The 115,499-nt window shown below is 35.0% G+C and overlaps 11 protein-coding genes across 41 annotated transcripts; 7 read left to right on the top strand and 4 right to left on the bottom strand.

Annotated features, from left to right (window-relative positions):
* Positions 1 to 15,661: 15,661 nt before the first annotated feature.
* On the top strand, positions 15,662 to 17,060 carry LOC106389514 (protein CHAPERONE-LIKE PROTEIN OF POR1, chloroplastic). Its single transcript, XM_013829787.3, has 3 exons — positions 15,662 to 16,180; positions 16,259 to 16,598; positions 16,674 to 17,060. Exons 1-3 carry the CDS (start codon positions 15,839 to 15,841, stop codon positions 16,847 to 16,849), a joined length of 858 nt encoding a protein of 285 aa, XP_013685241.3. The 5' UTR covers positions 15,662 to 15,838; the 3' UTR covers positions 16,850 to 17,060.
* Positions 17,061 to 17,133: 73 nt separating this feature from the next.
* LOC111204456 lies at positions 17,134 to 20,156 on the bottom strand. Its single transcript, XM_048752852.1, is given in 1 exon segment — positions 17,134 to 20,156. A coding segment is annotated over 1 exon segment (348 nt). The 5' UTR covers positions 18,594 to 20,156; the 3' UTR covers positions 17,134 to 18,245.
* Positions 20,157 to 20,166: 10 nt separating this feature from the next.
* LOC125574888 lies at positions 20,167 to 28,942 on the top strand. 3 transcript variants are annotated; one of them, XM_048752850.1, is made up of 9 exons: positions 20,167 to 20,266; positions 20,410 to 20,469; positions 20,541 to 20,767; positions 20,859 to 20,981; positions 21,075 to 21,197; positions 21,284 to 21,406; positions 21,477 to 21,707; positions 21,807 to 22,574; positions 28,620 to 28,942. In XM_048752850.1, the coding sequence occupies exons 2-8, from the start codon at positions 20,421 to 20,423 to the stop codon at positions 22,545 to 22,547; spliced, it is 1,617 nt and encodes a 538-aa protein (XP_048608807.1). In that variant the 5' UTR covers positions 20,167 to 20,266; positions 20,410 to 20,420; the 3' UTR covers positions 22,548 to 22,574; positions 28,620 to 28,942. The 3 variants fall into 3 exon arrangements, with proteins under 3 accessions (XP_048608807.1, XP_048608805.1, XP_048608806.1); XM_048752849.1 differs by having other exon boundaries at positions 20,249 to 20,272; XM_048752848.1 differs by having other exon boundaries at positions 20,225 to 20,469.
* Positions 26,900 to 28,348, bottom strand: LOC106419913. The gene has a single exon (XM_013860757.2). The coding sequence runs from the start codon at positions 28,346 to 28,348 to the stop codon at positions 26,900 to 26,902; it is 1,449 nt and encodes a 482-aa protein (XP_013716211.2).
* A 13,960-nt stretch (positions 28,943 to 42,902) lies between the features above and the next one.
* On the top strand, positions 42,903 to 46,016 carry LOC106389511 (serine/arginine repetitive matrix protein 2). 3 transcript variants are annotated; one of them, XM_013829781.3, is made up of 6 exons: positions 42,903 to 43,071; positions 43,454 to 43,635; positions 43,731 to 44,002; positions 44,096 to 44,842; positions 44,922 to 45,071; positions 45,154 to 46,016. In XM_013829781.3, exons 2-6 carry the CDS (start codon positions 43,506 to 43,508, stop codon positions 45,820 to 45,822), a joined length of 1,968 nt encoding a protein of 655 aa, XP_013685235.2. In that variant the 5' UTR covers positions 42,903 to 43,071; positions 43,454 to 43,505; the 3' UTR covers positions 45,823 to 46,016. The 3 variants fall into 3 exon arrangements, with proteins under 3 accessions (XP_013685235.2, XP_048608802.1, XP_048608803.1); XM_048752845.1 differs by lacking the exon at positions 42,903 to 43,071 and adding an exon at positions 43,168 to 43,187; XM_048752846.1 differs by lacking the exon at positions 42,903 to 43,071 and adding an exon at positions 43,214 to 43,344.
* On the bottom strand, positions 45,820 to 48,225 carry LOC111204455 (protein MCM10 homolog). The gene is made up of 11 exons (XM_048752847.1): positions 47,963 to 48,225; positions 47,740 to 47,899; positions 47,598 to 47,672; positions 47,291 to 47,531; positions 47,051 to 47,175; positions 46,942 to 46,975; positions 46,800 to 46,846; positions 46,563 to 46,700; positions 46,441 to 46,505; positions 46,298 to 46,361; positions 45,820 to 46,219 (listed from the first exon to the last, which is right to left on the bottom strand). Exons 1-11 carry the CDS (start codon positions 48,060 to 48,062, stop codon positions 46,087 to 46,089), a joined length of 1,182 nt encoding a protein of 393 aa, XP_048608804.1. The 5' UTR covers positions 48,063 to 48,225; the 3' UTR covers positions 45,820 to 46,086.
* A 12,797-nt stretch (positions 48,226 to 61,022) lies between these two features.
* On the top strand, positions 61,023 to 63,756 carry LOC106389509 (auxin transporter-like protein 2). Its single transcript, XM_048752844.1, has 6 exons — positions 61,023 to 61,435; positions 61,535 to 61,720; positions 61,849 to 61,961; positions 62,096 to 62,279; positions 62,615 to 62,712; positions 62,883 to 63,756. Exons 1-6 carry the CDS (start codon positions 61,277 to 61,279, stop codon positions 63,592 to 63,594), a joined length of 1,452 nt encoding a protein of 483 aa, XP_048608801.1. The 5' UTR covers positions 61,023 to 61,276; the 3' UTR covers positions 63,595 to 63,756.
* An 8,311-nt stretch (positions 63,757 to 72,067) lies between these two features.
* LOC125584401 (protein DETOXIFICATION 46, chloroplastic-like) lies at positions 72,068 to 75,604 on the top strand. Of its 2 annotated transcripts, none has more exons than XM_048752828.1 (14): positions 72,068 to 72,747; positions 72,909 to 73,003; positions 73,105 to 73,213; positions 73,307 to 73,362; positions 73,588 to 73,643; positions 73,789 to 73,927; positions 73,997 to 74,134; positions 74,213 to 74,281; positions 74,373 to 74,483; positions 74,590 to 74,718; positions 74,811 to 74,888; positions 74,967 to 75,038; positions 75,139 to 75,201; positions 75,281 to 75,604. In XM_048752828.1, exons 1-14 carry the CDS (start codon positions 72,309 to 72,311, stop codon positions 75,377 to 75,379), a joined length of 1,653 nt encoding a protein of 550 aa, XP_048608785.1. In that variant the 5' UTR covers positions 72,068 to 72,308; the 3' UTR covers positions 75,380 to 75,604. The 2 variants fall into 2 exon arrangements, with proteins under 2 accessions (XP_048608785.1, XP_048608784.1); XM_048752827.1 differs by having other exon boundaries at positions 72,145 to 72,747; positions 73,105 to 73,234.
* A 422-nt stretch (positions 75,605 to 76,026) lies between these two features.
* LOC106389506 (chaperone protein dnaJ 10-like) lies at positions 76,027 to 78,397 on the bottom strand. 10 transcript variants are annotated; one of them, XM_048752832.1, is made up of 9 exons: positions 78,295 to 78,397; positions 77,961 to 78,053; positions 77,786 to 77,881; positions 77,572 to 77,654; positions 77,305 to 77,470; positions 77,086 to 77,215; positions 76,648 to 76,985; positions 76,468 to 76,566; positions 76,027 to 76,350 (listed from the first exon to the last, which is right to left on the bottom strand). In XM_048752832.1, the coding sequence occupies exons 2-9, from the start codon at positions 78,045 to 78,047 to the stop codon at positions 76,258 to 76,260; spliced, it is 1,092 nt and encodes a 363-aa protein (XP_048608789.1). In that variant the 5' UTR covers positions 78,048 to 78,053; positions 78,295 to 78,397; the 3' UTR covers positions 76,027 to 76,257. The 10 variants fall into 10 exon arrangements, 8 of the variants coding, with proteins under 8 accessions (XP_048608789.1, XP_013685227.1, XP_048608786.1 ...); XM_013829773.3 differs by having other exon boundaries at positions 77,786 to 77,845; XR_007321344.1 differs by lacking the exon at positions 78,295 to 78,397 and having other exon boundaries at positions 76,486 to 76,566; positions 76,644 to 76,985; positions 77,961 to 78,288.
* A 47-nt stretch (positions 78,398 to 78,444) lies between these two features.
* On the top strand, positions 78,445 to 83,361 carry LOC106389507 (glutathione S-transferase T3-like). 13 transcript variants are annotated; one of them, XM_013829776.3, is made up of 6 exons: positions 78,452 to 78,621; positions 78,775 to 78,813; positions 78,977 to 79,126; positions 79,295 to 79,383; positions 79,690 to 79,849; positions 82,693 to 83,361. In XM_013829776.3, the coding sequence occupies exons 1-4, from the start codon at positions 78,543 to 78,545 to the stop codon at positions 79,360 to 79,362; spliced, it is 336 nt and encodes a 111-aa protein (XP_013685230.2). In that variant the 5' UTR covers positions 78,452 to 78,542; the 3' UTR covers positions 79,363 to 79,383; positions 79,690 to 79,849; positions 82,693 to 83,361. The 13 variants fall into 13 exon arrangements, 11 of the variants coding, with proteins under 11 accessions (XP_013685230.2, XP_013685229.2, XP_048608799.1 ...); XM_013829775.3 differs by having other exon boundaries at positions 79,682 to 79,849; XR_007321346.1 differs by lacking the exon at positions 78,775 to 78,813 and having other exon boundaries at positions 78,446 to 78,621; positions 79,682 to 80,628.
* Positions 83,362 to 90,355: 6,994 nt separating this feature from the next.
* On the top strand, positions 90,356 to 98,709 carry LOC106389502 (bifunctional dihydrofolate reductase-thymidylate synthase 1). 5 transcript variants are annotated; one of them, XM_048752825.1, is made up of 10 exons: positions 90,366 to 91,576; positions 96,986 to 97,137; positions 97,218 to 97,262; positions 97,430 to 97,495; positions 97,562 to 97,617; positions 97,686 to 97,763; positions 97,845 to 97,962; positions 98,117 to 98,204; positions 98,281 to 98,387; positions 98,486 to 98,709. In XM_048752825.1, exons 2-10 carry the CDS (start codon positions 97,027 to 97,029, stop codon positions 98,558 to 98,560), a joined length of 744 nt encoding a protein of 247 aa, XP_048608782.1. In that variant the 5' UTR covers positions 90,366 to 91,576; positions 96,986 to 97,026; the 3' UTR covers positions 98,561 to 98,709. The 5 variants fall into 5 exon arrangements, with proteins under 5 accessions (XP_022554946.2, XP_048608782.1, XP_048608780.1 ...); XM_048752823.1 differs by having other exon boundaries at positions 90,368 to 91,576; positions 98,075 to 98,204; XM_048752826.1 differs by having other exon boundaries at positions 90,376 to 91,576; positions 98,117 to 98,198.
* Positions 98,710 to 115,499: the final 16,790 nt, after the last annotated feature.

Genomic DNA, 115,499 nt, shown 5'->3' with positions numbered 1-115,499 from the left:
CCATCTTAATATTTTCTCCCCCTAATGTTGGATAGTCGGATCAATTAAACTTTGCAATCCGTGTTCTTGGCCACTAAATAGATCACCCATATTTGGCTCAAGGTACTTCATTATTTGTGGGAGATTCATATCCAACATATATCCCCATCCTCATCCTCTTCTAAGGATCCATTTTAGACGGCACATATATTTGTGGTGGCTTATCCATATATCTCAAGATGTTATATGTCTGGCTCATGACCCGTAATAAATTTGAGATGGGAATATCTATGCTCACTTAATGGTCTGATGCTTATTACTTAAGATGCATGTAAATTCGTGTGTCCCCAAGCCTTGGACTGAGAGTTTTGACCTATGGGTAATGGCCAATACAGATTTATAAAAGGATTCAGCCAAGCTATATATAGTATGAACATGTGCGGATTTGTCATCACTGCCTCCTCATGGACATACTGTAATCTTTAAGTGCTTTGGGACATCATGGCCTAATGAGTTTCCCTTGTGTTCATGCTACACACATGAGATTCTATGGGATAACTCTTTGTGCCCTTTCCAATATCAATTTCGCATCATGTTTTGGACCAGGATAGCCAATCCGGTCATACCATAAAGTGTATAATTTCGTGGGTAAACCATTCTGGTTACCATGACTATTGCCTCTATCATACTGATATTGGCATAGTCTAGATCTATAGAGAATGCATGTATAGTTTTTTAAGACTCATTATGGCCTTGGGCGATTTTATACATATATCTGAAGGAACTCTTTGTTTCCTTCGCCCATTGTTTCACTATGGAAACTATTCATTCTTATATCTCTACATAATCTCAATGGGTTTTTCTGGGTGAATATAAAGCACCTAAATGCTTTCCCTTATACATATCTGGCCATAGCCCTTAATGTGTACCATACCCGCATATCATATTGGCGTTTTCAAAAAAATCATTCATTCCTTTTATTTAGTTTTATTAAAACAAGTTCATAGAAATGAAAAACATAGAAATGAAAAACATCAAAAGAAAGAACATAGAATTTAGATTACAAATGTCGAAATCAATCTTCAGTCTTTAAGACAAACTGAAGTTTCATAATCCATAAGATCGTCCTTCTCATGATTGAAGTCATTTTCATCATCTTGATATGTAATATGGGCTTCAGGATTCTTTCCTTTCAAGCTCTCTTGATAGAGGTCAACTAGATGCTTGGGAGTCCTACAAGTCTTAGCCCAATGATTTCTCATTCCACATCTATGGCACACGTATTTCTCTGATTTAGTCGAGTGTTGGGGGTTTGAAAGAAGATCCACGGCCACGACCATGGCCTCGTCCAAATGAACCACGGTCCCGTCCATGGTCTCGACCATTTCCTCACCCACGGCCTAAGGATCTTCGACCGTGGCCACGTCTGTTCCTTGGACGTGGTTGGACTCTTTATTGTCCTCTGTAGCGTGTGCATCAGGTAGTGGAGCTGATCCAAGTGGTCTCATCTGACTGTTTCTCATTAGTAATTCATTGTTCTGCTTAGCGAGCAAGAGACAAGAAATAAGATTAGCATAGGTTTTGAAACCTTTCCCTCGGTACTGTTGTTGTAACAACACATTGTTTGCATGGAAAGTGGAAAAAGTTTTCTCAAGCATATCCTGTTCCGTAATACTTTCACCACACAGTTTCATTTTAGAAACAATCTTAAACAGTGCAAAGTTATATTCGTCCACAGACTTATAGTCTTGGATCCTCAGATTCGTCCAATCAAACCGAGCTTTTGGTAAGATCACCGTTCTCTGGTGATCATATCTCGATTTATATTCATTCCAAAGATCTAGTGGATTCTCAATGGTTAGATATTGATCCTTGAGACTCTCAGCTAGATGATGACGAATGATCAACATGGCTCTATAACGATCCTTTTCATTGTCATTATTGTTCTCGGTGATACACTCACCGAGTCCCTTGGATTTCAGGATGATCTTAGCATCGAGCGCCCACTAAAGGTAATTGTCTCCACACAGATTTAGGGCAGCGAAATCAAGGTTGTTGATTTTCGACATCTGAAGTTATAGATTAATATTTTTAAATCTTTTAGGAATAGTTTTTAATGTTTAAACGATTAGGGTTTTATGTTCAAACAATCAAACAAGCCTTCACAGCCAAGATCTATGCCTCACGGCCAATGAGCAAGCTGCACGGACATGGATGCAAACTAGTTTGTTTTTATGCATTTAGTTTGTCGTTTAATTGCAATCCTAACATAGTTTGTTTCTATCAGTTCATGATGTAATCAAAACAAGCAAACCTATCGGCCAAGCAAAGAACAAGCCACATGTCTATTTGATTCAATTCAACACCATTCCTAGAATAATTTCTAAGTGTAATTGTAATCAATCAATGTGATTAAGTTATGGTATGAATGCAACAAGGTCACACGGCCACGAGTATGATCAAGTCTAGAACAGTTTAACCTAATATGTAGTTTTAGATTTTGATTTTAAAATAATCTAAACTAGGTCATTAGGGTTTTTGTTTAAACAAGCCAAACAATCAGATTCGAGTTTGAACAATCCTAACAATAGTTCTAGGTTATCAAATCAACCAATCAATGTTCAATTTCAAACAATCAAAATCGATTTTCAGAATTAGGGTTCTAGGGTTTCGATTTTATTAACAAGCAATTTCAGTTTCAGGATGATCAATTCAATTTCAATCAATCAATAAGTTTTAATCAATCAATATTTTTCGAATTAGGGTTTAGGAATTTTTGAAAATTTGATCTTTGATCAAAGGGATTTGATTTGAGATTCAAAACCTTTAAGGTTCTGATTTTAATTGATCAATGGATCAATCTCGTTTTTAGGGTTTGGGGATCGAACTTATAGAGCTTTGATTTACTCGCTTAGGGATTGATCTATTATCCTAAGGCTTTCATCTTAGAGATTATATTTTAGGGTTTCATTCTTTACAATCAACCAAATTCGATTCATTATGCTCTTAGAATTCGAAATACCTTTAGTTTAGTTGTTTGTAGAAACTGGACCACCAAGAATGAACCTCGAGCTTAGACACGATCGAGACGCGAGCTGGCTGGTACGTGAGCTGCTTCTATTGGATCGCGAGCGGCTCTGATGCGAACGGGAGCTGTTGCTGTCGGATCGCGAGCTGTCCTTGATGTAGGATGGAGCTGAGTTCTTCTAGGATCAGGAACGCCTTGGGGCTGGAGCTGATCAGGTGGACACGAGCTGGAACGGAGTTGCGAACGGATTAGGGTTCGTCGGTATCGTCGGGTTTGGATTAGGGTTCCAAAGCAAATCGGCGCGCACTGTATATGTGCGTGAGGGCATGTAGCTGGTCAGATCGACAAACGGTTTGCACTGACCGATTCGTCTCGGCCAGGGCTTCAATTTGATATCTTGATCGTTTTCTGCATCATCACGGTTTGGGAGAATGACCTCTTCGAAGTTCCAAGGCAGATTCCTTTTCATTTAGAGTTTTAGGGTTTTAGCGATTTGGTTTTAGGCTCAGGGTGTTAGAGGCTATCGTGCTGATAATGTGTTGTAAACTTAAGGATTTAGAACTGTAAGTATCTGTATATTATTAATGAACACGTGTTACCTTTATATAGGGGTTACAAGAGAGATAAATGGAAATACAATAATAGGAAAGATTACAAATCATAAACATAAACGAATTAGGAAATAGGAAATAGGCAAGTTGTAGCCGCCTCTCTCTCTTCTCCAAGTCTCGCGGCCGCCTCTCTCTCTAGGGTTGGGTCGTCTTTCTCTCTAAGTATATGGGCCAGTTATGGACCGAGCCGGTTATGGACATCCACCAGTTGATTTATAACAGAACTCTGGCATTTTCACTTTTCGCCATTACAATTCTTGCTTCTGCCACTTATATTGTATCTTTTATCGGCGCACTAATATCATATTCATCTTCAATTATCATGTTATGCATTATAATGCACGTCGTCACAGTCTCTGAGAATTTCTTCATTTTCATTCAATTTAAATAGTGATGATGGTGATCAAATTCATTACAACATCCTATTGGATCGAAAAAGCAAACCTCAGAAAAAAAACTACCGAAGTAATTATATGGATGTTGATACTTTGATGGATGATGGTACTTTAATATCACGAGACAAACAAATCCTTGCTTTTAAAAAAGAAAGTGCAACAAACAGGAGAAAAAATCATGAGACGATTGAATTACTAATGCAAAAAAAAGCAAAAAAGTTAGTTTTTAAATAAGTAAAAGAGAAAAATAAAATATTGCTAAAAAACTTAGCTTATATCGATTATATCAATACTCGTGAATATATTTGATCAACAAATAATCATACGGAAAAGACATCAATAACAATAACATAATCCATCTTTGGTTACCCATAAACTTTTGGACAACACTTTGGAGGTTTTGGAGGTTCCAAATCATATTTATTTGATTATTAGTGTTGTTGTAATATTTAAACTTGTATAATAGTTATGTTTTCATGTACATTTTAGGAATTTTTTTTATTAAGTTTCTTTTGTAATATTGTTGGTGTCTAAATCTAATTTTAAAATATTTTAAATCTTATTTTAAAGTTTTATTTAATTTCATGTGTAAAATTTAAATTTATAAAAAGGTTAAAATATTTATGAGATAAAATTTTAAAGATTAAAATGATAAACCATAAAATATTTAAAAATCATAAATATGATGTGTAATTGTAAGGACCAAAATGTGAATACGAATATAAAGCTTCAAATTTGAAATTTTGAAAAAAAAATAGAGAGCAAAAACTTTATGGGGGGTGTATTCAATATAAAATTTGAGGTGATCTGACTTTTTTTTTTTTTGAAATGTTAACTTTATAACAACAAAAAGAACTGTACAATCGTTTGATCCTAAACTAAGAGATCAAAGGACACTGGAGAACAAATATGAGTGTCGAGCACAAGAACGCTCTACTGTTGCGAAAGAAAAATATGAAATTTATGAAAGATAACAGAGGAGTCGATTAAGTCTTCTTGTTCTTTCCGCTGGTGATGTTTTGGCTGCACCACCTTTGAGTTCCATCTTTCTATTCCGTCACTATTTCCCTGAATTGTATTCCTTTGCTCCAGTGCCAGTAGACGATTCTGCATTTCACGATGGACAGAGATTTAGATGATTTTAATAAGTTGCAGAGATTTAGGTGATTTTTGTTAAACCACTCTAAAATATAACCTAAAATCATGGGATTTGGGTTTTAATTTTTTTAACTAAGAAACTCCACCCAAACACCCCAAAATCACCTGAAAACTTTAAAACTCCATAACTTAAAATATTTTCAATAACAATAGATTTTATAGTACTCTACGAAATATTAAGTTCAATAACAGTGGATTTTAAATGAGTTTTTAAAATTCATGTTTGAATAACAGTGAATTTGTCATTTTAATATAGATCATCTAAAACTCTCACTTGAATACACTTTTCTATACTTTAAATTATAAAATACTCTTTTTGGAGATGCTTTTAGAGAGTTAAGATGAGAAAATATGGTTTTTGTAGAATGGAGTTATATTTTTGCAAAATAAATAAATGAACGGGTTAGATTAGTAAATCGGGATACAGCTCAGCAAATGTGACTGATAACTTGGTTGGTTACACATAACATTCATGAGTTATTTGTAGAGATCTTTCATATTAAAATTGAACCACAGCATGAGAGCTCCAATTGCATTTGTAGGTGAAAGCAAACAATCTTATTAATTACTGTCCCTATCAATTTCAACATTCAACGTAGTTTTCATTTTATTGAATTCCCTGAATTCTTGTTGTCCAAATTATTATTTTTTTCTTATCTCCTAGTATGATAATAATAATATACTAGATTTTGATCCGCGCTTTAGAAGCGCGGGTTTATTTTAGAATTAATAAATTATTTTTACATAATTTTTTATATAAGATAAAATATCGGAAACCAAAAAACTGAACCATACCATAAAAAAACAAAATTAAACTGAATTTCATATATAACCGAACGGATCCAATATCTCTAGAACCAAAAAACCAGGACATAATCAAAAACTAAGAGTATCTAATTTTTTTACAATACAAATTATATACCAACAAATATTTGTTATATTTAATTTTGAAATAGCCAAATATCTAAAAATATTATTTATAAACCGACTTACCCAAAAAAACGAATTACCCAATTTTTTATTAGAAATATTAAAAATTATCTGAATTATTCGTATTTTTGTCCAAACAACCTGAATAACCCGATATTTAAACGAACCAACCCGAATTATCCAATATTTTTATTATAAATCTGAAATTACCAAAAACCATATCGAACTGGAAACAAATTGGACCCGAATTTATTTTGGATATTAACTGGTTCCTAACTTTGATACCCGAACCAAAGCAGAAACCAAAATAACTTAACTGAAACCGAACTATACTTTGTAAGTACCTGAAGAATTTCTAAAATTCTAGAAACACAACACCAAAAACCAAAAAAAAAAAAACTGAAACCAAATGTTGATGACTAATAATGCACTACATTTAGATGGCGTGAAAAATTATGGTACTTTTACAAAGTATTTAACTCCTTTTAGTTGGGTATATATGTGGTTTATAGACGACTTAAGATATAAGCAGTGTTTTCATACACGATTTAACCCGCAGTCGAAACGGTAAATTTGGTAACCATATATAATATGGTTTCGATTTAATGAAAAAACTCATTAACTAAAAATGCAATAAAACCTAAAAACCCGCAATTAACCCGTGAACCGACACATGTTGATCCAGTAAAATCCCAGAAAAATGTGATTAAACTTTTCATATACTTTTTATTAGTATAAAAAATTAAATAAACTATTTGATTTGTCATATAAAGTAAATACATTGTATTTATGTTATGCATTTTAGTTTATGAGTTTTGTAATGATCATATTAAAGTTACATTTGTGAGTTTTGAAATTAATATGAGATTTTAATAATTTTAGTTATATTATTATAATATAACTATGTAAATAGATGAAATCTCTTTTTTTAAGTGAAATAGGATTCTCTTACACTCTCAGATTTTATGTATATATATATATACACTAACGTGTGTTGTGCACTATTAGTCTATTATAAATGTATTTGTTAATGTCACACACTGAAGGTTAGCCAAATAAAAATGTCACACGGTTAAACCATTTTGTAACGGTTCCTCGCTTTTAATAAATAATTATATATATGTCATAAGAATCAAAACAATCGGTAATGTTTTGTTTGAATTAATTGTAAGACCAAAATAATAACTAATAGTAATAGATAGGTCAAACAACTTTTTAAAGTAGATTTATTAAAACTCCTTCCCTTTTAATAGTATTGATACAGTGTCGGATCTTTATAGTCTAACTTTACAAGCTCTTTTTACTGTTCAAAATCATCCAACAAATGTTTCTTTGTAAAATGTTTTAATTAATAAAACAAGCAAGTTCATTAGAAATTTAATTACTGTTTTTTGGTTTGCTTAGAATTTTAATTTGAGTGATGAAACCATTTCTCCCCTCACGAACAGCCGAAATCTACTACAATTAACCACTAAATTATGGTCATACTCCATCACAACAGACGTACAGTCGATGGTCGAAGTGTGATAGGTGGTCGACCGCCTGAAATGTACGGTGGTCGAGGCTGTGAGTGGTCTATAAAGCAAACAAAAAAATAAAGAGATATCAATCCCAATAATTCAAATGTAAAATGAAATTATCCTTACCTTTGACTGGTCTATTCTTGGCAGGTGGACCACGCTTTGGATGCTCCAGACATGTTGAGAAATGGGAAATAAGAAAAATCCCGTATTGCCTTTGAGAAGTGGTCATGGCTTTATGTCATCATTTGGATCGACTTGTATAACATATGATCCCTCTTTTGCACCTTGTATTGGGCTTGGGTCGTGGCTGTCTTTTGGCTGGCAGAATGGATGCTTAGATTGAGCTTGTTGATCTGTTTGGCGAGGCATTCTAGGTTGAGTGGGTTGGCCGGTTTGTTGTGTAGAACTAGGCCTCGGACTTCGGATATTCGGATCGGGTTTGGGTAAGATCCATTCGGATCCGGATCTTTCAGATAAATGAATTCTCTACCCAATAGGTACTTGGTAAATTTCGGTTCGGGGTTCGAGTCGGATACAACCGGTTCCGGTTTGGTTCCGAGTACCCATTTATTATGTAAATCATATACATATTTACTAAATAATATAATTTACGTGTAAATTGAAGTGGTTCAGTGTTTACATACTCTATTTTTAGTGTAACCAACCGGGTTCGAATCCCAAAAATATCAATTTTATAAAAAAAAATAATATTGAAATATTATATATATTTACAATATAGAAGAATACATATAAGTTGAAGTGGTTTGGTGGTAACATAGCCACTTTTCTACCTATCCAACATGGATTCGAGTTGTGGTGATAACATTTTTTCTAATATTCTGGGTTTTAGGCTATCCATTTCGGTTTAAATGGGTACCCGATCGGGTTTCGGGTAATAACCGGAACCGACCCGATACCCACAGATATTTGAAGCAATGACCCATCGGATAATATAGCCATATCCAAAACCGAACCGAACCGGTCCATTTCGGGTCGGATCCAGTTTGGGTAAACGGTTCCGGTTAAAATTCTCAACCCTATGTAGAACCTCTACGGACTGCTTGAAGCTTTCATGCATGTCTCTTGTACCAGACCTAGTTCTTGGAATTTGGGTGGTTAGGTCTTGGCAAGTTCCTGATTTTGCATCACTACTGGGGTTAAAATCGGTCAAGGAAAAAAATCAACGGCTAAAATCCTATGAGAGATTGTGCTTTAAGCAAACATGAACCGGAAATGTCGAAGAAACTATACCACATAGGTCAAACCTATTTGCATAAGGATACAAGAACAAACTTCGTATATTTCATCCCAAACGGAAAATAAAAGAATTTCTATCCAAACATGAGGTGATCGTAAAAACGTTCTTTCAGAAGGTTTTTGCGAGAAATGACGAATTTTACGAAACAATAATCCGTAAAACGAAATTCGAAAAGCTTTCGCAAAAAAATCTTGTAAAAAAATCTAAAAGATAATCTTCCGCAAAACAACTTTCAGAAAATCCTTGCGGAAAAACTTGCATAAAACACACGAAACAGTTTTGGAAGCGATCAACAGAAAAGCGAAAGGAACAAGAGAAATGCCTATTCACTTACGTGACCCACCTCCTTCCTCCTCTCTCTTCCTCATCGCCCTCCAAGCTTGAAAACATGTTTCTCTTCCCCCACCAAGCTTGGAAACATTGTCCTCTTTGCCCTTCAAGCGGTCCTCGTCGCCCTTCAATCGGTCCTCCTCGCTCTTCAAGCCTCACTCTTCAGTCATCATCGCCCTTCATGCCTCTCTCTTCAGTCCCCGTCGCCCTTCAAGCCTCTCTCTTCAGTCCTCGTCGCCTGTCAAGCTTCCCTGTCGCCCTTCAAGCTTCCTCATCGCCCTTCAAGCCTCCTCGTCTCTCCTCAGGCTTTCCTCATCGCCCATGAAGCTCCCATCATGTTCTCCTTCGTGTCCGTTGAGATTTTATGAAAAAAACATCCAAGATAAATTATCACTCATCATTAAAACGGGTTAAAATTCATAAAATATTTAATATTTTTATACAAAAATAAAGTTATTAACATAGGTTAATTTTTTTTATATCTACCACTATATGTTATCTTAAACATATATATTTTTATTAAATAAATAAATAAATAAAATTTTAAAAATGTATTAAATGCAAAATATATAAATTAAAGAAAAAAACATATTTTGGAAGAGGTTCTCTATTTGATTATTTTAAATTGTTATTTTATTGTACCTAACTTGAAAATATATTTGTAAATAATAAAAATAATAACAAAGTAAAATGTATTATACAAATCACTATATATTAATAATGCAGAATAATAAATATAAACAATAATATTATAGAGTTACACAATATATTACACTAAAATGAAAATTATATAGTTAAAGCACTTATAATAATATCAAATACATTTATAAAATGAAAAAATATCTGCACAGAAGTACGGGTCAAAATCTAGTATGAATGAAGATCCATGAACGCCTCTTTTTGTTTGACTTCTCTTTATAGTTATGTAAATATTATTTGCCAAATAGAAAACTTCTCGACTCTTGAAAACAAAATGATCAAAGCAAAAGATAACACAAAGCTCATGATTGAGTAATGTGACCAAAAGTAAGTTTATGTACTTTATTAAATATATTTGCGAGCAAAACATATATATATATATATATATATATATATATATATATATATTTTGTTTATACAGTAATGTCAAGATAATGTATACCCTATGTTTACTTATGCTAAACAAGTATACGATTATTGTACGAGTAACAAGTCCACAATTATAATTTGTGTTATCAAGTTTGCTTCTACCAAAGAGTGGAAAGGTATATAATTTACGTAAGTTTTTTAATTTAAATATTTTATAACATGCTAATATTTAATAAAATATGTAGGGGTTTACTCAATATCTAGCAGATTGAATTCAACTCATATTTTACGTAACCCCAGTTCAAAGCAAGGTACTCCAATATCTATGCTTTTGTTTCAGAATGAAGCGTTTGAAATTATATATTTATATTCAGAATCTATATAAACAGCAATATATTCTGTTAATTTTATGCATGGTAATTTAATAATCTATGTATTAATACTTTGGCAGTTTCCCTGATTATTCTCCCTGATTTTCTCTGGTTCTTACAAACTACAACAGTAGCCAATGGTCTGTCGGAGAGAAATTTTGGATCCGTTAGTTTTTGTAATGACCATCAATAAAAATCAAGGCCAAACTCTACAAAATGCTGTTAGTTTACATCTAGACCAGTGTTCTCTCACAGCCATATACACTGCACTTTCTAAAGTAAAATCGAATTTTGAATTAAAATTCCTAATAACGAATAAATAAGGCAAGCTACGGACAAAAATAATGAATGTTGTCCGCGAACAAGTTTTTAAAATATTCCATAGTCAGCAGGTATGCAAATTTAATAATAAAAATGTATGAAATAAATAAATTTAAATAAATAAATTGTTCCTGATATTTGCCTTTTCTATTAACAGATAAACAACACATACAGAGATAATGAATGTTGACTACAAACCGATATTCAACATATTTCGATAGTGGTGTTGTAAATTATATTTTTTCTATTCATTGAAATTTAGAAATAAATAAATAGTTTTTCCTATTTTATTCTGTACCATTGCTTATAAAATTCAATCATTTTCGTAGGTTTCTGTTGAATACTATTTTTTCTGTTATGAATAGTGTATTTTTATTTATAATTGTTATGGATTATATTCCAAATTTTTAATCATATATTTTTAATTATGTCACTGTTTTAAACAAAAACATAAAATACATGCCACCCAAAATATACGATTACAACATATACAGCAAATATATAACAAAATTTAACAAAGCTATGATATGAAAGCATTTCTTTCAAGATAGTCTGTCTCCTTCTGTAGTATCCGTTTGAATACGAGACAAAGGAATCTTTTTGACCTCAAATCCCCTACTGATAGGTGGCCTCGGACGGTCAACGTGGGTCGTTGGCTCCACCTTAAGAGCAGCAAGAAGAAAAGTCAGAAGAAAACCCGGGGGTAGTGAACAAATAGGTGGTCTTTCCGGAAATGTGAAAGAAATGTTTTTCCCTTGCATCTTGGTCACTTTTATTGATTATAGAAAAAAATATAAATTCTAAAATTAAATACAGATAATTTTTTTTATAATTTGGATAGGTTTTACGGCTGCGCAAAGATCCGGGTCAATCACCTAGTACAATTATTAATTGGGTTTGGTCCAGAAGTACATAGGAGATTAGGTTACGTGACTTTATTATATAAAGCTAAGATAATCTTTAGATGATTATAATCATCACAAACATAGCCATTGTATCCTAAGGCGAAAACTAAGAGATAAAAGGAATTAGCATCCTATATTGATATAGTTTGTGGATGTGCCGATACCTATATAAACACGACGTTTATAGTGCTAAAAACCTTAGTTCGTTTTGTTAATATCCACGTGTATTTGTATTTTGTAAGAACCAAACTAATACAATTAGGTCGATTAGGTTAAATTAGATTAAAAATAGTTTTATTTTAATTTGAAAGAATACATGTAACACAATATATCCATAAAATAAGTAACTAGACCAATCCAAATTATTTTATCTAAAATAAAAAATTTAACAAAAATTAATATATTATTATTTATCGTAATATTTTTTATTTTAATACATATAAATTATAGAATGACTGAACGTATAAATAAATCAATATGAAATTCTCAAATAATATTATGAAGATATTAACCAACTATTCATTAAGTTAATTTTTGTATAATTTATATATATGCATGAGGTTTCAAAAGACTTTTCTTGATATATTCATTTATGTAACTTTGAATCGATCAATAGTTTATATTTATTATTTGATTCTCAAAAAACATATATTGAATTATAGATACTCTTAATAAAATATATTTACAAAATTTAAGACAATAATCAAATTAAATGAAAATAACGAAATTAATCAAAATTTTAAATTATAGAACAAAATACTATGGTTGAATTAGAAAAGTAGATGTTATCTAATACATCCAAATAATAACCAAATAGACAATATATTATAAATTCATAATCATACGAATAATTAAAATAACATAATATTATTTAAAATAAATCATACATGTTAACGACAATATAAATTACAAATTATTTAAAATTCAAAAATAAAATATCAATAAATTATTAAAATATATTTATTTTATAAATATTTGTATCCGTACATGAGCACAGAAAAACCACCTAGTATAGTCATTAATTTCAATGTTTACACGAAATTATGACAATTGAATTCATACAAATTTGTAAATTGTTATATAAACCGGTATATATATATATATATTTTACAGTAAGAAAAAGATCAACAGAGCCCTAAATCAACGACAACAAGTTTGCAGCAGTTAATTCATCGACTTGGAATTTTTTGAGTCTCCGTAGGAGAAAACTAACCAGAAACCTTGTATTATTATTGGATTTGAGAGAGCATATTTTTATTTAAGTTTTTTATATTTAAGGTTTTTAAGAATTTAGTATGTAAATTTTGATATTAATAATATTTGTAAGAAGATTTAGCAATATTTATGAAACCTTTAATAATAATTTTTTTTTAATAAACATACTAAGTAATTGTATTGTTAAATAAAAGTTATTTTTAAATTTGAATTCCTTATTAAATTTTTTTAATAAAATTATGATCGAGTAAGTGTTTCAAAAAAAAAAAAATTATGATCGAGTATAGTCAAATTTATATGATAGCACTGATTAACATTACTATAAAATTAACTTCACGGAGTTATCTTCACCAATCACTAAATGAGTTGAATTATTTTATAAGTTTTTAATGTGACTTATATTATAAATTTATACTCTGTTTTAAAGATGATTTTTTTTTGTATTTTCACATTAAATTTTGATTAAAACATTTTTTTGTGTTACCTATTTGCAATAATACTAAATCAATAGATATTTGGTAAATCTAATAATTTTTTAAAGTTTACAATATACTATTGTTAATGAACTAAAAATACCTAAAACAGAGAAAATGTATCATTTTTGAAAAAAAAAATATTTAAAACTATAATTTTTTACATTTTATATACTTTTACATTTTTGAATATATAATTATTTTTATATTGTTTTATCATTTTTGAATATATAGTTATATTTATATACATTAAAATTTTAAAATAGTTTTTTTAAATAGTTTCAAAAAGCATTTTTGAATTTTAAAAAGAAAATTTGACAATTTTTTTGAAAAAATCGAGTAAATTATTTAAAAAATTAAAAAAATCGAATTAAAAAACATATAATTTGAAAAAAAAACTTTTTTATTATTTATCTATCCATAAAGCAATGGATAAAAATAGTCTTTTGCTTTGTTATAAAATCTCTTTTTGTTATTTTCTTCTTTGACTGCTCTTTTTGTAACAAAAACTTAAAAAAATTATTTAAAAGAATTGCCCAATTTTGTATGTATCACTATTATTATTTTTTAATTAAAAGGAAAAAAAATAAATAATCATGCTATATGATTTAAAAACAAATAAATTATATATTTACTTTACAAAAAAGAACGATAGAAAAGAGGTAATACAAATTCATGAAAATCTATACCTATCTAAAAAAGTTATGATCAAATTTCATAAGTCAATGTATATAAATTTTCACAATCTACAATGATTTTTTTTTTAAAAACTATGAATTCTTAAAATTCACAAACTCTATACAAATTCATCTCTCAATATGTTGCTAAAATTTTGCTTAGAGCATATAAAAATATTGTACCGGCACTGATACAGACCCCCCCCACACAGATCTTGTGGTACCTTCTTTGTGATTTGAACTTGTTGGTATAAGTGGCTTAATGAAGGCCAAAAATAGACACAAATCAACTGAAAACCAAATTTTGTAAATTTCTTCGTAAATTATTATTAGCAATTTCCCCTTAATCATGCACACATTTTCATACTGATGAACACAACACATCGAATATATAACCACATACATTCGATTTTCAAGAAGAGGATCTAGAGAAAAGAAACTGATGGCAAATCTCGCAAGTGGTGTCTCCTTTCTCGTTACACCATCTCTGCACGCACTTCCTATGTGCATACTGTCAACAACAACAACAAAATGGATCATCTAATGTCAAACCAGTGACTCTGATATTCTGAATCTCAAATGTTTGTATTTATGTGACTATGTCTTTACCTTCAAGCTACCGCTGCAAGAACAAGGAGACTCCATATTTGAATCCAAATCCTCGTCGTGACAAATCCTACACTGCACCATCTTCAAATCACCTTTATGCAGCTTCTCAAGTGTTTTCTTGTCCAGGATTCTACATTCCTCCTCGACGGATGCATTGCCTTGCAACAATATATATAAATTTTCACAATCCACAATGACTTTTTTAAATCTATGAAACTTTTAAAATTCACAAACTCCATATAGATTCATCTCCCAATATGTTGCTAAAATTTTGCTTAGGCCATATAAAAATATTGTAACGGCACTGATTCAGACCCCCACACACATCTTGCGGTACCTTCTTTGTGATTTAAACTTGTTGGTATAAGTGGCGGCTTGGCGCAATGACAAGGCCAAAAATAGACACAAATCAACTGAAAATGTAAATTTCTTCCTAAATTATTATTAGCAATTTCCGCTTAATCATGCACACATTTTTTTTTTTTTTTTTTGTCACAGTTCATGCACAAAATTTGTGTCTGATTAGATACAAGAAAGAAACACGCTATAAATGAAATAGAAAGACATCATGGACCACACAAGGTATATGCCAAAAAAAAAAAAAAAAAAAAGATTTTATCCATTTTACAAACTTATCAAAACAAAGAATGAAATTATTATTTATGTAGGTGAGTACAAATGTATATGCGGATTTCTTTGGCTTCCACGCTTCTAATTGTGTGTTGCAAAATTGGACCCGATTCGACACAAGATTGATGATGATTAATTAGTATCGAGAATTTATAAGCCTTTTTTTGAATTAAAAAAAAAAAAAAAAAGCTAAGAGAATTATATAGGTGCATCTACCGTCTGTCCGTTCCAATCCGACGGCTGTGGAACACGCCGTACAATTTAGACTCAATCTGACGGTGGAAAAAAACAGAAAAGATCGCACAATCCCTCAAATCTAATAGTTGTGTTGTGTGTGAAGCCGAAACGAACAGAGAAATGGCAGCCGCAGCTATCTCCGCCGGACCAAACCGCCTAATTAGCTCAGCATCCGATGTTCCTCTCCATCTCCTCACCGCCAAGCTCAATCCCCTCTGCTTTCCTTCTGGGAAGACTCAGCAGCTGTGGCGCTCCTCATCGATTCTCCTGCCTACGCGGCGGCGATGCGCGGCGCCGCCTAGAGCCAGTTATCGAGCTGACGATTCTCCGCCGTTCGACATGTCTGTGGAGGCGGCTCTGAAGGTACTCGGTGTCTCTGAAGGAGCTTCCTTCGACGAAATACTTCGTGCCAAGAAGTCGATTATTGCTTCCCGTAAGGACGACCCCAACGCCATCTCGCAGGTGACTACTCTCTTTCTCTCCAAAGTTCCCAAATTTGGAATTTTAGACCATCCCTATATGATCTATCCCATGTCTCAGGCGGAGGCTGCATATGACATGCTGCTGATGCAGAGCCTCAACCAACGCCGAGCAGGCAAAGTTGTGAGCAACAACATTCGCTACGCCGATGTTAAATCCACCAACTCTCTTGGCACAGGGAGGGTGTCTCAGTGGATGAAGAATCCACCTGTATCTGTTGATATGCCATCCACTAGCAATTTGGGAATTCAAGCCGGAGTTTATGGAGCGATGATGGTCTTGACTTACGTTAACGGCAGTTCCATAGACTCTTACGCTGGTGCTGATGTGCCAGGACTTATATTAGCCACCAGCTTTGGAGCTTCCCTCTACTTCATGACCAAAAGAAACGTCAAGCTAGGTAAGTACCTTCTTCTTCTATTTAACTCACCTCTCTCATGCATCTTTCAATTTGGTTTGGTTTGGTTTGCTGCAGGGAAAGCAGCTGCATTAACCGCAGGAGGACTAGTGGTAGGTGCAGTGGTGGGATCGACCGTTGAGAACTTGCTCCATGTTGATGTGATCCCCTTTTTGGGTATCCACTCCCCGGCCGCTGTCGTGAGTGAATTTATAGTCTTCTCTCAGTTCCTTGTCTCTCTATGCTTAAGGTAGAACTACTTTAGACATTGGCTTTAGCTCAAACCCTGTGACATTGGTATATGCCCTCTCCCTTTATATGTATTTTGTACAGAAACACCCAAAGCAAACAACACCTCATCGTTTCCTTGGAAATTTGAAGTCTCTATTGTGTAAAACCAAATCAAAGAGCAGAGTTGTAAAAATTAACAAACAGAGACAAAGAAAGTAACTACTCTGGTGATCATTCTTTTCCACACTTCACACCTACGAACACAGTTAACAAACAAAACTAGCTGTTGCTCTTTGCTTCGTTCCCATGCAATAATCAATACAGCCCTGTCACCGATACAGCAGGCTCTGGCTCACCTCGCAAGGTTTGTATAGAAGAAAACAACAATTAGGTACTGTTATGTCGTCGGGAATCCCTCGGCCAATCTTTTTGAGATCTCTCGCTTTTCTGGTAGCACAGTTTTTAGCAGCCGCTTTGAAATTCCTTGTCCTCCCATTGACATCCCAATTGTGTAATATGCATCCGTGTGTGCTATGATCTTTTGAAAGCTACAATTGAGTCGCATATTAGTTATCTTACAAGGGGACTTGCAAGACGATTATTGGCATTCTCAACAATCATATTCTCCACGTTGGTGCTTATAAGGCAGCTGATATATTGGCTCAGGAGATCATTTCTAGCAACAACCTCTCATGTCCACGTGTATGTTCACCTGACAATAGTAGTTTGCCATCTAATATTCAGTTTTTGAAAAAAAAAAAAAGAATTTACCAAGTCATAAATAAATAAAAAATTATACAAAGTGCAAAAAAAAGAATTTTTTTTAACATTGTTAACACTATCACCAAAATACTAAACCTTAAATCTTAAACACTGCCCTAAATACTACGCTAAATCCTAAACCTTAAATATTTGGGTAAACCATAAACACTTGGGTCTATTCTAAATCTAGGTTTAGGGTCTAGGATTTAGATTTTTTTCTGCGGTGTTTAGGATTTAATATTTAGTGTTTATGGTTTAGGATTAAGGTTTTATCCAAGAGTTTAGAATTTAGTGTTTAAGATTTAATTATTGTTCTGCTGACGGTTTAAACAATGTTAAAAAAAAATTTGGTAGCTACTACTATTTTTTATTTATTTTTATTTATTTTAAAAACGTAATATGAATTTTCATTATTTTGTTTCTTTTTAAAAAAAAATTAATATGGGATGACAAACTATTATTAGTCAGTGAACCTATGTATTCCCAAGAAAAATTCTTTGAGTAATGTATTGCCAAAAAATCCCATTTCTTACATATATTTTGGTAAAATTGGGTCATTAAAAGTAATTCATTCAAACTTTATTCATATCAATCAACAAAATTTCTCTTTTTTCATATAAGATTAAACATATATGTTCTAGGGAAAAAAAGATAAATTCATCCGCCTGTTTTGAAGATTTTTCTCTGCCTAAGGAATCTAGCAATCAGAGGTGCCTGCGTGGTCGTGATGTGAACCATGATCGGAAAGGGCCCCTTATGGCACAGAAGCGACAGAGCTAGGGCTCCTCCGGCAGATTTCGCCAGCTGTTTGCTCTTGTCATCGGTCCAAGCCAAGACTTGGTCATCCGGATTAGATCAAGTCAAGGGTTAGTGGTTTTCGAAAACCACGGCATTGTTCTTGATGGCAATGTAGAATCTACTGATCGAAACGCCGGAGACAAAAAAATGGACCCCCAGCGCTACTTTCCCGTACATCTTCACAATCTCCTTGAGCCGACTTGCCATCAGTGATATGCATATCACAGAGAAGTGTGTTCTATTTAGGGTTTATCTTTCAAACCCTCCTCATGTGGCCCATTTTTTCAAATGACCATTACTGAGCCTAATCTTGCTCATTTAAAAGTATGTTACCATCTAAACAATCTCTATTTAAACAATCTCTGTAATACTATTCGAGAATTTATTTTTTAAATGTCGCGTTCAGATAAATTTTCACAATGGCCAATTACGTAGATATCCTTAATGAATATTACTTTTGTATATAAACAAATTATTATTTTGAAAATAGAAAATAACTGACAAAATAAATAAAAATTTTTTATTTTCTTTCATTAATATCCTTTTAACTATATTTTCTTAAATATTTCTTCTTTTTTAGTCTTATTTTCTTAATTAATTGCTTTCTTCCTACTTTATTTTGAAAATATTTTTGTATTATTATTTGAAAAGTATTTATATGTGTAGTACTTTAACTAAATTTCAAGAGTCTTATTATATCTTTAACCACATGAGTTCATTTTCTAAATAGTATGATTTAATTAATATAATAAATTTTCTATGATATTATTTGAGAAATTACTTTATTATGTGTCGCGCTTAAGTTAACTTTTGCAATAGTCAAGTACGTAAATATCCTTAATGAATTGAAATTATTATACTAATTGCCACTATTATTTTTTTCTTTTTAAACGTACTTTTAAAATAAAGAAATAGAAAATAAATTAAAATATGAATATCTTATTTTCTTACATTAATAACCTTTTAATCTCATTTCTTAATTTTTATTTCGTTTTAGTCCTATTTTATTAATTAATTACTTTCTTCAATTCTGATTTGAAATCACTTTTCTTTTAATAAATATTTTTTTGAACATAAAAAATAGAAAATAACTTAAAATAAAAAATCTTATTTTATTTCATTACTAACCTTTTAATCTCATTTTCCTGACTATTACTTCTTTTTAATCTCCTTTTCTTAGTTATTTACTTTCTTTCAATTTTTATTTGAAAATATTATATGTATTATGTGAAAATTATTTATATGTACAGTACTTTAACTAAATTTTACTAGTCTATTTATATCTTTACTAACTGAGTTCATTCTCTAAGTAGTATGATTTAATAAAATATAATTAATTATAAAGAAATGGAACCGAAATCAAACTTAAACTCTCTCGATTCCTAAATGGGCCAAAATCTCTTTACCCGAAAGACTTAAAACTGATCGGTTCCAACCCAAAACTGATCTGGATTTACCAATTTCCATGTCTATCTAAGATGAAGAATTAAACCAAAAGTAGTTGTCGTTTAATTTGGAGAAATAAATGTAATTCAATATATAAAAACTTATAATCAAACCGATCCAAAATTTTATACTAAAATAACTACAATATTGTTATTTAAAATAATCATATATTTAATTTTACACATATAAATTAGAATAGTTTATAATTTAATAAAAATTGAACCCAAATACCAACTAATTATTGTGAGTTATTTATTGGTAAATATTAATTCCCGCGCTCACAATCACCTAGCAATAATTAATAAAAATGTGCAGGCAAAGAAGTGGTTGGTAACGAATACGATAGAGGAATAATTGATGCGTTCGGTCGTGTATGTTTAATAATCTGTGAATCAGAATTTTCAAAAAGAAGGGGTGTTGCCAGAACTGACCAAGTCAGTGTGAGGGGCTGCTACAGTTGGATAGACATCAATTTAATATTTATGTCGTCTGATTGTTTTTGTCAGCTTATTAAATAGAGATTTTAAGCCCATGTAGAGATTTTAAGCTCTCTCTCTATGTGTTCTCTTGATCACAGGAACTCCGAGGATGGATTTCTACAATTCAAATAGAGAGAACAAGTATGTCAAAAGAGCAGGTCAGTTTTCTTTCTTTCTTAGTTTAGATAGATGTCTGGCAACAAACACTCAAGTGTTAGTGTGTGTCCAGGATTCTTGGGTCACAAAAGTGCTAGCAAGAGCAACCCCTCCAGCCCTCCTCATCCCACCGAGGCTCTTTCATCTCCGCCGGTGACTCGCTTCGGCATAAAAAGATCAGAATCAGAGTACGCCTTCCCAGTCTCTGATGACCATACCACTCACTGGAAACAACAACAGCATGCTTCTGAACGTGTCCCTAATTCCGGCCATCGGCCTCCTGTCTACAGACACAGCACGGTACAACTACTAATACCACTACTCTTTAATGTGTTTGATTTACACTTTTCTTTCACTTGTCATGGTTTGATCCTTTGTTTCAAAACTCCAGCCCGATCGTCCTAGAGAGAATGGTAAAGAAAGAGGGGAAGACATCTCTTATGAACCTGATGCTGATGTGACCCCAAGGAGCAACGCTTCTATGAGCCCCTTTCGATCTTCCAGAACCCGCACGGTACTCACTCGTTTATGCTCTCTTTTGCATTCTTCCCTATATGAGAAGTAACTGAACTACAACGTTGGGGGTTGTCTGGTCTGTGATTTGCAGCCTGATCGCCGTAGGAGGTCTACCGACTTTAGCAGAGAGCTCTATGAGAGAATGTATGAGGCACAGGCCAATGTGAGCCCCTTTCACCCCTCCAGAAGCCGCTCTCCAGCTCCCTACAACATGGTACTGATCCTGGATCTCGTGTGTTTAACATTCTTCTTCTTCCCAATCAGAACCAAAATTAGTTGTTGTTCTCTTTGTGATTGCAGCATGATGGAGGGAGAGACTACAGCAGAGAAAGGTATGGGGCAGAGGGACATGTGACTTCACGGAAGAGCGCTCCTCCAAGTCCATTTCATCCATCCCAAAGTCCGCCACACGCAAGAACAATGGTAGGTACACCAAACTCTTTTAAGTCCTTGTTACTTAAAACTCAATTCTCTGATTTTTCTCTTCTTGCAGCCTGTGAGATACCAGAAAGGGAAAGATCATTTTGAGGGGATGTACGAGGCGGATGGAGAAGATGTTACACCGGGTAACAGCCCACCCATGAGTCCTGTTCATGGAGCCACAAGCCGGTTTCCACCACCACCATTCTACTCTTCCAGCGAGGACGAAGACAACCATTCCACCTACCTCTTTCCAGAGATTGCAACTGGACATCGTTCCAGGGGCGTCTCAGGAAGCAACACGGTGCGATTTTCCTCCTGAAAATCTGTTGAATACCTCCAAAGTAAGGTGTATGAAATAAAACGCTCAAATGCCAAATAACGATTTCTTTCCGTTGTACAGCCGGTTCACTACAAATACCAGATCACTGCGACCGAAACCTACGAGCAAGACATGCAGTTTGAGCCGCCCGAGCTGCCAGACGAGGCTGAAAGCTTCACTATGCAGGAGATCACCAAAATGCGAGGAATTGATAGCAGCTACAAGGCAGGAAAGGAAGAGACACAGTTGGTGATCTCCGAGGCTTACGTCTCCGTGGCGAGTTACAAGGTGCGGAAGAGTGTCTCCGCCACGCTCCAGACCATTCTGGACAAACAAGGAGATATCGCCGCATCCTCAAAGCTGCAATCCAGTTCAACAAGGTCGTTTTACCTGGAATCCCTGGCCACAGCAGTGATGGAGCTGAAATCAACGGCACTGAGAGATCTGAGGAAGGCACGTGTGGCGGAGATCGAGGCGGTGGTGAAGGACATGGACTCGGTTAAAATTGACGTCTCTTGGCTCAAAAGAGCAGTCAAAGAACTGGCCGAGGCGGTGGATTGCTTCGGGCTGTACGACTCTGCTAAGATGGAGAAAGAAGAGTGCAATAGGGGCATGAGAGAGGGGAAGCTAGAGATGGAGGAGCTGAGGGAGGAGTTGAGGAGGAGGGAGAAGGAAACAAAGGAATGCAGAGAGAGGGTGACGGAGATGGCGGGTAGGCTGGGGAAGCTAGAGATGAAGGATTCGAGGGTGACAAAGAATCTGGAGCTGTTCCAGAGCAAGGTCCGTAAATTCGACGGCGAATATGTCCTTGCAGAGATCTAAAGATACCACACCAATGTTTCTTTCTACATTTTTTTTTATTAAGTCATCTGTTAGATTATATTGAACTTTAAACATTGTTTCCAAACCATTACAAGGCTATCACCCCAGCCCACAAAAAACCCCCACAATCATCAAACCAACCCCTGATTATGAGTCTACGACTAATACACATTCCGTCGCCATACCTATACCAAAAAGAATTCAAAAGACTACTCATAGCCACTAAACAGAGGATTAGACTTCCTCATTCTCAAAGCAATTAAGCAACCATATAGGAGGACCTGCCGCTACATATGATTGTAGCTGACCACCTTTAGTCACACTCTTAGCAATGAGGAGAGCTCCTCTGTTGTTAGCTCTTTTTTCCTGCACTAGTCTCCACCACTCTATTCTTCCCAACTTACTTCTGATAAGTATATTTTCTCCTTTGAAATTTGGCCATGCCTTCGGTCTCAGTATCATCCGAGTTAAATCCACATCATCAATAGCAAAAATCACCCTGTTGCAACGGTGCGCCGTAATGCATTCAACAGACCAAACCAAAGCTTCCAACTTCACTTCACGCAAACTTCCAATCTGTGAAAAGGCTCTTCTGCTATGTAACATGACCTTCCCTTTTTCATCCCTTAGAACCCAAGCACCACCTCCTCTTCTCTCATCTTTCATCCAGTCGACTCCAATATTACACTTGAGCCAGCCCTTTGGTGGTGGAGACCATTTCTTTAACTGCTCCACACTATCTTCATTTTCTTCCTTCTCCACATTCCGTTCATTGATCTGCGCCAAAGTCCACATCTCTGATTCCATAAAAGTTTTTTCTACTAACTCCATCAACCCAGTTTGTTTGCCTTCAAAAAGCAGGTTATTCCGGTTCTTCCAAAGAAACCACACTAACCAAGGAACAGCATCTAGAATCTTTGGAGCGATCAGTTTGTTGAACCCCAGTGACATCAAGTAGTGGAGATTGGAGTAATGTGATGTTGCATCGAAACCATCCCGAGGACATGGAACATTAGCCAGTGCCCACACCTGCCTAGCAATCGGGCATGTGAATAATATATGGTTAATTGATTCTCCATGAAAGCCACAGGCTTGACAACATGGATCCATCTTAATACCCCTTGTAACCAAAAGTTCTCCCACCGATATGGCATTACTTAGAGCTCTCCACACGAAAGTTCTGATCTTTGGGGGAGCCTTCAACTTCCACGCTGCATTCTTCAGATCATTGAGGGATGGTAAGGCTTTGGCTTCTCTGATTTCGTCACTCCTCGCCACTCTAGTCTTCAACCAATAACCAGACTTGACGGAATAACCTCCATGTTTATTGTAATGCCAAACCCAAAAGTCTTCCTCCTCAAAAATCGGTTTCATTTCCAAGATCCTCCTCACGTCCTCTTCATAGAATAAATCATGGAGAATGTTTAAGTTCCAACACCTGTTCTCCTTGTCTAACAGCTTGTCAACACACAGGAGAAGATCAACAAAGATATTTTTCATTAAAGGCCTTCTAGGTATGTCGTCCTCGATCCAAGCATCCACCCAAACAGAAATCGTATTGCCATTACCCAGCTTCTTTTTAATACCCAACACCAGCAATTCCTTCCCCCACTGGATGCTACGCCACGCATAAGATGGTCTTGGACCGTTGTTTGCTGAGAGGAAATCAGAATTAGGAAAATATCTACTTTGGAATACTCTAGCAAACAGGGCTCCAGGATCATTGAGGATACGCCAAGCCTGTTTGGCTAACAAGGCTTGATTGAAGCTCTGAATATCCTTGAACCCTAGACCTCCTAGTTCCTTAGCCATAGATAACTTCGACCAGCTCAGCCAATGCATCTTTCTTTTATGTTCTAGTGAGTTCCACCAAAAATCTGCCATCGCCTTAGTCAAATTTTCGCACGACTTTTTGGTCAACTTGAAACAGGACATGGCGTAGATTGGCATAGCCATAGCCACCGCTTTGATCAGTACCTCTTTACCACCAAGGGACAGGAGCTTAACAAAATATCCAGACAGTCGATCCTTGAGTTTGTCATAAATGTAAGCAAGCATTTCAGTTTTGGATCCACTGAAACACTCCGGCAATCCCAAGTATGACCCTGATCCACCTTCTTTTAAAATACCCGTCACTCCTTTGAGAACCTCTTTCAGGTCGTCTGGGACCTTGGCTCCGAAAGTTATCGCAGATTTGGCCAGATTCACTTGCTGTCCAGTGGCCTTTTCATAAACCTTCAAGATTCTCATCAATTCACTCGCCTGAGTCACATCAGCCTTGCAGATCAATAAACTGTCATCAGCGAAGAGCATGTGATGGATCATTGGTCCTTGATCTGCGAAGCTAATACCCTGAAGCTTATTGTTATTCACAGACATCTCCAACATGTGTATTAAGCCTTCAGTACACAGAATGAAAAGGAATGGAGATAGAGGATCTCCTTGCCTCAGCCCTCTCTCTGGATGAATACTCCCAAAAGCTTGATCATTGATGAGAGTGGAGAAGGTCACCGTCGATACACAGAACATAACTCTGTCAACCCAAGCCTCCACAAAACCCATAGCTCGAAGAAGGGCTCTGAGATATCCCCACTCAACTCTATCATACGCCTTGGACATGTCGGATTTAATTGCCATGAAATCTTTGGAGATCTTTTCATTTGTCCTTAAGGCATGTACCATCTCATGTGCTATGAGGATGTTATCCGTAATCAATCTCTCTTCGACGAAGGCCGATTGAGTAGGCGATACAAGATCAGGAAGTAAGGGCTTTAATCTGCTCACCATAATCTTGGAAATGATTTTGTATAACACAGAACAAAGGCTGATGGGTCGGAGATCAGACATCAAGATTGGATCCACTATCTTGGGTAACAGACACAAATGAGTGTAGTTCCATTCTCTTGGGAATTCTCCATGGACAAAGAAATTCTTGACCTCTTCTGTGACTTGTTTGCCAACAGTTCCCCAATATTTCTGAAAAAATAACCCTGACATACCGTCTGGCCCAGGTGCACTTCCCGGCTTGATGGAGAAAACAGCATCCCTGACTTCTTCATTAGTGACCTCTCTGGTCAGCAAATCATTCATGGTGGCAGTGACTTTGGCGTTGAAACCTTCAAACATCTGGTCAAAGTTCCCATCACTTCCTGTTTTAAAGAGATTGTTGAAGTAGTCGGTGGCCACCTGAGCTTTGGCTGCCTCAGAAAATTGCATTTGTCCTTTCTCATCCATTAGCTTCAGAATTCTCTTTCTGGTCCTGGTGGCTTTGACCGAGGAGTGATAGTATTTAGTGTTAAGATCTCCCTTAACAGCCCATTTATCTTTACATCTTTGTCTCCAATATTTCTCCTCTTCCTTATATGCTTTGATCAGCTCAGACTTGAGATAATTAACCCTCACACCTGAGGGGAAATTGGATGACTGCTCCGCTTCTAGCGCAATCTGCAGTTGCACTATCTTATCTCTGGAGTTGATATTTGACTTCTTTTTCCAACTACTGAGTGATTTCCGGCATCTTTTCAACCTTTCTGATACAGAAGATCCAAAGAAATGGTGGTTTGTCAACCAAGCCTTTTTGATTTCCTCTTTTACTCCTGGCTTGTTGAGAAATCTTCCATCAAACTTGAAACTTCCCCTGTAGGAGTCCGAGGAAGCCACGAGCTTGACCAATACGGGTCTGTGATCTGATCCTCTCTTGTCTAAGAAACTCTGATTTGACGCAGGGAAAAGCTTGGACCAGTTTTTGTTACCAAAACATCTGTCCAGCCTACATTGGATCCATTTTAGGCACCTCAGGCCGCCCCACGTCAGGTTGTTACCGTAAGCTTGCAGCTCAGACATTTCACACACAGACAGCATGTCATTGAAAGGTTGGAAAGTCTTCTCACCTCTTCTCGGACCCCCGAGCTTCTCACTGTTGTTTCTGATATCATTGAAATCCCCAATTAAACACCATGCTTCTTTTCGATGAGCTCCAATCCGAGACAGTCTTTCCCATAGTCTTGGTCTGTTTTTCTTGACTGGTTCCCCATATATACAAGATACAAAGAAAACATCCTTCCCCATCTGTACACTAAAGTCAACTAGATGCTTATCCACATACTTGAAAGAAATATTTACAGATTGCTTCCAAAGAAGAGCCAACCCACCACTGTATCCCACCGGATTTACAGTCATTAGCCTATCATAACCCAAGCGATCCTGAAGATCCACTAACTCATCTCGCCCTTGCTTCGTTTCCATAAGAAATAAAATATCAGGGAAATGTTCTTTCCGCATCTCCCTTAGGCGCGGAATCACCAAGTCTTGTGCACGGCCCAAGCCCTGGCAATTCCAACTCAAAATGGCCATTAAATATTGGACGGTCCCTCATTTGGGACCACCAATGGTTTCTTAAACCTTGCAGAGCTTTGAGATGGCTCGACATCATCATTCGCCTTCCTTTTTGTTTCTGTTGTAACACCTTCTCCCACCTTCTTTCCGGGTTTCACTGAGCTCTTCGCAATTCCTTTCCCATTAGCCTTCCTTGTGAAGGTGCCTGGTCTTCGTCTCTTATAGGTTCTCTTCAGGGCAGCTCCGGAAACAGTAGGTTCATGGAACCCAATGTTATAACCCGTTGAGCTTTCCTGAGAACCGGTTGCTTGAACAGGCTTCCCACCCTCAGATAACAGAAACGGCTGGCTGATAACCTTTCCAGATTGGAGAACTTTGTTACCGGCTGAGATTGCCCCCGCCATCAACTTTTCACCCACTGGGCATTTATCTTCCTTGGCCTTGAAGTCGAAGACCACTCCTTTTCCTTTGTCTAGATCCTTCGATATTATTGGAGGAGCCTCCAACCTCAAAATTGTTTTCTGCCTGATAGAGTCATCTTCCAAATCTTTGAGAGACTTCTTCACTCTTTCTTCACGTGCAAGCTTCTCCTGACCAGAAGCAGCAGTAATGTAAAGTCTCATATCTTCCAACACTTCCGCAGCTATTTTTGGTTTTCCGGTCAGAGGATCCTTTCCCAAAAGCTTATCCGGAATAAGTCCAAACAGTGGGTCATCAACCTCCATCGTTGGGGTAACCTGAGCGTAGGTGCTTTTGTTCACAGCAGGCGCTGTACCATCAACTTGCAACTTCTTTGCTCTCTCAATGGGGCACATAGACTGTTCATGAGTTAGTCGTTGGCAAGTGTAACATCTCTTCTGCAACCGCTCATAATCATATTTGATGTTGACCTCTTCTCCTCCTGGAATTGTTATCTTCTTTGCTCTTCTAAGAGGTTTTGAGACATCAAACTTGACCAGTACCCGCACATAATCCTTTGTCTGAGCCTTCTCCGGGTCATATGGCACTTCAATCACCTCTCCAGCAAACTGCCCAAAGTCATGAATCGCTTCTGGAGTATAGTGGTTCACCGGTATGTTTCTCATTTGGACCCAGACAAACAGATACTTGAGATAATCTTCCGGCGGTTTCGCGACCCATCTATCCAACACAATCGACCATGAGTTGCTGGTATGCGGTCCTCTGTTCATCACATCAATCAAATCCCGCTCATACTTAAAGATGAACTGAAATCGATCTTTGGAGAGAGCCACTCCCTTAACTCTGTCATACAATTGCCACTTCCTTGGCATATCCAGTATCAAATCAGACATCTTTTGACACTGAGGATTTAGTAGTCTTCCAATGAGACTGAGGGAATTCCTCTCGGTAGAATAATACTCTGGTTTATCAGGTAGCACATATGGTTCTTCATCTTCCTCCAGCGTCATCTCCAACAAAGCTTTGTCGATGTCTGATGCTGTCATACTTCTTCACTTTCTTTACTGGCTTCGATCTTTCGCTTGAAATCACTTTGTTACCAAACACTCAGAACTTGTTGAAATCTCTTTTGGATAAGAACCCTAGAATAGACGTCTGCGATTGAAGGGTGGGGAAAATATCTTTTAAACGAACGGATAGGATGCGAGAGGGGAAAAAAATCCCAGCCAAATGCCCGACCTCGGGATTCTAAACGAGAGCGTTTTGTTTTGGAAAAATCAAGTTGTTATTATTAGTCTCTTGAATGTTTCTTTCTACATCCAACGGGCAAATTTACTAAATTAAAAAATAATCATTAAAAGTTCGGTATTGTTCTAAATCAATTGGTGGATGTCAATAACCGGTACGGTCCATAACCGGCCCATATACTCAGAGAGAGACGGTCCAACCCTAGAGAGAAAGAGGCGGCGGCGAGATTTGGACAGGAGAAATAAGCGGCTACAACTTGTCTATTTACTAATTCGTTTATGTTTATGATTTGTAATCTTTCCTATTATTGTATTTCCATTTATCTCTCTTGTAACCCATATATAAAGAGAACACTTATTCATTAATAATATACAGAAACTTACAGTTCTAAATCCTTAAGTTTACAACACGTTATCAGCACGATGGCCTCTAACACCCTGAGCTTAAAACCAAATCGCTAAAACCCTAAAACCCTAAATGAAAAGGAATCTGCCTCGGAACTTCGAAGAGGCCGTTCTCCCAAACCGTGAGGACCCAGAAAACGATCAAGATATCAAATTGAAGCCCTGGCCTAGACGAATCAGTCAGTGCAAACCGCTTGTCGATCTGACCACCGACGCGCCCTCACGCACAAATACATTGCGCGCCGATTTGCTTTGGAACCCTAATCCGAACCCGACGATACCGACAAACCCTAATCCGTTCGCGACTCCGTTCCAGCTCGCGTCCAAGACAGCTCGTGTACAGCTCGCGTCCCGATCGTGTCTAAGCTCGAGGTTCATTCTTGTTGGTCCGGTTTCTACAAACAACTAAACTAAAGGTATTTCGAATTCTAAGAACATAACGAATCGAATTTGGTTGATTGTAAAGAATGAAACCCTAAAATATAATCTCTAAGATGAAAGCCATAGGATAATAGATCAATCCCTAAGCGAGTAAATGGAAGCTCTATAAGTTCGATCCCCAAACCCTAAAAATCGAGATTGATCCATTGATCAATTAAAATCAGAACCTTAAAGGTTTTGAATCTCAAATCAAATCCCTTTGATCTAAGATCAAATTTTCGAAATCCCTAAACCCTAATTCGAAAACTATTGATTAAACTGATTGATTGATTGATTGAGATTGAATTTGATCATCCTAAAATTGAAATTGCTTGTTAATAAAATCGAAACCCTGAAACCCTAATTCTGAAAATCGATTTTGATTGTTTGAAATTGAACATTAATTGGTTGATTTGATCACCTAGAACTATTGTTAGGATTGTTCAAACTCGAATCTGATTGTTTGGCTTGTTTAAACTAAAACCCTAATGACCTAGTTTAGATTATTTTAAAATCGAAATCTGAAACTACATATTAGGTTAAACTGTTCTAGACTTGATCATACTCGTGGCCGTATGGCCTTGTTGCATTCATACCATAACTTAATCACATTGATTGATTGCAATTACACTTAGAACTTATTCTAGGAATGGTGTTGAATTGAATCAAATAGCCGTGTGGCTTGATCTTTGCTTGGCCGATAGGTTTGCTTGTTTTGATTGCATCATGAACTGATAGAAATAAACCATGTTAGGATTGCAATTACACGACAAACTAAATGCATAAAAACGAACTAGTTTGCATCCATGGCCGTGCGGCTTGCTCATTGGCCGTAAGGCATAGATCTTGGCTGTGAAGGCTTGTTTGATTGTTTGACCATAAAACCCTAATCGTTTAAACATTAAAAACTATTCCTAAAAGATCTAAAAATATTAATCTATAACTTCAGATGTCGAAAATCAACAACCTTGATTTCGCTGCCCTAAATCTATCTGGAGACAATTACCTTCAGTGGGCGCTCGATGCAATATCATCCTGAAATCCAAGGGACTCGGTGAGTGTATCACCGAGAACAATAATGCCAATGAAAAAGATCGTTACAGGGCCATCTTGATCATTCGTCATCATCTAGCCGAGAGTCTCAATGATCAATACCTAACCTTTGAGAATCCACTAGATCTTTAGAATGAATTGAAATCGAGATATGATCACCAGAGAACGGTGATCTTACCAAAAGCTCGGTTTGATTGGACGAATCTGAGGATCCAAGACTATAAGTCTGTGGACGAATATAACTCTGCACTGTTTAAGATTGTTTCTAAAATGAAACTGTGTGGTGAAAGTATTACGGAACAGGATATACTTGAGAAAAACTTTTCCACTTTCCATGCAAGCAATGTGCTGTTACAACAACAGTACCGAGAGAAAGGTTTCAAATCCTATGCTAATCTTATTTCTTGTCTCTTGCTCGCTGCGCAGAACAATGAATTACTAATGAGAAACAGTCAGATGAGACCACTTGGATAAGTTCCACTACCTGATGTAAACACTACAGAGGACAATAAAGAGTCCAACCACGTCCAAGGAAACAGACAGGATGGCCGTGGTCGAGATAAATCGAACGGACGTTGCCGCAGTCGAAGATCTTTTGGCCGCGGGCGAGGAAATGGTCGAGACTATGGACGGGACCGTGGCTCATTTGGACGAGGCCATGGTCGTGGCCGTGGATCTTCTTTCAAACCCCAACACTCGACTAAATCAGAGAAATACGTGTGCCATAGATGTGGAATGAGCAATCATTGGGCTAAGACTTGTAGGACTCCCAAGCATCTAGTTGACCTCTATCAAGAGAGCTTGAAAGGGAAGAATCCTGAAGCCCATATGACTTACCAAGATGATGAAAACGACTTCAATCATGAGAAGGACGATCTTATGGATTATGAAACTTCAGATTGTCTAAAAAACTGAAGATTGATTTCGACATTTGTAATCTAAATTCTATGACATTTGTAATCTAAATTCTATGTTCTTTGTTTTGATGTTTTTCATTTCTATGAACTTGTTTTATTAAAACTTAATAAAAGGAATGAATGATTTTTGAAAACGCCAATATGATTTGCGGGTATGGTACACATTAAGGGCTATGGCCAGATATGTATAAGGGCAAGCATTTAGATGCTTTATATTCACCCAGAAAAACCCATTGAGATTATATAGAGATATAAGAATGAATGGTTTCCATATTGAAACAATGAGCGAAGGAAACAAAGAGTTCCTTCAGATATATGTATAAAATCGCCCAAGGCCATAATGAGTCCTAAAAAACAATACCTGCATTCTCTATTGATCTAGACTATGCCAAGATCAGTATGATAGAGGCAATAGTCATGGTAACCAGAATTGTTTACCCACGAAATTATACACTTTATGGTATGACCGGATTGACCATCCTGGTCCAAAACATGATGCGAAATTGATATTGGAAAGGGCACAAAGAGTTATCCCATATAATCTCGTGAACACAAGGGAAACTCATTAGGCCATGATGTCCCAAAGCACTTAAAGATTATAGTATGTCCATGAGGAGGCAGTGAGGACAAATCTGCACATGTCCGTACTATAGATAGTTTGGCTGAATCCTTTTATAAATCTGTATTGGCCATTACCCATAGGTTCAAACTCTCAGTCCAAGGCTTGGGGACACACGAATTTACATGCATCTTAACTAATAAGCATCAGACCATTAAGTGAGCATAGATATTCCCATCTCAAATTTATTACAGGTCATGAGCCAGACATATAACATCTTGAGATATTTGGATAAGCTACCACAAATATATGTGCCGTCTAAGATGGATCCTTAGAAAAGGATGATGATGGGGATATATGTTGAATATGAATCTCCCACAAATAATGAAGTACCTTGAGCCAAATATGGGTGATCTATTTAGTGGCCAAGAACACGGATTGCAAAGTTTAATGGATCCGACTATCCAACATTAGGGGGAGAAAATAATAAGCTGGTAAGAGAAACAGAATGGCATCGACCATCATTGTCTTGGCAAGATCCTCGGACTAAAGAATGTGAAATAGACATCCAAAGATTATACATTTACAAAGCTAGCTAATCAAATGCCAGACACATTTGCTAACTCGAAAAAGAATGACTAAATCATATATAAACCAGCTTGTAAAGCACCAACTAAATTGATGTCCAAGAGAGACACAATCAAGTTGCTACAGAGTCTATACAAGATAGACCAATAAGTTCAAAAGATAAGAATCTCCGGAAACAAAAGAGAAAGGTGCATATAATGATAAAAAAAATCCGTGGTCAAGGAAACCATATTAGACATAGAGATAAGGCCGGCCGGCTCTAAGGTACAGGTACCAAACAATGTAGCTTGGGATGCCAAGCTGCAAAGTATCAAAGGTCCTGATAATAATGAATCTCAATCGATTATATCATGTCTGAAACATAATGGAACACAATAAGGAATGCCGACATAAGATGATACAAGGTAGCACTTGAATTTATGAATATAAGCGAGGATCATGAACCCACGTCAATATAAGAGTGCGCACTCGTAGAACAGATTGAATGAAAACGTGGGGTTAAATAGTTTAAAGAGGAAAGACGTATTTGGCCATATGATTAAGACGCCATATGATGTTAAAACCAGTGGATATAAATGGGTCTTGTGAGGAATAGAAATCGTGAGATATAAAGCTAATGTTGCACAAGGATTCTCACAAAGACCAGTAATAGATTATGAGGAGATATAATCCCATGTGGTGGATGCAACTACTTTTAAGATTTCTCATAAGTCTGGCTATATAAGAGAGAAAATTAGACTTGCAGCAAACTGATGTAGTGACTGCATATTTATATGGTCCACTGGATAATGAAAGTACTAGAGGGTATTGAGCTGAATGTACATCAAGTTCTCGAGAACAATATTGATAATCATCGAAATATATGATCGGAATATCCTAGGAACCTCTGGATACAATTTCTCAAACGGTTGAATACCTTAAGAAAGAATTCGAGATGAAAGATCTCGGGAAAACAAAATTACGTTTGGGATTACAACTTGAGTACATAAATGATGGGATCCTTGTGCATCAGATGACATACACTGAAAAGGTACTCAAGAGATTCAATATGGCTGATTGCCATTTTCTGACCAGTCCCATGGTCTTGAGGTCTCTCAGCCTGGACACTGACCCATTCTGTCCCAAGATGGACGATGAAGATGACCTAGGTCCCGAAATGCCATATCTCAGTGCCATAGGAGCTTTAATGTACTTGGCAACTCACACACGGCCTGATATAAGCTTTGCCGTGAACCTACTATCTAGGTTTAGCTCCTGTCCGACCCAGAGGTATTGGAATGGGATCAAACATGTTATTCGTTACCTGCAAGGAACGAAAGACTTGGGTTTATATTATACTAACCATAACAAAGATGGTTTAGTTGGCTTTGCTGATGCTGGTTATTTATCAGATCCACATCAAGCTCGATCACAGATAGGATATGTCTTTACACATGGAGGTACGGCCATATCACGGCGTTCCATGAAACAAACCATCGCGGCCACTTCATCTAATCACTCGTAAATCTTGGCCATACATGAGGCCAGCCGCGAGTGTGTTTGGTTGAGGTCGATGACCCAACACGTCCGAGCTGATTGCGGGATGGCCGAGTGCAAAAAGCTAACCGTGATGTATGAGGACAATGCTGCGTGCATTGCTCAGCTCAAGGACGGTTACATAAAATGTGATAGGACAAAGCACATATTGCCTAAGTTCTTCTTTACTCACGAGCTTCAGAAATCCGGTGAGGTCTAGGTCGTCCAAGTACGATCCAGTGACAATTCAGCTGACCTATTCACCAAGGTACTTCCTACCTGCACGTTCAGGAAGCTCACGCATCAGATTGGGATGTGTAGGCTGAAGGACCTCCACTGAGGTTCACATCAAGGGGAATAGTACGTGTTGTACTATTTTTCCTTTATCATGGTTTTGTCCCACTGGGTTTTCCTGATAAGGTTTTAATGATGCAACATTAAGCGTATTACAATCTCTGCATGGTTATGGCATCCAAGGGGGAGTGTTATAAATCAATTGGTGGATGTCCATAACTGGCCCGGTCTATAACCGGCTCATACACTTAGAGAGAGAGATGGCCCAACCTTAGAGAGAGAGAGGCGGACGCGAGACTTGGAGAGGAGAGATAGGCGGCTACAACTTGCCTATTTCCTAATTCGTTTATGTTTATGATTTGTAATCTTTCCTATTATTGTATTTCCATTTATCTCTCTTGTGACCCATATATAAAGGGAACACTTATTCATTAATAATATATATAAACTTACATTTCTAAATCCTTAAGTTTACAACAGATATTTTAAAGTCCTAGAGGATCATTAATAGAGTCTATTTCAGAGCGTGAGGAGTCGATCCGCCCGAACTGGGATCGATGTGAGCTTATCTTATTTGGTTGTCAATGATTTATAACCAAATTCATTTTCTCTCTTAAATATTATTTTTGTGTGAAAAAGTCGTATTTTCAACAACGAAAATGAAAAAAGATAACACTTACTTTCGCTGCTTTAAGGTCGTATTTGAATACAGAAGATGAAAGAAGCAACCAAATGAAAATGGTGTGAGACCACAACAGAAGTTTCCATAGTCGTCTTGACGTTTAATCTTTGATTCCTTACCTCTTCAACTGTGGATCTTTGACAAGTACACGATAACCCGAGCGCATGCGCGGACTGAGTTTTATAATAATGTTTGTTTATTAAATGGTTTTTGTTATAAATCATATTGTGGATGTCCATAACCGGTCCGGTTCATAATCGGTCCAATGCTAGAGAGAGAGAGAGTCGACTGTGAGGAGAGAGAGAGAGAGAGAGAGAGGATCGGCATCTTGCATTTCCTTATTAGATTATGAGTTGTACTCTTTCCATATTTGCATTTCCTTTCTTTAGTCTTTCCATTATTCTATGACGGTGTAATTCTCTATATATAAAGGACTCCTTATGTTTATGAATAATACAGAAACATAGATTATATTCTCTAGTTTCACAACACGTTATCAGCACGATAGAATCTAAATTCCTAAGCTAAAACAAACAGCCTAAAACCCTAACCCTAATCGGCGAACATCCTTACCGGCGAACCATCCTAATCCCGATCGCGAAACCTTATATCTCGATCCTTTTTTGCAATCTGTTCCCGATCAGCTTCAGCTCAAGACGTTCCTGATCCTAGCTCAGACGATCTCAGCTTGTTCAACCTCATCTCGCAAACAAGACGATCTCAGACAGCTCGCGACCCGATCAGCACGTTGGACAGCTCGCGTTCCCGATCTCAGCAATCAGACAGCTCGCGACAACATCAGCTCTCGTTCCGATCAGTTCCAGCTCGCGGTTCATCTCTTTGGTGGTCCATTCAACCCTACATGAGGTTAAGGTAATTCGAAACTTTAAAGAGAACCCATAATCGAATTTGATTGTTTGATAAGAATTGAAACCATAAAAACTACAAACCCTAATAGTATGATCTAATGTTGAAATCAAAACTATAGGGTAATAGATCAAAACCCCAATGAGTAAATCGAAGCTCATAATCATAAGTTCGATACCCTAAACCCTAAATTGAGATTGATTGTTTGATCAATTAAAATCGAAACCTTAATGGTTTTGAATCTCAAAACCCCAATGATCTAAGATCAAAATCGAAACCCTAATATCCATGATCCTAGCCGCATACATGCTTATTGCATGAAAGCATGAAATCGATTTTATTTAAAACCCTAATACTAAAACACATTCGATTTTATAAACCTAATTCAAAATCAAATTGATTGATTGAATGAATTAAAATCGAAACCCTAATCTAATGCTTTGAATCGAAATTGATTGTTTGAATGGTTGTATGTTTGGATATAGTATGCTAGCCTTGATTAATTAAAACCGTATTGAATTTGATCACATAGAAATCGATTGCTAGGACTGATAATCTCATTCTTGAATTTCGTTGTTTGAATTGATAAAACCGATTGAATGATTTTCAAATTGAAGTCGTATTGATTGTTTGATCGAAACCCTAATGTCTTGAAATTAAAATCGAATACTATCTTGTTTGATTGATTAAAACCGAATGCTTGAATTGAAATTGAAATCGCTCGCTAGGTTAAATGATTTATGCATTCTCGTCTTGATAATGATCCTGCTAGTATTGATAGTTTTCATACATTCTCGAATGAACCCTAACTGTTGCATTGCTCGATTGTTTGATTGCAATTACACATTGAACTCTTAGAAAACCGTTTGCTAAGATTGAAAATGAATAACCATTGTATTGATTGCATTGAAACCGTTTGTAAAGATAGTAGCCGTGCAGCTTGTTAGCATATCATGCATGCATAATCGTATGAACTAAATGCATCATATCCGTTTGGTCGTGTGACCAATTTGCATTATATATCTGATTGTCTTGCATGCATTATAGGAACATTATAAATCTTAAGAATGAAATATATGATTTCAGATGTCAAAAATCAACAACTTGAATTTTGCTGCCCTAAATCTCTCTGGAGATAATTACTTGCAATGGGCACTTGATACTAAGATTATCCTGAAATCCAAGGGACTCGGTGAATGTATCACCGAGGGCAATAATGCAAGTGAGAAAGATAGATATTGAGCTATATTAATTATACGCTATCATCTTATTGAGAGTCTCAAAGATCAGTATTTGACTATTGAGAATCCTCTAGACCTTTGGACAGAGTTGAAAACGAGATATGATCACCAGAGAACGGTGTTATTACCAAAGGCTATGTATGATTGGAGGAATCTCAGAATCCAGGACTTCAAGTCCGTGGACGAGTATAACTCGGTCCTGTTTAAAATAGTTTCAAAATTGAAACTGTGTGGTGAGGATATAACGGATAAGGATATGCTTGAGAAAACCTTTTCACCTTCCACGCAAGCAATGTGTTGTTACAACAACAGTACCGTGAGAAGGGCTTCACAACTTATGCTAATCTGATCTCTTGTCTCTTGCTCGCTGAGCAGAACAATGAACTGTTGATGAGAAACAGTGAATTGAGACCTCCTGGAACCAACCCATTACCTGAGGCACATGCGACCGTAGAGGCTAAGAAAGAGTCGAACCATGTCCAGAGTGATAGCCAACACAACCGTGGTCGTGGAAAATGGCATGGACGTGGTGGTCGAGACCGAAATCCGTTTGGTCGAGGCCAAGGCAACTCATATGGCCGTGGCTCCTATGGAGGCCGTGGACATGGCCGAGGCCGTGGTACATCTTTCAAGCCAAAAAACTCGACCAAATTTGTGTGCCATAGATGTGGCATGGATAATCATTGGGCTAAGACATGTAGGACTCTCAAACATCTCGTTGACCTCTACCAAGAGAGTTTGAAAGGGAAGAATCCTGAAGCTCATATGACTTATCAAGATGGTGAAGATGATTTCAATCATGAACGAGACGATCTTATGGATTATGAAACTTCAGATTGTTTAAAAGAATGAAGTTGAATTCAACATCTATGTTTTCGTGTTCTTTGCTTTATGTTTTCTATGTTTTGATTGCTTTGAACTTATTTTATTAATGAATGAAAGTTTTTATATGAAGTCTCTAAAGTATCATTTTGGGTATATCCAGTCTCATAGAGGGCTACGGCCAGGCTAACATCCTGTTGCCTAAGGGTACACATCTAGAGATATCTGATGCATTGTATTCACCCAGCTCTAAGAGAAGCCTATTGAGCTTTAAAGACATTCGAATGAATGGCTTTCATATTGAGACTAAGGGAGAAGGAAACAAAGAGTTCCTTCAGATCATAGAGATCGGTTAAGGCTATAAGAAAGTCCTAGAGTCTATACATGCGCTCTCTACTGGCCTTTTACTATGCTAAGGTCGGAATGATAGAGACCAATGCTGGTGAGTTCACGTCCCAAGCGTTTAATGATTATTGTATGTCCATGGGGGTAAGTGTGGAACACTCGTTACACATGTACATACACAGAACGGCTTGGCCGTATCATTCATAAAACAAATTCAGCTAATAGCTAGACCATTGCTTATGAGGTCTAAGCTTCTGGCCACAACTTGGGGACACGCGGTCTTGCACGCGGCCGAACTGATTCGTATAAGACCGTCTAGTGAACATAGATATTCCCCATTACAATTACTTACGGGTCATGAGCCAGACATATCCCATCTGAAGACATTTGGTTGTGCCGTCTATGTGCCAATTGCACCACCACAGAGAACAAAGATGGTACCTCAAAGGAGGATGGGGATATATGTTGGCTATGATTCTCCCACGATTATAAAATACCTTGAGCCAACTACGGGTGGTTTATTTAAGGCCAGGTATGCGGATTGTCACTTTGATGAATCCGAACATCCAACATTAGGGGGAGATAGCAATAAGCTGGTAAAAAAAGATTACATGGTATCAAATATCCTTATCTTGGCAAGATCCTCGGACTCAGGAATGTGATTTAGAGGTCCAAAAGACTATACATTTACAAAAGCTAGCTAATTAATTGCCAGATTCCTTTGCTGACCCAAAAAGAGTGACTAAGTCATATATACCAGCTGCTAATGCACCAATAAGAATTGATGTTCAAGAGGGACACAATCAAGTTGCTACAGAGTCTAGACAAAGTTTGAAATGTGGTAGACCAATAGGTTCCAAAGATAATAACCCTCGGAAAACTAAGAAAGGTGCAGAGATTGAAACCGAGGTTGTTGAAACCCTAGACACGATCGCGGCCGTTCCTAAATCCCGGGACTTAGCCGTGGCCGATCCCAAAACCCTAATAGCTATCGCAGCCGATCATGAATGCTTAGATACGGTCGGCCCTGATGTATCTAATACTGATTCTTGGGACGCCAAAATTCAAGGTACTAAAGGTCCTGATAATAATGAGATCTCAATAAACTATGTCTTGTCTGGGATACAATCGAACAGAAAGAATGTCGACATTGATGATATATTTGCATGCAATGTAGCACTTGAAATGATGGATGATAATGAGGATCATGAACCCACGTCTATTTATGAGTGCACTCAACTATCAGATTGGATCAAATGGAAAGAAGCTATAAACGTGGAGTTAAACTCTTTAAAGAAGAGAGATGTCTTTGGACCAATAGTCCGGACACCATATGATGTTAAACCAGTCGGCTATAAGTGGGTCTTTGTGAGGAAAAGAAATAAACACGGCAAGGTCGTGAGATATAAAGCACGGCTTGTTGCACAAGGATTCTCACAGAGACCAGGAATCGATTATGAGGAGACATACTCCCCTGTGGTGGATGCTACTACTTTTAGATTCCTGATAAGTCTGGTTATAAGAGAGAAATTAGACTTGCGGTTAATGGATGTTGTAACTGCATACTTATATGGGCAACTGGATAATGAGATTTATATGAAAGTACCAGAGGGTATAAAGTTGAAAAACAAATCGAGTACTCGAGAACAACACTGTATAAAGTTGAATAAGTCACTTTATAGATTGAAACAATCAGGCCGAATGTGGTACAATAGGTTAAGTGAGTACCTAGAGAGAGAAGAATACAAGAATGATCTGATCAGCCCTTGTATCTTTATAAAGAAATTCGGCTAGAGCTTTGTGATTATAGCAATGTATGTTGATGATTTAAATATCATAGGAACCTCTGGAGAGATTTCCCAAACAATTGAATATCTTAAGAAAGAATTCGAGATGAAAGATTTTGAAAAAAACCAAAGTTTTGTTTGGGATTACAGCTTGAGTACATAAGAGATGGAATCTTTGTGCATCAAATGGCATATATAGAAAATTACTCAAGAGATTCAACATGGCCGAGTCTCACCCATTATCTAGCCCCATGGTCGTGAGGTCCCTCGGCCTGGACACTGATCCGTTCCGTCCTAAGATGGACGATAAAGATGTTTTTGGTCCCGAAGTGCCATATCTCAGTGTCATAGGAGCTTTGATGTATCTGGATAGTCACACGACCAGATATATGTTTTACCGTGAATCTATTGTCTAGATTAAGCTCTTGTCCAACCCAAAGGCACTGGAACAAGATTAAACATGTTCTTCGTTACCTGCAAGGAACGAAAGACTTAGGTTTATTTTATACTAACCAAAACAAAGAAAGTTTAGTTAATTTTGCTGATGAAGGTTATCTTTCGGATCCACACAATGCTCGATCACAGACAGGCTATGTTTTCACACATGGTGGAACGGCCATATCACGGTGTTCCATGAAGCGGACGATCGCGGCCAAATCTTCAAACAATTCGGAGATCTTGGCTGTTCATGAGGCCAGCCGCGAGTTGTTCAGAACAAGGGGAGTAATACGTGTTGTACTATTTTTCCTTCACCATGGTTTTGTCCCACTGGGTTTTCCTGGTAAGGTTTTAATGAGGCAACATCTAAAGCGTATTACAATCCCTGTATGGTTATGGCATCCAAGGGGGAGTGTTATAAATCATATTGTGGATATCCATAACCGGCAACCGGCCCGGTTCATAACCGGCCCAATGCTAGAGAGAGAGTCAACCGTGAGGAGAGAGAGAGAGAGAAAGAGAGAGAGAGAGAGAGAGAGATAGAATCGGCATCTTGCATTTTCCTTATTAGATTTGTACTCTTTCCATATTTGTATTTCCTTTTTTAGTCTTTCCATTATTCTATGACGGTGTAATTCCCTATATATAAAGAGCTCCTTATGTACATAGATTATATTCTTTAGTTTCACAACAGTTTTAACATTTTGCAACACTACAATCTTTATCGATTATAAAATGACGAATACAAATGTTCGTCTCTTAAATATATCATCGTTGCTGAAGAGTTAACGTATTACATCTCATTTTAATTATTTTTAAGACTTCATATGCACAAAAGAAAATTAAGTTTTGCGATTGACACAAATCACCAAAACCAAATAGACAACATCGATTGTATAATGATGAAAGAGAATAATGTTTTCTGCTCTCGATTTGTTTACTATTGACTCTCCATAAGTGAGTTTATTTTTTACCTCTATAAAATCGTGTTTTCATTCTCGTCTTTGCTTTATTGATATGAGTTAAGTTTCTTTTTTTAACTTCTTTTATGAATTCGGTGAATTAAATAAGTGTCAGTTTTTTAAAAAAAATGGACATCTGTAAAAATTAGTTTCACTCCAGATACATATCTAAGAATCAAAATTTTGAAAAAAATCACCGGGAAACTATATTAACAGATTAGTGTTCAAATCTAATATATCAAGCTATTATAGAATATATAAGTGCATACTCAAAATATAAATTTCTATCTACTATATATTCACCAGCTCGGTCTAAAAATCATATAATTCTAGAACAACAAAACAAATTACTTATTTCACTAGTTCGAGTAATATTTGAATCCAAACGGTAATATCTGAATCCGAATGTATAACCGAAGATAACCAAACATAAGTATATTTAACCATATATATCTAGTTTACTTCTCTCATTTTATTCAAAATATTTATATTAATGACGCTTATTTCTCAAAATTAGATAATATATACATATAATTATGGACAAAATTATTTGCTACTCACTTAAAATATATATCAAGCTCTTGTTTCTTGCATTAACAAAAATTACATCTAAAATTTCAAAACAACAACTAAATTGGTACAATTTTTCAAAAATTAGAAAACCAGTTAAAATATATTTTAAATACAAAAAACTTAAACAATGAATCATTTATTTATTTTTTCTTCAAAATTTAAATATCTGAATCTGGCCCAAAATATATGAACCCGAACATAAAATAACCGAACCCGAATCGAAGTGTAAAAATATCCGAACGAGTTCTGTACTTTTATACTGAAATACCCGATACGAATCCGAACGTGTATTCGAACACCCACCCCTACGATATATGATCATCATTTGTATCTTGTTTGAACAAAAAAAAGTTAAACCATTGATCACAAAATTTTCAATGTGGAACTTTTACCATTTTTAGTAATTTATAGTCCTTTTAAAAAATTCAAAATACAACATATAAGAAAAAATCTAAATTTTTTTATTATATGCTTAATGTGATTGTTTAATTTCTTTTAATAGTATAAAATTAAACAAAAAAAGAGAGGTTAGAAAAATTGTTATCAAATATGTATTATTCATAATCATTAATTGTGATATATATGTTAACCATATTAGGTAATTCCGTAGCTTTTATTTAAGGAAATAAAAAATATTTTTTTTTGTACACTACTAATTAATTTGATAGTTAGTTTAATAAAAAAACATAGTATATGTTTATATAGATCAACTTATTTTTCTAACAATTCTAAGAATCATTCTCGTGATGACACGTGACTACGAAAATATGATGGTGTTGTAATGCTATAGTATTAATATACAGGGGATAATGTATAAATAAAAAATCAAATGGCGAATTGACCAAGTCTCTGCTGAAACTTATATAGTTTTTTAGTGGCGGTCAAAGTCAGCGAAGTTGCAAAACAGTGGAACCAATCTCATCATAGAGGTAGTTCCAATATATATAATACACTCAAGGTATCATTCTCATTCTCTCTCTCTACATATATATAACAAGATATAATCATTCACTTCTTCTTCAACTGGCATCTTTCTCCTCCACAAAAATTACAGGTATCTCTATCCATCTCTGTGTTGACCCATTTCTATACTTTTATACATTTGCATTTATACCATTGGTTTGCAGATTAATTTGAGAATATGATCTTTCACCAAAAGCATTTAAAATTGTATGGTGGGAAAACATAGGATCCTTAATGGAGAGATTTTTCAAGTGATCAACATCATAGTCGATCTGATTAGTATTGTCTCATGTTGTGTGATCATTTATTAAACCAACTCATAAAGATGGATAATCAATCTGACTCTGTAGAATCATATTTTTCTGTAAAAAATTGCACCCTGTCAAAAGCGTTGACTCCCTCTTGTGTTATGTACTTCGATGGGTCTCTAATGTTTCAATAGATCTGACCACAGTTTTGTGTATTTATGTCAGGTTCTGTCTTAATCAAAGAGATTGATCTTAGAGAGTTTTTCAAGTCTGTGAGATGGAAATGGTGTCTGGAAAAGTGGTTCAAGGTTGCCCCAACGCAGGCAATCCTTTCCACGAGTGTACTGCAATCTGTTTAGAGATATTAAACTCCGGAAATGTCCACAAGAAGGAAAAGAAACTCTTTGGTACCTATGAGATTTAATTATATTATATTTATATAACTTGGTAAGAAAGCTATCATCAAGAATTATATCTCATGAAACATGCTAACTTATGTCAGGGTTTGGTAAGAGAACTCCAAGCAGGGACACTCCTACAGGCAGTCCGGCTCGTGGAAGCAGATCACCTCTTGCCAGCTATTTTGCCAAGAAGAAGGTTGAATCAGACACTTCACCTTCCACTGATCACACCAATGGTAACTTCTTCAGCCGCTTGTCCCCCCTCCAGGGACTCCCGTCCCAACTCAAGAACGAGCCTACAAACAATATGGACTCGCTCCCTATGTCGCCTTCTCTGGCAGGATACTCAGGGGGAGACTATTTTTCAAGAAGGGTAAGTGTTATTCTTGGCTAACGCTAAGCACTCTTCTTTTTTGTTCCCCGCCAGAGTCTCACTGATATATATATATATTGGTATTCCTTCCAGGATGATCAGCGTGGAGGTGAGGATAATGATATGTACTCTCCAAGGCCGTTTGGAACTCAGCCTAGGACGCCTGAACACCCTCTTAGGACACCTCGGCATAGGCCCCACACACCCAAACACAGCTCTGACACTAGGCCGTGGGCTCACCAAGAGGACCCTATTTCACTTGAAACAAGGCCGAGGACCCCTGAACGTGTATCCAACACCTCTGATACTAGGCCGATGACACCCATACATGACTCTGCTGCAACAGCAAGGCGGCCCCAAACGCCAGAAAATAGGACGAGGACTGCACAACATAGAGGGAGGTCACCTGAATTCATGGCCAGATCCCCGGGGCCAAGGTCCAAGACTCCAGAGCCTCAGCCTACCTACTTTGAACCATTGTCAAGGACTCCGAAACAGCGGTCCAAGACACCTGAACCCAGCCCTAGAATTCCCCAAACTCACCCCATATCCCACAGATCCCTTGACAGTGCAGCTCTTCAAACGCCCCGGGCAGCTAAAACTAGGCCAAGGATACATGAAAGTAGGCAAAAAACTGCAGTCCAGAAAGGAAAGTCACCTGATCCCAGGGAAAAAATCTCACAAACGTCTTCTGAGATGGGTCAAAGATCATCTCAGGCCTACAATTATCTTGGGAGCAAAGCTGAATCGGTTTACATCGAGAATGACGATGAATCGGTTCTACTCTATCCAGAACTCATTTTGTCACCTCAAGAAAGGCCACAATCTAGACCCATTACGGTACTGCTCTTTACCATCTACCTTCACACATCTTCACATTTCTGCACATGCTAATAACATTTTTGGCCTCTTACCTCAGCCTAGTCGCCGTGGATATGAAACTCCCACCAATCAATTGGATGAGTGTGCGAGCTCAGATGACGATAAAATTTCATTTGTGGATGATGAACACAACGATAACTCTGTTTGGCGTTACCATGAGATCACACAAAAATCTGGAAGCACCACGGTATGTATATCCCTCATCTCATGCCTTTCGTGTTAATTTTAAAAACTCACCACACAAAAAATGTCTTGTCGTCTTGTTGCAGCCCGTCCATCACAAATCCCCAAGCAAACAAGATGAATCGCAGAGCTTCAGACTAATAATTAAGGAGAATGAAACAAGAGAAGATGTGCAGTCCACTCAGTCCGAGTCTATCGTTTCTGTGGGAGATTACAAAGTCAGAGCGAGCGTCTCGGCTACTCTTGAGCAAATCCTAGACAAGAACGGTGACATTGCATCTGCTTCCAAACTACATTCGCTTGCCACGAGATCATACTACCTCGACATGCTTGCCTCCGTGGTCTTCGAACTCCAGACGACGCCCTTAAAGCATCTCAAGGAGTCCCGCGTGGTGGAAATGCTAGCGATTGTTAAAGACGTCGAGTCCGTGAAAATCAAGGTAGATTGGCTCAAGCCCGTCCTGGAGGAAATCGTTGAGGCGGTAAAGCATTACGACCAGCACAAGATGAGCATAATGGAGAAAGAGGTGTGCCAAGGGGATGTGTTGCTTGTGAGACAAGAAATGGAGAAACAGGGGAAAGAGCTGAGGGAGAAGGAGAAGAAGCTGATGGAGTGGAGAGAGAGAGCGACCGAGATGGCTGGGAAGCTGGGAAGTCTGGATATGAGAAAAGCGCGTCTCGACAAGAGATTGGCGTTTCTCAGTTCCAAGGTGGGCAAGTTTCAGGGTGAATCTCTTCTTCAAGACATCTTGTGACAAAACCAATTACTTCTTCGGAAATTATTTTGTTCTTATCAACCATATACACAAAGTAATTAACATTTGTTTTGGATAGAGCGTGTGTATCAACTCTTCTCAACAGTTTATGATATATGTGTAAATGAACACAAAGAATGGTAGAAAGACATACCATCTCAAATCCAATATAACAAAAAGGAACATTTCTTGTATGAATGGGAACAACAATCCTTTATCTTCGACATCCAATGTCCTGCATATTGGCTAAAGTCCGCTGAGGACTCATTCTTCGTCGGAGCTGCAGAAATCTAGGACCATCATTTTCCCGGTGGCAATCTCAGGAGTATCCTTCTTACCACTGCCGTGCGCTTCTCTCTTTCTCTTTACTTGCGTTTCTTTTGCATTAGATGCTTTCCTGAGGAGTATCAAGAACATCTGATTTTGAGATACACAACTCGGGAAGAAGATGACAAGTCAAGAAAGATGGTAGTACCTCTTCTCTACAGACTTATTCACAGCTTCAGATTTCTTGTTAACGTTCTTCAAAGCCGATTGTTCTGTAAACCCAAGATCAGATCTTATAGATTGTATAACTGTATCAAAAGGAGAAAGAAAGAAGAAGAAGAAGAAGCATACTAGCCATCTCGTTCAGGAAACGTATTCCTTGTGAGTGTACGTTAGGCGTCACTTTATCTGCACCACTGCATACTCACCATTATATTTGGCATTCAAAAAAACTTAAATGAGAGTTTCCCAACCTTAGAGCCTTTCGGAGACCTTCCACTGATAGTACTCGGACAGGCTGAGTAGCCTTTTTGTTCCCACTTCTATCTACTGGTGGCTCAACTGTGTAAATCCCTTGGGATTTTGGATCTCTGAAAGACGTTCTCAAGTTTCTGAAACAAGTTTAAAAAAAAAAAAAACTTAAAACTCCCAAGAATCATGCAAATCCCCCACTCAAGGTAATGGCCAAACTCGGTAGCATTAACACATACCCGCCTTTGAGTTCACTTCTCATTGTAGCAAATTTGTCTGATGCATTCTGTGCGAAAAAAGAAACATGGTGAGTGAAAACATGGTTCATTGCACTGGCGGCAGAAAACAAGATGAAGGCAATGTAGGGAGAGGGATGTGTACCAGTTTATGAATCTTGCAGAAAGCTCCTTGGCGTCTGAAAAAAGATGAAAAAACTCAAAGATTAATAAACAAATAGAGCGTCATATGCATGGGCCAAGGTAAAACTTACTTGTTTACAACAGAGGTACAAGTTGTTCCATCTTTCCGCTTGGCTGTGCAGACTCCATAATCAGCGGACACTCCTAGTTTTACCATTTGTTTAGCGGAGTTGACACTTAATGAGAAGTCACTTCCCTGCCACAAAGAGAATAAATCCATCAGTCAAAGGCAAAGGAGGAGGTGGTGGTGAATGATGGATTATCATTTTAGTTAAAGACATCACAGGCAAATGTGCTATAATAATGCTTACCATTTTGTCCTTGCGGAGAGAGGAATTAAAGAGACCGAAAACAGATGCTGCCTTTTCAGTCTCATTCTTCTTGTAAGCATCACCAAACAAGAACAAGGAGACAGTGCTGTTGTCGTTTAAGGAACAGATTTTCCAAATGCAATAAGGCTGGCCTATAGAGCTTGTTCTGGGATGTCCTTTCTCAGTTAGCACTCCCATTGTGGCCCAGCAGCCGGAGAGTTTGTCACCCATTAGCAAGTTCCTATTAATCAGTCCAAGAGTAAGTAAGTAGGTAGTGCAAGAAACCAACATATACGTTTGGACTTACTTGATTGTCGGCAATCGAACGAAACGAATGTCGGAGAAGAGATCACTAATCTGTGCAGGGCTAAGTAATTGATTCCTACAAAAGAAACCAACAGATAAGTTTGGACAAGGAGCGAATAGGAAAAGGATTTAACTTTTCTGACCTTAAGCGCAAGCCAGAGAACTTTTCAATGTCGCATTTAGGTTTATTGGTTAGAGGTTTGGGGTTATAGTCAATGCAATCTTGAACGACACTTCTGAAGTCAGACAAGTCCGCCTGACCTCTACGACGTTTGGGGGATTCTTCTTCATCCGTCAAATATACTGCACAAAGATCGATATTTCAATAATGAGATCTACTCTGCAATCGATTGATCGGAATCTCACCGGGTGGGGCAGAAGGAGAACCGGGAGGAGTTTCGAGAACCCTCTCCTCCTCGTCAAGGGACAGAAGCAGATCTAGATCCTCTTGGTTCTTGTTTTCCATTATCTCCAGAAGCAATCAATTGTCTTGATTCAACATCAACCAGACAAAAATCTTCTCTTCTGCTTCTGGGGGCGTGGGCGGGAGTCTCAGTCGTATTGCCGCCACCCGGTCCCAAATAAAACAATGCAACGGCGCCGTTTTTATGTTGACCGGTGTACCATAATGCCAAGTAAACCGAACATAATTTGCGTGACGGGACTGTCATGTCAGCATGCCGTTTTCTTTCTTTTTTCCATAATTTTTTTATTTTTTTTACAAAATGTTGAACTTAACTATTTTCTTGATTTATAATGTTGCGTACACTTCATTATACAGAAATTAGAAACTAAAACAACCAAATTCAAAAATGAAAGCCTTCAAGGAGATCGGTGTTGGTTCAAATCGGTCACGACATAATCGATGTCTAGAAACTATCGCGGAAAACATTTTCTCCCTTTAAAGTAAAAGGAATATGAGAACTAAAACCTTGTGTGATTCAAAAAAATATCAAACTAACAAGTTCTTACAAAAAGTATACTCGATCTCTTGACACGATAAGACGAGAAACCGCCGTGTCCCGACTTCTCATCGTTTCATTGTCTCCGGTCCATCTCGCCAACATGCGACCACGCCAACTCTGCCTCGTCGCCAGCTTGGTCGCCGACTCCGCACCTCGATTCAATCAAGCGACCAAGACGGTCCTCCTTCACCACCAACGGGCGGCCACGCTCCTCCTTCATCGCCAAGGGGGCCACACTCCTCCCTCGCCGCCAACGGGCGGCCACGCTCCTCCCTCGCCGTCAACGGGCGGCCACACTCATGCTTCGCCGCCTGATATGCCATGGATTTTATCCACTTTTACAGTTTTATCCATGATTTATATATGTTTTTAGAATCTTTTATATGCATTTTGGAGTCTTTTTAAAATAATTACAGGTTCAGGTATCCATTGGAGTAAAATGGTGATTTTGGGGGCATTTTGAAGCTTTTATGAAGGCATTGCTGAAAACATGAAGACGGGGTCGATTATTGAAGAAAACATTGATCGAAGGATCACTACCAACGTCAATAGACGGTGAGACATACGCGAAGTTTAATGATGATTTAAGGAAATTACGAGTTTTACCCAGAAGTTCCAAGATTTGCACCATAAGTTTCTTGCCGCCTGTTAGGCTATTTATTAGGGTTTTTTATGTTTTACCTAGACATAGACTTTTAGAGAGAGATAAATATGGAGGCAGACATCTCTACACTTAGAGAAGAGAGCTTATGATTGGAGAGAGAGATTTGAACTTCATACTAGAGAAGATCTTGAACTCCTTTTGTTTCTTACTCTACTTGTTTGCTTTTCATCTTTATTTTATTTAAGTATTATTCAGACCATCATAATGTTTCTTATGAATATGTCTGAGTAGTCTTATTGTTAGGTTTAGGTTCTTCAAAGGTTGATCTATGTATTACTGAAATGAATATGTGTTAGGGAATTTAAATAGTTCTTCATCTAGTTGTTCTTACTGCTAAGTCTAGGCCTGGTCACCCTGAACTTAAATCTTAGGATTAATTGGCGCAAGCGGAAGCTCGGTCTGTTACATGAAACTAAACTAGTATGATCTAATTAACAAGATACACACGGAAGTTGGTCTAGGAGATTAGAGTACCTATCAAACTCATTCGTAAAGCTTGCTGGAATAAACATAGATCGATATAACTACTGTTGTGTCGATTGACGTTTTGAAAGGTGTATCGATCAATATTCGTATAGAACATATCGATTGACACTTTCTCATGATTAACAAACGAAAGTTGAAATCTGAGATCTAGACATAAGATAATCTAAAAAAACGAAAATTGGTAGATTATAAATTAAGTTTGAGTTCGAGAACAATCATTATTTATAAATCCCTGATAACCCAATAAGTTTGCATACTTATCATATCTAAGATTATACCAAATCTAGCGCCTTCCCTGAATTGCTTAAAACCTAAAATCAATCAACTGAAAAACTACTTCGTTCTCCCAATCTTAGCTTCATTTACTGCTTTAATGATAACTATCTAGCTTTAATTTGAAAACTACAAATCTATTGTGTAATCCTAGAGTCTCTGTGGATTTGATCCCTAAGTACTACAACTGAACCTCTTATTTGAGAGAGTAAAAATCACTCCTTAGGGTAATTTGAGTGATATCACCGCCAACAGACCACGCTACTCCCTCGCCGCCAATGGGCGGCCACGCCTCCTCCTCGACGCCAACTGGCGGCCAAGCTTCTTCCTTGCAGCCAACGGGCGGCCACATCTCATCGCTCTCTTCTTTGTCGCCATGAGGCGACAAGGCCGCACAATCTCCCTCTTCATGTCGCCAGGAGGCAACAACAGACTCCTTGTATCACCCACGTGTCTTGACCAAACTGATCCTTGTTTCGTCTCAACTAGAATTTCCGTTGAAGTTTTTCGATAAATACATCAAAGACTTGTTTTCTTGTAAAACTTTGAATCAATCATATAAAACGGTAACAGTTAACTCTACATCATTGTTATCTCGACTATACGATTCGTTTTACTTTCTCATGGAACCAACGGTATGGGCGCCAACATCGTATGAAAGTTGATTTATCCGAAAGAAATTGTAAAAACTTTCAAGTAAAAAAATGGCCCGAGAAGGTCTACAACGCGGTAAAAGTTACTTACGATTTTAGACGAGAATGAGCCCAAAATACAATGACGGTTTATTTGATTTTCGTAGAAGAAAAATGGAAAAAAAAAGATAAATTTCAAGTTTCCAGGATAATCATGAAGATCCAGAGAATACAGAAGATTTTCACAAAGAGATAGACTCGAACCAAGGGCAGAAAAGGAAAGACGACCGACCCTTGGAGGCATATATAAGGAGAGTCAAGGCGAAAGGCGCAAATACACAAAAATTGACACATCAACTTACCACTTAGTGCAATTTTAGGCACTTATGTTTTTGTTATCGAACTGCGACTCAACTAGGCCTTAAGGTCTTATGTGGTTAGAGCTAGGAAACTCGCCGACAGTTCTTACGACTGAGGCTTTTACATGTTGTAAACGCTCATATTCAGATTCAGAATAATATATTCATTGCTCTACTCTTTACTTCGATTTATTTACTTTGTCTGTTTTTGTATTTTGATCACTTGACGTTTGGCTTAGTAGAAATCGTGGACCTTAGGGAAAGTTAGGGTTTCTTGACTTTTCTACGATTACGAAAATCGACGGTACAAATTTTGGTTTCCATAGTATGGCGATAGAAGAAGGGGAGGTTAGAGATCAATATAACTCACAGCCGCAGAGCGCTTGGTCAAGTATGGTTACAAACGCTCAAAGCCGCAAAGCTCGTGACGGTGATATAGCCGACGACAATGTTGAAACTACTCCAGCAGCAAACATCTATGCGGTTAACGCTAACGTCAACACCACGCCGTTCAAAGACATTAAGAAGATGTTCCCTACTTTTGAAAACAAGTAAGACAAACGAGAGAAGCTCCCAAGTTTTCTAGCTAAACAAGTCGAAACCCTAACATCGAGAACTAGAGAAATTTTCCCACGCCGTACTATGAGATTCTGCAGTGGAAGAAGGATCGATTTTGTATCCCCACTGAATAGGCCCACAAATTCTCAGGGAAATCCATCAAGACAAAACCCTGACGAAGTGATTCCTATCATAATGCGGCCAAATGTGGAGAATCTTCCACCTCTTGAACGGGAAACAAAAGATAACAAAGTCGAGCGAGTTGACTTGGATCCTAATGATCAATCCGTACAAATGGACGCTAACGTGCATCCGAGAAGGACGAGAAGTCGCATGACTCGGCATGACTCTTTGTTCGATAAACCCATGACAGAAGAACAAGAAAACATCTTATGGGTAGAACAAGAGAAACTAGCCGATGAACAGGCTCGGATCACTCGCAGCAAACGCCGATGAAATCGGAAAACTACTGGCGATGATCATGACGAGATTCGCCATCTCCATGACTACATCACAAAAGCGGTCGTGGAAGTAAAAGCGGTGAAGTCTCAAATTCACCGCACCCGAGATCGATAGACTTCTCGAATAAGCTTGAAGAACTCCTTTCACTACTCGTATCACCGAGACGAAAATCTCAGATCCTGCGAAGATCAAGATCCATGTGTACAACGGCACCACCGATCCCAAAGCGCATTAACAAACATTCCAGGTCGCGATGGGTAGGGCAAAACTCAGGGAAAACGAAAGAGACACTGTAATAACCCTCACGAGCAGATAGAATTTTGGTCGAAAAAAATCCCGCTCGACCAGTTTTGAGTTAATTTGACTAGAATTAAAAATAAAAATCGACCCGGTGAATTATTCTTGACGGGACTGTCTCGTGGCCAAAATACCTACTCTTGATAGTTTTGGTCGAATTTTAATTATTATGGTCGAGTTTTATTCAAGTTGGAAGCGTTTATATAAAAGAAAGATGAAATTCGATGGACGGGAAATTGTTTGGTTGAGAATTGGCTAGGAATAGTTTCAGCTGCTTGTTAATTTAAATCAGTCTCATGAGTTGTACCAGCTTGTCTGCTTGCTTGCTGGATCAGTCATGTGCCATGCACCTTCTTGCTTACCTGCTTGTTCTTTAGAAGTCACATGTTGGTCACAAGCTGTTTGCTTCAGCTGCTTGCAGCTTTCTTCTTGTAAGGGAAAGGTGAGCTGCTTGTGCTGAAGCTGGTTGCCACATGTTTCTCCAAACTACAACTTTGTGTAAAGAGAAAACCATGAGCTGAAGCAACCCCATATGGTATAAAACATCTTCTTCTCTTCTCTGGACGTCCTGTTACTACAAGAAAAATCAGAGAAAAATTCAGAGAGAAAGAGAGAAAGAAGAGAGAAAAACCTGTGAGAAAAATTAGTTGAAAAATTCAGAGAAGAGAATTGAGCATGGACGAACCTTTCTCACCATCCTGTGACGTTATCCAGTGTGTTCTGGGGTCGTTAAGAGCTGAAAGTTTGGCGTCCAAGAGTTTAGAATCACCCAAGTTCTTTAGCCTTGGATTTTATCGGTAAGAACATATGGGTTTGATGAGATCAGTTTTGCTTGAGCTTCAGTTCTTGTTAGGTAACCAAAACGATTTGGTCTGTTTCTGATCTTGAACTTATCATGGATATCTTGTCCTGATCAGGTTAGACGTGTGTTCAGCTTGAAGTTTATATCAACCAAGTTCATCTTAAAGCTTGAGGAAATCGGTATGCCATAGTTACTAGTTCAGAGAAGTTTTGTTTGGAACAAGTGGACTGATTTGTTAAGCTTCCTGTCCAGATTAGTTCTTAAACATGTATGTGGATTGATCTTGGTTCAGTTATGTCGCTTAGATATTTTTTTAAAGGCTTAGCTGAACTGAATTATCCTTCAACCGAACTGAACTGCTTTGAACTAAGCTGAGTAGAGTTTCTGTTGGAATCGACCTGACTGATCTTGTATCCACACATTCTGAATCAGGAGTGAAATGGAGTGTTATTAGTTGAGCTTGAGTCTAGTCTTCCCTAGCCAATCTCATGGAATCAAAGGTGAGTCTAAACAGATTGTTGATCTATACTGAATGTAGATGATTGATAGGCTTTGTCTCTGGATCAATATTGAATTGGTGAGGTGTTTACTTAGTATAAACACTTAATAAATATTTATGAATGATCATAGAGGTTTATTCCAAACCTTAGTACTTGTTCTCAAGTACTAATACATATGTATAGTATTAAATATATAAGTATAAATCATGTGAAGACTTATTGTATATTCACTCTCCCGAAAGTTCCCGCATTACCGTGAATTGTTTCTCGGATATGGAACAAGGTCACAAAGACACGATGATGGGGCCGCACCCTGGAGGCTGTGTAACTGCATGCAGCATTAGATGTTTGATCTTAGAATATCTAATGGAGATGATGGTTATATTTATTTCCCCGCTAGGCTCGGTTAGCCTTGGTGGTTTTCCGGGTTTAGTCTATATATATATATTATAAGTATGAGTGAATGGTGGGTGTCGTGGAGATGATGTTTAAGATAAGATTCACACCGATGGAATGATAGGCCTTATATATGCATTCTTATTAGTTATGGAATATATTTCCACTGCATACAAATGGAGTTGATTGCTCGAGATATTACTAATATACGTTGGGGTGCGGGACTAGGCTCACTGAGTAAACTAGTTACTCATGACTCATTTGTGATGCAGGTAACCAGTAGACGGGAGACCTTACTTTAGGACAGGAAGGAACAACATTAGCCAGCAGTAGTTTTATTATCCTTGCAAAGGCATTTTGATATTTCTTATGTATAAGATTTGTTGACCGAAAACCTCGAGGTTAATTTATAACAAATTTTGTAAGATGCTTTTAAATGATATATAAAGAATTTTTTTTAAAGTACGGGTTCTATATGATATTAGTCCTTGTCCGGACGAACTAACTATAAGATATTTCTTTTTCGGGTTGAAAAACCTAGAGTGATATTCGATAGGAGCGTTGGTGTTCTTTGGTTGTTGGTCTAAGGTGATCGGAAGTATTCTGAGAACCTCGGATTGACCATCGAGGAACATCGACCGTATCATTTCTGGTCATCTACGATCGGGGGTGTCACAGACACCGACTATTGCCTCCTCTTTGTCAAAAATATGCAGGGAGCTGCACTCGAATGGTTTTCTTGCCTAAAGCGAAATTCCATCGGAAGTTTCCGCCAACTCGCTTTGGAATGTCTCAAGCAGTACTCCATCTTCATCGATATGGAAACCTCTGATGCCGACCTTTGGAGTCTATCCCAAAAGGAAGACGAAACTCTCCGAGACGTCGTGAACAGATTCAAGATCGTCATGTCGAGAGTCAGAGGGATCAGCGATAAGGTCTCCATATGAGGAAAATGAAACTGTCAGAATCAACAAACTTCATTGTGATACACTCGTCATTGAGCTCATGATCAGATACCTCGAAGTATCGATATCAACTTCTGTGGAACCCTCTAAAGGATCAATATGAACTTGGGCGAAGTCGTACCAATGGCGAAACCACTAACTAGTTTTTCGGGCACAGCGTCGATGACTCTTGGGCCGATTATGCTTCCGGTCATGGCCGAAGGAGTCACAAAGATCGTGGACTTCGCAGTCGTCAATCATCCGGCCATCTATAAAGTGATCATTGGAACACCTTGGATAAATTCTATGAAGGAATCCCATAAAGAAATATAGATGCTTTCACTAGAATGGTACTGAGGATCCCCATGGAGTGATGATGCCTATGACAAACATATACTTCATATAAGGGGGTGTTTAGCGGAAGTTAGATTTATATAGAGTTTGTTGATTTAAAAATTTGAGAGATTTGTTAAATTTGGAAATAGTTCGGAGAAAATTTTGCTTATTGTAGAATTCTATGAAAATAAATTGATATAATGATTCTAAAAATCTAAAGTATATAGGTAGTATTGTCAAAATCTTGTGTTATGAGTTAAATGGTGAAAAAATGCAACTCCCAATAATACCAACTTTAATAGATTAAGAATCATTAAAATCTAAACTTTTTGAAAAACAAAATTTTTGTGTATAGAATTATTAAATCATCAAACCAATAATAACAGCTTTTAACGAGAATATAAGAATCTATAAACTAAAATAACATTAGATTCTAGAAATTCTAGCAATCATTATAAAAAGTTTTTCTTCTCTTCACCCCTAGGTCATGGGTTCACCAATAAAATGATAACGAACAAAAATAAATCATATTATGCTTATGGCAAAAAGTAAAAAATAATCATAAAATAATATTAATTATCGAAAAAATGAAAAAAAAAAACATTAACATTGTTAATGACGTCGCTAAAACCTAAATCTTAGCCATCTACAAAACCCTAAATTCTAGAAACCCTTTGATTCCCAGCATTTAAGGTTTAGAGCTTGGAATTTAGGATTTAGAGTATAGAGTTTGAGTTTAGAGCAATGTCAAAGGTTTTTTTTTTAATTTTTTGGTAATTAATTTTAGTTTTCTAATTATTTTTATTTTTTTCATAAACAGAACACGACTTGTGAATTTTTATTTTGTTAGTATCATTTTAGTGGTTAACTCATGGGTTCAAACAGAAGAAAAACTCTTAATAGTATAGATACACAACTACAAAACTTGCGTTTGATTCATTTTTATTTGAAAAGATTAACCGGATCTGAGGAAGCATGATTAAGTGGAGCAAAATAAACTTGACTTTAACCGGTACTTTCAAATTAGTTTGGGTAAAATGCCATGAGTAGTTGTTTACTGGGTTTCGGTTATTTTCACAAACTGTAAACTAGTTTTCAAATTACAGGTTTTGTAAAAATAATAATAATAGTAGATGTTTGTGGGAAACATAAAACTATTCTATTTCAAATGCTTGTAGTTTAATCTTCTCTGAAAATTGTCTGGTAAAAAGAGGTCACAAGGAAAATTGAAAATGATTGTGGTTGATGACAAACAATGGGAATATAAATTATGATGGAACATCATAAGCTTTTCTGTCTTTATGGTTAGTGCTAAAAGGCGTGGCGCAGGAGGCAATATTAACATCTATGGGCTCACAAAATTTGATTAAAAAGGAGCTTTTGGTTTGACCATGTCTAATCAGTTTCAGACAAAAGAGATCAAACTCATAAAGTTTTGTTCATATTTACTGTTAAGATAAATAAACTCTTGTCCCTTTTCTATCACACACACACACAAACTAATTCTCAGCTTATAAAGAAAAGAGTTTTTACGTATTTCTATAAATAAAATGTTATTTTTTAAAAAACATATAAAAAAATGTTAATGTATTCCGAATAGTATAATGCTAGTATTTTTAAATATAATTTTTTTATTTTTCTGAATATAAAAATAATTTCTTTTTTTATTTTTGAATACAAACTAGTACTGAATTGGAAAAAAATATCTTTAATAATAATATTTAAAGTCATATATAAAAAGGTAATTTTCATGTTTATTACATTGTTAGTACCATTATTCATGTTTACCACCGCTAAACTGACATTTAAAAAAAAAAAATTTATTAAGAGGCTAAAGACTCTTATGCCATTACCATATATATATATAATAAATAAATATTTAAATAAATAAAATAAATAAATAATTTTTTTTATGTTTTCGAATTATACTTTTTCAAATTCCATTTTTTTATACTTTTTCAAATTCCATTTTTAATAATTTGTTTTGAATTTATTTTTCTGAATTTATTTTTTCAAATTGTTTTTTTAATTCAAAAAATTAAATTTGAAACTATTTTTTTTTAAATTTAAATATTTTTAAGTATTTATTTATATATTTATTAGAATTCAAAATTCCACATTCCAAAAGCCCTACTCACCCTTTAACTCTAAACTCTAAATCTAGATTAGTTAACCCTATGGTTATAAATGTTTTTTTTACTTTTTAAAAATGAAGATAAAAATGATTGAAGTAAACACGAAAAGTGGTATTACGAATGTACTATTTTTGGCATTTTTTCTATATAAAAATAAAACGGAGAAAAATTTTTCTATGTTATTTTTGTATATTTTGAATAGAATAAGTTTAATCATAATATTTTTTCCTCCAGAAATTTTATTCACAAAATGGATTTGAAGAATTCAAAATTAAGAAATAGTTACTAGATTTGGTGAGATTCGTTTTTATCTTTTTCAGCATCTATAATTTTTAATTTAAAATGAATGGAAGTTAGTTGTTAATAACTAAAAATCATTAAATTTTAGGAAGTTAAATGAAAAGGTAATTTTAAAATCAAATATTTGAGAGTTTTTGAAATGAAATGAGAAAGAAAATACAAGATAAAGAGTTTATGTGTAAGAAATGAGAATGATATATTAAACAGACTTAAAAGACATTGAGAACCTGGTTTTTGATATTGGTTATTTATGATGGTTAATGATATTGATGATGATGGTTTGCAACTAAATAAAAAAATGGTAATGATGTTTGAGGTATTATATATTAAAAAAATTATAATGATAATTTTCGTAAATAATTAATATGTTCGACTAATAATGTCGACAAAAACAGTTTTGTGTCTGGAATTTTTTTTTTTGGAAAAATCTCAATAAAATAAGAGGTAAAAGACTCATTGCATGTTCTTTTGTCATTATTTCTAGCAATGGTATTTTTGTTTTATTCTATTAGTCATTGAAAAGACGAACTCATCATGAAATATGATGCTATAAGGTCGTAAATAATGAATATGTCTAATGTATATGAAATGATGCAAAACAATGAATTTTAAATTCATCTAGCTTGCTATATATATATAATGATTAATGATCATTATTAAGTGTATTTTTTGTTTTTGACGTCAGGAGTGTATATTATCAATAATTAAGTTCTAGTTTCTAACATAGTATTAAATGAGGTCATGAAAAGGTTTACACCTCTTAATTAATAAAATAACAAACAAAGAGCACACAGCTTATTAATCTGACTCGTAAGGATAATCTAAACAAAGAAACAACGATGACTTGGAAAAAGACAGTAGACTTACATTTAACTTGTTTTTTTGGTTAATTACATTTAAACTGTTCTCAAATAAATATTTTATTTTGGGGTCAATGGATTTGCAAGGAACATGGATATTATACGCATTATCAGACAAAATATGTCTGTTTTTGAGACCAGATTAACCCGCTGAAGTGATGAGGTTGATGTCTGGCCCGGGATTGTTAGCCACAACCCGATTATATCGTCTTTCGAATTCATACCATCAAACAGGATTGTACCGATTTTTATTCAAGTTTGAGTTGTATTATTGTCGTCAAATGCTCATTTAGAAAAATATTAATTAAAATTATGTTTTTTGAAAAGTAATAATATATTATAATAATATTTACTCATTCTTTAAATTTATTTAATTATATATATAATTTTGTTTACACCTTTTCAACATGCAAATTTCATTTATTTTTAACAGAAAATTTTCCTTTTCATTATTTGGTGACTATATTATTATCAATCAAAACTCAAATGTATAAAAAATGTGGTATAGATCAAAATAAATAAAGTGCTGACATATATGCATAGAACAAATTAATAGCATGTTTATTGCAGGTCTCTTATATTACGATAAGAGATCCAACATAAGAGACCTGTAATAAACTTGTTCTAAGAGTACATCAACTGAGAATAATACTCGCTCTGTTTTTTAATATAAGTCTTTTTAGAAAAAAATTTATGTTCTAAATTATATGATATTTTTAGTTTTTTATGTAAAATTTATTAACACTTAATGTTATATGACCAATGATAATATATTTTTTATTTTATTATTGATTGATTTGTGGTTAGGTAAATAATTAATGATGTTTTTTTTAGAAAATATTAAAAATTAATGATTTTTTTAATATATGTGCATAATTCTTAAACGATTTATATTAAAAAGCGGAGGAAGTAACGAAAAAAAGAGCACAAATTTCATAGAGGGGAATGGGGCATGTGAGAAAACATTTTTCTTTGAAACACAGAACATAAAAGCGAAGTTCCCTCTTATTATAAAAAAGCGACCACGCTTGTTTTCTAGCAATGATTCGGTCTACTTTATTAATATTCTCTCTTCTTTTGTAATTTTATTTTATCCTATCTATTTATCGTGTACCTAAAATATATCCCAATTATCTATGCTTCTTGATTTCTACCCTGGTACATAAAACAATAGTAGGGTAACATGTTTTCCGTGATGTTTGGTCATCAGTGAAAATTGTGAAATATCAAGAGTGAAGTTTTCTTTATGCAAACATCCATCCAAGTGATTATTTTGTTGTTGACAGCCCACTATTTTCAGCTGTAAATGTAGTAGTGAAGGGAGTACATTTAAATCATCCAACGGTAGAACTAGATCAATAAATACAAGTACATAATTCTATAAGCAACATCGATATTTACAATCTTTGTTCGAAGCATGGGAGAATATTAATGTACTACATTGCAGATTTTTTCTTTTTGTTTTTGTTTCAAAAATTTAAATATACATTTATAAAAAATTATATCGTATCATTGATACCAGACGAGTTATGATCATGCGAAAGAAGATTTATAGATATGAATATATGATATACATTTGTAATAGCATAATATACTCAACTCATAGCCAAGTGAAAATGTTTTAACTTAACGAATAGGCATAGCTTAAAAATAGTGAACGAATCATTTGCTCGAGAATCGAAAGCGCACTCGTGCGAGCAAAAAGTGTCTCGCCGTTAAACCATGTGATTAGGCTAATTTGTTTGAATATTAATCTACCGATAAAACCATTTAAGAAAACAACAAACAGAGTTAAAATAATAAAATAGAGTCACTCCTGTTTTCATCCTCAGCTTATGATAACGCGGCATTGATTTTCAATTCTTTCATTCTCTGTGTTAGAAATCTTTGACGGAGACATTATTTATACTTATTCCCTCCGTTTCATAAAATTACATATTTTAGAAAAAAAATTATTTTTAAAAAATTTATCTTTTTACATTTTGAATGCATGTTTTATTAATTAATTGCAAACTTCAAAAAACTTAATTGTACTCTTAGATTTTTATGGTTTAAAGTTCTAGAAAAAAAGAAAATCACATAAAATTATGTAAATTTAATGTAACATTTTGAAACGGATATAATATTTTTTTTGTTTTAAAAGAGATTTCAATTATATACATCCCAAGATCAAAATAACGCACTGATTACTATTTTACCCTTTTAGGCTACCTATTTTGTAATAAATTCTCGTGAACAAGTAAATATTGGTGAATGGTGGTGGTATACAATATGTTTGTTTCTTAGATTTGATAATTAATAGTAGGATGATACTGAATACACAGTATTCTTTAAATAAATTTTGGATATTTTGGCAAATAGTCTACTTTAAAGCTTTTTACGGCAAAAAAAAAAGAAGAGAGAGAGAGAGGCAAAACCGAGAGTAGTATTTATAAATTTGATTCTATGTTGTAACTCCCAAAACAAAATCTCTCACAAGTAGCTATCAGAACAAAAGGAAGGGGAGTTTGCTTGGTCTTTGCTCATCATCCTCTTGCCTTGAAATACTACTTCCTGTCTCCCTCTCTGTCTACACACAATCACACTCTTATATTCTTTTTTTTTCTTTTGAACTTTCGCTCTTCTATTCCTTTCTCTCTATATATATTATCTAGTGTCTCTCTCTCTCTCCATTCACTAGTATTGGTCTCTACACAAAGAGAAGACAAGCAATGGAGAACGGTGAGAAAGCAGTGGAGACCGTTGTTGTTGGGAACTATGTGGAGATGGAGAGTGAAGGGAAAGACTCAGACATGAAATCTAAGCTTTCCAACTTGTTTTGGCATGGCGGTTCTGTCTATGATGCTTGGTTCAGCTGCGCTTCCAACCAGGTACTACACCTATACTGTATTTTGTAGATGATAACAAAAAAAAATCCGTTTTTATACTCTCACTTTGTATAACTTGATGAATTTGTCTGTTTTCTGTAGGTGGCGCAAGTGCTGTTGACGCTTCCATATTCATTTTCACAGCTAGGGATGCTGTCAGGAATTCTGTTTCAGCTCTTCTACGGCCTCTTGGGTAGTTGGACTGCATACCTCATTAGCATTCTTTATGTCGAATACAGAACAAGGAAAGAGAGAGAGAAAGTTAACTTCAGAAACCATGTCATTCAGGTAACAGTATCAATTATTCTAGTTAGCTCTTTTCTACATCCTGTTTCATTTGAAAACATATATATATATATATATATATATATATATATATATATACTAATTACATGGATTTTTTTTACAATGTGAAGTGGTTCGAGGTTCTTGATGGATTGCTTGGGAAGCACTGGAGGAATGTCGGGTTAGCATTCAACTGCACCTTTCTTCTCTTTGGATCTGTCATTCAACTCATAGCTTGTGCCAGGTAATTACTACAAATCATCCCAAACTCTTTATTGATCAGTAAAAAAAAATTACAACCCACACATATATATATATATATATTTTTAATGAGATCGATGATGTTGTGATTTTAATGAACAATGAATGAATGTGCAGCAACATATATTACATAAATGACAATCTGGATAAGAGGACATGGACATACATATTTGGGGCATGTTGTGCAACCACAGTCTTCATCCCTTCCTTCCACAACTACAGGGTTTGGTCTTTTCTTGGACTCTTGATGACCACTTACACTGCTTGGTACCTCACCATTGCCTCCATCCTCCATGGTCAGGTAAATTAATTACTGAAGGAACTTTTTATGTTTTGGTAAGTTATACGGTTAGATAGATTAGCTGGTGATGTTGTAACTTAAGGGGACTCAAAAACATCAAAAAAGTTGTCTTCTTCCTTGTGTGTTTTGGCCCTTTTGTTTCAAGCAACATGTGGTTGGGACCACTTTTGCCCAACCCTATATACATTGGTGTCAGACATGGTTTAATGCATCAATGATACATTACTTATAATAATACAGATATATGAATCAGTTTGAGGTTGTTCCAAAAAAAAAAAAAAGAATCAGTTTGAGATTAATAATATATGTAACAAACAATATTGGTATAATAATAGGTAGAAGGAGTGAAGCATTCGGGACCAAGCAAGCTGGTGTTATACTTCACAGGGGCCACAAACATTCTTTACACATTCGGTGGCCATGCTGTTACTGTGTATGATTTTTTTACCTTCTTAACCCCACTAATCCATGTATCGTAAGGGTATAATCGGAGTTACAGAGATCGATGAAAAGGACCACCACTCCGTTCTTTGTTTTTCTATTCACACATTTACTTCAATTAATTATGTAAATTGAATTTGTGTTCATGTGTTGTTGGAGCAGAGAAATAATGCATGCGATGTGGAAGCCGCAGAAGTTCAAGTCTATTTACCTGTTTGCGACTCTGTACGTTCTGACGCTGACGCTGCCTTCTGCGTCTGCGGTATATTGGGCGTTTGGCGATTTGCTTCTAAACCATTCAAACGCATTCGCTCTCCTCCCAAAGAACCTTTTCCGCGACTTTGCAGTGGTGCTCATGCTCATCCACCAATTCATCACGTTTGGGTTCGCCTGCACGCCTCTATACTTCGTGTGGGAGAAGCTGATAGGCATGCACGAGTGCCGGAGCATGTGCAAGAGAGCCGCCGCGAGGCTTCCTGTGGTTATACCCATCTGGTTTCTGGCAATCATATTCCCTTTCTTCGGTCCCATTAACTCAACCGTGGGATCACTTCTCGTCAGCTTCACCGTCTACATCATCCCTGCGCTGGCTCACATCTTCACCTTCCGCTCATCCGCTGCACGTGAGAACGCTGTCGAGCAGCCGCCTAGGTTTCTAGGAAGGTGGACAGGAGCTTTCACCATCAACGCATTCATTGTGGTGTGGGTGTTCATAGTTGGATTTGGGTTTGGTGGTTGGGCCAGTATGATAAATTTTGTTCACCAGATTGACACATTCGGACTTTTCACGAAATGCTACCAGTGTCCTCCACCGGTAATGGCTTCACCTCCTCCGATCAGTCATCCTCATGTCAACCACACTCGTAGCCTTTGAGCAACAATGAGCAGACACGGTTGGTGTATTCCAAGGAGATAGATTCGGGTTCGTTTGTTTAGATCTTTACCAAGGCTCTTTGTTTTTCAATTTTGGTCGTCAAGTTTTACTATCGTCTTTCATGTTTGGAAATTAAAGAGGACAACATCGTATCTTTCTTTTTTTTTCGGGTCAAAAGGACAACATTGCCCAAAATACTCCCAACGATTCGACCCGGCAAACTCTTAACTAAAAAACTGTATGAACGCTACGAATACAGAGCAAAGAGAATTGTAGATTCATTAGCAAAAGTTTAATAAAACATACGAATATGAATCCAGCTTCTTACGCATCACGAAATCACCATAAACACATGTCTTAATAATCAGAAAACATCACGAGAGAAGGTTAAAAAAAAAAGAGGACAATGCAGAGGATGATATTAATATAGAGATAGCCAGAGAAGGACTTGTGCATAGTATCGTGAAACATTTGAATGGGGCCCCCACTTGGCGGGGCTCCCTTTTCCAATGTTTTTTTTTCTATATGTACATATATGTTTGTTATGTATATGTCTAATGTTTAAGTGTAAAATAAATTAAGCTGACAAAAGAAACACAATAAGAAAGTTATGGTTCATATCCCCTATATATTAATTGAGGAACATTTGAAAAGATGTAACCTCAATTTTGTATTAATTAAAATAGGCCCCAATGCATAGGTGGCACTCAATTAGGTAGTCAATTACATTCAATTGAAAAATAAGTAGGTCCACATTCGATTTTTATATGTTGTTAGATACATAAGTTGGTCAAACTATATGATATAATGATATGATATGTTATTTTCTTTCCTTAAATCAAACCTACGGAATTACCATAAATGACTAATATATATATGACAATTAATGATTTTAATAATAAAGATTTGATAACAATTTATATCTCATCCATCATTTTTTGTTTAATTTTATATTATTAAAATAAATTAAACAATCAAATTAGCTATAAAAGTAAAATTTAGATTTTTTCGTATATGTTATATTTTGAATTTTAAAAACGACAACAAATGACTAAAACTATTAAAATTATTATGTTAAAAATTAATGATCAATGGTTTAACATTTTTATTATAAGAAGATACACATGATTTTAAAACCATATGAGTAAAAAATATCATTTAATAATAAAATAAATATATATATATATATATAGATTAAACACTATATACCATAGGATTACATAAATATTTTAATATTAAAAGTTTCAATGAATTTTCAAGAACATTTATAAATTATAAACTTATTAAAGATTTCAAATTGAAAATTTTGTTATCGATGATTTAAATATTTTGTTATAAAATAATATGAATGATCATAGAACCGTATGATTATAAATTCTTATTTAATAAATAACTATATAAAATATATTATTCTTCGAAAAATAGGTTGGTCCATCTTAACTTATATTACACTTTTTATTAAACTAACTATCGAATTGATAAATAACGTACCAAAAAATGTTTTGCACTTTCCTTAAATAAAAGCTACGAAATTACCTAATATGATTAACATATATGTGAAAATTAATTATTATGAATAATAAATATTTGATAACAATTTTTGTATCTTAGTTCTTTTTAAAATTTTTATATTATTAAAAGATATTAAAAATCACATTAAATATATAATAAAAAATATTTATATTTTTTTATATGTTATATTTTGAATTTTTCAAAACGTCTATAAATTATTAGAAATTTGAAGATCACCACTCTTAAAATTTTGTGATCAATAGATTATTTTTTTTGTCATAATAAGTTACAAATGATCATAAAATTGTATTAATATGAACTTTTATTCAATATTATAAGAAGATACACATGATTTTAAAACCATATGAGTAAAAAATATCATTTAATAATAAAACATATATATATATATATAGATTAAACTATATACCATAAGATTACATAAATATTTTAATATTAAAACTTTCAATGAATTTTCAAAAACATTTATAAATTATAAACTTATTAAAGATTTCACATTGAAAATTTTGTTATCGATGATTTAAATATTCAGTTATAAAACGATATGAATGATCATAGAAGTGTATGATTATAAATTCTCATTGAATAAATGACTATATAAAATATACTATTCTTAAAAAAAATAGGTTGGTCCATCTTAACTTACATTATATTTTTATTAAACTAACTATCGAATATTCAAATTGATAAATAATCTACCAAATATTGTTTTTGCACTTTCCTTAATTAGAAGCTACAAAATTACCTAATATGATTAACGTATATATGAAAATTAATTATTATGAATAATAAATATTTGATAACAATTTTGGTATCTTAGTTCTTTTTTTAATTTTATATTATTAAAAGATATTAAAAAAATCACATTAAATATATAATAAAAACATTTATATTTTTTCTTATATGTTATATTTTGAATTTTTCAAAACGTCTATATATTATTAAAAATTTGAAGATTCTCACTCTGAAAATTTTGTGATCAATATATTTTTTTTTTGTTACAATAAGTTACAAATGATCATAAAATATAACGCATATGAATTTTTATTTAATAAATATTCAAACTAAATAATATATATATATATACTAATGATTTAAAGCAACAAGATTTGCTGATCAATTTAGTTGTCCAGTTGAAATCTTTCAAAAGTATGTGAAAGATTAAAGTCAAAGTAAATATGGATTTAGAATAGTAGTTATATTTTACTAACCAAAATACCGAAAAAAACCGAACCGAATCGAAACCAACCCGATATCTGGATTGAACACCCCTAATCCAAATGAAGCCAAACTATTGTTTCATTCTCCAAAATATAATAAAAATAATAACTTAATTCCGCGCAAGGCGCGGGTCTTATCCTAGTAACATAATATTAGGAGAGTTATAGACTCTTAGATAGTTATGATTTAAATGATAACATAACTTTTATATATAAAAAATATTTAATAATGAGAACCGGAATCAGTTATGCTGTTGAGTTTGGTTGTGACTTGTGAGACAGTCTTCTCAGCTTCTTTTCGTTAGACATAATTGTCTATTCACAAAAGAAAAAGTTTGTTGATTTTCAGTTACAATCCAAACTGTAATTAAAAAAAAATAATTTTTTTTTGTTTATTCATCTGAATCTCATAGATGCATTTGTTTTTTTTTCTGATTGCAAGTTTTTAATAGTCATTTTTATTATGTAAAAGCTAAAATGCATAATAAACATTTTTTTTGTAATAGGGCCCGTTTATAACAGGACCGGCTCTGGAGATAGCATGCGGCGAGATGGATGATTTACCCTTATACAAACCGTTTTTTAAGGTCTTTTTTTTCTTTTAACAGCAGCCTTTTGTTCATTCTCTTGCAAAATGACCCAACTTTTGTTCATTCTCTTGCAAAATGACCCAACTCTCCATAGATGTAGTAGCTCCCACCTCCTCTGATGCGGTCCCTCTTCAGAGCCAAAGAGATTGTAAAATAAACTCAAGAGCAATTGTTAGGCAAATGAAATATGCCTTATATTTCTTTTAGCTTTTCTTTTTAAGTGAATCAAACCGAACGTGAGTTCCTACATCACATGAAACAAATGGAAATGTGGGAAACCGGAAAGTGCACATGGTTTACTCTGATCCTACAAACTAAAACAGATCGGACCAAGTTTATTTGCAAATACTGGACTGAAAGAAATAAGGAAATATAAAGATACTCAATCCTAACTTCGGATTGGGTTGTCTCTCCCTTGTCGACACTTCTTCCTACCATAGTCAACGTCTTGTATCCCATCAATACCCTTCTCCTCTAGATGAAACTTGTCCTCAAGTTTCACTGTAAACTCTGGAAAGCTAGCTGATATCTGATCATATTCCCCCCAAGTTGCATCATCTTCGTGTATTCTTTTCCACTTGATCAACAAGTTAGCTACCTTATCGTTGCTTGTCCCTGCTTTGTTAGTCCATCGAACTTGTAACACTTGCTCAGCTTGAAGCTTCAATGTTCCATTGTTACGTAGGGGAAGCAACACGCCAATGTTCGGGGTACCATCACCAATCCAAGGCTTCAACAAAGATACATGAAAAAGTGAGTGAATCTTTGTACCTTGTGGAAGAGTAAGTTGATACGCTACTTCAGCGATACGAGCTTCAATTTGGAAAGGTCCAATGAAACGATGAGACAGCTTTTGTGAACTCCTGAAAAATAAAGTCTTCTGGCAGTACAATTGAATGCGAAGCAGGACCCAATCACCAACTGCAAACTATACGTCACGTTTTTTAGAGTTTGCTAGCTGCTTCATGCGGTTATTAGCATGACCAAGTGTTGTTTCAGCTCTGACAATAGCTCATCTCTAGACGCCATTTGTTCATCCAATTATGGTAGAGGCAATCTCATAAGCTGGAATAGGTGGTGGTGTGCGTCCATAGACTGCTTGGAATGGTGTCATGCCCGTTGATGAGTGAAATGTCGTATTGTACCAATATTCAGCCCAAGGAATAAAATCACTCCACTGGTTTGGATGGTGATTAACGAAACATCTCAAGAACTGCTCAATGCATCGATTGACGACCTCAGTTTGGCTGTCGGATTGTGGATGGTAAGCTGTTGACATCCTCAGTTGTGTTCCTGAAATCTTCTAAAACAGACTGATAAAGATAGGATCTATGTCACTTACAATAGAACGTGGGATTCCATGGAGTTTCAAAATGTTATCCACAAACTTATTTGCCACTGTCCGAGCTGTATATGGGTGAGAGAGTGGAATCAAATGTGCCGAATTTGTAAGTCGATCAACAACCACCATCAAAGTTGTGTTCTCATCAGAGCGTTTAAGTCCATCTATGAAGTCTAGGAGACATCTTCCCAGACTTGATTGGGTATAGGAACGTGCTGTAACAACCCAACTGGTGAAAGAGATGAGTATTTGGCTTTCTGACATACCTCACAAATCGTACTGCTTGGTGAATTGCCCGCCAGTAATATTGTTCAGCCAATCTATTGTAAGTACGCAGGACTCCGGAGTGACCTCCCATAGATGTGTCGTGGTGCTCATGTAGGAGTTGAGCTGTTAGTGTTGACTGTGGTGGAATAACTACCTGATTATGATAACAGAGGAGATCATTTCTCCATTCGTACGGTTTCCATGGGTTTGTTGTGACGAGCTGTCCAATACGTTGCAAGTACATAACATCGTTATATAGAGCCTTGATGTCACTCCAAATAGTTGAAGGTTGAACAAAAGTAGCGTCAAGTGTAGGGCTCCCATGAACACGAGACAAAGTATCAGCAGCAGAATTAGTGTGGCCTGGTTTGTATGTGATTTCATAATCGTAACCCACCAAATTTCCCATCACTTCTTCTGCTCTGGTGTGAGTACTCATTGTTCCAGTTGGTAACGCAGACTGCGTTGGTCAGTTTGAATGATATATCATCGACCTAGAATGTAAGGCCTCCATGTCCTGATTGCAATCACAATGGCAAGCATTCCACGAGCATAGGTATACCATGATTGTTTGGATAGTCCCATCATGCAGCTCATGAAAGCAATAGGGCAATCATTCTGAGACAATACGGCTCTAATCCCATCACCGGAAGCGTCGGTTTGAATGATGATTGGCAAGGAAAATATGGTAACACCAAGGTTTTTTTTGTGGTGAGTGCCTGTTTGAGTGCCACAAATGTTGTGTATGCTTCCTTGCCCATGTGAATTTCCTTTTTCGTAAGAGGTTTGTTAAATGTCTTGCAATAATTCCATAATCTTTGACGAACTTGCGGTAGTAGCCAGTGAGGCCAATAAATCCTTGCAACTTTGTTATTGTGGTAGGTGTGGGCCAGGCCAACATTGCAGAGATTTTGGACCTATCGACCTTGAATCCTTCTCCACAGACAATATGACCTAAGTACTCTAGCTCTTTCTTACCAAACTCACACTTTTGTACTTAACCACCAATTGATCTTGTCGTAATAACTCAAACACAGCTCGTACGTGTTGAACATGCTCCTGGAGTTAGAGCTGTAGATGAGAATATCATTAAAATTAAACCAAGAAAGACTTACGTAGCAATCGTCGGAAAACTAAGTTCATCACATCCTGAAAAGTAGATGGAGCGTTGCATAATCCAAAGGCATCACCAAGTATTTGTAGTGGCCATTGTGTGTTCAAAACAATGCATTTTTGCCCTTAAGCATGCATGCATTTTTGTGTATCTTCTAATCGAAAACATTTCAGAATTCCTAACCTTCGTAGCTCTAACATACATTCAGAACCGTCTTCCGCTCCTCGACATCTAACCGCATATCGAGATGTATCAGAGTTAAAGACAACAATCCCAATGCAGTTCTTTGTTGATGCTATATCAATTAAATCTTTCACAACTTCTTTATTTGAAAATTCTTGACCCATCTCAATACCCATCCCATCTTCCCATTCCTCCATTGGTCGAACTTCTTCAACAACAACCGGAAGATCAACATATCTAGCACGACTACACACATGGCTAACTATCTTCTCCACGTTCTCCGCTTTCTCCAAATGCTGCACGTTTTCTCCACCAAAACCCACATCTCCTTCATTTCGAATTACAACATTTTCCACTGCCTCTTGCACCTCCCAATGTTGTTTTGCTTCTTCGATGCCATTATATAAAATGACTGCACCAGGATTGCCTTCAACTTTGGGTATTCCACTTGAAAATGCTCACTAAAATTCCCGCCAAATGAACTTGATTTATCAGTTCTAGAAAGTTGCTCAATTATGGGAACTTTCTTCCTCTACATGCAGAATACTTCTTCTTTGGTCTTTATACACTGATGTTAGATAAAAAAAAACATATCTTCATTATCTAAGATCTATGATTGCCTCTTAGGTTTCACTACTAAAGGAATGTAACTCAAATTCAGCCTCTTCCTAGCTCGATCTATGGTCATCTTCCTGCATACCCTATCCACTAGGGCCGAGTAAGTGATCTCTTCCTTCGAAGATGTCCTAAAAGATAAGGCATGCAATCGACCGTCGCTCGGAGTCCATTCATAATCATCTCCTATCTTTGTATAGTATCCTTCATAATCAAAGTGTATGCTCGTTGAATAAGAATCCATCATCTCCTATACAAATTAAAATGATAAACTTAAGTTATACCAAGTTATACATTTTAAACTCTTAGGTTATACTAAGTTTTACATTTTCACCAATAAAGTTTTGCCAAGTTATACCATATTTTATACTTTTACAAACAAAATTATTCTAAGTCATACAGTTTTACCAATAAGGTTAGACAAAGTTATACAGTTTTACGGTTACAATTTTACTTATTTCTATAAGTTGTACGCTTATTATTGTGCAAAGTTATACTAAGTTTCACTAGTTCAACTCACACCAAAACATCTTCTATTCAACCAATTTTTGATGGATCCACTAGATGTTGTTCCCAAATTTTCAATTAAAAAATAATATGAAATAGATGGAAAAAATGGAAACTGATTTCAACTCCAATTAACAAACCCAATATCCGTCATCGGTTGTAATTACAAGTGAGATTCATATGGATTTGGGCTACTAAACAATAACACAAGGAATACTTAAATTTGAAGGTTACACTTCTGATTCTTTGCTAGTGGCTTGCCAGTGGCTTCAATGTGCTTCTCGTTTTAATCCAATTTCAAACAATGGACTTTGCGAGTTCATCGGTATTTACAGAGTTCGAATTCCGCATCCGTCCCTGTGTCGTCTTTTCTATTCGATTTGAATCCCCAGAGAGAGTGAGTCTAATTAGAAAGCGGATCCACATGTGACGAATGATCGGTTGAAATTGAATCAGTTAAGTGGGAGTATTTTTGACTTTAACTATTACACTTGAGAGTATCCAAGTTAATGAAGAATACACTAGACTTATTAGGAGTATGACAATTTTTTTTTTTTTGTTCAGGAGCCTATATGATATTTTAGTTTTTATAATAAATTATTTTGAGAAGTCCAAAAAACCTAAAAAAAATTATAATATGGTCAGACCGGACTTTAAAATATACAGATAACAGATCTAAAATATTTTCGGGCTAAACCAAATCAAACTCAAATATTTACGAGTTTTGTAGGTTTTTCGTTGGGCCGGATTATCTCAGTTGACACAAGGTACATATTTTATTTCTATGGGCTTAAGAAAAAAGCCCGTAAGTTTTTTTCTCGTGGATTCAAAGTCAAATGGGATGAAGGCGCAACTGCTTGCAACTTGCAAGTCACAAGAATACAAAGTAGGGTCAGTTATCTCATAAGTGAATTGATGCATTATTTATTTATTTTAAAAGATCTTCTTTTCTTTTGTCTCCGACACCAAAACAAAGAGTTGTTGGACTCGTTTACAATCACACATTGCCTCTTTTTTTTGTTTTGAGCAACCACAATCACACATTGCCTTATTATCAATTTTCCACCTTTTTTTGCATTTCTCATAATACTTTGCTTCTCGTATTAGTTGGGGGAGGGGGGCAATTGTTGGACCAATTAAAACCCGGTTTTCCGGCTTCTGCAGCAATAAATAACAATCAATCAATCACTGGCTGGTTTCAATTTGGAGAACCGGTTTACATACCAATTGGTAAACCGAATGCTTACAAGTTGCAAGTAATTAAACATTGAGAATGAGAGTTGGTTGGTGATCAGTTAGACGCCTGAGAAGCTTTCAAGCCAAAGCAGAGGAAGAAGAAAGAAAGTATGCAGATTCAGTGCAAAACCCTAACTTTCACTTTTTCCCCTATTTCTTCTAACCATAAGCTGCCATTCCCATCTCCAATCAATTTAAGGGCATGTAAGCCTCCATTCCCGAGTTTCAGGAGCTCTGTTAAGTCTCACAAGTTTATAAGAAACTGTTCAAGTCCTAATCAGGAGCTTGTTGTTGATGGAGTCAACGGAAATGGCTCGATTTCACGGGACACGGAGGAGGTGACTGAGCTTGTACAAGAGGCGGCTGAGGTGGAAGTAGAAGAAGTGAAGAAGATAGATGATTTAGCGGATCAGAGTATTTGGGGACAGATGAAAGAGATAGTCATGTTTACGGGACCTGCTGCTGGACTGTGGATATGCGGTCCCTTGATGAGTCTCATTGACACCGCCGTCATTGGTCAAGGAAGCTCTGTCGAACTCGCCGCTTTAGGTGATGTCTTTAGACTCTGAACATTTGATTTCATACTATATCTCAGATTTGTTACACTCTACTCCCAACTGAGAATATGCGACTGCCTTCTTCCTACTACTATAATGTTATACTCTCTGGTTCAAGTAATAGTAATCTAAATTTCATTATGGATGAAACAGGTCCTGCAACCGTCGTCTGTGATTATTTGTCTTATACTTTCATGTTCCTCTCAGTTGCCACTTCAAATCTTGTTGCCACCTCTCTTGCTCGCGGGGTCAGTTTATTAGAATTGAATATTCAGGAGATATGTTTATTTTTTCCCGTTATGTATCACATTTATTAGCAACTTCCTAATAGAATAGTGGTTATATGCAGGATAAAGATGAGGTACAACATCAGATATCCATCTTGCTTTTCATCGGTTTGGCTTGTGGAGTCGTGATGATGGCGTTTACAAGACTATTTGGTTCCGGGGTACTAGCTGGTAACAATAAATATTTTATTTGTAAGCTGAACAGTAACAAGTTTGTGAATAGTACTAAATCAACAGTCCGTTGACGATTTAGTCTTCTTTCAGCTTTTACAGGTGCAAAGAATGCTGAGATTGTCCCGGCGGCAAATACATATGTTCAGGTTTGTTCTCTTATGTTGTAAATTTTCAGATTTTAATGTTGTGTGGTTTTGGTTAGTCTGGTGGCTCTATGACTATAGAAAAATAGTATGTTTGGTCCATGTGCGTATAAACATATGTTTGATAGCCTTGAGTGTTGTTAATTCTTGAGGAAAACTTGAATTTTAAGTGACTTTCCTCTTTCTTCCTTTGAAGTGACGATTGTTTTTATTTTCTTTCATTCTCAGATTCGTGGTTTAGCATGGCCAGCTGTCCTCATTGGATGGGTTGCTCAAAGTGCAAGGTCCCCTTATACCTCATTTTCATCTCCACATTGCATTTTTGCACGTCCAAAGTTTCAGCATTGTCGCACACTTCTGACTGTGGGGCCTTAAAAGTACCCAGAGGAGATTATATCTCACTGTTACGTTCTCAATCCTTTGTCTCAGCCTTGGTATGAAAGACTCATGGGGACCTTTAAAGGCACTGGCAGTTGCTAGTGCAATAAACGGTGCTGGCGATCTAGTCTTATGCACCTTTCTAGGATACGGTATAGCAGGTGCAGCTTGGGCAACTATGGTGTCTCAAGTAAGCTGAAATCTATAACAGATTCCATTCAAAGTTAAACAATATGGTTTTTAATTCGAGATGTTATAGGTTGTTGCAGCTTATATGATGATGGACGCATTGAATAAGAAAGGATACAACGCTTTCTCACTCTGTGTTCCTTCTCCAAGTGAACTCTTTACCATCATTGGGCTGGCTGCCCCAGTCTTTATGACTATGATGTCAAAGGTTACTACTTCATTTGACATTCAGTTGCAACAAGGTTGTTTTATACGTAGATAATATTTGTGTGTTTCCTCCCTTTAGGTTTTGTTTTATTCGCTCCTTGTGTACTTTGCTACATCAATGGGAACAAGCGTGATAGCTGCTCATCAGGTGATATATCTTTGTATATATTCAACACTAACCATGTCTCCTTCTTTGAGTTTGTTCTATAACATTTCTTCGGCTCTTTTGGTCTCTCTAGGTTATGCTTCAGACATATAACATTTGTACAATTTTGGGGGAGCCTCTCTCTCAAACTGCACAGTCCTTTATGCCTGAGTTGTTATTCGGAATCAATCGCAATTTGCCTAAAGTAAGCCCGTTGTTGGTGAAAATATACTCAGCTGAGGATACCATTGGTACATCTTCTTCTTGCTTTTACCTCTAAAAGCATCTCTGTTTTGCGCTGTTGTCTGTAGGCCAGAATGCTTCTGAAGTCACTCGTTATCATTGGTGCTACACTTGGAATAGTAGTAGGAACCATTGGCACAGCAATTCCGTGGCTGTTCCCTACCATCTTCACACACGACAAGGTCGTCACATTGGAGGTATTGTCTTTTCCTTTTCCTTTATATTTTTTCATTGTGTCAGGGCAACGCATTTTCAAGAACGACAAGTTTCGAAATACATATTGTGACAGATGCACAAGGTCATAATACCATATTTTCTTGCTTTATCCATCACTCCGAGTACTCTCAGTCTAGAAGGCACCTTACTGGTAAGTAAGTTTGGATTTTTGTGTCTCATAGTCTAAACCCTGATCCAAAATAGCTGACACTGTTGTTGTAAAATGGAGGCTGGAAGAGATCTTAGATATATCAGCTTGTCAACTGCTGGATGCTTGGCCGTTGCTGGGCTTTTACTTATGGTAATCACTCACTCTTAGCCTCAATCTCCTGAATTCCAAAATAGATTTCTGTCTGTAACTCTCTCTCTTCTTTTTTGCATTGTTTACAATTGACTAAAAGCTTCTGAGCAATGGAGGATTTGGTTTGAGAGGCTGCTGGTTCGCTCTCGTGGGATTTCAATGGGTAAAATGTTTTTGCTACACCTTTACTAAGCCATATAACCCACACACAGCTTTTGCTCTCCTAACATGAATTATTACAGGCTCGATTTTCTCTAGCCCTTGTACGTCTTCTATCGCGAGACGGTGTACTTTACTCGGAAGATACAAGCAGATATGCAGAGAAAGTGAAAGCTGCTTAGCTCAGAACGTCACCATCTACATCACAATAAAATTCTTAAAGGGAATAGAAAACAGCTTTGTAGATCAATGAAACTATGTTTGATATTGTATTCTTGAAGAACAGAATAATGGGAAAGTCTTGCCATAAATGGCCCTGTTTGCAGCCATGTCCGATCTCCTCTTCTGCTGCTTGAGATTTATGAGTGTTTATTTGATAAATAATATGTTTTCCTTAGACGAACCAAGTAGCATGTTTGGTCTAGTGGTATGATTCTTGCTACGGGTGCGAGAGTTCCGTAGATCCGTAGCTACATGTATTGCAACGTTTAATACGGCACACATTTTGTAACACAAGACAAGAACTGCAGGAAAAGTTTGTACGCTAACGAAACAGCTTCATAGGCTGCTGAAAATTTATTCATGTATCGGCTTAATCCTATAACAGAGCCCAACGATTAGTAACATAAACACATGGATTGCAATATAGTATCAATTTCAAATTGAAACATAACTATTAAAAAATTGGTAAAAATCACTTGAAATACAAACTCTTCATCCACTTCAACCTTTCAAAGTAGCAACGGTTGCTCGGTACTCTGCTTTTACAGAAGAACATGATACTACCTCTTGCTTCTTTGATCTCAATGACATAGAAGAGTTGTCCAACTATATCAACCATCCATTTTAAAATCTTTTTTGATTAGACATCCAGCTCAGTCCGAAACAAAATACCATTTAAACTTTCAAGAGAATTTCCTCTTCTAATAATACTCTCCGATTAATCATCTTTTACTCCAATAACAATCTCTATAAAGCTGGCGAAAGTAAAAAGAAAAAAGAAACAGCAATATCCAATTCCGGGTTCTCTCGGTTTTTCTGGCGAAGGTGATTGGAGTTTTCAAGACATTGCCTTTGAAGAACCTCCGGTGTCTTGTTTCATGTCGGATTCGTTACGCAAGTTGCTTCCTCTGGTGTATGGCTTCTTATCACCCTTTCAAACACAGAAATAGAGAGAGATTCACTGTTTTATACTTTGGCTCTAAAGAAACAAAGCACCAATATTTAATCTAAACGCATTGAGCTTTTCTTTTATGTTTAAGTTACCAACCCTTTTGTTTTTGCCCACCTGGAAGATCGTCCCAAGTTTCCTCAGTCCCGTGGCTCGACCTCGAAGAACATCTTTTGAAACACTTGGGTCTTTAAGCACCTGCGAGAGAAGCAAGATTGTCAACAATGTTATTTATTACTAAAAAAAAAAAAGATGGTTGTGTAATGTAAGATGACTTGCAGATTGGCAGACATGAGACAGAGTGGATTCGATGTCGAGAACATTGATTTGCCAAAGAGACTGAAGCAAAGCATCCATTTTAGCTTCAATGGCTTTCTGAATATGCTCCTCTCTGTTATCACCTTGGTGTTCATTCAACTTGTTCACCTCACCCTGCAACTGAAGCAAAGAAACAGTACCAGAAGCAGCCATGACTTGAGATTTCATATGGTGGCTTTTGTCTCGCACCCATTCCGCTAAGAAGGGCACTTTCATATATCGTTTGTCTTTCCCCATTTCTTTAGCCGCTTTTCTTGTGTAAATGTAGCCTATTGTATGCATCATTGCCTCCCCAAAACCTGAAGAGTCAAAGCTAGATCATGGACCATCTACATAAACATTTTGTTCCATAGATCTAATCATCTAATGCAAAAAAAAAAGAAAGAAAGGTTTTTGTACCGGCAGAAGAAAGACGCTTTGCCTCTTCGTTTGCCCATTCCATAAATTCATGAGTTCGTCCTTCCACAAACGGCTCGAGTTTGTTTTTCAACGTTGCAGCGAGCTTGTCTTCCCTCTCCTTCTGCAAAGCCTGCACCCAGTTCCCATACACAATACATGAAAGGAAAAAAAAAACATATCACTGAGTTGTTAATAAAGAAGAAAGGAAAAACAATGTACTTTGATCTTGTCTTGAAGAATTTGTTTTCTGATATCAGGCTCATATGATTCTAAGTCAGCTTCGATTGATGCCAAATAAGCAAGTGCAAGCTGCCCAACATATTCTTCAAAGACTTCGCTTCCGAAAAGCATACCAAATACAGCTGCAGGATCTACCATTGCATCCCTGAAAAGAAAACAAAATTGAACCACCTTCAGTTCATAACATTCTTAACTTAAAGGGTATTAGATAAAAAAAAAAAAAAAAGGAAAGAGACACCAACTTACTGTTGGACACCTTCTTTGCCATATTTGTCATAAGCTGCTCGCTTTTCCGGATTGCTCAAAACCTGATAAGCCTCGCCTAATACCTTTCATTTACAAAAGGATACGACATTACAGCAACAGAACTTTAGTGTGTAAAATAGTTTGTGAAGGTTCCAGTAAACACAAAAACCCAAGAAAGAGTTGCAATATTGTGACAAAAAAAAATTGTAATCACCTGAAAGTTTTTAGCAGCTTGAGGATCTCCAGGGTTTTTGTCTGGATGAACTTTTCTTGCCTGAGATAGAGTCAAACCAGATAAAGTTCCAAAACACTGTACACTACAACCGGAGAGATTCCGTGATGATTTGTTGATTACAGAAAAGATATATAGAAAAAAAAAAGGGACATACTTTTAGGTAGTAAGCCTTTTTAATGTCAGCATCTGAAGCATCAGCTTTGACGCATAAGATGTCATAATACTCATTTTCCTTCACCATACCTTCCTTGTGAGACCAAAACATGAAATCAAGCGTGAAGATAAATCAAATGTATGCGGAAATTTTTATGATTTTATTTTTGCTATTTCTTTGTGACGGAGAAAACAACGATCATCGAAATTCAGCATCTTATGAATTAAAACTCAGAATTAGGGATTAATAATCTGGAAAAAAACGAGTCGCTAGATCATCATGCATGCATGCATCTAGAGACATAAGAACACAGAGAGAGGAAACATAAACTTACTGGTCGTGCAGATGTGTCAATGGGAGCACTGTGTCCATATTTAGAGCACCTCTATCCCCATCCCTTAATGCTTTTCTTATGTTAATATTGGTTTAAAAAAAATAAAAAAGTACATAATTACATAAGAACAGTGTCTTATTTTGGGTCAAGAAGAGGCGTCTCTTGTTGCCACGTGTAGGCGTGTGAGAGGCAGAGGAGCTGTGTGTTCCTTCTTCGTCTCTCTCTCTCTCTCTCTCTGCACAACGAATATGGCGAGCAAGGATCCGAATCGCGAGCAACCTCCTCCTCTGAGTATCGAAATCAAAGCCACTCAGGATCAATTCTTCGGTAAGTGCCGATTATCTTCTCTGCAGCGGGAATCGAATCGTCGTAGAAACTCTGTTTTAATCTTAGGAAAGATAGATTAAACCTAATTATATGATTACTATGAACTCTTACGGACTAAATCACCTCTAACCTTTGTTCACTTGCTGATTTCAAAGACAGAAGAGCATCCCACAAATGCTAAGGACTGTTTGGGTTGGTGATGGATTATGTGTGATTTACTATCCTACTTATCATCACTGCCTAGGCTATACATGTTTGCGTTGTGAATTTGAACGGAAAATATATTTCTCCAATGCTCTGATTATTGTTTTTTTTTATTTACTCTTTTGTTTCTCTGCTAACTTTAATTTTATAGGCTTTTATAGGGGAATTGCTCCTGGAGTCACTGGATCTCTAGCCACTGGAGCAACTTACTTTGGTGTTATTGAGTCCACAAAGAAATGGATTGAAGAGTCTCATCCCAACTTAGGCGGGCACTTGGTACACTTTATTGCAGGAGCTATTGGTATGTTATCTACTCTCCTCTCTCGTTCATCTGATCAATAAGTTGGTGGTAAAAGATAGGAGGAAAACGTATGTTCACTCATGTAGAAGCTGACTTTGAATGCCAGTAAATCAGACATTTCAATGTTATGTGATGATTTGAACTATGGATATCGTGGGTCTGTTAAAGATAAGATTCAGGTTTTGAGCAAAACCGCACAAGGGAAAAAGGTTACAAAAATTGCTGAAGGCATATGAAGCAGCATCAAAAGTTGTCAGGTGCGTTCTTTTAAGTAGTTTTGCGGCATAACTTCTAACATGACGTTTCAAGCATCACTACCACTACGTTCGTTTCTACATTCTCATAGACTTTGTCTTCGATCTTTTGAGTTGTTGGATAAGGAGACGAATATACTTATATGATTGCTTTTTATGGACTGTAAAACTGCACAAGACGCATGGTTTTCTATGATCTACCAAACCTATTCACAATGAACAAACATTTGCTTTATTTTTCACATGTTAATACAACTCATTAGTCTGTTAAAGCTTCCTTTGATCTCTATTCTGGTTCAAGTTCTGCAGCTGCAACATGCCTAACCCGCTGAGCAAGACGTCTCCTCCTATATACCCCCACCAAGCGCAGAATCAGGATCATTGCAATAGCACCGTACTCAAACACCGTCACTATTCTGAATCCTCCCGTACAAAATGGAGAACATCAGTCTTAGAAAAACAGGGTTTGGTACGTTCTTTTATGTTCCTTTAGAAACTTGTATGTTTTTGTAAGTACTAGTATTCACATGTCTTAGAAACTTGTATAAATGAAACTAGTATTCACAAGTTCTCAAGTTAATTCTTCCTTCTCAATTTACTTCTTTCTTGAAAACAAGTTTGTTTATTCTCAAGTTACTTCTTCCTTCTCAAGTTCATTGTGGGTTAATCAAGTTCTTACTCAAGTTCTTTCTTGAAAATAAGTTTGTAAACAAGTTTCCTTCGATGCTTCTTTCAAATTATTAAGTTTATTTTACTAATCTTTGTTTTTATGTTTTTATTTAAAAATCTATGTTTAAAATGTTATCTTTTACTATGTTTTATTTAATCAATAAATTTTAAGTTTAATAAAAAATGTTTAATTTTTTTTTAAGAACCCTTAATTAAGAGATTTGCATTGGAGGACATAAGACCATGATTATCGGGGTCCTAAAGTTGGGTCCCAACCCATTTTCGGCCCAAAAATAAATACAAAATTGTGATAATGTTCCGGGACGGGCCTTAACCAAGGTTGATTTTTGCTCGTCCTTCCTTGCCACCTGTCGAGTGGAGATGAAGCAGAGAAGTCGTGTAGGGGAAACTCGACTTTCTCTTCCCAAATCGATCTCACCGTCTTCCGGTTCTCTCTCGACGGCGACGCATGTGGCGATAAAGTACACTGACGATTTCATCCCGAATCTCTCCCGGATCCCTCACGTGTCTATCCGAGTCTGTCTCCAACCTCATTCTCCGCCGATTTCAATCTAAAAGGTATGTGTTCCTCTTTCGTTTTCAAATCCTTAGGATGTCGTTGTCGATCTAGTTCCTCCGCATGTTGGTTTCGTAGATTCTTTGTTGTGATGATTTGTTCGGTAGATTAGATTTAGTTTCTCGATCTAGTTCCTCAGAGTCGGGTTTCGTAGATTCTTTTTTGTGATGATATGTTCGGTTGATTAAGTTCAGTTTCTCGATCTAGTTCCTCCGCATGTTAGTTTCGTGTGATTCTTTGTTGTGATGATATGTTGGGTAGATTAAATTCAGTTTCTTTTATTGATGATGATGATCGTTGATGGTTTCTTTGATATTGTTTCGTCGATAGCTTTGTAGTTGATATGGTTTCTGTAATTTCTTGTTAGGAAACTTGATTGGTTTTAGATTTGTATTGAAGTTCAGTATAAATTATTGCCTCGAATGCTTGTTGTTTTTGATTTTTTTGAACGAAAGTTGATAGCTTTTAGTTCTGTATTGAAGTAACTAAACTTATTGCCTAGTCTTCTAGCTTCTGATCACACTTTAAACGTTTTGAAGGAAACCTGAGAGCTTCTAAAAACTTTATTGAAGTAAAAAAAAAATTAGTGATAAGACTGTGAGTCTTATGAACGAGATTGCCATGTTTGTAGTTCGGATTTGAAGTTACTTAAACGAAATTGTGTTCTCTGCTTGTATTGTAGTTCCCTTTGTAGCTTATAGCTTTTGTAGTTGTAGTTTAGTAATAACTATAGCTGATAGCTTTCGTACTAAAATTTAATGATCCATTAAACTAGAGCTGATAGCTTTGTAGTTGTAGTTTAGTAATAACATCTGATTAGACATAGGTAGATAATGGTTAGGTGGTTATGGAGTTATTACTTGTTAAATCCCATAGAAAACACTTCAGCTTTATTATCTCCAAATCGTCTTTCTCTTCTCTTTGCGAACAAGAAATCATTCCCATTCTCTATAATTTCTTCTGTTCTTCTTCCTATGGATCAAAGGAATCCATATAGCCAGAATTCTGGTTATGTGGGGCTTCTTCACAACGTACAAAATAATAATGTTCAGGAAAACTTTCCTTCCAGTGTCGACATTGGAGCCTCAGAAATGCCTCCTTTCAGTTCCCAATAGTCTGAGGCTCCATCCCAACCTCAGGACACACCTGTGGAGCGTATGGTGAGAAGGAAATGGACGCCGGGTGATGACGAGGTTCTGATTAGTGTGTGGCTAAACACATCAAAGGACGCTGTTGTCGGAAATGAACAGAAGTTAAGGACCTTCTGGAAACGCGTAGATGAATACTTTGCAACAACTCTTCATGAGAACATAGAGAATGTTCATTGTAAGCAGAGGTGGCACAGAATCAAAGATCAGACGAACAAGTTCTGTTCCGCATTCGCAGTTGCAGAGAGACAAATAACCAGCGGTCAGAGTGACAATGATGTTCTAAAGGTGGCTCATGAAATCTTCTACTCTGAACAAGGATACAAGTTTACCCTCGAGCATGCGTGGTGTGTCCTGCGATATGAACAAAAGTGGATAAGCCTGAACACCCCTAAGACGGCCGGTTCAAAGAGAAAGAGTGGTGAGGTCAGTTCCCAACCTTCAAGCGCACATGTCGGTGAGGTCAGTTCCCAATCTTCAATGCGTCCTGAAGGTATCAAGGCTGCGAAAGCAAGCATGAATGGTAGTAAAGGAAAGGCTATTGAGGACTATAAGAGCATTTTGAAGCTCAAGATGGAAGATTTAGCGAGGAAGGAGAAACTGTCGAAGCTAGCGATATTAGACACTCTCCTTGCTAAGAAGGATCCACTAAGTGAGAGTGAAGAAACAGTCAAGAACAAGCTGTTGGCCGAACTCTTCTAGTTTTTCAATTCTAAGTTTCTGTCTTGTGTAATATCTACTAAAATGTTGCTTTTGTGTTGGTCTAAGTTTGTGTCTTGTGTTCTATGTTTCAGTTTCTGTCTTGTGTTCTATGTTCTTGTATATCTTGATGTTATGTGATGTTATGTTTGATATAATGATAACTCTGCTTGTTATTTGACATACAAAACTTACGTGTGCCGTTTTTATTATTCTCAGGTCATGGGATTGGATTATAGCTACACGCAGCCGTCTGATTCGGAGGATTATGGTTTAGGGAACTCAGCAGCAGTGGAAACAGCTCCACATAAATGAATATACTGCTGGACCAAGCAGAGATAGAAGCCGCGCGGGTTCAGTACCCTCCACAGCCGGAGGTTGAGTTCGGCTTCCCCAAAGAATGCTACTGTGGTGGCAAACCGCTTATTAGGACATCTTACACAAGAACTGACCCGGGGAGAAGGTTCTACACCTGTGAGAACATCGACGACGGAGACTGCCATGTACACAAGTGGTGGGATGTGGCGGCTACAGAGGAGATCAAAGCCATAGGTACACAGTATGCCCTGCTTGAGAAGACTGTCTCTGAGTTATCTAAAAAAAATCTCTGTTTCGTAATGGGTTTGAACTCGTACTAGGTGGTCTGGTTCTTTTAGTAATGGTAATATCCATGTTCGTAATGTTAAAGTAGGTTTGAACTAAGAGGAGAGTGAACTAAGTAGCTTGGTGTTTTGTAGTATGAACTCGTACGACTGGTGTGTGTATTGTAATATGTTATGTATGAAACTCATTATGAAGCTGTACAAGGAGACGGTTAAGGGGTGTATTTTTTCCAATGAACAAGGAGACTTATAAATTTTTATAAGTACTATGTTTTGTTATTACTAATTGATCATGTGATTTCGTATAAGTCTTGTAATTGTTAATCTCCAACACACTTTTTGAGCACATGTGTTTTGTTTCTTTCATCACCAACCAAACAAACAGTATCTATACCTAACAATCACATGTATCTCCAACACACACTAAGTTTAATAACCCGTGAATAGATTCTCCATCACATGTGATTGTTTAGGAAATCACAAACTCACGGACTGTCACACGGGTCTTGTTACACAACTTCATATCTATAAATATAAGCTTGCTCTTGTGATTACAAATACACAAATCTTTCCTCTCCCTATTTCCTAAACAATTACACATCAAAATTTTTCTCGCTTATTTCCTAAACAATCACAACCACTTCTCGATATATTTATAATGGCATCTTCCTCCCATTATCATTACCACAAAGATGATGATGATGATGATCTTGATACCCCCTTTGAAGAATATTTTTAAACAACTATGCTCCTATACCAGAACCAAAAGAGCGATAAAACGTATTTTTATAGAGAGACACCGAGAAGAAGGCCACAACAGGCTTTGGAATGATTATTTTAGCGAGAATCCAACATACTCTACCAGTTTATTCCGGCAACGGTTTCGAATGAACAAATCTTTGTTCCTGCGTATTGTGCATCGTCTCTTCACAGAAATACCGTATTTTCGACCATCAGAAGATGCAACCGGATGGTCAAGTCTTTCACCTCTACAAAAATGTACTGCAGCAATTCGACAATTGGCATACGGTGGTGCGGCTGATACATTAGACGAATATATCCGTCTTGCTGAAACAACGGCTCGAAAATGTTTGCACAATTTTACCTCCGGAATAATCACCTTGTTTGGCGATGAATACCTACGACGTCCCACACCGGAGGATCTGGAAAGACTACTACATATTGGAGAAGAACGTGGATTTCTGGGGATGATTGGAAGCATCGACTGTATGCATTGTGAGTGGAAGAATTGTCCCACCGCTTGGAAAGGAATGTATTCACGAGGAACCGGAAAACCAACAATTGTCTTGGAGGCGGTAGCTTCGTATGACCTCTGGATATGACACGCGTTTTTTTGGAGCTCCAGGTACTATGAACGATCTTAATATTCTTGATCGATCACCTGTTTTTGATGACATTATTAACGGCATCGCGCCACAAGTAAACTAATATGTCAACGAAACGGAGTACCATCTGGCATATTATCTAACAGATGGTATATATCCGAAATGAGCGACTTTTATTCAATCTATCCGACTACCACAAACTGAAAAGCAGTCATTGTTTGCTAAGTCCCAAGAATCAGTTCGAAAAGATGTTGAGCATGCCTTCGGAGTCCTGCAAGCAAGATTTACCGTTGTCAAAAATCCATCTAAGTTATGGGATAAAGAGAAAATAGGAAATATTATGAGAGCATGTATCATACTCTATAATATGATTGTCGAAGATGAACGGTCATCATTCACTCAGTATAACAAATTTGAGTTTCAAGAAAGAGAAGAAGTGGATACATTTTCCGTCAACATGCGTTCGAATCTCGGCAGTACAATGGATCGTCGAACGAACCTTCGGAATAGACAAGCCCATGAACAATTAAAAAATGATTTGACTGAAAATATATGGGCTAAATTTGGACATTTTCCAAATAACATATAATTTATAAGTTTCTATGATTTGAATAAGTTGTGTGTTTGCTTTTATTTCTGAAGTTTGTATTTTTTTTTAATGAAATGTAATAAAATGTTTGTAATTTTCTATTAAATGAATAAATTTGTTTTTTTATTAGTTATTCAACTTAAAATGGTAATATGTTTTATCATATATATGTTGCTAGTTATTTCAAAAAAAAAATTTAACATAAGGACCAACAAAAAGTCCCACCAATAATCACCATTTTCATTAAAAGTCTTTAACAATGTCCTAATCGAAAAATAACAATAAAAAACTCTAAGTACAACCAATTAAGTTCCATTGATAATCATGGTCTAAATGTTCGGGTCTTTTAACTAAGTTTCTTAACCTCATATTTACTATTTAAAAGTATTAAAAAATAATTAAGAGATCCTAAAGGGGTCTTTGGGATAATGATGCTCTTAGTAGGCGAATCGAGAATAAGACGAGTAATACTGTGAAGGCTTTTTACCACAAAAAAAAAAGAAAAAGAAAATGTAGGCTTTGCGCTGTTTGCTTGTGAAGCAGCAAAGGGACATGCTTTTCGGTTATGATGAAATTCGAAACGTGTGAATAGGCCTGGGCATAAAATCCGGAATCCGAAATCCGAACCGAACCCGAACCGAAAACCCTGACCCGTTATCCGATCCGAAACGTAAAAATACCCGAACGGGTCTTGTAGGGTGGTACAAAAAATATCTGAACCCGAAGTGTTATTAACCGAACCCGAACGGGTAACCCGAAAAATCCGAAATTAATAGTCAATATAAATATTTTGAAATATATATAAGTATTCCAATTATTAAATTCAATATTTGTGGTAATATTATATATAATAATAAATATTAAAATTCTAATAAATATTTTAAGTACACAATTAGTTATAAATAAGTATTTTATAATTTGTTCATTGAAATAAAAAGTCTACTCTCTATAAGGCAATATATATTGTTTACAAATGATGTTTGTTTTCATGCTCGATTTAACATTTTATTGTTATTTTATCAATTTTATATGTGATAGATTAATTTTTATTTAATTTAGATGTTTTTCTTTATGTTTTACTTCAAAAATTTGTTTTTTTACTTTGGTTATATCCGAACCGAACCGATATAACCCGAATCCAAAAGATAAATGATTACTTTATGAGTTTTATGTAGGGCTGGGCAAAAAATCCGAATCCGAATAACCGAACCGAATCCGATCCGAAAAAGTAGCACCGAACCCGAACCGAAATTGATTAAATATCCGAACGGGTTCAAAATTTTGGTATCCAGAGAACCGAAACCGAACCCGATCCGAACCGAAATATTTCGGGTACCCAAATGTATCCGAAATAGATTTATATATCTAAATATATTAATTATTTTTAGATTTAATGTATATTAAAAACATCCAAAATATATAAGATACTTTTAAATTGTCTAAAATACTTGAAAATATATACAACTAATTAAAAGTAAATGTCTAAAATAACTAAAATATACTCAAAACACTAATAATACTTGAAATATCTACTGATTCTCTATCAAAATGTTCAAATCAAACCAATTTATATATTAAGTTTAGATATTCTGATATATGTTATTCAAATTTATATATTATACAGTATTTTATTTACAGATTTTGAGAAATTTAAACTATATATTGAATTTTAAAATTTTAAAAATCATTTAAATGGGTTATCCGAACCCGAACCGAACCGAACCCGCAAAGATCCGAACCGAACCCGATCCGAAATTTAGAAATACCCGAATGGGGCTGAAATCTTTAACCCCGAAAACCCGAAACCCGAATAAACCCGAACCAAATCCGAATGGGTACCCGAACGCCCATCCATAGTTTTATGATGCAATACAATTTTGAACTGAACCCGAAGTGTTATTATCCAAACCCGACCCGTACTAATAAAATTTTAGTATGAGACTTAGAAGCGTAAACCCGAAAATCCGAAAAACCCAATCCGAATGCCAACGGGTACCTGAACGCCCAAGCCTACGTGTGAACGTGTCCATATCGTACACAATTAGAGTGAGACTGAGATTCATAGGAAATACAGGGCATTTATAGTTGGTTTACACTAAACCATTCACTTAGAATTTGGTAAAGATAAAATGTAAACCAGGTAAAACCGAATGCCAAACCACTATATAAGCGTATACGGAAATGTTTATGATTTTATTTTCAATTTTCTTTGTGACAGAGAAAACAACAATCATCGAAATTCCTGATCTTTACATTAAAACCCAGAATTAGGGAATCAACAATCTGGAGAAAAAAAAAACAGAGTCGCGATATCATGCATGCATGCATGAATCTAGAGACATAAGAAAAGAGAGGAAAGGAGAAACATACTGGTCGTTCTGATGTGTAAATGAAGGCGCAAACTCGATCTCTGGTTGGCTAATCGAGAACGATTTGGTCTTTTTCCAAAACAGAGTGAGACTCTTATATACAATAACAACAACAATAATGAAGGTTTTGGGCCGTCTATTTTTATTTTTGAATGAATGTTAAATTTGTATTCATCAAAAAAACTTTTTTACATAATGGTGGTCTTTAACACTAGAGTGTGAATATCTCCGGTGCAGATCAAGGTGGCGCATGATGCTGCTTTGTGTATGGATCCGTTGATAGGTGACACTTGTTAACGATCAAATTTAAATCTTAAAGAATCAGAATATAAGACTGTAAGCAACTTGATGAATGAAGTTGGAGGCCATAAAAAATGTATCAGAGATAACAAGTTGTGAGTTAACAAAGAGTTGACTTGGGAAAGATTGATTAGTATTGTTTAGTTTCTGTCTCCCATGTTCAGAGAAATATTACTTCGTCTTCAAGTCACAAACTTTCGACATTGTTAGGCTAAAATTAGATATATGTTTTTTTCTCCATATATATGCGCGCTTACTTTTCGAGTTTCTTCCCTATATTGCACGTTCTTGCACATTCCTCATCTCTCTTATCTTGCTAGATTCCAAGACATTCTCATTTCACTGCAGTTGTTGTTTATCGTTAACTTTCAATTGTATAGGTGAGGTTTTCCCAGGAATTCCTTTTCTTTTTGAATTTTGTTGCTCTGTCAAATTTAAATTTTGAAGAATCAGAAATAATCCATGCAGCTACTAGTGTTCTAAAACCTGGTAGGCGCTTGTTAGAAAATAGATGAAGTTCTAGCCACTTGTTACCGGGTATACTAGTGACCAACCATATACTCAGGCGCTAAAGCTGGCTAATAAAGCAGATATATATCCCTAGACATTATTTGAAAAGTGATTTAAAATATGTTATCTTTATAATCGTTTTTACTAAAAAAATATGATATAGCTAATGGCTAAATATTACATAGCAATTACATTTAATGTTGATTTCTATAGTTAGTAAACTTTTTAGAATATGAAAATAACTCATAATCATCATAAAATAAATATATTTGAATATGATATTAAATAATGTAATAAATATAAAATATTTTATAAATTTCGAAATATTATTTAGTTTATTTTTATAATCATACAATTTTTATTAATAAACAATATTTTCAAGATTTATACAATTTGTTTTTAAAATATAAACTTTTATTCGTAACACCATTTGTTTCCTATTTATATTTATAAATTTTAGAAATTATATTTAATTTTATTTTTTGATAATTGTAAAAAAAAATCATATCAGTTTTTAAAGAAAATTTATACAAATTGATTTAATATATAGTAACCAAAAGAAATAAATGAAAATCTATCTAAAATTATCATTTTAATATATATAAATATATATATATATATATATATATATATATATATATATATACATATATTTTTCTTCAATAATTTAAATAAATAAAAATATTATTTTATCTTAGTTTTATGTTTAATTAAATTGAAATTTATATTAAAAATTGGTAGGAAAATAATAAAATCTAGAATATTAATATAATTTTATGTTTAAATAGAATTTAAAGCTGAAATTTTTATTGCTGCACATGTTACTAGAAAACACCTAGTTTTATATATAATATAAGTTTATTCCATGAATAATTTTGCAGTGTATAATTGCAGGGTATAATAATTAATTTTCGACCAGCGCCCGTGTGAAGATTTTTTTATTTTATAAATACAAAACTTTGATATTACCGTAAACATTTTAAATATATTATTTTATATTTTAGGATTATATATTGTGTAACCTTATAATTTTTTTTTATTTAGGTTTCTTATTTGACATTATTAATATACAATGATTTGTTTTGTACATTACACCTTGTTACTAATTATTATTACAGACTAATATATTTTAAACTTTCAGTACAAATAATTCATAACCTGAAATAATCAGATAGAGAATCATCTATGTTTTTTTTTTAATTTCTATAATTAGTATACAATGCATTTTTAAAATGTACTTAGTTATGCTATATAAATAATATTTGTTTAGCATAATCAACGTTACCATCTATCGTTTTTTATATTACGAGATTTTATAAGTAAATAGATTAATTTACAAATTAATATATTTTAAAGAATTTTTATATAGTATTCCAATTTAATATAATATAAACTATAACTATTAAATTTATAAAATATAGCATTTTTTATTTTATAATAAAATTTTAATGAACATTATTTTATTATAATATTATTTTATTAATTATGAAATTAATTAATGTATTATTTTATAAAAATATTTGAAACTTTAACTAAAATATTGTTAGATCCTTTCTCAACAGATTTTGTTATAATTAAAAATAAAATTTGAATTTACAGTTAAAACTGATTTATTCTTAATATCTTATGAATTATAAAAATTTTCTAGAAATAATATATATATTAAATTGATTAATATAAATAATCAAATTAACTATATTAAATAATTAATAATATGGTTCTACAATGACTTTTTTTACCTAGTGGTGAAGCTAGTAAGGGAAGACTAGTACATGCACCTAGGGGGTGGGCATTTCGGTTATTTTCTCGGTTCGGTTCGAGTTCGGTTCGGTTTGGTTAGCTCGGTTCTAGTATTTTTTCAACTGAAGTAAACCATAGTTAGTTTGGTTTGGTTTGTGTTCGGTTCGGTTTATATTCGGTCCGGTTTGTATTTGGTTCGGTTTATTTTTTTGGATCGGTTTAATTAGATTCTTCTTAGTTTAATTTTTCTAAGAGAAATTATGTTTTACAACATAAATTATGTAAAGATAAACTATGTGAACAAAATTCAATATAAAACTGAAAGAAAAAACCTTTAAGAAGTCACAAAAAGTATATATAAGAGTTAAAACAAATGAAAGTTAACTAAAGTAAAAACAACAACATCATTAGTAATGTCTCTTATATCATTAAAATTAAAAAGTCTGCAATGAATAAAATATTTTAAATCAAATATTTTGATGATTACATATTAGCTTAGAAGAATATATGTTAATGAATAAAAAAATGAAAAATATGTGGTTTAGTATTACTAATATGTTAAACCGAAGCGAACCAAGAAACCGATGTGTTTTTGTAATTATTTATATTAAAAATATTAGTAATACCATATCAGTAATTATTAAAAATATGTGGTTTAAAACTGAACCGAACCGAACCATTCAGGTTGGGAAAATCTTCAACCGAATGACTTGAAATAGACTTTAGTTCGGTTTGAATCGGTTTCGGTTCGGTTGGTTCGGTTTGACTCGGTTCGGTTTGGTTTTTTTGTCCACCCCTACGTGCCCCCACTATTTTCTCATTTTTCTAGTACTTTCGTATTTTTCTAAGATAAAGCTACATAATAGTTAGATAATTGTGAAAAACTTCTATTGGTGCACCCATTAATTGTTTTTCTTTACCTCATGCCCCCACTATAATTAACTTCTAGCTTCGCCCCTGTTTGTACCGTATTTTTTGTAATTAATATAATAGATGTGAGAGTAGACAAGTTGGGGGTTGTACATTTAATCAAATTGATTATTAGTTTAGATTGGAATTCTGTCTCCCATGTCCACATTATTAGGCTAAAATTAGAGATATATATTTCCCTCCATAAGCGTTTACTTTCAGAGTTTCTTCCCTCGATTCCAAATCCTTCTCGGATTCGTGCACATCTCGCTTAGATTTTAAAGGATCTTTGATTCCAAAGACATTCTCATTTCATTCTTGGTTACCTTAATAAGTTTTTCAGCAGATGGAAGCCCAAAATGCCCAAAGGAGGAGTTATCAGGTGGTTATAGCAGCAACGAGAGACATGGGTATTGGTATTGATATGAAACTTCCTTGGGATTTACCCAATGAATTTCAGTTTTTCCAAGATGTAACAAGTAGGACATCTGATCCTCGTAAGAGGAATGCAACTATCATGGGAAGAAAGTCATGGGAAGCTACTCCTCTCGAGTTTCGTCCCCTTCCTGATCGCCTAAACGTTGTCCTCACAAGATCTAACTGTCACAGTATCCCCACTGATGATGATAACGTAATGGTGTGTGGTAGCATGGAATCGGCTCTTGAACTTTTAGCCAAACCGCCTTATTCATTTTCCATCGAGAAGGTCTTTTTCATAGGAGGCGGCGAGTTGTTAAGGTTTGCATCTCCATCTGCCTCAATCATTCTTTTTTTAAGAACACCTTATGTCAAAGTAATAATAATAATAATACGAGACTCTAGACCTTGAGTCTAGATGAGATCTTAATACGATGGTTGAAGTTTTTTTTTTCTTGGAGGCTTTAAGTTAGATATACGAAGTTTAGTATCAATGAGTGAATGATTGGATATTTGGTTTAGAGTCAAGATTTCATCTGAGAAGTTATGTTCAGGCATTATATGAATGCACCAAGCTGTGATGCTATCCACCTAACAGAAGTTGATTTAACCGTGCCATGCGACACATTCGCACCGAGGGTGGATACTTGTCTATACCATCCATGGTACTCATCACTTCCAGTTGTGGAAAATGGAATTCGATATTGCTTTAACACTTATGTTCGAAGAAAAGATCTCATTTTTGGATCTGTTGGGAAAATTACCCAATATTGATGAGATGAAAATGAGATTTAGACAACTAAGAGATTTAAGAAGAAGTCTCTTAATATTTAGGAAAATGTTTACTACAAAGATTTTGTTTTTGGAAACTCTCTCTTACAAATATTTTCTCTCTTTGTTTTCTTTCTTCTTGGATGATACAAAATGAATGGGGGGAGTGGAGGTATTTATAGCCTCCATGATACAAAATATCTCAAATATTTTAATCATAATTCTAGATAATTCTTTTATAATATCTAGATTATTTTATTCTAATTATCTAGATTTTTCTATAAAAAATATCTAGATTTTTTATCTTAAGGAGATGGAGGATATTCTAGAATTTGGGTTAAGATTTGAGCTAAATATGATTAGTAAAATATTAGCCCAAACATATGACCCAAATCAAATTTACTTCTCAACACCCCTTCTTATTTCTTCTTCTTGGGCTAATGAGGGAAATCCAACAAATCTCCCCCTTCCCGATTTAGCCCGAAACAGTTGCCATACCTGTGCCTTTGCAGCAATCTTCAAACTTCTTGAGCGGTAATACCTTGGCCATAACCAGTTTTGGTCGGTGTGTACCTTTGTGAGATGTATGAGCTTCTCTTCGAGAACTTCCCGGATCCAATGATGCCGGATATCGATGTGCTTTGAGCTAGAGTGAAATGTTGGATTCTTTGCTAAGTGAATAGCACTTTGGTTGTCACATAACATGTTGTACTTTTCTTGCTTCACTCCCAGATCAGATAAGAAGTTCTTCATCCATATCATCTCTTTGCATGCTTCCGTTGCTGCAAGGTACTCTGCTTCTGTGGTAGACAAGGCAACACACTTTTGTAACTTTGATTGCCAAGAAACAGCTCCCCCTGCAAAGGTAGTTACAAATCCTGAAGTTGATTTTCTTGAGTCTTTATCACCAGCCCAATCTGCATCGGTGTAACCGCTTAACTCCAATTTTCCATTGCCAAAACATAGACACTTCTTCGCTGTGCCTCTTAGATAGCATAGGATCCACTTAACTGCTTTCCAATGCTCTTTTCCTGGATTTGCTAGAAAGCGACTCACAACTCCTACTGCATAGGCAATGTCTGGTCTGGTGCACACCATGGCATACATGAGACTGCCTACTGCTGATGCATATGGGGTAGTCTTCATTTCCTCTTTCTCCTTCTCACTTGTTGGACTTTGCTTCGAACTTAGCTTGAAATGTCCACCAAGTGGAGTACTCACCGGCTTTGCTTTGTGCATGTTGAAACTCTCCAACACCCTTTCAACATATCATTCTTGGGATAACCATAAAAGCTTCTTTGGCCTATCGCGAGTGATCTTCATTCCAAGAATCTGTCTCGCTTGCCCCAGATCTTTCATCGCAAAACACCTTCCCAAATCTTTCTTTAATGCGGCTATCTTGTTGCGATCTTGACCCACAATTAACATATCATCAATATAGAGCAATAATATGAAAAAGTCGCCGCTTTCATACCTCTTTATGAAAACGCAATGATCATTCTTGGTTTTCTTGAAGTTATGATCCACCATGAAGGAGTCAAACTTCTTGTACCATTGTCTTGGAGCTTGCTTGAGACCGTAAAGACTCTTCTTTAATCGGCACACCAAGTCTTCTTTTCCTGGAACCTTGAATCCTTCAGGTTGCTCCATATAGATCTCCTCCTTGAGTTCACCATGTAGAAAGGCCGTCTTGACATCGAGTTGTTCAATCTCCAAGTCTAGAACCGCTGCTAGACCAAGAACCACTCGGATAGAGGACATCTTCACCACTGGAGAGAATATTTTTTCAAAATCTATGCCTTTCTTTTGGTTGAATCCTTTCACAACCAATCGAGCTTTGTATCTTGGATTTGAGTTTTTCTCTTCATACTTCAACCTGTACACCCACTTGTTCTTCAAGGCTCTCTTTCCTTTTGGTAGCTTCATCAGCTCATAAGTGTGATTATCATGCAAGGATTGCATTTCATCTTGCATAGCTTCAACCCACTCATCTCTATGAGTGTCTCCTATGGCTTCCTCATAGCTTTGAGGCTCCCTCTCATCTGTAAGATTAACGTACTCATCTCGATAATATCTTACAGATGGTCTTGTCTCTCTTCCAGACCTTCTTGGCTCATGTTCTTCCTCTGGCTCCACTTGAACTTCTTCTTCACCTTCATCACCATTCGGATCCATGATGGGATCTCCTTCTCCATCATCTCCAATCACTTGTTCATGATCTTGCGGCTTATGTGAATCTTCATTCCTTACATAGCTTTGGTTTCTTTGATTTGTTGATGTCTTCGATTGTTTGATCTTCGAAGAAAACAACATCTCTGCTCCGGATAATTTTTCTGTTAACCGGATCCCAAAGCCGATAGCCAAAATCATCTCTTGGTGACCCAAGATAGATGCACTCTTTAGTCTTGGAGTCTAGCTTGGCTCGTTCATCCTTAGGTATATGGACAAATGCTCTGCAACCGAACACCTTCAAATGGTTGTAAGAGACCTTCTTACCCGACCAAACTTCCTCCGGGACATTGCCTTCCAAAGAAACTGATGGTGTAAGATTTATGACGTCCACTGCAGTCTTTATGGCTTCTCCCCAAAATGGCTTGGGTAGTTTAGCGTGAGAGAGCATGCACCGAACTCTTTCTGTGATCGTTCGATTCATTCTTTCTGCTAGCCCGTTCAGTTGTGGCGTCTTTGGTGGTGTCTTCTCCATTCTAATTCCATGAGCTTTGCAAAACGCTTCAAAGGGACCTCGATACTCTCCACCATTATCAGATCGAACGCACTTGAGTTTTTGACCCGTACTTCGCTCTGCTTGGGCTACAAATTCCTTGAAAGCATCAAGAACTTGATCTTTTGACTTCAAAAGGTATACCCATACCTTCCTTGAATGGTCATCAATAAAGGTGATGAAATATGATGCCCCTCCATTGGATTTCTCGAACATGGAGCATACGTCAGTATGCACAAGATCAAGAATATGCTTTCTTCTCATAGGTGTAGATGATCTTTGGAAAGCGACCCTATGTTGTTTTCCGGCTAAGCAATCATGACATGGTGAGAGAGAAATACCTTTCATATCAGGAAGAAGTTTCTTGCGAGAAAGTATATTTAAACCTTTCTCACTCATATGCCCGAGTCTTCGGTGCCATATATCGATGTCATCACTTGCGACATTTATTTCTTCCTTGCAAAGCTTGGCTTGAGTCACGTATAATGAGCCTTCTTTTCTTCCTCGAGCCATGATCAAACTTCCTTTGGTTAACTTCCATTTCCACCACCAAAATGACTGTCCAAGCCGACATCATCGAGCTTTCCGGTTGATATGAGATTGAGTCGCATGTCGGGAACATGTCTCACATCCTTGAGAACTATCTTACATCCAGTGTTTGATGTAAGAGTAACATCCCCCTTTCCAATGATCTTGCTTCTTCCTTGATTTCCCATTTGAACATTACCAAAGTCACCACTTTGATAGGTTGTGAAGAAGCTTCCATGAGGGGTGACGTGAAAACAAGCACCAGAATCAACGATCCATAAGCTATCATCAGAGCTAAGATTACATTCTCCAACGAGATATAATTCTTCGCTCTGGTCTTCCACAATGGTGGTAGTCTTGTCTTCATGCTTCTTTGTAGGATTGAACCGATCTGGTTTGATATTACCAGCTTGTTTGTCTTTCTTGAAAAACCGACATTCTGACTTCATGTGACCCGGTTTGCCACAGTAATAGCAAGTAACTCTCGGACGTGACTTAGATCTTCCTCGAGATTGGTCTCGTCCTCTGCTTCGGTTTTGACCACGAGTCTCTTCTCTACCTCGTTTATCAACAATGTTAGCTTCTGAGTAAGAACTCGAACCTCGCTCCTTCCTGCGAACTTCTTCGTTTAGAAGGCTATCAGTGACGGTGTCCATGGTAAGCTTTCCCTCCGGTGCTGAATTGCTTAGAGTGACAACTAGTGTATCCCAACTCTCCGGCAGTGAACTAAGGAGTAAAAGGGCTTGCATTTCGTCTTCAACCTTCATATCAACTTTGTTAAGCTGATTTACAATCCCCTTGAAATTGTTCAAGTGCTCCATCATGCTCTGGCCATCCTTGTACTCCAACTTTACCAACCGTCGAACAAGAAGAGCTTTGTTTCGAGGTGTTTTCTTTTGAATCATGGATTCAAGTTTTGTCCATAATTCAAAAGCATTTGTGTAGATAGAAACATGTTCAAAGAGAGATTGGTCAATGTACTTACGGATTACAGCAACCGCCTTTCGGTTTAGTATTTCCCATGTTTTGTCATCCTTTCCTTCTGGCTTCTCCTTCATGATGATGGGTTCATGCAAATCCTTACAATAAAGGTGATCTTCCATCATCGGTTTCCAATAAGAGTAGTTGTCCGTCGTGAGTTTGAACATGTCACCTTCAACGGTAACGGTAGCCTCCATCTTGAATCTCACGGGTCTTGATGTTATGTTTGAGCCTAGCTCTGATACCAGCTGTTGGGAAAATTACCCAATATTGATGAGATGAAAATGGGATTTAGACAACTAAGAGATTTAAGAAGAAGACTCTTAATATTTAGGAAAGGGTTTACTACAAAGATTTTGTTTTTGGAAACTCTCTCTTACAAATATTTTCTCTCTTTGTTTTCTCTCTTCTTGGATGATACAAAATGAAGGGGGGAGTGGAGGTATTTATAGCCTCCATGATACAAAATATCTCAAATATTTTAATCATAATTCTAGATAATTCTTTTATGATATCTAGATTATTTTATTCTAATTATCTAGATTTTTCTATAAAAAATATCTAGATTTTTATCTTAAGAAGGTGGAAGATATTCTAGAATTTGGGTTAAGATTTGAGCTAAATATGATTAGTAAAATATTAGCCCAAACATATGAACCGAATCAAATTTACTTCTCAACACCCCCTTCTTATTTCTTCTTCCTGGACTAATGAGAGAAATCCAACAGGATCTGGTGTGGAGGCAGAGCAATACTCGTTCTTGCCTAAGATGGTTTTCGAGAGGCATGAGGAGTTTGGTTACTTGAATCTTGTTCAAAACATTATATCTAATGGGGACATGAATGACAATAATACTCTTCTGTCGAAATTTGGCTGTCAGGTGAGCTGAGTTACATCTTTGTTAGTATCTTATTATTTGTTGTAGCTGACATGTGAATTTCTAATTTTATCATTTTATAGTTGCGGTTCAATCTGCGCAAGACTTTCCCCCTTCTCACAACCAAGGCATGCCTTCTTTATCCTTTCAGTTAAAACATACTACTATTGTTTCATCTTCAATTAAAGCCATTCCTTTTTATTCTTGACATCTTCTCTTAATCACAGATTTATCAAGGAGTCTACCGTGGTTTGATTAGAGATTGATTTTTTTATTTTATCCTGTTGTCTTGCAGAAAGTATTCTGGGTAGGCGTTGTAAAAGAAATCTTACAACTCATCAGTGGTTCAACCTATCCCAAGGTAAAACCAAAAGAGACCTCTGTTGAAGATTATATATCATTTGTTTATAGCTATAGCTTCTTTCAGGAAAAGGGTATTAATCATATATGTGAGAGTGATAAGGCTAAAGAATATCTTGACAGGTAAGCATGGAACAGCTCATTTTGAAAGCATGTAGGCTTATTGAAACTAATATAATTTTGTGTTCCAGTTTCGGAGTGAATGCCACAGAGGAAGATGGAGACCATCCACTCTTGACTGGACTCTACTGGAGCTACTCTGATGCTAGGTTGGTGGTATCTCTTCTTTGGATTTAATTGTTCCTATGTTTTGCTTCTTTGACTGGTTGGCTTTACATTTTTTTTGCCAGCCAAGAATTCAGTCAGATCTCTGATGTTATAAACAAGATTAAGAACAATCCTCATGATCGAGGGATCACACTTTCAGCTTGTAAGTTGTCCATATCTCCTTGCCAAACGTTCGCACAGGTTAGCATGTCTCTCATCTGCTTTGTACTCATGTTACAAGCTTGTCTGTACAATGTAATTAATGCGACAAAAGTAGATTGAAAACAGTTCCTTTTTTTTTTTAATGATCAAGTTCTATGTGGCCAATGGTGAACTTTCCTGTCAAATCTACCAGAGCTCAACTGAAGCAAGTCTCGGGATTCCTTTCAGTATCGCAGCATACTCTCTCTTGACATGCATCATGGCTCATGTTTGCGGTACACGTATACACAAAATCCTAATGATCTCGTGTGTGGAGTAAAGACTTAACAGTAAATGTGCATTTTCTTGTGGTGACAGATGTTGTTGCTGGTGATTTCATCCATTTGATTGGAGATGCTCATGTTAATACATCTCACACCAAGGCTATACAAAGACAGCTTCAAATCTCCCAAAAACCCTTCCCGGTCAGTACTATAATTTGCCTCATTATATGTTCTCTCTATCTTTTCTCTCAGGAGACAAACTGACTTTTTCCATCTTTAACGGTAAAATAAAAAAACAGATTTTGAAAATTAATCCAGAGAAAACAAAAATCGATCACTTGGAAGCTTCTGATTTGGATCTCCTGGACATATGACCTGCTTCATAAAGAAATATGAACAATTACTACTTTAATACTCTTCTTGTTTAGAGTATCTCTAAAAATACACTTTATTTTGAAGTTTGCAAAACTTCGTATTTGAAGTTTAAAGGTAACCTTCTTCAAAAGTAAAAATTTAAAGTTAAGTTTAAAATTATTTATATTTTAGACTATGGTATTTATATTCATGATACTTAATTTAAATTTATAAAACTGTAAAAAAAAATAGAATATATATATAAATATTATAGCAATATTAATTAATCAACTGTTACACTAAAATATAAAATTTTGCATAATTAAATATTAAATTACAAGTAAAATACCATATTATTCTATAAGACTATTTTCATAATAGTCTCATGTATGACCATTTAATAAAAATATCCTTAAATAGTCATAATTTTTTTTTGTCACAAATATATGCCCTAAATATTAAAATGACCAAAATGTTTCATTAAAGAGGTAAATATGCATTTATACCCTAGGATTAACTAATCTATACTTTAGGGTTTAGAGTTAAAGGGTGAGTTTAAAATTTTAAAAAATAAATTATATTTTTATAAAATGTAAGTTTAACTTTATTAAAATTTAAAATTAAATTGAAATAGTTAAGCCAAATCAAAAGAAATAAGATTATAAAAATACATTTATAAATTTTTGAAACTATTGAAGTTAAAATTTAAAAATAAGAATGTACAAATATAAATTATTATTTTTTAAATAAAAAATATTATATTTAAAATTAATATTTATGTACATGGCGCAAGAAAACTTATAATAGATATATATCTTATACTATAAAGTTGATTTTTTTTTCTCCATAGAAGCAAAACCCGCCACGTGTCACCTCAAAATTCAATCTAAAATAATTAACGTTTGAGATATTTATGGTTAAAAGGAACGAATAAGAAAGAAACACATAGAATAAAATAGTAGGAATGAAAATGAATGGTTGTTCCTTCTCAAATTTAACAAGGAATAATTTTGATCTCTCTACAAAAAAAAAAAGAGAATAAAAATGGTAAATGGTGATTTTTTTAGGAACTATAAGGAATCGAGTATCCTTCATGTTCCTTGTTTACCATTGAAAGCCTGATGTTTTTGAGCAACAATGAACAAGCTTTGTTGTATTTAACCAACAATGCGTAACTCACATCAATGATGGCTTACGTTCAATAGCGATGCTCTGTTGTATTTCATTCTTTACCACGATTTTCTTTGTTACTCGGTGGAACTGTGTATATAAGGCCCAATGATGAGGAGAGAACCCATCGTTGATTCAGCTCCTCTGCGACCTTGACGAAACAAAGCTTCCAGTAATGGCGAATTCTCAAATCCACTTCTCCAATTTGAAGGCTAAGCGTTGTAAGGAGGCTGTTCTCCCCCAAACATCAATCGTTCACTGTTCAATCCCAAACATCAAGTGGAAGTAGTTCATTTTGCAGAATTTACGTTTATGTTCATGAGCTTCTTTTAAATATTGTCAATTCGAGCATAGAAACTGTATTTAGAAAATCTATACTAGTGGTTGACGGATTCAGTTGTTGAGACGGATACGGGGACAGAAACGGGGATGGGAACGGGAAAATTTAAATCAGATACGGGGACGACACATATATAAATGTTAAAATTACATATAAGCTATCCATATTTGACAAAATAAAAAAGTTTACATCAAAATTTTAACATAAAAATTACTTCAGTGTAGTATTTGAAATAATAATAATAATAAATAATGACTAAACATATTTTTTAATCAAAATTTGGTTCATCTAGTAAAAGTTCATAAACTTAGAAACAAGATTGAAAGTTAAAAATATAGTTAAAAATTTTCTAAGTGGGACTGATGTGTGTCAAGTGTGTAAAGGAGGAATTGAAACGATCCTACATGTTATTAGAGATTGTCCCGTGATGAGAGGAATATGGGATCGATTTGTTCCAGCTGTGAAGAGGCACGCTTTCTTTTCCATGCATTTACTTGAATGGCTCTATAAAAATTTGAGTGATAATGGAACATGGAGCGAGATTCCGTGGGCTACGAAGCGGTGTGGTGGGGATGGAAGTGGAAGTGGAGATGTGAAAATGTCTTTGGTAAGAATCGACTTTGGAGAGATAGAGTAGGATTCTTGAGAAACTTGGCTAAGGAAGTGATGCTAGCCAATGAGACTGAGAAATGACATCTGAATGTTGGTCATAGAACAGAAATAATGGTGGGATGAGCGCCCCCTCGGGTCGGGTGGATGAAGCTTAACACAGACGGGTCGTCTCATGGAAACCCAGGGCCGGCAACTGCGGGTGGGGTATTGCGGAATGGTGAAGGGGAGTTGTGTGGTGGGTTTGCTCTAAATATAGGGAGGTGTGGAGCTCTGTTGGCAGAACTTTGGGGAGTTTATTATGGTCTTGTGGTTGCTTGGAAGAAAGGAATTAGGAGGTTCGAGTTAGAAGTGGATTCTAAGGTGGTGGTGGAGTTTCTTACAATAGGGATTGGGGACACTCATCCTCTGTCTTTCCTGGTACGAATGTGCCATGGCTTACTGGAAAATGACTGGTTGGTCCATATTGTTCATGTGTATAGGGAAGCAAACCGCTTAGCTGACGGGTTGGCTAACCTTGCATTTTCTCTTCCGTTTGGTTTTCATAGATTAGATGAGACACCGATTGAGGTTGTTGCTTTATTACAAGAGGATGTTGTTGGACCTCCTCGGCCACGACTAACTCATTTGTAAACTGAGGTTCGTTATTGAATAAGTTTTGGGAGTTTTCTCACAACTTATTACCAAAAAAAAAAAATACTTCCTTTTATTTTTTGGAAGAAAATATATGAGCTTAAGCTGCAATAATATTGAAGAAAATTCATTTCAAACATTCCATTAATGAACTACCACGTCCCCGTAGTGTCCCCGTGCCGTTTCTATGGTGTTTCCGTCCCAAAAACGTTTCCGGTACGGGTACATTAACCAAACTGCCGTCCCCGTGCATCTCAGACGGCAACTAATCCGGAGGCGGAGGATCGGCCGAATATGGAAAGAAAGTGGGGAAAAAGATCCAACTTTTATTCTTCCTTTTACTCAGTGCCAATTTGTTTGGTGTTAGAGGAAGACATCTACTATGCTTTGTTGTTTAGAATCAATCTGTATATGATACTCTCCGTCGTCTCTTTGCAGGTTTTTTTTTGCCTCTTAAATTATTTGCTAATTGATCGCTGTTTCGTTAGATAGATTTAACGATTGAAGACACTCAGATGAAGTTTTATGGACAGATTTCTCTTTATTACCTGACCGAAGCTGCAAGCTTGTGTTGTTGTTTTTATCTCTTGCAATTACCATTACGTAGCCCCTCTTAGGTTATACGCTTAGATGAGTTCTTCTCTTGCAGATTTCAAAATATTTAAGATCACATGAGAGCCTGAGGTTGTGATTGCACCAAGTTTGCAGCTTTAGATGATCCCTGTTTCCGTTCTTTAACATGGGAGATAGCTTTCATCATTATTTGGATGCGTTGCTATTAATTTCGATACAAACCTTCTCAAACTGGGACATAATAATGTCTGCATTTGCCTCAGGCAGTACCGTTTCGTTACATTTGTCCTCTTGAGCCTTACTTTGTTGGTTTTGTTTATTATGAGAGAGAGAGAGAGAGAGAGAGAGAGAGAGAGAGAGAGAGAGAGAGAGAGAGAGAGAGAGAGATTAGCTTCCAGGATATGGTCGAGGAAAGACCCATTGCAGCTGCTTATACAGTTTCAGACGTGGGAGTTACTAGCTACTATTGATAAAATGAAACCGACGAGAAAAATAAAAATATAAAGGTGTCAACACGTCACTCCACTGTTTTAAGTAATTACCTTCAGATCAGACTCTGTCTTCTTAAATGATTGTCTTTCAAGTATTTTTCTTTCATTCTGCAGGTTGAAGAAAAGCATAGAACCGGCAGTAGGTGTGACATGCTTTTCAAAGCAACGTCGCATCCTTTGCCGAATTCATCTTCTCTCTGACAACCATTGCCGGCAGTTGAGTGACAGAGATAAAATAGATGTTAAGGTGAACATCAGACCTGAGCTAAGGTTAATCAAATGAAACATAGCTTTCTTATCTTTTTGACTTCATTGTGGATGAGTATAAAGTCAGCTGGTAAGTTTGATATTATACTTGCAACTTTTAAGCTTTCCTTGACCTTTTCTTGATATTCTTAGAACTACTTGCAGTGTTGTGTGAAGGGCTACTTGACGCATGTTCAGGGGAGACTCACCTGTCTATATTCAGGTCCCCAATTGAGTGAATGGAGGAGATCTTGACCAGAGAAGTTATGTGAGATATCACAGACCTATATTAGAGGCTTCTTCTAACTTTTAATGCCTCAGCTTCCGAATCTTTCTTAGTCTCTCTCGCTCTTCTTCGTCTCATGCCATCAGCTACACTATTTTTTCATCTTCCTCTCTTGAGATTCTTTCTCTCCATATGTATGCTGATTTAGTTTGTCATCTCTGGCAACATTGGCAACCATGCAACAGCGTATTTGCCAAGATTATGATTTGGCTTTCCAAACAAAGAAGATTTCCTTCTGGTGTTTGGTCTGAGAGTGCACACTATGGAAAGAATATATCCTCAACTCCTTGAATCATGCTTTGAAAATAGAAGCAATAAGTCATGTAATAGTTTACTTGAAGATCATAATATTCTGGAGAAGATACTAATTCTAATGGCTCCAATCTTCGCAGCATTTTTAATAGTATTTGTGAAATTCTTGCTGTTTTAAAGCCAAATAAAATAATCCTATGCTCTGCTACTTATGTTTATATATAAGATTTTTGCTGACATTATATGTTATATATTACATGAAAATTCTTTAGATAAATCTATTGAAGAATTACTTTATATAGCAATAAATAAGTTCAATTACTCCAAAATTTGAAGATAAATCCTAAAACTTTTATCCACAAATCAAATATAAAAAACATATATTATTACCTTATATCCAACTTAAAAAGTTAAATATAATTTTAAACTGTATAGAATATTATAAATATTATTAAAAATTATCTGATTCATTAATAAATATTACATATAAAATAAAATACTTTTTTTAACGTACTCAATAGTGAATAACTAAAATAATCGTGTATATTCAAAATCATAAATTGTATATTTGAAAAGGCTATTCACCAAAAACTAAAATGAATAGGAACCATGATTAATTTAATGAAAATTTACGGACGTCAACGAATTAAATTCTAAAAACAAACTAAATTCACACCGATAAAAAATAATTACGAGAATTAAATAGAAAAAGGTTACAAATTCACTACTTATTGCATGTATCTATTTTACTACTTTCATAAAAAAAAAGGCATTTCAGAAAGCAAAGAATAATTACGAATATCACTAAACAACTTGATAAAAATATAAAAAACAGAAAGAAAAGTAAAGATAATCACTACGAAATTTAGGTTAGATATAGTAAACTCAAAAAAAAAATAACTGGGAGAATTTATTGAAATAAAGTAAAATACATAGTAAATAACCAAACAATATTTAAAAATTAAGTAAACTTTTCACGCGAAGCACGGATCAACCACTAGTATATATGTAGACGTTGCCTAGCTTGGGAGGAAGGAGACAGAAAAAAATTCTTTCAGAGGAAAGGAAACTATAAAAATAGTAATAAAAGCGAAAGAGAAAATAAAGATTAAGGTAATTTTGAAGTAAAGGGAAACTTCTTAAAACATGTATGACCAAGAAAAACAATTAAATCTATACTAGTAAAAGGGACCTTTTGAGGCTCCGTAGAGCGTCCACATCAGCAAAAAAAACTTCTCCCGAAAGATGACACGTGGCATAAAATATAGTTTTACATTTTAATATTACTAATTTTCGAAAATTATAAATAATATGTAAACATACAGCATAAAAATGAGAAAACTACATTAAACATATGTAAATTACCATTTTTCACTTAAAAAAAAAGACGGCTTATCTCCATAAAGTAACATTACCGTTTTATAAAAAAAAACAAAAACATTATATATAATTTCAAAAATAACTTACTAATAAAATGGACCTTTTGAGGCTCCATAGAGCGTCCACATCAGCAAAAAAACTTCTCCCGAAAGATGACACGTGGCATAAAATATAGTTTTACATTTTAATATTACTAATTTTCAAAAATTATAAATAATATGTAAACATACAGCATAAAAAATGGAAAAACTACATTAAACATATGTAAAATTACCATTTTCACTTAAAAAAAAGACGGCTTATCTCCATAATGTAACATTACTGTTTTATAGAAAAAAACAAAAAACATTATATATAATTTCGAAAATAATAAATATATGTAAACATACTAATAAAAGGGACCTTTTGAGGCTCCATAGAGCGTCCACATCAGCAAAAAAAAACTTCTCCCGAAAGATGACACGTGGCATAAAATATAGTTTTACATTTTAATATTACTAATTTTCAAAAATTATAAATAATATGTAAACATACAGCATAAAAATGGAAAAACTACATTAAACATATGTAAATTACCATTTTTCACTTAAAAAAAAGACGGCTTATCTCCATAAAGTAACATTACCGTTTTATAAAAAAAAACAAAAACATTATATATAATTTCAAAAATAACTTACTAATAAAATGGACCTTTTGAGGCTCCATAGAGCGTCCACATCAGCAAAAAAACTTCTCCCGAAAGATGACACGTGGCATAAAATATAGTTTTACATTTTAATATTACTAATTTTCAAAAATTATAAATAATATGTAAACATACAGCATAAAAAATGGAAAAACTACATTAAACATATGTAAAATTACCATTTTTCACTTAAAAAAAAGACGGCTTATCTCCATAATGTAACATTACTGTTTTATAGAAAAAAACAAAAAACATTATATATAATTTCGAAAATAATAAATATATGTAAACATACAACATAAAAAATGGAAATACTACATTAAACATATGTAAGATTGTCATTTTACATTTTCATTTTAAAAAATAATATGTAAACATACAACATAAAAAATGGAAATACTACATTAAATATATGTAAGATTACCATTTTACATTTATAAATAACAAAAATATGTAAACATACAACATAAAAAAATGGAAAAACTACATTAAACATATGTAAGATTACTTTTTTTCACTAAAAAAATGGCTTATCTCCATAATGTAACATTACCATTTTATAAAAAAAAGAAAAAAAACATAAATATAACTATTTGACTATTTGTCCAAGTTCTTCTATTAAACATTGCTGTTTTACATTAAAAAAGGAAAAAACATTAAGATTTAAACATATATCTTAAAATATAAAATATAAATATTAACTAAATATAAAGTATAAGAAAGATAAATACTCAATATATAGAAAAATAAATAATAAGTAAATATTATAAATATATAAATATTTACAATAATAAATAAATGCACAATTTTTAAAATATGGAAAGAGTACATTAAATATTGAACATCTATCTTAAAATGTAAAATTTAGATATTAAGTAAATAGAAAATATAAGAAAAAGAAATACACAACTTAAAAACAATGGAAAAAATATATTAATATTTAAACATCTATCTGAAAATGAAAAATATAGATATTACGCAAATAGAAAGTATAAGAAAAGGAAATACACAATTTAAAAAAATGGAAAAAGTACATTAGTATTTAAACATCTATCTTAAAATGTAAATCTATCTTAAAATATAAAATTATTAGTAAATAGAAAGTATAAGAAATAGAAATACACAATATAAAGAAAAATAAATAATAAGTAAATATATAATATAAGTAAATACGCAATTTAAAAATGAAAAATTACATTAAGATTTAAAAATATATCTTAAAATTTAAAATATAGATATTACGTAAATAGAAAGTATAACAAATGGAAATATACAATTTAAAGAAAATGGAAAATGTACATTAAGATTTAAACATCTATCTTAAAATGTAAAATAGAGATATTAAGTAAATAAAAAGTACAAGAAATGGAAATACATATACCGGAAAATAAATAATAAGTAAATAATGTAAATATATAATATATGAATTATATATATATATAATAATAAGTAAATACACAATTTTTTTAAAAAAATGGAAAAAGTTCATTAAGCATTAAACATTTATCTTAAAATGTAAAATATATAATATAAGTAAATACACAATTTAAAAAAATGGAAAAAGTACATTAAGATTTAAATATCTATTTAAAAATATAAAATATAAATATAGATATTACGTAAATAAAAAATATAAGAAATGGAAATAAAAATTTAAAAAATGGAAAAAGTACATTAAGATTTAAACATCTATCTTAAAATGTACATCTATCTTAAAATGGTAGTAAATTATATAAAAATGGAAATACCACATTAAAAAAAATGTATAGCTTTGCATCAAGAAAGTCCCTTTAAAATTCATTATTCCATCAACATCAACCTCACACTATTAAGAAAAACTTCAAAGCACTCGAGCAAAAAAATGGTTCCACCATCAACTCTTGCCGTCCCAAAAACCTTTAATGACCTTGAAGGAGATTTTTTATAACAACGAACTTTTTGTTAGGTGGATTCATTGTTGAGAAACCCGCAACTTCCAAAAGCCAAACTTATTCATGGGAATTGAATTGCTTTTCATAGACTCAAATGTATTCTTACAAATTTAAATTAATCTAATCCATAATTTTATTGTTAATATTCATATTACTCTTTCATGATCAAAACATTACAATTAATAACCATTCAAGCGTTTATCCCGAAACACTTCTTTCCTCGCCGAATCAGGTATTGGTTCATGTTGGTTTAGTACTATTTTTGGTTTATTAACCGGTTTAGGATGGTCCTATTGTAAATATAATTTAAGTTGGTTTAGCATATATTATGCTTAAAATAACTTAAATTAAATAATAGTAATATTATGTTTAAAATATAATTTTAGAGAATTTTCAAATATAGTTTACAGAACATTATAGGTGATGAATTTAATTTATTAAATTCGTTTATTACTTAAAACTAAGTTTTTTAAATAACATACTGAGTTATAAATATCAATGCTCGATTGGTGAGTATAACATGAAGACAAAAATATAAATATTTCATTTTCAAGATAAGAAATTCAGCTTTTATTCAGTTACTCAATATATAATATCTTAAATTATTTTTTAAAAAATATACATAATTTATATATATATATATTAATCTTCCAAACTTAAACTATTATATTATATATGAATAATGTTTTTAAATAAAAATAATTTCTGATTTAAAAAAAAAATAAAAACAACAAATGGTTATTTTCAAATAATGGATGTAATTTACATTATACTATCATTTAACAAGTATTAAATACGTTTTGATATATTATTATTTTTTATTTTCAGAAAAAAATAAATTGTTAAACATCAATATCTTCTAGGTTAAGTATACTAACATCACAAATTCAAACATCACAAAAAATATTTACATAAACATTATAATACAATAATTTAATCAAAAAATACAATTAAAAAAATATTCAAAAGAATAGTTATATACTTAATATTTGAAAATCAGAGATATTTTTGCTAAAATTGTACTTACCAGGCCAAGAAGATCGACCATCTTTTTACGGATCGATCGATTGTTGAGCATGTGGTCGATCCGAAAATACTCTGCAGTTTAATTAAATATCTAAAACATTTATTCCAACACTCAACAAATAGTTTTGCTAAATATGATAACTAGATAGCCAACAAAATTACAAAAAAAATATTTAAATAGTAAAAAATATGTTAATTTAACGTGTTAAAATTTAAAAATAAATTTTAATTATGACATGCATCTTAACATTTATATAAATATATATCATAACCTAAATATAAGTAATTTAACAACTTAAATTAAAAAAAATAAAAAATCTCGGGCAAAGCCCGGGTTAATCCCTAGTCTACAAAAAAGAAACTAGTAGTATTATGTTAATATAACTAAATTAAGGTAATTTTGAAGTAAACAGAAACTTCTTAAAACATGTATGACCAAGAAAAACCTTTTAAAACTCCAAAAAAGAAACTAGTAGTATTATGTTAATGGGAATAAAATCACATTTTAAACCTTGAGAGTGCCACATTCTCGCACTTTAAACACTGAACGTTTTTGACTAATACTTTAAACCTTGAAAGTCATATTTTTATCATAACAAACCTCCAAGTCAACTAGGTGACCTGTAACATTTTGTGATGACATGTCGGTTTTTCTTTTTCTTTTTCTTTTAAATAAAAATAAAATACATATAAAATTCGAAATTAAAAAAAAAACGAAAAAGTCTAAAAAATAACATTTCAAAATTTAAAATGAAATTAATATTTTAAAAAATTAATCCAATTATAAACCAATAAGTATATATAATATAATAACTTGAATGGTGATTCTAGATTCTGGTTTTATGTTTTTGATTTTTTTTAAAAAATTTGATTTTTTAATACTTAACTTGTTAAATTTTCAAAATTAATCTTATTATTGGTATTATTTATTAAAATGATATTTATTTTAGTTATTTTAAGTTTGTTTAAAAAGAAATTAACTTATAAATGAAGTTCTTAAAAATAGTAAATAATTTTGAAATTAAATAAATAACTAATCACACTTTACAGAAACTAAAATATATGTTACTTATCTAAGAAGCTCACTCATACCAAAACCTAACATATACAAATCTAAAGGCATACCTCTATATCTCTTAATTAAATTTCAAACCAACTTACAATATTTTAGTTAAGGTCAAAAACATTTTAAGTGGTCTATGAGATATTTTTTAATTTCAAAAAAAATTAATAATTTAAGTATTAATAAATCTAAAATTAAAAAAATCAAAAACAAAAAAAAACAGAATCTAGTATCACCATTCAAGTTATTATATTATATATATATATTTATTGGTTTATAATTGGATTAATTTTTTAAAAATATTTTATTTTATTTTTAATTTTGAAATGTTATTTTTATATTTTTTTGAATTTTTCAAAAAAAAATCAATTTTTCGAATTTTTTGAATATTTTCGAATTTTCTATGTATTTTATTTTTATTAAAAAAAAAACCGACACATCATCACAAAATGAACAGTACAAGTCACCTCGTTGATTTGGTAAACAAGTAAACTTCATTGGAGGTTTGTTATGATAAAAATGTCACTTTTAAGGTTTAAAGTGCTAGTAAAAAACGTTCAGTATTTAAAGTGCGAGAATGTGACACTCTCAGGGTTTAAAATGCGATTTTCCCTTATGTTAATATAACTAAAACTTAATTTTATCTAAGAAACCGTTGTTTCTTGGGAAATTACCACAAATATTACATTTATAATACCATTTTTCATGTTTACACTAATCATTTTTACCTGTTTTTAATGTAAGGTAAAAGACATTTATACACATAGGATTAACTAATCTAGATTTAGGGTTTATAGTTGAGGGGGTGAGATAGAGTTTTTGGAATGTGATATTTAGGATTCTAATAAATATAAATAAATACTTAAAAAATATAAAAAAATAGTTTCACACTTAATTTTCGATTTTCAAAAAAAAAAGAATTAAAAAAAAATTATAAAAAAGTTCGAATTTGAAAAAGTATAATTCGAAAACATAATTTTTTATTTATTTATTTAAATAAATATTTATTATATATATAGAGAACAAGGGTGTAATAGTTTTTTGTCACTTAATGAACAAAATATTTTTGAAAATATCCGTAAAAACGAAAATAGTATCATGAAAGTGGTAAATATGAAATTTCTCCTAGTTTCTTTCGCTTGTTCTACACTTAAATTGACATGTATATATATAGACGTCGAGACTTAGCTCGTTGAGGAAAATAGTAGTAGAAGCGAAAGAGAAACAAAGTCAAGGTACCTTTTAGTTTCGATTCTCTTTTTTAAATTGTCTGTTGATCAGGAGAGGAAGAAGGCATTCCGAATCATGTTAGCAAATTTTGAGTATTGTACGGTTTTGTGTCAATTAATGAAAGATTATGCTCCGTTAGAGAACTTTTAGGGTTGAGCGGAAAGTGTATTAAGTCTTTTCTCTTGCGGCTTTGTGATTTGCTTGTGTGCTAAGTCCTCAGTACGATTTTTTTTTTGACCAAAAAGTCCTCAGGTCGATTATTCATACATATTTACGAGATTTCTTTCTCTTTGTTGGAACAGGAAGAGATGGATACCCAGAACACTCAAACGACAACCAGCCAACAGCTACACTTCCTACAACATCTTGCAAAAAGCATGTGAATGATGATAATGCCACTTTCCTTGCAAACCTCAAGGATCGTTTCACTGAATTCGTCAATACCCGTATGGATGAACACAAGACAAGTCTTGTTTCAAAAACACCATGGACAAGGTTCTTTCTCAGATTTCTATATCTCCTAAGGATGATGCACCTAAGAAGTTGACGAGGTGAAGGAAGTGGAGAGTCACTCGCCTCTTTAGGGCTTTAACAAATCAAGTTTCTTCTATTTATGTCTCTCGTTGAACTTCAGTAGTTCCGTTACAAAAAAAACTTCAGTAGTTCCAAATTTCCTTTGCATAACTTCTTTTACTTTTCTTGCTTAAGCTTTGTTAAAAGTTTCCCTTGCATAAACAAGTTCTTATGATGTGCAAAACTACTCTTCAAGTGTTTGGGTACTATTAATACTTAATATATTCATAGAATTGGCTTCTTTATTTTTTCTTCTTGTTTCTTCATTCCCATTCTTAATTCATACAACTTGCTTACTCTTGCAACCCTTATTAGTTTAGTTCCAACTCTTTCTGCTTTATTCGTTCTATATATTCGGGATGTGGGAAGCATGGTTAGAACTTGTTTCTGGACAATGGTTAAATGCCCGTTGATGCACATAGAGGAGAAGAGTAAAAAGCACTTACAACTTGTTTCTCGACCATGGTTAGAACCAAACGTTTCAATGAAACTTTACTGCCAAACTTAAATCCCCGTTGCAGTATTTGGGAGTTGAGGTCAATCTTGGTGTTCTTTGTTAAGAACCCTTGGAGTGGTAAAACAGGTTTCTATGTTTATTGACGTTGTTCAGCTGTTGTTTATATACATTTCTACAACGAAGTTATACCTGATTGATGGCGTGATTTCTCTTCCCACCATAGAGGAAATCATGCCATCAATAAGGTATGATTTGAACGGAGAGGAGAGAGACGAGAGCTTGTTTCTTCTCTCTTAACTCCTCTTTAAAAGTTGGTGATGGCTCGATTTGATTGATGAATCTGTTGATTCTTTCATCGATTACTTGGAAGAGGAAGAGAATATTTTTAGTTAATAGTACTTTTTTCCCAGAATAAATCTGTTGACAATGTTTGCCGACCAAAAAATCTGTTGACAATGGGCTTTCCCTTTTTAAATTTAAATGTCGACCATGGACAAATTTTTCTCTCTCTTCTCTCTTAGAAAGAGAATTCCCTCTCGTTTCTTCTTCCTTCTTACCACATACTCATCTTTCAGAGGGAAAGAAACAGAGATTTTTGTTGTAAAATATGATTTTAATCTTCTGATCTCACGATCAGATCTTTAGTTTTCGGCTTTGTCCGATTAAAAGTTCCGGTTGCGGAGTTTGATTCGGCTTTGTCTGATTAAAAGTTCCGGTTTCGGATTTTGATTAGGCTTTGTCCGATCTTTTTGATATGTGTTTAGCTCTTCTCCTGATATCATCTTCAATCCATCTGTTCTAAAGGATTGATGCTCCTTTTATTAGAAAAGCTCAACTCTTGATTCAAAGGTGGAATCAATCTTCGCATATGAGAAGTGAAGTATCCATGCAGATCAAGATTAGAGGGTCAGAAGATACTAAGGAGATTCGAAGCGGAAATAGAAGAGTCGGAGTTGCTGTTCAGGCTAGTGTTTCAACAACGTTCTGTTTCGGGTCTTTTGAAGTTCTTCGCCCAAGATTAATTTTTATAGCTGGAGAAGATGTCTTTAATGAATGGATGGCGATTGAAGGAGATGAGAGCGAACAAACAGTTTCAAGGGACTCGGAGATGGTGAACGAGATCAGCCGGAGAGAGTTCTGGCGACGTTTCTCTTTCTTTGATTCAGGAAGCGATAGAGCCTAGGAAGGGAACACGTGTTGTATACGTGTTACACATGCAAATTAGGTTTATCTTTAGATCTGGGCTCAAGTTGGGCTGAATGTATTTCATGAACTGTTTGTAACTATGCCCTATGGGCTTCCTTTTTATAAAACGAAAAGTTGACAAAAAAAACGTCGACTATGGGCTTTAAACAAATTTCTATCTATCCGAATAATAGTAAGTTGTTGGGTAAATCTATGGAACGTACGAGTCAAACTCTTACAGTAAGTCTCAGGAAGGGTTGAAGTGTACATCTTCCTGGAACGAAGTTTCTAAGTTGGTGCGGTTTGTTCAGTTTGGAGTATAAAGAATTACTTTGGTCGTGTTCGGTGGCATTTTATTTAGTACTTTGTTTTCCCAGAAAAATTATGTTGATAATGGTTGCAGACCAAAAAATCTGTTGAACATGGGCTTTCCCTTTTTAAATTTAAACGTCGACTATGGGCTTTAAACAAATTTCTATCTAGCCGAATAATAGTAAGTTGTTGGGTAAACCTGTGAAACATACGAGTCAAACTCTTACAGTATGTCTCAGGAAGGCTTGAAGTGTACATCTTCCGGGAATGAAGTTTCTAAGTTGGTGTGGTTTGTTCAGTTTGGAGTATGAATAATTATTGCTTTGGTCGTGTTCGGTGATATTTTAACGAACACTTTAAGCCAACAGTGGTAACAATAAATATAAAGACATTCGATAACAAAAAAATAAAAACCAGAAAATGTAACAATAAATATTTCTACCTAGATAGGAATCAACATGAAAAAAAAAATCTATATTCATATTCACTCAAGCACTCAAATTGAACTCAAAATTTTATCGGGTTCCTAACATTATTATTTGAACTAAATTAAAAACTAAAATAACAAAACCCAAACTCAATTACTATTTCCTTAACCAAAAACCAAAACACACAACGGAATCGGAACCAAATCGAAAATCAAAAAAATACAATCTACGAACCGACGTTTATAAAATATCATCAAATCATAAAATTTTAATTTAAAAACATAAATTATAAATATTCAATAAATAATTTTGTGCAATCCCGCAAATCAAAATTTAGTTTTAGGTTTAAATTTTCGAGGACATTTTTAGATTTTTCACGGGTCTTGTTTCCCGAGATATTCCGTTCTTGGTACAGTATTATTTTCGCTTTTCTATCCTCGTAAAACTCTTATTACCACTAATATAGTTTATGATGATAAAGAACATAAAATATAATTATTGTATTCTAACAACATGCAAACAGTGATAAGAGATGTGCACATATTAGCAAATTTAGTAGTAAGAAAAAAAAAGATACGCACATATTCGTTTATATATAAATAGTATGCCTTAGCAAAAGTTCGTATATAGGTACGGTACCGTATATTTTCTGCAATACAAAAACGTGAAGTGTTGGATATTTGAGTTTGAACAAAAAAAAAAAGTAGTGTTGGATATTTGAATTTTGAAAATCCTAAGTCCTAATGATTTGCTGGATTTGAAGGCTGCGATCAGAACAGCAGATTTTTCGAGGTGGTTTACTCTTGTCTCGTGACCCAACAGTTATTACCAATCATCATCAACCAATTTCTCACATTTCGAAGAACCCTAAATAGAGATTGGTTGGTTGGTTCGTACATTTCGAGAGTTGCTTCTTGTCCGGTTCAAACGTCCTTTCCATTATTGGATTCTCCGTAATATTTTGAGAACATTTTATACTCCCAATTTTGTTTCAAAATAAATATCAGTTACTGCATAAAATTTATTAACTTTTTATATGTTATTCTATCTTTTTATTGGTTGAAATATATCTATGTGGATAGTAATACTATTTAATTTAGAATATACTCCCTTTATTTCATAAAAAATGTCGTTTTTGATTTTCAATGCAATTTTTTATTTATTTTCTGCTGAATATTAATTGTAAAATACATTGATATAATAAATAAACTTATTTATCTCAAATATTATTGGTCAATTAGATGTAATTAATGAAAACATAAATACATTTCAATCATTTTTTAATATGTGTGAAGTGTTTAAGTGACACTTATAATGAAACAGAGAAAATATGTAAAATTAAATATATTGTTATTATGTGTGCATAAACCTAAAACAACGAGTACAATGAAACGAATGGAATAATAACGATAGCAATTATATTGATCAACATTTAATTGATTTAGACAATGGGCTGTCTCGTTACTAAGAACCCTAGCTAGTAGTAGATTCTAACATGTTTAATGGGGGTTCTTAGGGTGAGGTTCTTATATTCCGCTAAGAACCACATCCTAAAACCATGATTAACGGTAGAAACCGGTAGGAGTTACTAAAAGAAAAAAAATACTAATATTATAATGATTTATTTAACTTATATTTATGTTTAAAAAGTAAAACCAGTGATTAACTGACACATATATGAGTACTTTTCGAAACCGTTTCTTATCTTGGTTATTTAAGAATCTTTCTCCTTTCTCTTTCGTAACTTTTCATTATTTTTATTTTTTTAATTTTGGAAATTTATGCTAAGAAACTAGCAATAAAGATGCTCTAAGAACCCTCAGTTAAACATGCTAGAGCATCAGCATTAATTAGTTTCTCAAACTAAATCTCTTATAATTATTATACTATTTTTTTAAGTAATTTATTAAATAGTTAAATTTTTTAATCTGAAACAAAAATGGGTGATTGAGAGCAATGCCAAGTGGCATTGGCGTTTCTTACTATTGTTGAAGAGTTTATGCATAAAGAGAGGTACCTCATTTATTTCTCTCTCTCTTTGCTACTGTTTAGTTTAGTTTTTTTTCTTTTTCCGTAGATAGAGAATCAC

This window comes from Brassica napus, chromosome C3, assembly GCF_020379485.1.
Source record: "Brassica napus cultivar Da-Ae chromosome C3, Da-Ae, whole genome shotgun sequence".
Lineage (NCBI taxonomy): Eukaryota > Viridiplantae > Streptophyta > Magnoliopsida > Brassicales > Brassicaceae > Brassica > Brassica napus.
The sequence above is the reverse complement of the archived record's forward strand: the minus strand, read 5'-3'. Positions and strand labels throughout refer to the sequence as shown.

Coding starts and splice junctions, on each gene's coding strand:
- LOC106389507 (XM_048752840.1), top strand. CDS start 81,784: ATGGTGAGAAGGAAATGGACGCCGGGTGATGACGAGGTTCTGATTAGT.
- LOC106389509 (XM_048752844.1), top strand. CDS start 61,277: ATGGAGAACGGTGAGAAAGCAGTGGAGACCGTTGTTGTTGGGAACTAT. Junction 62,280..62,614: donor CCTCCATCCTCCATGGTCAG/GTAAATTAATTA, acceptor GTATAATAATAG/GTAGAAGGAGTGAAGCATTC. Junction 62,713..62,882: donor GGTGGCCATGCTGTTACTGT/GTATGATTTTTT, acceptor TTGTTGGAGCAG/AGAAATAATGCATGCGATGT.
- LOC106389511 (XM_013829781.3), top strand. CDS start 43,506: ATGGAAATGGTGTCTGGAAAAGTGGTTCAAGGTTGCCCCAACGCAGGC. Junction 44,843..44,921: donor CACAATCTAGACCCATTACG/GTACTGCTCTTT, acceptor CTCTTACCTCAG/CCTAGTCGCCGTGGATATGA. Junction 45,072..45,153: donor AAAAATCTGGAAGCACCACG/GTATGTATATCC, acceptor GTCTTGTTGCAG/CCCGTCCATCACAAATCCCC.
- LOC106389506 (XM_048752829.1), bottom strand. CDS start 78,071: ATGTTTTGGTCTCACAAGGAAGGTATGGTGAAGGAAAATGAGTATTAT. Junction 77,882..77,960: donor AAAAGGCTTACTACCTAAAA/GTATGTCCCTTT, acceptor TGTAGTGTACAG/TGTTTTGGAACTTTATCTGG. Junction 76,351..76,467: donor AGGTGGGCAAAAACAAAAGG/GTTGGTAACTTA, acceptor TGTGTTTGAAAG/GGTGATAAGAAGCCATACAC.
- LOC106419913 (XM_013860757.2), bottom strand. CDS start 28,348: ATGACAGCATCAGACATCGACAAAGCTTTGTTGGAGATGACGCTGGAG.
- LOC125584401 (XM_048752827.1), top strand. CDS start 72,309: ATGCAGATTCAGTGCAAAACCCTAACTTTCACTTTTTCCCCTATTTCT. Junction 73,004..73,104: donor CCACCTCTCTTGCTCGCGGG/GTCAGTTTATTA, acceptor GGTTATATGCAG/GATAAAGATGAGGTACAACA. Junction 74,135..74,212: donor TTATGACTATGATGTCAAAG/GTTACTACTTCA, acceptor TCCTCCCTTTAG/GTTTTGTTTTATTCGCTCCT.
- LOC125574888 (XM_048752850.1), top strand. CDS start 20,421: ATGGATTTCTACAATTCAAATAGAGAGAACAAGTATGTCAAAAGAGCA. Junction 20,470..20,540: donor CAAGTATGTCAAAAGAGCAG/GTCAGTTTTCTT, acceptor GTGTGTGTCCAG/GATTCTTGGGTCACAAAAGT. Junction 21,407..21,476: donor CGCCACACGCAAGAACAATG/GTAGGTACACCA, acceptor CTCTTCTTGCAG/CCTGTGAGATACCAGAAAGG.
- LOC106389514 (XM_013829787.3), top strand. CDS start 15,839: ATGGCAGCCGCAGCTATCTCCGCCGGACCAAACCGCCTAATTAGCTCA. Junction 16,181..16,258: donor ACCCCAACGCCATCTCGCAG/GTGACTACTCTC, acceptor CCCATGTCTCAG/GCGGAGGCTGCATATGACAT. Junction 16,599..16,673: donor CAAAAGAAACGTCAAGCTAG/GTAAGTACCTTC, acceptor GGTTTGCTGCAG/GGAAAGCAGCTGCATTAACC.
- LOC106389502 (XM_048752823.1), top strand. CDS start 97,027: ATGGTTTTCGAGAGGCATGAGGAGTTTGGTTACTTGAATCTTGTTCAA. Junction 97,496..97,561: donor GTGGTTCAACCTATCCCAAG/GTAAAACCAAAA, acceptor AGCTTCTTTCAG/GAAAAGGGTATTAATCATAT. Junction 98,388..98,485: donor TCTCCCAAAAACCCTTCCCG/GTCAGTACTATA, acceptor ATAAAAAAACAG/ATTTTGAAAATTAATCCAGA.
- LOC111204455 (XM_048752847.1), bottom strand. CDS start 48,062: ATGGAAAACAAGAACCAAGAGGATCTAGATCTGCTTCTGTCCCTTGAC. Junction 47,673..47,739: donor TTCTCTGGCTTGCGCTTAAG/GTCAGAAAAGTT, acceptor TTTCTTTTGTAG/GAATCAATTACTTAGCCCTG. Junction 47,532..47,597: donor GTTCGATTGCCGACAATCAA/GTAAGTCCAAAC, acceptor ACTGATTAATAG/GAACTTGCTAATGGGTGACA.